The sequence below is a fragment of the Acanthochromis polyacanthus genome, chromosome 13 (assembly GCF_021347895.1).
Source record: "Acanthochromis polyacanthus isolate Apoly-LR-REF ecotype Palm Island chromosome 13, KAUST_Apoly_ChrSc, whole genome shotgun sequence".
Classification (NCBI taxonomy): Eukaryota; Metazoa; Chordata; class Actinopteri; family Pomacentridae; genus Acanthochromis; species Acanthochromis polyacanthus.
This window is the reverse complement of record NC_067125.1, coordinates 10,130,058-10,251,953: the sequence shown is the minus strand read 5'-3', so window position 1 is coordinate 10,251,953 and position 121,896 is coordinate 10,130,058. Positions and strand designations below refer to the sequence as shown.

Genomic DNA, 121,896 nt, shown 5'->3' with positions numbered 1-121,896 from the left:
AAACGCAGACCACGTGTAACCACACCAGCCCAGGACCTCCACATTCAGCATGTTCACCTCCAAGATGGTCTAAGACCAGCCACTCGGACAGCTGCTGAAACAATGGGTTTGCATAACCAAAGAATTTCTGCACAAACTGTCAGAAACCGTCTCAGGGAAGCTCATCTACATGCTCGTCATCCTCATCGGGGTCTCGACTTGACTCCAGTTCGTCGTTGTAATTGACTTGAGTGGGCAAATGCTCACATTCAATGGCGTCTGGCACGTTGGAGAGGTGTTCTCTTCATGGACGAATCCCAGTTTACACTGTTCAGGGCAGATGGCAGACAGCGTGTATGGCGTCATGTGGGTGAGCGGTTTTCTGATGTCAGTGTTGTGGATGGAGTGGCCCATGGTGGTGGTGGGGTTATGGTATGGCCAGGCATCTGTTATGAATGAAGAACACAGGTGTATTTTATTGATGCCATTTTGAATGCACAGAGATACCGTGACGAGATCCTGAGGCCCATTGTTGTGCCATACATCCAAGAACATCACCTCATGTTGCAACAGGATCTGTACACAATTCTTGGAAGCTGAAAACGTCCCAGTTCTTGCATGGCCAGCATACTCACCGGACATGTCACCCATTGAGCATGTTTGGGATGCTCTGGATCGGCGTATACGACAGCGTGTACCAGTTCCCGCCAACATCCAGCAACTTCACACAGCCATTGAAGAGGAGTGGACCAACATTCCACAATCGACAACCTGATCAACTCTATGCAAAGGAGATGTGTTGCACTGCATGAGGCAAATGGTGGTCACACCAGATACTGTCTGGTTTTCTGACCCCCCCAGAACTACAAAAAATAGCACTTGTTTTCTGCTTGTACTGAGTCAGTCAACACTGTCTTCTCCATGTTTCCCCAAACAGTGCCAAGTCTTGTATATCAGTTTTTTCTGAGCTGCTCAGAAGTGCCCACTACGGTTCAGGTACATTTTTCTGACATGAGCTTTACGGGGGCAGTTCCTGCAAACAAAAACACACACAGAAAGGTTTGAGCCACTGAAAAGGACCATCAGGTTCCTGCAGTTGAGACAGCTTTATCTCCACAACAGCTCATAAAATCCATTTGCTCAGTTTTCGTTTTGGCATTTTGGACATTTTGAATGTACTTTGCTTCTACTGCTTAGCTCTTTTCCAGCACTTGACTTGATGACCCCATTTGCAAAGTCGTAAATCACGATCAACAGTAGCATTACTAGAATCTCCTGTTGTTGTGGAGTCACCTATCCATCACTTTATATGACATCATTGTTGATGTATGGTCCTCCGCATTGGTCTGTAAAGGAACCTTTTCACTCCTTGAGTTCCTTTTACTTTGGGTATACGTAGCCATTTTGTAACTGATAAGTAAGTTGATAGTAGTTTTCATCAGCAAAATGCCACTCATACTTATGGCCTCAATGTACTTCAAGTGTAGCGTGAGTTATACTTGTCTGACTGTAACTTCCTTTCTGATGGTGGTGTTTGGAGTTCAGTGGTTTCTGTAAGTTGCCAAAACAATTATTTGGCATCACAGTTTGATCATGCAGTGATTGGTCATTACTCCAGGGTGCAGCAGTCTGTGCAATAACTGCGCTATAAGATCTGTATTTCACTGAATATGTATATGATGATTTCATGCTAATGTATGGAATGAAGTCCTCCAAGTGGACTCAAAGTGTTGTAAAATAACAACTATGCTTCTGTGGTGTGAACTCCAGTCTGCAGCTGTCATGTGCGTATTTGCATTGGAATATAATCAAGGTCAAAGGCAGCATTTTAAGTTTCCCCTCTGGTGGTCTTTTTCAATATGTTAACCCTCGTGTCATCCTGCGGGTCAAAACTGATCCATTTTAAAGTTTGAACATGTGGAGAGAAAAAAAATATTTTCACAGTGAAACTTCTGATGTCCACGTTATCAACATTTTTTGGAAATCTTTGAACATTTTTTTGGTGGAAAAAAAGAAATGTTAAAAATGTTTCTTTAAGAATATTCAGCAAAAAAACAACAACCACAATCCAGTGAATTTCGCTGGATTTTGGTTGATTTTTTTTCTGTGAATGTTCTTAAAGAAAATATTAAAAGTTTTACTGATATATATGCAATCACTTTAAATATTTTTAGGATTTATTTTTTGGGAAGATTTTTACTCATTTTTTGAAAATATCTACAAGAATTTTCTTGCCATATTCAGGTAATTTAAAAAAAAACTTTGAAGGGAAACTTTGAAGGAACTATTGGCATTTTCTTCCTGAAGGTTTTGCAAATTTTCAGAAATTTGGGTTTGTTTGTTTTTTTTGCAGAATTTTTGGGGGTTTTTCAGACAAGGAAAAATATTTTTGGGTGCCTGTAAATGACGATAACATGAGGGTTAAACAGCTTCTGACTTCAAACAGTTTTGAAGACTTTCCAGAACTTTAAGATTTGTAGAAATATGATGATCTTGTGCGTTTGAAGCATACTGCTGCCTTTGTCCCTCCCCAAATCCATCCACTCATCATCTACATCTGTCCCCCTCTCTTCTCCCCCTTCTGTCCCCCTCCACCCACCACCACCCTCCTCTTACACACACATGGACACACACACCACACACTGTACCAGTTGTGCACTAATCTGGGGTCGACCTCTCAACCTGCCCCCTACCCCCCACCTCATCTCTCTCTTCCTCAACATCCATCCATCCATCCACTTCCCTCCCCTGCCCACCCCCCGTCCCTCCTCACCCACGCTCCACCCGCTCCCTCCCCAATCCCAGCACTGTGTTAATCTGGTGCTGGTCCGACGGTCAGCACTTTGAGCGGCAGACAGACAGATTGGCTGTAATCCCCTGAGTGCCACAGATGGAGCGGCACTACGCAGACCTTGGGGAAGGTGAGCACACAGTTGTGCACAAACACACACACGCGCACGCCCTGTAACATGCACGGACAAAGGCATACAATTAGAATAAAATAACTATGTACATACCTCTCGCGTGCAGAGTCCATTGCATGCTCAGCAATGAGGGCAGCAGGCTGTTGTTGGCCGGTCACAGTCTCACGTGGTGATTCTTTACTTTAAATGAACTGAATGTTTCATGTTGCAATCAGTGGCAAAACAAAGAGTATTTCAATCTCCTCCTGGTGGTCCACAGAGTAACTTGAAGTCTTTTTCATTCAATTTGAGGCTTCATTGATACATTTTCAGTCTTTGTAAACTAAACTATGCATGAACAATCCGGTCATCATAATTCATCACAATTAAGGCTTATTTAAAACAATAAAGGACCGGCTCTACTGGTCCCACATGCCAATGTCCAGATCCAAATCCTGAAAGAAATGCTTCTTTTGATACACCGTTATGTAATCCTGCAGTTAGATTAGCTCGCAGTTAGCTTCATTCTAATCCAAAGAATGACATTATTTTGTGTATAATTAACTGGTTAATTTTGTGAATCCAGGCTTCAGTGTAATCTGGGAACAATCTGCAGCATTTTAGGGTATGAGGCTGGCCACACAGGACTCATACTGACATGGATATTTTAAATAACCCTAAAGCAACATCATGTAAATGGTCTTGAAGTAAATCCCTTGGAATTTTTTTGTTTGTTTGTTTAAGAAATGAGACTAAGATACTTAAAGGATATATATCTTAATGTTTTACTGTTGGAAAACCAATCTGTCAAAGCAAGGATCAGCTGACATATACATCAATACGACATATTTGCTTTAAGTTAATATCAAGCTATCAGTCTAACCCTAGATTGGAGGGAAATTTGTAAATACAGACAGGACAAGATAAGAACCAGACAGAAAAGACAGATTTATCTTATCAGTGAACATCATCTTACTCCAGTGATTCCATCCCAGGGTACTTCAACAGTCATCAGGAAGAACGTGGAAAGGCAGAAGAAGAAGAATATGGACTCCCTCAATTAAATTGTATTGTGCTGAAGAGCTCCTTTATAGATCAGTCTATTGTAGTGCTTCACCAGGATCCGTATGTAGCCCAATTAGATGTTTGTATTGTAAAAACATGTGCATTTATTAATAATGTTATTTGTTTAGTTGTAGTGTTTTAGCACACTTGGGTAAGTGGTCACTTGTGAATTATATTAGTAACTGTACATTTATCTCATCGATGAAGTTCGCTTTAAATATGAACAATGAAAAAAAACAGCGTAGACTAACAATGACCATCTTTTCGTACAAGTGTGAAGCAAATTTGAAGCTTTTTAAAAAATATACATATATGCTGAAAAATAAAATCAAGAAAAGGATAACTACGCTTTTTTTTTTTTTACATTGACTGCTTTGGAGCTAAGAAATTAGGCTGCACAGTGTAATCACAATGGTGTGGAATAAGCTATGTTATGCATCGCTGTAACCAGAAAAAAACAACAAAAATGTTTGTCTTATTGTATGGAAACAGAAGTTAGACTGTATTACATCTAGGGATGTCCCAATCACTTTTTATCCCCTTTGCCCCAGTCTAATATTTAGTATCTATCAACCTGACACCATTTTCCTAGATAATACACACTTCAAGTACTGTAAATTAGCTGCAGTACCTGGTTGTGCCACCAGGCGAAGCCTTGTGCTGTTTATCCAGTAAAGGGGCACAAAAACAAAGTCTTCTGTGATGCTTCTCCTCCAACCAGGAAGCAAGTCAAGCTGGGATCAACTAAAATAGTGTCCTGTGCCCTATCAGTGTATGTACTAAATGTCTTTGCAGTCCATCACGTGTCTGTAGCTTGAAAGAGCTTCATCAACATGGAACACATGTCCAGCATGTTCAGTCTGAGCCACAACTTAACCTAATATAGACTGACAATGCCGCACTGAAAAACACTATTTAAAATTATGACAGTGAATGTACATAAAGGATAGACATAAGTTTATATAATTTGTGTGGACATACACTACTGTTGAAAAGTTTGGGGTCACACAGACAACTTCATGTTTTCCATGAAAACTCACACTTTTATTCATGTGCTAACATAAGTGCACAAGGGTTTTCTAATCATCAGTGAGCCTTTCAACACCATTAGCTAACACAATGTAGCATTAGAACACAGGAGTGATGGTTGCTGGAAATGTTCCTCTGTACCTCTATGGAGATATTCCATTAAAAATCAGCTGTTTCCAGCTAGAACAGTCATTTACCACATTAACTATGTCTAGACTGGATTTATGATTCATTTAAAGTTATCTTCATTGAAAAAAAACTGCTTTTCTTTCAAAAGTAAGGACATTTCTAAGTGACCCCAAACTTTAGAACAGAAGTGTATTTGTATAGTATTTTATTAAATCGTATTGCATCATATCGTACTGTATCTTATGGTATTAATTGCATTGTATAGTATTGTATGTTGTGGGGCTGATCTGAAACTCATAAACCTCGTCTTACTGCACTAGATGTGGCTCCAGCATCCATAACCAGCTGAAATGATGCGCTGGCATTTAGGATGCTTAAAAACTGTTTCACACGCAAGCAGCCAAGATTAAAGTAAAGTTTGAAGTCAGCCTGTTGCAGCAGTAGCTGAACAAATGCAGAAGAAATGAAAAATAAGAACACATTAAAATCTATAGAGACAAAGCACACAAAAAAAACTTATGTCTTGTATGAGAAAGTTACTGAAATGATATTCAGTCATGGATTAATTGATCAAACTGGCTCATTAAAATAATCTGAATTGTCAGTCAGAAATTACCTCCATGTGACTTCACCCTAGTGCAGTGGTCTGTGGGTTTATGGGTACACACGTGTGTTTATAAGTCACTGTAGTTTCTGTTCTCATTCAAAACAACAGGATTAAAGGCTGGTGTTTGATTAGATGTTTGTTTGTCGATGTGTGTTTCATTGTAATGAGTATAGCTGAGGCCACAGTGACATGGGGTGAACGTGTGTGCATGCGTGTGTGTGTGTATTTCATTGTAATGAATATGGCCGAGGGCACGGCTTTATCCCTTTTAATCAAGGAAGTAGAAGGATGAAATGAAACACTGATGAGGGGAATGATGTCAAACCAGAAAGGGATATTAATTGAAATGCTAGAGTGTCACGTTTGTGTGTGTTTGTGTTGCTGCATTTGTGGGTGTGTGAGAGAACGAAGGGGCATTCAGAAATATCCAAAAGGCACAGAAAACTGGGTAAAAATTACATGTAGAAATCCTATTTGTACTGGAGTTAAGTTTAGTTTAAATGAAGACGTCAGAACTTATTTGTATTCCATTAGTATAAAGATACATTTACACACACATACAGTCATAAATACTGTTTATGTATAAAAATAGAGGGGCAAAGAAAAATACTTAAACTTATTTACATTTAATGTGACACATATTGTGTTGACTTTACTCTAAATGAAAACACTTTATAATATCAGTCTGAGGTCTATTCCTCAGTTTAAAATGAGCTGTATGAGTTACTAGCGCTGTGCTTTACTGACATCTAGTGGTGTAACTGGCATCAGCGTGAGAGGAGGAATCACTGTAGGTTGGCCACCTTTAAGAGTCTACCGCCACTTACAGAATACAAAGGAGAAAACTGCTCATATAATGGTGTGTAATGACTTGGAGGTGATTGTTCATGTTGTGTGATCATATTCAGACTTTCTGTATAAGTCTGAATATATTTAAGGCTTGCCTAATAGTGCAGTCAAAATTTAAAACATAAAACACTCTTTATCTCTAATCATTCCCACAGATTTCTAACTTCATGTCAGGACTGTGTCTGCTTTATTTTACGAAGTTTCATTTAAAATGTTCTCATTTATTCTACAAGACTACGGCTTTTCTCCAGCGCCAAACAAGCTGGATACAGACAGAAAAAAATTAATCAGCGCTCCTTGTTCTATCCAAACTCCTATCTGGTTTTTATTTATATTCTTCATATAAATGTTTTAATATCCTACTATAGTAAAACATAATCAGTTCAAGGTGTGCATTTAAATACCACTGACACAGGAGAGTGTGTGTAACATCCATTTATTACCACCTTATATGACAAATCTGGAAATTACAAACATTGTTTAATTGAAACATTATCCTCAACATTTCCAAAAAAAACAAAGAAAAAGAAAATCAAATTGAGCAAAAAAATAAAAATTAAGTTAAAAGGGTGACAAGTCAACCTGAGAAACGGTACACAGATGATCAACTGTTTGAGAGAAAAAATAGAAGCACAGGGGGGACGTATACAGAAAACACGACTAGTATTATTAGTCATGTAACACTGATTTAGAATACATTTTCACATTTTAGTTACTGTGGTTTTTTTTTAAAAAAAAACAACATTTTGACATTTTGAGAACTTTTGGTTTTAGAGAACATTACAAACCTCGTTGAACCTTTGCTATAAAAAGGTCCTTTATTAAAAAACGAGCCACTGCTAAAAAAGTATCTCTGACACCATTCTTGAGCTCTCAAGCTTTGGCTTTAATTTGATGAAACCAATTTAAACACCACAAAAACAGGTGAGGTTAAAGTCATCAGTCTGTTAGGAAACGAGCATCTACAAGAGGATCAAACTTTGGTGTCAGAATGAGTCAGTAGCATCACATTTCAGTAGAAAAAAATACTTCAAATCTGCTTTTTTTTGTTTTTGTTCTCTGCGTTTTAGTCTGATTCATCCCCCGTCTCTGTGTCATCCACAAATAGTTTGAAGTTTTAAAAAAAATCCTGTGCGTGAGACTTATTTGGAAGGAAAAAAAAGCTAACAAGATGAAGAACAGCAATGATCTATATAGTAATCAGAAATGAACTTCTCCAAAGACGCTGATGGATTGTATACAATTTGCTGTGGTGATCAGAGCAACACTCATGCAGACACATACAGGGACACAGAGTCCAGCCGCGGCTTTCACGAGCAGATACAAACGATGTTTCTGCTGGTTTCTGAGCCGAGGCTGGCAGAGGACAGGACGCAGGAGAAGAGGACCAGGCAAGTTCTTCTAGCACCCTGCTGCAGTAAGGAGACCACTGTCCCCCCCAGCAGAAAAATACCCATCCTCGCCTCCTGGTTGTCCCTCCCAAATTTGCATTGCTCTAGTCCATGTTGTTCCTTACTTTCTCCAATAATTATCCCTCACACAGCCAGTTAGAAACAGTGCAAACAAGGAAATGTGTGCTTGAGGAGATCTCATCACCAAAGAGTTGGTACATGCACAAAAAGAGAGTACCCTAGAAGTCTGCTGCTGAGAGCACTAAGAAAAACACGACTATACACTTTAATTATAATATAATCAGTTTTCCTCTACACACTACTAACACAGGGAGAGGGGGAGGGCCGGTGAGGGGCGGAGGGACGGAGAGACAGGATGGTGAAGGAAGGACAGGAAGAAGTGAAAAGGAGAAAGACCAAGAGGAGGAGAGTGCGTTTAGGCGCGCTCCCCGCGGATACGACGTGCCAGCTGGATGTCTTTGGGCATGATGGTGACACGCTTGGCGTGGATGGCGCACAGGTTGGTGTCCTCAAACAGACCCACCAGGTAGGCCTCACTGGCCTCCTGCAGATGGCAGAAAAAAAGACATTTACGCATATTTTTGGAATGATTGAACACAGTGGCTGATGTAGAATATTCTAGAGAGTGCTACTGACCTGCAGAGCTCCGATGGCGGCGCTCTGGAAACGCAGGTCGGTCTTGAAGTCCTGAGCGATTTCTCTCACCAGACGCTGGAAGGGCAGCTTGCGGATCAGAAGCTCAGTGGACTTCTGATAACGACGGATCTCACGCAGAGCCACAGTACCAGGCCTTCACAGTCACAGAACAAAAGTCAATACATTGGGGAAAACATGAAAGGCAGATCAAGGCTGTTACAAATCTTTTTATATCAACAACATTAGAGTAAAACTACACGGTGGTTTCCATCTATGATTTGAGAATTATTTTGGAATTTCTTGTTATCTTGACAACTGCAAATAGTTTTTCATATATAAATGCGTTTACAGTTATAAAAACATCAGTAATGTATAGTTCAGTCTGGCCTAAAACAGAAAGTGAAAGTCTGCTTAGGGAGCTGTTGTTGTGTGTCTCACCTGTAACGATGGGGCTTCTTGACACCTCCAGTAGAAGGGGCACTCTTACGAGCAGCCTTTGTGGCCAGCTGCTTACGTGGAGCTTTACCTCCAGTGGACTTACGGGCAGTCTGCTTGGTACGGGCCATGGCTACGACAGATCACCTGAAGAAGATGGACGAAAACAGGCAGATAATTATAGTTTTAGTTTCATGTGTACCAGATATTTTATAAAAGAAGTCTCCTTCTGGTTCTTTATGCCATCTCTATTTTGTTGACAGAAAAAGAATAAGCTAACTTGCACCAATAACACAAATATGGCGCCAGACAGCAAATTCAAATTTCCTTGATGACTATATATTGCTACATTTCTGATACTTCTAAACTGCGAGAGATTCTACTGCTGTGGAAGACCATTCCTAATAAGTGATTACTAAACTCTTCACATGTATTTATGTGCAATCTGTTACGTATTACAGCTTTTAAATGGGACCTGACAACTTATTAAGTTAACTTTTTTCAGAAAGTAAACATACAAGGCATTCCCGTTCTCAATCAGCCGACAAACATCAATCAAACTAGAACGACCAGGCTATTGGGTGGTAGACACTAACGTAACGTAAAATACAAATCCACAGCCAATCAGCATGCAGGGTCTACAAAGTGGGCGGGTTCTACAGATGCCTTCGCTGTTGCTAGGTCCGCCCACCTCGCTCTGATGATGGCGGCGGTTTGATGCGCCAACGGGATAAAGACCCAGGGCAGAAGAGCAACGGAGTAGCACATAAACAACTTCAATTTTATGAACGATCTCTCTTCTAGCGTGGCGGAAAATGAGACAACAACACAGAAGACATTTCAAGGAACTCATAGATGGGCATAGGAAAGCCGAACGGTCCCTACCGACGGCGTAGAACCGAGCTGAACCGGCGCATAATTTGAAACCGAATTTCCCCTCAGTTGAACGGCTGCAGAAAAAGACTGCATTTCACCGTCGCTTCGACAGCCGTGTGTGTTATTCTCCCGCACGACGAAATTAACAGCTTTTTTATCTTTCAAACGTCTCAATAAATTTAAGAGAATGCAACTAAAAAACACAAAGTTTATTTACGAGCGCGGTGACCCGTTTTGAGAGGCTTACCTAGAGAGAAAGTGAGTAGAAGTGGTGAGAAATGTTTCGCTTGTCTCTATTTTCTTCTTCGTATCCACAATGGGAAGCAGCGTCCAGCGGGAAAATGGCCGCCGCGTCAATCATGTGTCCCACAATGCAACAGCGTTCACAACATTTCAACGGTTAGTCCTTGGCTGGAGACAACCTGGACAACACACTTCCACTGCTTTAACTGCGCTTTATTACCTTTTATACAACAAGTCGCCGCTTTATATTTTAATAAAGTAGTAATGAAATACAGACGCGACACTCTGTGCTTGTTTTGCTTTTTTTCTATACTGAAAACGAAAGTGTTCATTCGAGTTACACTGAAAGAGACATTTAAAAGTTAAAGTTTCACTTTTGATACTTAATAGTCTAACAGCTGTCATAAATTAGCCAAGAAGTAAATTGAAAAGCTTGTTTAAAAATGTTTTCCAAGATAATTATTTTAAAATTACCAGATATGACTTTTGTGGCTATTGTCTGACACTTTATTTTTGGTTTATTTTAAGAAAAACAAGGAAGTAAAAATATGATGACTCAGAAAGTCATTTAGCAGTCCAACATGCACACCTGGTGATCTTGACAACCATGTAAACAAAACAATTCACCAAGCACACCTTATCTATCATGGCCACTTGGAACAGATCTTCCTATCATACCTGCTGCACATTTCATCAACACTCACGTTTAGACACAACCTTCCTCAAAGCTGTTTAATCCATTTTGCCGTTGCTGACGTGTGAGATGAACAGCTGCCAGACCTGATAGAATTTATCAGCAGATCCCAGCAGACTGGATCTCACTTTCTGTAGCTGCAAAAACTGCATTAGATCTCTAATCCATTGGATGTATCTGGGTGGGTGGTGTTTCATCTTTCCACTTAAGAAGAATTATTTGTCAGAATGCAAAAACAATGGCATTTCATTTATGTTTCAGAAGCCGCCAGTCTACAATATTGCTGTCAGAGGGGATGGAGTGACAGAAATATCAACTACTTTTGATTTTTGCTGGCAGAAAAAAAGATTTGTGTCAGATAAATGAAATGAAATGAAAGGAAAAAAATACAATCCACCCAAGCAGGCTATTCATGAGCTGCATAATGCATCTGAACCTTTTTACTGTCAAGTATGCACCGCTTATTCTTGGAAGAACACACAAGTATCGAAACTTACTAAATATATGCTTGTGAAAAATGTTAACCCTATAAAGCCCAAATATAGAAAAAAATATCACTAAGACCATTTTTCAACCATCTATTTTAGTTGTAGTAGACCTCTGGTGCAGAATCTAAAGTTTATGTTTGTTTGCTGTTCTTTTTCTGTTACGTTTTGATATATTTTTAAGGAAATCATGTAATATTACAATGTTTTGCCTTGTTTGGAACTGAATTTCTGTGTTTGTACTGACATTCTATGAACCAGTGTACAGAACAAAAAAGGATTTATTTACATGATTGATTTCTGTAGTCCAATTGAAATGTATATCTTAAAAAATTATACCAAAATGGTAGTGTCTACAGATACGGACCCATATGCGAGTCTCGTGAGTCAAGAAGCTGCTAACCACTGCAAACTGTTGAAAGGTTAGGGTTAGGGTTAGTGTTAGGGTCAGGTTTAGGGTCCGTACCTGTAGTACTGATGCTACGGGTCTGTACCGCTAGCGTCTACCGGGAGTCACGTGACCAGATCTCGCCTATCTGATTGGCAAATGGAAAGTGCCGTATCCGTAGTCCACAGGCTACGGATACGGGTCCGTACCTCTAGCAACAACCTTGCAAAATCGTCATATTTTTATGATTCTGCCAAGGAGGCAGAGCTTATGTGACGATCGGTGTACGTTTGTCTGTCTGTTAGCAACATTATTCAAAAACAGACAAATAGATTTGGATGAAATTTTCAGGGAAGGTCAGAAATGACACCAGGACCAAGTGATTAGATTTTGGCAGTGATGTGGCTTATAGTGTGGATTCACAGATTTGTTAAAGATTTCTGTATCATTGTGATATAGCAGCATGGCGTCACAACAAGTGAACACTACATCAGCTGCCTGCTGATGATCACATGATTGATCCTTTTACAAATCCACCACGGAGGACTTGTCGGTTCTTATTTGTCAGAAATGATACAAGGAACAACTGATTAAATTGTGGGGGTGCTTCTGAGTCCCATCAATTTCTGCCGTCTGCTACATATTTAGGTGACACGTGATTTAGTATCCGTGCATCACGTACACATGCAGAACACACGCCTGTGCTCAGAGCAAGGTCATTTTGTCTGTGGGTGCATCTGTATTAAATGACCACATCTTATGTTGCTGTGATTTCTGATCATCAATAACTAAAAAACAAACGCTGCATTTATTTATAAAAAACTCTGCATTTCTGACCATGCTATATGGGGGAATGAACAGCCTTTGGGGATTAATGTGCTCTCTGAGTGCTTTTCTTGTCATTAGCATCGTATTAATTAAACATCCGTATAAAATGTATTTAAAAATGTTCCGACTTGAATCTTAGTTCTAGTGTTCTGACAAGGCAGTTCTTTTCCTCCGAAAACTGTGAGTGTCGTTGGATTTAATCCTAAAATCACTTCTTCCACATTCTGCACACTGTACAGAGGACTTTCCTTTACTGGAGGTATTATGGAATAGAAAAAAAGCAATGTTTGTTAGGTTAAATATTCTTCACTGCAGAATAATCCTAACCCTGTACGTAAACATTCCACTGAATTCACACAATACTGTCTGCCTGCTGACTGCTTATCATGGAGAACGGAACACACACAACCATCCAGACCACTTATCTCTCCACAGTCAGCACCGTTAACACCTGCCTCTCAGCTACACCACAGACGTCCCCACAAAACCCTGCAGAACTCTCGCAGCCTGTTTCAGCCTAATGAAACAAGCAAAAAGCCCAGGACGAGTGAAATGTATAAAATACAGCTCCAGTTTCAAGGACTGCAATGAGGAATCATTTTAATTCTGGTTTAAGCTCAAAATTTCTGCAGAGAATTCACATTTAGAACGTAATTAATGGAAAATATCAAAGATGTTATTTCAATTAGTATTTTTTCCACAGTGCAGAGTACTAATAATTTTAATTTTCAGCTATTTTGACAACAAGTAAATCAGTTTCCAGCTTCCTGAATGTGAATATTCTCCAGTATCTTTCCTCCTATGTGACAGTAAACTGAGTATCTTTTCTTCGTGGACAAAACAAGACATTCAAGAACGTCATGCCGGGCTTCAGGAAGATCATTTGCTAACAATGATCTAGCATTTTATGTTGAACAACTAGCTGTTTAATTTAAAGAGTAATTGTTGTTTTACAGGTTTTGTGAACACACCGTTTTGACTACCAGCTGTATCGGTGTAGAATCACAACAGACATAAGATTAAAATCTGTTTGAATTTGCTGAATGTATTCCACAATAACTAAAATGTTCTAGACATCCTTGTAGTTGTCAAAATAGTTTTAAGCCATTCTGTTTACCTGAATCTTGACATATTCAGTCTAATAAAACATAGAGATGAGCTAAAATTTTGTGAGTTTATGGTCTCAAGATCAGACCTGTATCTACTATCCAGCAGCCTTATGAGGCTAAACAATACTATGAAAATGTTCTTATATTATTTTAATCTTACATTTAGTAATTGTTAGATTCTGTAAATGTCAGAAATCTGTGTGAAGTGCCATCACTATCTAATCTTTTCAGCTCAAATATGAATAGTTTCCTGAGGCAGATATTCACTGACACAGCCCATTTAACCACAAGAATCTGTTTATTATGTTTGTATGTGAATTCAGGAGTACAAATATTTTGCTCTTAAAAATGACTGAAAACATAAATCAAAAACACGGTAGAAAAAAAAAAAGGTTATCATATCAACCTGAGAGAGGAACAAAAAGTCAAAACAATTACCTGGACATGATAACGTGTTTGAAAATCAAAATATGATCAACATAGGTCTGCTACATATATGCCGCTTGTAGTCTGTCAAACCATGCAGTGTCATCATCGCATAATGACGTTTGTAATTGACAACCAGAATGGATCTTTTTGTATTTTGATACATTAAACAGTGACAGTAGAAATACACCATTATTGTAAAAAAAAGAAAAAAGAAAGAATAGCACTACTTTTACAACAAATTTCTATTTAAAAAAAGGAAAAAAAACAGAAGACCCATTATATCAATGTATGTGTCCGCCTGAAGATGACAATGTCTCAACCCTGAAGCTAATTCCTATGCCTGTTTTAGATCATACACTATTCTTGGCTTTCAAAAACACCTCATTCTCATAACAAGGCATTCCTGTGCACTGACTAATTAGAACTGATGAGTGTGACTGTGATTCAAAGTTTGAAACATACATGAAGATACCTCTAAGGAAAATCTGCTACTGGTAGCACCAAAGAAGACATGATCACACATTTACGGTTATCACAATCATATGATATATATAGAACCTCAAACCAAACTACTAACTAAGTATAGAGGAAGGAAAGGGAGAAACAAGTGGTGAAGGACCAAGAGGACAGCGTGTAGTAAATCAGAAAACATTTTAGGCACGCTCCCCGCGGATACGACGTGCCAGCTGGATGTCTTTGGGCATGATGGTGACACGCTTGGCATGGATGGCGCACAGGTTGGTGTCCTCAAACAGACCCACCAGGTAGGCCTCGCTGGCCTCCTGCAGATGGCAGAAAAAAAGACATTTACGCATATTTGTGGAATGATTGAACACAGTGGCTGATGTAGAATATTTTAGAGAGTGCTACTGACCTGCAGAGCTCCGATGGCGGCGCTCTGGAAACGCAGGTCGGTCTTGAAGTCCTGAGCGATTTCTCTCACCAGACGCTGGAAGGGCAGCTTGCGGATCAGCAGCTCAGTGGACTTCTGATAACGACGGATCTCACGCAGAGCCACAGTACCAGGCCTTTAGGAGAGAGGAGAGGTACATATTAACATGTAAAACCTGAGGCGGGAGCAGATGGAGATCTGCTTTTGCATAACTATCCTCTTCTTGGATTATGTAATTATACCTCTATTTACTAGTGTACTCCTGAAGACACTGCACTACTTCCTGAGCCTCACTGAACAAGTAACAGTTTGAGATCATCAGTTATACTCAGAGATGAGGTTTAATTCAAGTCCGAAAAACAACATGCGTTTTTTTTGTTTGTTTTTTTTAGAAAGTTGGGTTTACCAAACAAAATAAAACGTGTGACTAATAGTTTCTTGGGGGCTGGATAGAAACAATAAATAAGTGAGCATGCAAAGGAAGTTAATACAGCTGCAGCTCCTGCAGTGTTGTTCTGCAGCTCTCAACTTTTCCTATTGTAGAGTGTCAATTAGATAGTTACTGGCATTGGAATATTTACTAGATTAGCACATGTGTGCTATTAATTTTATATCAATGTTTCACTTTTTAAATATCATCAATACCATTATATTGCAAAAAATAGTTTTCTTTCATACACCTTTGTCTCTTCAGCTACAAAATACACAAATAATATTCGGTTTAAGATTTCTATCTGGCCTAAAACAGAGTGAAAGTCTGCTTAGGGAGCTGTTGTTGTGTGTCTCACCTGTAACGATGGGGCTTCTTGACACCTCCAGTAGAAGGGGCGCTCTTACGAGCAGCCTTTGTGGCCAGCTGCTTACGTGGAGCTTTACCTCCAGTGGACTTACGGGCAGTCTGCTTGGTACGGGCCATGGCTACTACAGATCACCTGAAGAAGATGGATGAAAACAGGCAGAAAATTTAGAATATTAGTTTCGCGTGTGTGACACAATTTTAATAGACAAAGTATTATTATTTTGAGTCCTTGTTTAAATGATTATAAATAAATAAATAGCAAAAAATATATTTTACTCCAGTAAAGTAACATTTCTTTTTGGCCTTTTAGAGCCTCATCTTAACTGTAATTCCTTAAGAGTAGAGATTTAAAGTGTGAAATTAAAAGTGTAATATATTTACACTGATTTAAAACTTCACATCAACATGCCAAGACTTAACTCTTCACTTAGAGTGTGTTGTAAAAAAAATATCTGCATCAGGAACTTCGGTTTTTTTCAACTTATACCCCAGGCAGCTTATGCAATTGCTGAAAAAATAACGACAGCAGAGCCATCGAATCATAGCACAGCTCTTTATCAGGTAAACCAATCAAATCCTGAATACGGCCCTGCGGGGCGGGATGTTGTGAATCTCTGGACCACTCACAGCGCGAGGTTTGCTAGCTAAACCCCGCCCCTTGCGCATTGAACTTGGGTTTGTTCGTTTCTTCGTACCGGGCTTCGCGGTTAGGCACAAGTCTTGTTTTTTAATTCAGAATGAGCTATTTTAAAGGAAAACCAGGGCACCCCGCCCGCACTGGCTGCCCGGTATAAGCAAACCAGCGCACCTAAAGATGATGGCTGGCTGCTGGCTTGAAGAATGTAAACGGGAAGGAAAAATCGTTGTAGCAAACGAAGAGGGTGATGAGAAAAACGACGGAAGAATATAAAAACCGCGGCACGAAAATGGAATACAGTTTTTGTAGATGATAGCAGACATGTCAGGGGATCAATTGATGAACAATATTTTGTCAGATGACCCCTCACTTTAGGCGCATTTCCGAGTCAAATTCGAGCAGAGCACAAGTGCTTTTTAGGTCCCTGACTCCCCGAGCAAGCACATAATAGCTCGACTGCTTTTCTTTTTCACCGAAAATAAACGAAAAAACACATCAATTCGAAACTAACACAACATTAAATGATAGATTTGAGTTTTACCCAAATAGTGATACTCACCTTTGAAAACTTACTGAAAGATTGCAGCTTAAAAATGGGAATTTGTTCTTGAGTCTCTAAAGCGTTGTTCTCGCTATAAAATGAAGGGAGGAAAAAAAGGAAAAAGAACATAGGAAACCAAGAGGAGACACATTTCCCATGATGCACCTGGAACAAACATATTACATACATGCTGCAACATGATAAACGATCTCATGACCACCACTCACTGCCGAGGTCGAGCAACAAGTTTTAAACATCCTGATTATTGATCGTTTTGGTTAGTTTAGTTTAATTAGTAAAAAGTTATTTCAAGTAGCTCACATGGGAAGAGTCAAAAGAAACTACACCACTGACAATAATCAAGAGTGAATTTAGAGAGACTAGCAATCAATTTATCAGCCTTTTAATACTTAATTTTCACTTTTAATTGCATTTATTGTGTAATTAATATAAAAAAACAAATTTAAAACCAATATGTTAAAACTTTATTTTTTAACTTTAAACCCACATATATAGTATATTAACTCTCTTTTAAATACAGATAATGATCATAATCTTGTTTATGGCAGTTAAAAAAAACAATAATTTTACATAAGTTGTTTACAAAGCATTTTAGCAGTATTTACACCGTCCGTCCTGCAGGTGGCGCCACCAGCAGCGTCACTCAGACAGCAAAGAAGAAGAAACCTGCCGTTGTGTTTTTCCTCTAACATGGCGGCGGCCAGGAGGTTGAAACGCGTGGCGGTCTCACAGCCAGGTTTTTTAACTCTAAAACCCTCCCGAGACCCCTCAGACTTGGTCAGCGGTCGGAGGAAACGAGTGAACAAGAACAAGAAGAAGAACTGGAACAAACACAGCGACATAAACGATGTAGAGGAGTTTTTAGAGGACGTCAGGCACCAGGAGAGGACCACAGGGTGAGTGAGAGAGGACTGAAACAAAGCTTTAAACTTTAATAGACACTCTCGTTGTCATTATTTGTCTCCACATCTGATACAGGACAGTTTGTGAATATTTGCTCTCAGTAATTATCGACTCTCTTGTACTCCTCCTGCCTCGAGGATGTTCAAAACATTACCCGTTTATTGTTGGTTCGTGTTCATGTCTGTCTTTAAAATAGTTTAACGTTTAAAATTGAGACATTCAAGTCGTCTTTCTTCAGCAGAGACACTTTAGGGTTAGTGTTGCTAATTTTCTCTAACAGGTATCACATTTAAACTTCCCCAGCTGACTACTTAGTGTAAAAGTAAAGAACTGCTGTGTTGCACGTTGTCTACACATGTGTTTAACCCTCTGAGCTCCCAGCAGTTTCTAAGTGTTTCCTGCACCTCTGTGGAACACAATTACAAGGCCACAAATAACAAACCCACAGATAGGTTTTGGGATTCAGACTTAAATATATGCAGCTCTTCCTGTTATACCAGACACTATATATACGATTTGCTTTATTATCCTGAATAGAAATCTGACCATTGGATAAACTTTCCAAATTATTGTTTCATTTTGTTGTCAGATTAGAGTACAGAATCTAAATTACACTACCATTCAAAAGTTTGGGTTCAATCAGGCAATTCCATATTTTCAAGACAACTCACACTTTTATTCATGTGCTAACATAACTGCAGAAGGGTTTTCTAATCATCAATGAGCCTTTCATCACCATTAGCTAACACAATGTAGCATTAGAACACAGGAGTGATGATTGCTGGAAATGTTCCTCTGGACCTCTATGGAGATATTCCATTAGAAATCAGCTGTTTCCAGCTAGAATAGTCATTTACCACTTTAACAATGTCTAGACGGGATTCATGATTCATTTAATGTTATCTTCAATGAAAAAAAGCTTTTCTTTCAAAAAATAAGAACATTTGCAAGTGACCCCAAACTTTTGCACGGTAGTGTAAAGTTTGCAATAGATAAAAATTGGTAAACGCTGCTCAAAGTAGGTTTCTAGTTCAGATTTCAGATGTTTTTGCCTGTAGTGTCTCACCTTAACAACCAGTCCAGTCAACTAGGGCTACAGTTGAAGCCCAGATTTTGTCCAAAATTTCTATCAACATAAGGTTGCATCATTGCTGAAAAGAATACTCAATTATTTGATATAAATAATGTACAACTAAACCTTTACGCTTGAAAAAACTGTTGTTTTCCCAAAGATGAGGATTTGCTGCTGCTTTCCTTCCCTTTTGTATCATTGTAAATATAAATCTGGTGAGTTTATTTTCCAGAAGTAAAACAGAAGCATGCAGTTTGAAAAATTCACGTTTTTCTTTCTGAACTTGCAGTGTTTTTTAAAAACTATTGTCAAGTATTCTACTAAGTGTTCTGCTATTTTTCCAACAGACTAGCCCATGAATTGAAATAATTATTTGTTGTAAATAAAATGGTAAATGTTGCTGTTTTTTTTAATTCCAATTGTAAATATGACATTTATATTTTCAGGGGTCTGCTGTCTGAGAAGTCAGATGACAGTTTGTTCTTTTTGGATGTTGGACAACCAAAGAAAGCTGAACAGAAGGGTAAATATGGGATTATTTTAACACCTACAGCAGGAACAAAGTAGTTTCATTGCACTTTTACATATTTTGTTTAAACATGTTTTTTCTGCTCTTGAGCTTGTTAGTTAGTGTGAACTTTTTTGTTTATTTTTAAAGCAGAAGAATCCGTTGAAGGGAAGAAGAGGAAAGGGAAAGCATCACGTCCTCTGAGGATAGACCTGATCCTCCAGCATGACTCCCTCGTCCCACCGGCTAAAGAGTCAGTATCAGTCACGGCTTTTTGTCCTTTGCTTTCTCTTTGGAAGACGAAGCAGCCCAATTTTGTTTGTTTGTTTGGTCTTGCTTTTTATGTAGGCTGCAGTATGTGTCAGTTTGACTCTTTATTACTTCAGAATGATGTAAGGATGTTACAGTGGTTTGTTTGCCAAGCATTCAGCCTTTTCATTTATGACCTCCTGTTAAACTGCTCCACTGCAACATGTTAACTTTATGCAGATGATGCAGTTATATGTGCAGACCTCCTGTCTTCATATATAGTTAATGTCCAAGAGTGGCTCGTTCAAAATCACCTCGTATTAAACCTGGAACAAACAGTGGACATGTGCTTCTCAGGGAGGAAATCAAACCAACAATATCTGAAGCTGAAAATCAAGAAATCAGTTCAGTGACATCATTTAAGTATCTTGGGGTTGTATTAGACTTTCAACTTAAATTTAATTTCCACGTAAAGAAGATTTCAAAAACAGTTAAAAAAAAATCTGAACTGCTTTAAGTTATTCAGAGATTATCTTCCTAACCAGGCAGCCCGACTCCACATGCACGCTATGATCTTCTCCCATATCTCACACTGACAGTTTGGGCTCAAACAGCCCCTCTACAATAAAACACAAACAATGAAGCTCCAGAAAATTATGTGTTGTCGTGATTTCAGGAACTTCTCATTATCTGATGTTGAGATGGTCATATGTGCTGCTCCGCTGCAATGTGTTCGATCAGAAACACGAGGAGATGCCGCTGTAGTTTGACGTCTTTATTAAGCTCTGCCTCACAAGTAACACCTTCAGTTGGAGTTGTAATGTGTGGTTCTACAAGGAGAAACACACCAACTTATTAACAATGAAGTAATCTCCCTTTATATGCATGCAACAACATCAGTGAAATAACAACTGCACTCAGGTTATGGTAACTTCAACATGAACCATGAAACCTTTTCACTGCCTTAACCCTCCTTTTTTCTTTATTTACGGGCACCAAAAAATTGTTTCTTTGTCTAAAAAAAATCCAAAAATTCAGCAAAAAAATTCCCCAAATTTCTGAAAATTTGCAAAGCCTTCATGAATAAAATTACAATAATTCCTTTAAAGTTTCCCTTAAAAGTTTTGTTAAAAAATCTCCCAAATGGGGCAAGAAATTTCTTCTAAATATTTTCAAAAAATGAGTACAAATCTTCCAAAAAAATCCTAAAAATGTCTAAAGTGATTACATATATATCAGTAAAACTTCTAATATTTTCTTTTAGAACATTCACAAAAAAAGAAATCTGCCAAAATCCAGCAAAATTTGCTGGATTTTGGCAGATTTTTATGTCAGTGTTGTTAAGAGACATTTTTAACATGTCATTTTTTCCACCAAAGAATGTTCGCAGATTTCCCAAAAATGTTGACAATGTGGAAGTTTTCACTGTGAAACTTGTCTGGCCTAAAACAGAGTGAAAGTCTGCTTAGGGAGCTGTTTTTGTGTGTCTCACCTGTAACGATGGGGCTTCTTGACACCACCAGTAGAAGGAGGTGTCAAGATGCCCCCCCACACACACACACACATTTTCAAACTTTAAAATGGGTCAATTTTGTCCTGCAGGACACCAGGGTTAAATGTGGACACTTCACCATAATGCAGTCAATACTGCCCTCTGCTGGTCTAACCAGGCCATGGCATGTTGTGGTAAACTGCTGTGTAGCCTAACCTAACAATCCAAATAAATCTACAAGCTAACAGTTACAACTTTACAATTAGTTATAAAGTGTACGTGACACAATATGATCCTTAGCAATTAACTTAGCAGCTTTGGTTCATGAGCTCCAACATGGCAACGAGATGTAAAGACAAGAACTGCAGTGTATCCATTACTTAAACATTTTAACTCTAACACTAGAATATAGCTCCACATAGACGTTTAGTGTTGAAAACTCATGGGTTTAGAGGACACACAGAACTCCAGCTATGTATATTCTGTGCAGCTGGTATTCTGTATTGTGCTTCATCAGTTACACTGCTGATAGCCGTGTGATGCTATTGGCTGCTGGTGTAGGTGTAATGATGGGGGAGTGTTCCAGTTACATGTGAGAGAGAGAATAACCTGGTGGGCAGTAATATCCTTTTTACATTATGGATTTAAAAAAAACTATTCGCTGGCATCACTGTCTTATTTTTAAAATAAAATATGATTCATTGATCTTTGCTTCATCAAATTAATCTTTAAATGCCTCAATAAATCAGCGCCTGTTGGTCTTCTCACTATTTTCACTGAAAAGACCAACCAGGGAACATCAGATGAAAATGATCTCTTAATGCTATACACTCTATATGCAATACGTCAGATGTTTTCTATGTTAATTGCATGATCCCTGATCAAATAAATATATAAAATCAAACTTGGGGTAATTCTAAAATCTCTAGTTATACTGACCAAGATGTTTTACAACATTTAGTATTTCATCAACTTAATGTTTTATGTTCAGCTGCCTAAAAATCTGCTGATTTGTGCACTTATTTTATATCCGTTACAGGAGTATAAATTTAGCCTTTCTTTGTCATATTGTTCTCTGCATATTTCACCGTCTCATTGGTATAGTTAAGTCTAATACTGATCAGGTGTGCATTATCATTTGATACAGTATTTTTGATTTTAATCAGAAGAGAAGGTTATGAAAAAACCAGAACCAGTAAAAGCTAAAGCTGGATTTGATAATAATTAATTCAATGTCTGTGGGTAAGTTGTCTTGCAAACTGGTGTTATAATCTGTCTGAAATGTGGCTTGACAGAAGAAAGACGTGTCTGGAGTTAACTTGTGACAGACTTCTGGAGCAAATTCAAACACGATCAATCTGTTAGAGGCGCAAATGCTTTAAAAATATGTTTTAAAAGACATCTATGTTACATTTATTGCTTTAATGTCTGTGGACTGTGTGTGTCCTGTGATGATCTCATCCTTGCGCTCCCAGTATTTCCTTCATGGGAATGTGAAGACGACACACAGGAGCTCAGGAGGCTGTTGTGTGAACGGTGTCCTGGGATCTGAGGAAATGCAAACGCACACCACAGCGTAGCGCTCAATCTCCGTCTTATGTGGTTTTATTTATTTCTTTTCTGTCCTCCTTCATCACCCAATCGACTGATCACTGCCTCCTCCACCAGTGTGCTCTCCTACCAGCAGCCAAATGCCAAGAAGCTCCGTCGCATCGCCCAGAAGGCCGAGCAGCTGGCAGCCAAAGGCGTGGTACCTCGGAGGCAGAGACAGCTGCTGAACAGACGGCCTGTCGACAGGACGGCCAAGAAGTCAGCGACAGAGGCCAACAACAACCCAGACAGAGAATATTACGACATGTGGGGACAAGAGTGTGAGTAGAGAGTGTGTGTTTGTGTCCAGTGATGATCCCATCCTTGTGTTCCCAGTATTTCTGTAATGGGAATGTGGAGATCAACATGGAGCTCTGGTGTCTGTTGTGTGAACGGTCATCTGGGATCTGAGGAAACCTCTTTAACTGTGTATAGAGTTTGCGTTGAGCTCCATTAGAAATGTAACTGTTGCTGTTTGTCCTGTCAGTGTGTGACGTCCTGAGACTTGGTCCATTTGGCTCCTCTGCGATCTAGCACCAAAACATCAAATGTATTTTTGTAGACGGTGTGTGGGAGTCTGTTTGAAACTTCTGGTCTGTCTCCTACACACCTGTCTCATGCAGCCACTGTGTGAATTATTTTTTGTGTTAAATCACACCCTCCCAATCCTATCAGCTGGTGTCAGAAGTTAATTTACACTCTCAGAATGAATAATGTAGAGTGTGAGTTTCATGTGGCACAGTTTAGCAGTGCGCTGGTGGCTGTCTGTCAGCTGTAACATGCTAGCATAGTTAGCCTTTCTCTTCCTTTCCGCACACACTTTTCTTTGGCCTTTGTGCATCCAAACGATATACAGAATGTGCCCCCTGGTGTCAAATGTAAGGAAAAGTAGCCATGGGAAAAAGGAGTCATTTTCACTATTCCATGTTTGTAGAATATACTGAGCCTGAGCCTGAGTCTATCCCAGCTGACTCGGGCGAAGGCAGGGGACACCCTGGATAGGTCACCAGTCTGTCACAGGGCTACATACACAGACAAACAATCACTCATCTTCTTGCTGCAAGGTGAAAGTGCTAACCACTACTCCACTGTGCAGCCCTGGCTCTGATTAATTGGAATTAATTATAAATATGCTCCACTTGTCTTTAATTAATTAATTAATTTTCTTACTCTCAGTATTCAGCATTTAAGTGCCTTAACTGTTACAGTAAGAGTTTTAGCTATTTACAAAATGTTTAAATTTTTTTGAATAAATGACAAATGTTGGTACCAAAACCGTATCGAGCTCGAACTCAAAAACCAAAGTACACAGCTAATCACAGTGTTGTGTACCATTACACTCCTGGTGTTTAATATTTGGTAGATCATCTACAAGAAATTGACATTTAAACGCATTAAACTAAAATCAGCATTTTTTGGACTGTGGGTGTCATTAGTGACTAAATGGAAGCTGCATCTTAGTTCAGCATGTTTTCTGTGGCAGACAGCCGATCTGAGATGTTGGGATAGTGCAGGTAAACGCTTTTCAAGATTTCTGTGCCACAGAGTGTTTTCTTACTGCCAGCTGATCTGATCAGAGGAATCCCAAAGAAGGAGCCACCAGAGTTTTCTTTTATTGAACAATCTGGTGAATGGTGGCCTGTTTAGAACACTGGTTGAAACGTACAAGTCTTCATGTGACTGTATGTTGTCCCAGACCAACCAGATGGAGAAGTTGAGGAGGAGGAATCCTAAAGTTGGTTCACTTTCTCAGAGCCTGGGTTTCCCGCTGCATTGACTAGAAGCTCAAAAACTCCTGAGGGACCTGAATTTATTTGATATTTAGATTAATTTATGAAAACATTTGAATATTGCAGATCTCTGCAAAAAAAAACTTGCATAAAACTGATTTTCTTTTTTCTTTGAAATGTAGCCAAAGAATCAGCTGATCCCTGGTATCTTCAGCAGACGGGCAAGAGGCAGGTTAAGGTGAGGATAAGAATTTATTACATTTAAATAAAAGTCAAGTTATTATTAGACACTTTGTTGAACTAATTTGTCTGTATCGTTTAATGGTCAGCGTCCAGAGAAGCTGAATGAGAAGCCATCTGTGCTGCCTGCTGTGGAGGTGATCGCTCCTGGAGGATCCTACAACCCAGACTTCTTGTCTCACCAGGTAACTCAGAAATCTACGCCTTCAGACCTAGTTACTGCTGCAACACATTTGAGTGATGACTGCAGTTAAAGCTTGTTCAACTAAAATGATCTGAGCTCTTTATTCTGTAGGAAAGCAGTCTGTTAATGCATGCTGTTTTCTAGTTAATGTAGATCATTGCAAAGCTATGTGTAATATTTTTGTCTACATTTTAAACACAAGACTGTAACCAAGATGATCAGTTTAACAACCACAGTCGTGGACAATTCTTTGGTTAAAGATGCTAATATCAGCTGTTAATCTCTCTCCTTTGCCCACTCTTTGAACTCAGGCTTTGCTTCAGGAGGCTCATGACGTGGAGGTTAAGAAACAAAAGCAGGAAGAGAAACTAGAGAGACAGCTGGCCTTCAACAAAGAGGACAAAGCCACAGAGGTGCAGCTGATTATTGCACCTCTCATCTGTTGTTTTATTTCTAGTGCAGATGACAAATGAAGCTTTTATTTCTTTCATCTGAACTGCATTTGTTTGGTTTTCAGGAGACGGTTCTGCGTGAGCAGGTGGAAGGTTTGGTAGAGGAGGAGAATGAAGATGAAGAAGCAGCAGCTGATGATGAGGAGGAGGACGTGGCTGTGGGAGCAATCGCTCTTTCTGAGAAGAAAACTGAGAGGCAGAGAAAGAGAGAGAGGGCAGAAAAAATTAAGGTGCGTACACAATGACAAACTCATGTAAAACCTTCAGAATTCAGCTTGTTCAGTGACTTCTAGAAGCTACGTAGTTTGATTCACTCACAGAGAGATTTGCATCGTGACTTGTCACAGTAGGAAAGGACTGATCTATTAAATATGGCTGCTTAGAGGAGGTCCTCCACTTCTGTATACTGGTTCACCATCAGAGTTTACAGGGATACTTTCTAGAACTGAGACATCACTAATTTCATTTCTTTTCTCTGCTTTGATGAGTCAAAATGTCTGCTGCTGAAATGGATCTACTGTGTGACAGAACGCAGCTAAAAGTCAACTCGATGTGGATCTACATAACTCCACTGTCAGTGAAAACGTCACAGTTTAACAGGGATTTTTAAAAAAGTGACTCATCGGACAGATTGATGCAGGATTTATTCATATCGGCGCCAAAAAGTTGTTTAACTTTCCTAATCTTTTGAATTGAAATTGTCAGTTCAGCATTGGACTGTAGATCTGCAGAAGATCAATCAGTCAGATGATCAGTTGAATGGTGACATATTGACAGCAGTGAGTTATTCATCATTATTCATTCCTTATGAGTTGTTCACACTCACACCACATGGACTCCTGTCTACAACAGCAGATCCTGAATTTAAAAAAAGAAGCAAAGAAAAATATGATTGCTTAAGGGAAATAAAATCTGTTGACAAATATGCACAAAATATATAGTGTTAAATTTTTTCAATTGTTTTTGAAGTTCACTCTCACTCAGAAATGTGTTGAGTGAGCTGCATATGCATGAGTTTTTCAGTGAAAAAGGTTTAGATGTCTTCTGTCAATCAACTTTTTTAAATGGAAAAACTACATCAGACACAAATTATTATGCAGTTTATATGTTTTTATCTTCAGTCATGTCTGGAGGGAATCAGGACGCAAAAATGTTAAGTTTGATTTGAATGTGTAGTAAAGCAACTTAAGATTTCAGAGCTTTTCTCTCTGGGTGTCAGAGCTGAAAGTGTCGACTTTTAACTCCTCACACTGTCAGCAAAACATTTATTTTTCAGATGGATCCTAAACTAGCTGACCATCCAGATTGAAATTATTTTGCGGTTTGTCAAAGTATCCGTTGTAATGGTTTCCTCCTTGTTGCTCCGCTCCCCATCTGAACATCCACCTCAACGTTTGTCCTGTTCGTAACTTTCCAGGAGCAGCAGCGATTAGCCGACAGAAAGCAGACTGACCAGCAGCAGCAGCTCTTCCAGCTTCGCTCCATAAAGGCCTCCATCAGACAGCGGGAACAGAAGACCAAATCCAACCAGATAAAACGCAAAGCCAAGCAGGAGGCCCAGAAATCGCAGCCCAGACGTCTCGGCAAACTCAAGTACACACCTTACACTCTTTTTTTTTTTTAATTCACACACGGTTCTGCTTTTAAATGGGAATTCTACTGATTTATTGTTGTCCTTTCATAAAACTACAGAGCTCAAAATTAGTCAAAGCTGAGAATAGACAAAGATATCCTGATTTTAGTTTGTAGTACTGGTGAGGTTAAGGATCAATTCATTTCTATAATTCAGCCGAATACTCTTTTTTTTTTTTTTTTTTTTAGATCCTTTCTTACAGATAGTTACTCATGTTTCTAAAAATCCTTCACCTTCACTTTGTAGAGTAGGATTTTATTATAAATGTGAAGTCTCAAGCCAGAATGAGATTATCAGGGTTATTGTGTCAGACTTCAAAGCTCCAGATGAAGTTGAACAGGACAGTTCAGTGGCTGATTTTAAGCTGATGCTGGTGCCTTTTGACAGAGAACCGACTCTCATCCAGGAATGCTGGTTCCACAGTTTCACAAACATTGTTCAGCTAGAACTAAGAACCACTTATATTAACATTGAAGGGCAAAATGAGATGAATATTGACCTCAGCAGCTTACTAGATGTGGTCTGTGTGAGGGAAAAAAAGCTGCTTCCTTACACTGTGGTCCTCTAAAGAAGTTCATCTTAGACTAGAACAAGCTTCAGCAACAAAACTGGTGTTGAGACTTAAACAGTGACAGTAATGAGGCACCGTAGTAACTTTCCAGCCTGAGAAACTAGTTCTTCAATGATTCATAAGTTTGACCAACTCTGGACCTGCACCAGTCCAGAACTAACACCCAGTATGTATGGGTGGAGAATGGTGAAGTATCACTACTGCTCAGGACAAGCCAGCATCCTCTGGTTTACCTGCTGGTGCCATCTCAGCAGCATGAAGGATAGCTTTTTTAAAATGTAAAACCAAGCCACCTGTGACTGTTATGGAGATGACATTAGCCCTCGTGTCATCCTGCAGGTCAAAATTGACCCTTTTTAAAGTTTGAAAATGTGGGAAAAAATGTATATTTTCACAGTGAAACTTGTGATGTCCACATTTTAACATTTTTTGGTGGAAAAAAAACATTAAAAATGTTTCTTAAGAACATTCACATAAAAATCAACCAAAATCCGGCAAGTTTCGCTGGATTTTAGTTGATTTTTATGTGAATGTTCTTAAAGAAAATATTAGAAGTTTTGCTGATATACATGTAATCACTTTAGATATTTTTAGATTTTTTTGGGAAGATTTTTCCTAATTTTTTGAAAATATTTTCAAGAATTTTCTTGCCAAATTTGAGGGATTTTTAAAAAATAAAACTTTTAAAGGAAACTTTTAAAGAATTATTGGAAAATTGACCAAATTTTCAGAAATTTGGGGTTTTCGTTTTGCAGATTTTCTTTTTTTTTCAGACAAGGAAACAATATATTTCAGTCCTCGTAAATGAAGACAACAGGAGGGCTAATGACACAAACGTAAAGCTTTACCTGTGCTTATTTCAGCAGGAGACAGTTTGGCAGTGAAGGGACATTTTTCATCCACATTGTAAAGTTTGCTTTTCATTCTTGTTGGCAGGTTCCAGCCTCAGGACCTGGAGGTTCAGCTGAGTAACGAGCTGGCCGGCTCCCTGCGACGGCTCAAGGTACTTCACCATCACTTGTTATTTGTGCTAACTCATCCACTTCGACCTCTGCCAGTGAGGACACCCTTTATCTGTAATGAGTTTCGCTTCGTTTGGTTCGTGTATTATCTTCAGCACTTTGTATTGTCTTATTCTAAGCCTTATCCCATTCTCTAATGCTGTGACGACCCACTTTCCCCACAGGGATCATTACACTTTCATTTGATCTAATTGCCGGTGGAAAATTCCCACTTCTTCTCCTGCCTTTATGTCTTTTTATAATACTTAAACCAGCCTTTGTAGTGTGAATAGGATTTTATAATTTGGGTGGGAATTGTGTATTGAGTCAGAGCAGAGTGACGCCTGTCTCATGGATTTGTCTCGACTCGTCTCTCCCTCTCACCTCCTGTAATGCTGTGACTCTGCAGCCAGAGGGCAGCATCCTCAAGGACCGCTTCAAGAGCCTGCAGAAGAGGAACCTCATCGAACCGAGAGATAGAGCCAAGTAAGGACCTCTTACGTAACGTGTCATCAGAAGTTCACAGTGGCGGACACTCACAAGGTGTATGTTGACTAAAATGTACGTTTCCAACCTCACTCTGTCTCTTAGGTTCAAGAGGAGACTGAAGGTGAAATATGTGGAGAAGAGGGCTTTCAAAGAGATCACTTAGTGGCAACCCACAGACCAGAAGAAGCTGGACAACATTTAAAACCACAAGTACAGCATAATGGAACTTTGTGTATATACAACATACCGACTGATGATTACAACTGCTACCACAATATGTCACCCACAACAATGATACATAAACTGTGACTGGGAGTGAAGCTTATTTTTTTGTCACGGTATCGGTCTTGCGGCTCACGTTATTTTTGTTTGTTACATAACATGACCCTGATCAAGATCAAGTTATCAAAGGTTTTATAGTGTACAGCTGAACCTGCCGAGGCCAAATGTCAGTGTGCCACTGCTCTGCTCATACATGAGTAAAGACTCTGAGCGGAGGTTATTAACAGGCTCAGCAGCCACACTGCAGCGTTATTAGTCTGCTTTATGTCAGCTATCAGAATGACTGCTCCTCAAGATTACTGCGCCTCAAAACACCTAAACCTTGTAATACAGCCTGTATTAAATGAAAAAAAGGGAAAGGTTTGCATGATGGTGTCACACAGGCTGGTCGTATTGCAGCAGGATTTATCTCCAAAATGAAAGCTACAGCAGCAGAAACCTTCATTACGATTTTTCTCGTACCTACTAACTTTGTCTTCTTTATATGAGCATATGTTAGTCTCAGACTCCCAGACTAACATGTACTGGTGAGTCATTAAAAAGTTAAGGGAAGAGGCAACAACAAAATAATATATGCCCATAATTAAATTAGCTGATTAACTGGAGTTTCATTTACATAGATTAATTTTTCCATCTTAGGTGGGAAAACATTCAGACAGATGGGATGGAGGAAGTTGGCATGTGATAATTGATTCCAACCCGCTGGCTTAAAACTATAATTGCCTTCAGTGTCCTGCTGGTGTGAACAAGGACGCACACACACACACACACACACACCATGTCCCATGGTGCCTGGAGTGACGCCAAAGCTTCTTATCCGTTAATCAGTGTGAAAATGTAATCTTTTACCTTATGAGTGTGCAGAAGCCCCCCCCCAAGTAGCTGTCTAAATCACTTGATCTCTCTCCTTTACCCCCCTCACCAACCAAAGAGTGCGCAAGACTCTAGAGCACCTCCTACTTCAGTGGCTAATTAATGTTTTTTTATGCTAATTACCTTCTGATGAATTAACCTGCTGACTTGGAAAAAGCACAGTTTGTCCCCAAGGAACCTCATCTATTACTTTTTACTGATTGGATTTAATGGCGAACACAATAAATTACCAGATAATACTTTCACATTAGCCATGCTGTTTTATTGCAACCTTTAACAGTAATCGTGTTTAGCCTGTTGTAACGTTGATACAATACAATGGACACCCAATCCCCCCTAACTCCACACATCTATTGACAAAACTGTACGACACTCAACGCTTTTACTGATGGCACAGACATTTTTGAATATCTCTTTTCATTTAATTGGTGCACAGTGGGCCTTGCACAAAAAACAGTTGTGGGGTGGATTGACAATCCACATCTATGGGGCTCCACAGAGGACAAAATGCGGAGACTTATGACAACAAAGAAAGAGCCACAAACAGACTGAATATGAAAGATCTATCCAGTCCCCGTGATGTCCTCCATTCAACTGTGGACAGCCATTTTGAATCCTCAAGTTTGGCGTTTGCCTGCTGGCGTCATACTCTTTCAAAACAGCACAAAATGAGTGAGTTGTCTGTTTGTTAAGGTGTTTTTTTGGACTCAGCAGTGACTATATTTGGAAGAGAGGATGGAGCTGTAAAGGGGCAGATATGACTGATGATGATGCTCGCCTACACCAGCCTGGCAATGTGGAAGTGGCAACTTCCAGAGCTGAGAAATGAAGCCCCTGGAACAGCAGTGCCAAAAACTGCAGTTTCTTGAACAGCTACTAAATGATGGCTTCCAAACGTAGCTAAAAGGTGGACACAGTAGCCGTCATGGCACCCATTGCTGTTCTGAATACCCAAACTGAGCCTAATGAGTGAGCGATGGATCTGACTGAGATCTCAAGGACCCTGTGCAGGGCGATATCCTGGCTACTTGTAAATGGAAAAAGTAGCCTCGACTTAAAACATCAATGCTTTATCAATTATTTCACTCAAAACAGAACATTCATTTACAAAATGAACTACATGCTGTATCTACAGAGCCTTGAAACTTGCAATTGAGACCAAAAACTTACAAAGAGAAAGTTTACTAAGGTAAGAAATCAAGTGAGAAGTTGGGTCATTTTCTCACACACTTCTGTACAATTTTCTTTACAACCAGTCGCCCCCTGCTGGGTGTAAAGCACTTCTGCACTGGCTTCACTTTTCAGACCCAGAGGCTACATCCATCTTTTATATAGGGTTTATTGACTAAACTGACCCTGTCAAATTAATGAGATAAATAAATCTTTAATTTTAGTGATCACCAGTGTAGAGTGTATAGAATCCCTACTCTGACAAAAAATATGATTTGAAAAGTTTTTTTTTTTTTTACACATCTGCTCTTCATGTTAACAGTTTCACAATACCATACTTGTATCAGTGCAACATGATGAAATTAATCAGTCAGTCAGTTTCCTGAATGACTGATTCAGTCAGGAAACACTCCAGACTGAATCAAGAGTGTTTCCTGATTCAGTCTGCTGATCTGTCTTCTTTTCCTTCTTTGGCATTACTTCAAGTTTGAAATTCACTCCACCTTGTTTGTTTTTTAAATGTAAACACAAATAATCATATATGAAAGACAGTGGATCTTACTGAAAACCTGTATACTCCACTTACACCTGCCTATACTAGCCTGAAAACACTGCAAAGTTACCTTCAGTATATTCAGGTAAACATCACAGCTAAGTATTAAACTAATCTTAGTAGCAAACTTATACATGTCCGTATTTGACCACTCTATACTGCTTCAGAGAACTACCTCGTAACGTCATAACTGAGGTTCTAGCATGAGCGATGACTGAGCACAGTGTAGGAGGTGCAACAAAATGCGTCACAGAAACCCAAAGATGAGTGTCTGATTTCAAGAGTACCTTCGAAAATGGCCAAGAATTCCATCCTTTACCCGACCCAAGCTTCTCAAAGATTTATTGCATGCTAGTGAGGATTTCCAGGCCAAGATTGTAATCTGAAACAAGTACTCCTTTTCCCAGCGTGTATGATAAAACATCAAAGAAGTCAAATTTTAAGCTTTCCTAACCGGCAGCTTTTGCTGCCAAGGCTGCAAGGTGGCGCTCTGACAAGAGTGTTAACAGCTGGTGAAGGAAATGTTAAGCCCTCTGAGAATCAGATTGTTTAACATTCAACAGTGCTCAGCTCAGCCTTAAAGGATCCAACCCCTGAACTGGGACACAGCTAGTCAATGGTTCTGCAGACATGCTATCTCTAATGCTGCAATGTTACATTGCTCAATGCTAGCATGCTGATGTTTAGCAGATACAGATGTTTTACCAGCAAAGCTTTTTTTTGGTCTACAACTACAGTTTATGCTGGTGGGTTGTGAATCTCAGCCCCTAATGTCCTGACAGTCTGTCCAGCAGTCGTCACAATATTTAAGTCAGAGCCACAGATATGAACCTGCTGGTGGAGCTGGAGGAGAAGCAGCAGTAGAATTCAGCCTCTGAGTCATGAATGTTTGTACAGATATCAAGAGAATACTGTAAAAATAGCTGAGATATTTCAGTCTGGACCAAAATGGTGAAACCAAAAATAGACCAGGTTTCATGTGTTTTCAAAGGAGAATCCAAAAGTCTCTATAGTCAAACAACAGAGCTTCTCGCCTTAAAAGGATATCAGGGGGTTAGACAAATATCTCTGTGTCTTCTTGCACACTCCTGCCAGAGACAGAGTGCGGCCAAGTTGTTTGTGTTTTTCTTTTCTTCCCCCTCCCTCGGCCTTCCTCTCTTCACGTGTGAGACACGGTGCTGCCAGATTGTCTTGGCATGGGGTAGGACGGATTACGTGTGTGCAGTCACTCATTACCTCCTGCAGAATAGATTACTATTCCTCCGGTCTGCGGAGCCGGATAGTGACGGAGGAAGCCACTGAAAAACACTCAGCTGCACTGCATTGAGATGTCCCTGTGTGTTTATGTGTGTTAGTGAACATTGCCATGTAATCCTGGGCTTGTTTGCTGAAAAGTGACATGAATTTGGAAGGCGGCCCATTGTCCCCCTGCCTGTCTCACCTCCTAACTCACAGATGCTGTATTTGGACACAGGCAGAGGCACGTGGACACAATAGGCTTTGTGATGCAGGATAAGTGAGGTCACAAACATCTCAGAATGCTGCAACATAAGGTAGAATTTACACATGAATAGATTAATCCACCTGCAGAAAATTGCCATCAGGCTTGATGTTGATGAATGGTTTAAATCTGCAATAATGCAACGCATAGAAAATTGCAAAGCTCTTTACATTGAACCTCTTAGCAAGCAGTTGCTTATTTACACATCCATCATCATTAAAATTATTTTGGAGCTAAATATTCTGGAACGTCAGTCTGCATGTGTGAACTTGCATCGATCAGCCACAAGAACACCACCACCTGCCTGAAGTCATGTCCTTACACTTGTGTCACCACGACAGCCCTGACCTGTCGACGCATTAACTCTGCAGGACCTCTAAAGGTATCCTGAGGTATCGAGCACCAACACATCGCAGCAGATCCTTTAAGTCCTAGAAGCTGCAAGGTAGAGCCGCCATAGATTTGACTGGTTTTTTTAAGGACATCCTACAGATGCTTGATCGGATTGAGAATTTGGTTAAGGCCAAGTCAGTTCCTTGAACTCAAATCTTTCCTGAGCATTGTTTTGCAGCGTGGCAAAGTATTATCCTGCTGAAAGAGGCCACTGACATCAGGGAGTACTGCTACCATGAGGGAGTGTACATGATGTGCTACAATTTGTAAGTAGGTGGTATGTGTTAAAGTAACATCCACATCCATGCAGGATGCAAGACTTCCCAGCAGAACGTTGCTCAGACCATCATGCTGCCTTTATTGGCTGGTCTTCTACCCATACTGCATCCTGGTGCCGTCTCCTCCCAGGTAACAGACGCACAAGCACCTGCTCGTCCTCATTATGTAAATAAGAGATGATTCATCAGACCAGAGCCCCTTCTTCCACGGTCCAGTTCTGACATTCACATCCCCACAGTGGACACTGCCTCAGGACGGCCACGGACGGTAGTTTAAACCCTCCATGTGCCCAACTGTCCTTGGGCAACCTCCAAGTTGCTCCCAATGGTAGGTACGCACCTTAGCAGCACTGCCCCTGTTGGTGTGTGTGTAAATGAGAAACACATTGCTCTGTAGCACATAGCTAAAGTTAAAATGTGCTACATGCACTACCATTTAAGAGTTTGTGGGGGCACTTAGAAATATCCTTATTTTTGAAAGAAAAGTTTTTTTTCAATGAAGATCACATTAAATGAATCACAAATCCAGTCTAGACATCGTTAATGTGGTAAATGATTATTCTAGCTGGAAACGGCTGATTTTTAATGTAATATCTGCATAGAGGTACAGAGGAACATTTCCAGCTACCATCACTGCTGTGTTCTAATGCTACATTGTGTTAGCTATTTCATGGAAAACATGAAATTGGTAATGTAAGTGTGAACCATTTAACAACAATCAGTCTGCAGCTGTGTCCTGACTAGTATGTATTGTAGCAGAATTAGGATTTTCAGCAGTTACAATGCTACAGTAACGTTTCTGAGGGATCGGACCACACGAACCAACCTCTACTCCCCACACACATCAGTGCCACGGCTGTCCATTTGCTGCCTAATCTATCCCAGATTGTAACAGGATGATCATTACCAGTCACTTTACCTGTCTAAAGTTGTAATGTTAGGGTGAACAGTGTTAGCTCTGTTTTGGTCTCCACCACAGACTGATTGTTTAGCAGCTAAATGCTCTACTCTTGTCATTAGTTAGGTTCTGACTGTGTGACAATCTGGTGTTGGATATCCAGTGTACAATGCAGGTTTCTTTTAGGGTTTAGTCAATAAACAGATGCCTGCTGTGGCTGAAACTGAAATTAAAAGTGTACTGAAACATTAAGTCATGGCCCAACAATATTGTTACTGCCTGGAGTGGAATTTTTTATTTTAAATACTCATGTTACCAATAACTGTTATGGTTCCCTGTAAAAAAAAAATAAAAATAAAAAAAAAGGCTGATGTTTTCCTTTTTCATGTTTTTATAACAGCTGTCACTTCAAAAATGTATGTTCTGTTTTTTTCCTCCAAAATCATCCAAATGGTTTTTCAAAACCTCTCCAACAAAGGCAGGAATTTAATCAGGTGTCGAAAATAACATTTTTGATAATGTAATTTTAGGGGTTGATGTTTTTTTTTCCCCCAGGCCAGATATGAATACTTCATTAGTGATCAAGTAGCCCAATATCCGATACTTGGAAACAAAATATATTTGCAGTTGTTATGGTGTCGAAATTTTGAAAGTCACAAACTTCAACACAAAACTTCATTGAAAGGATTGGGGTGTTCATGTTTTACATATGTGTAATTAAAAGTTTAGTTTTGGACATTCATCCTTCATTGTTGACTGTGAGTTGCTTGTGATGTGTAACCAATCAGATCCAACAGTGCTGTTGGCGGGACGCTGATCGACACTCCAGACCAATGAATAGACAGAGGCATGTTTTTAAATTAAGTTATTAAATTGGGATTTGATTCAAAAAGTAGAAATAGCAATAATTGCCTTATCTCAGATCTGATAATTGGTTGACTGAGAGTATAATTGCTGTTTTTGGATCTTTGAACTAGCCCTAAAAACTCATCAAGTGTCTTTTGTCTGTAATTGTAGATTTTCAAATCTTCTGGACGTTCCAAAATACTGAGGTGTGTATGATCCGTCACAATCCCTTCACAATTTTTACCATTTTATATCAGTTTACAGCCTAAATAATTACAGAATTAATCAAAATTGTGTTGTTTTTTTTTCTCTGATTGTGTGTTGGGCTGACGGAGACAGTCGTCTGACTGTTACATCTTGATGACTGTCTCTAATTCTGTTTGCTTCACGCACTGATTCCATCACATTCTGGCTCTGTCACACATTTCCCCTGTGTTGGTTCAGTATCCTTGTATAGCCTCGGCATGGCACTGCATCTCGTGTCTGCCTGAATGTGTGTGTTTGAGTGTGTGAGCAGCTCAGATCACACTTTGCAGTTACAGTAGGCATCAAAGCACAAAAGCAAGAACACAGCACCTGACAAAAACACGCAACAGAAGAGAAAATCGACGTTTTGCGCGAGATGAGAGTGGGAAAATGGACAGAGTGGTGCTGTTGGTGGTGGAGCAGCGAGAGATGAAGGGGAGAGGGAGGAGGAGGGTAAGCTCGGTGATGGAGAGTGAGTGAGAGGGAGGCGAGAGGGGGGAGGAGCAGAGAGATGATTCCTCTCTAATCCTCTAGACACACGCTCGGTCTGGCTGCCTACTGGCTCAGAGAGAGAGGGAGAGACGGACGCAGGTGGAGGGCGAAAACAGAGAGAAACCAAGTGGGAAGAGGGGAAAAAAACAAGATGAAGGGAAGAGAAGAAAGGAGGGCTGCCTGTTGTATAGCACGCTGAGAGAAATATATAAGGAGAGAGGCGGCGAGCACGAAGGAGCTCTGGAGAAACCAGCAACTCCTCTCTCACGGTTTCCAGCAGAAGGAAGGAGACGGAGGAGTGCGATGCTTCAGTCCTGCTCTGCCTGAGACAAACCAGGCGAGAAAGGAGCAACGGAGAGGAAGAGGAAGAGGAGGAATCCCTTTGGAAGAACAGCTGGAAGAGAAGACGACTAGAGAGAAATGAAGGGGATGGAGGAGAAGAGGACAAGCAGAGACTCCTGGTTCCTGAGGCTCACATGAGTGTGTGGACCAGAGTTACTACGAGATGCTGTCAGAGAAGGAGCGTGTGAGGGCGGAGTGTTAGTGTGCAGATGATGGATGTCTGTTTGCACAAATTGCTCCTTGAAACTCGGCAGAAGTAGACGAGAGTGAGAGTGTGTGTGTGTGTGTCAGGCCAGGTGTGAGAACATATGACAGACCAGCTGTTTTAAGAGGTAGAAGGGGTCAGGAGCACCCAGAGGAGCAGAAAGCGAGAAGAGGCGCTCACGTGTGGAAGTGCATGGACTGAATTACTCACACGGACGTTTAGCCAGAGCAGAGGCGAGTCCAGCTGTCTCAGAGGTGTGAAGAACAGCTTTAAAACAGAAGAACTGAGGCGACACTGAGCTCCTTTCAGCGCCTCTTTTACACTAAACCGGCCACCTGAAGCCACTCCCTACCTCATCTCAACAAGTGGACTTGAAGACTCGCAGGTTTGACAGCAGCTGAGCGGGGTCAGTCCTGATTTCTGGTGCCCAGTGGATGCCCTCTAACTCCAGCCATGGGAGAATGGACCATCCTAGAGCGCCTCCTGGAGGCCGCAGTCCAGCAGCACTCCACTATGATCGGCAGGTGAGCTGTGGTGGTGGGTTTACAGGGTGGGAATTCAAGACAAAAGATTAAACTGTTCTCGCTTTTCTTACGTGTCTTCATCGGTGCGTGTTCCTGCTGTGTGTCTGTGGACATACAGAGGATTTAAAATGTACTGAATATGAATCCTTCTCTGCTTCCAGTCAGTGATTCCTGGTCCAAAGTGGCTGATTGCAGGGTGAGGGGGGGCTTTAGCTTCTTTAATCCCTCTGACTTGACGTGATGGGAGGGGGAGTCAGATGCACACTGTTAGTCCACACAGAGGCTTTGATCATCCGAGCGTCCACACAGACTCCTCACCTGAAAAGTGCTTTCATTCATAGTTTCCTGCTGTTTCTCTCCGTGCCCTCTTTCCCTGCCGCTGCTTCAGAAACCACCACATCGTGTAAACATGCCTCATTTAAGCTTCACCACCGTCTCCATCACCCTCTCCTCCTCCTTATCTTTCTCCGTCAAGTACGAAGTCATTTTCACAACCCAAAAAAAAAGCAAGTCACCAGCGCAGGGTCACGAGAGTCATGATTTATGCATTCCCCTACATGCTGCAATGTCTTGTATTTTAGTTTGAATAACTCGTACTCGGCCACAGAATGAGCAATTATTCATGAGAGTTTTAGCCACAGAGGCACATCAGCGCCTTAACAGTATTAAACATGATTTTACATCTAGTAAAGGGCATTTTCCTCAGATGGGGGTTTTCTTAGGACAGGTTTGGGACCACAGGTTCAGCATGAGTTCACGGAAGCTGTCTGAATTTGCAGTTTAAACCGATTCCCTCAAGCTACCAACTCCCTGGTACGCCTGAATTATTGAGTGAATGAATGTCGGGCAGTTTGTGAAGTAAATCATGTGTGGAAATGTTCTTTATTTTTGGCAGACAAAGCTGACAAAACCCTGAGTGGGAATTTAGTTGTGTTGAGTTCTGAAATTGAAGTGATTCTGAGAGCAGCTGAACGGCTAGTTAGAGTTGTTTCCTGGGTGTTTATGGTAAATAAGTGGTCAGTATTTGCTTCTACTCATTCGTTAGACGCTACAAGCGCACTTTGGTTCATCAGATGTGCTAGTCATACTGGCTGCAGGGGCTCAGCGAGAGCGAGAAAGAGAAGAGACAGAAGAGAGGGTTGCTGAGGAGAAAATCACCAAAGAAGTACAACACGAACGGAGGCAGTCGAGGAAAAGAAAGATGCAAAGAGTTTGGATGCAAAGTAGAGAGAAGAGGAGCGGATTCAACAATCAGAACGTGAGATGTGGGAGACACGAAAGAGTAAAAAGTGTGAGTGAAGCTGAAGGTAGCGAGGAGTGGTTGTTCACAGACAGGCGAGCAGACACATGGCCTCAGTCTGCAGGGCGTTGGGGAGAAGCCAAGAGGAATGTCTCGTCACGAGGTGGTGCTACATGTCATGACCTAAGCAGAGCAACCACGATTGTATTAGCAGCTGGATGACACTGAATGCAACACAAACTCATCATGAACTAGGATCTTAGTTCTTCCTGCGCAAGATGAGTGTTCATCTGCTGGTCTGCTGCTTTGGTCCAGGCTGAAGTATCTCCACAGCTATTGCATGGACTGGCATAAATGTTTGTACAGACATTTTGCAGATTTTTTTTAGAGTTCTTCTTGAGCGCCACCTTAAGGTTGACAACTGTGGTTTTGAGTAAATTGTATCAGTGACTACTAACTAAATTTGGTGTAAACATTCATGTTCTCCACAGGATGAGTTGAAAAAGCTCTGCATTGTCTTTGTGAGCAGGTTAGCACGATGATATCAGCTTCGATCTTCGAAACTCCACTGGGCTCAAGGCTAGTGTTATACTTATGGGGTACACAAGGATACAAGTGATTTAAGGTTTTGTAGATTTTGTCATCAGAGGAGACATGCGAGGCTCAGGGCAGATGTCCACATGTCCATCAAGTTTTTGTTCACGCATGTGCTGGAATAGTACTTGCCGATCTACTGCATGTGCGGAAGGCGTCTTTCAAGTGGACTCCAGATTAAAAAATAGCATCAAACTTAACTGCTAGTCTAACTCATCAGACAATAGCGTGCAGGCTTTTCTTTCCTTGTGAGAGTCTTACTTACTGTACCAAACTGATTATTCCGCCAAGGAACGCAGCAAAGTTATGTGACGATCTGTGTACGTCTGTATGTCTGTCAGCAACATTCCTCAAAAACGGACTATTGAATTTGGATGAAATTTTCAGTGAAAGTCAGAAATGACACAAGGACCACCTGATTAGATTTTGGCAGTGATGCAGCTTATAGTCTGGATCCACGGATTTCTTAAAGATTTCTGTATCATTGCGAGATAGCGACACGACATCACGGTAACCATGACAACAAGTGAAAACTGCGTCAGCTGGCTACTGATGATCACATGATTGCGATCCTACTACAAATCCACTGCTGTAGACTTTTTGGGGACTTATCCATCAGAAATCATCCAACAACTGAGCAGTGACAGTTCTGTTCTTGTTATTTTTGTGGTTTAAATGGTGAACAAGTTGTTTTTAGATGTTTAACTCATCCCCCACATATGCATTGGTCTGTTTATTTGAAGTTTCAAGACATTTGAAATTGTTTATTTCATTCAGAACATTTTACAAACTGATCCAATTTTTAAAAAAATTATTATAAACACATTATTACATTCTCGTACTGATTTATTTCCCAAATAATCAGTATTTTAAGGCCCTCCTTATGAATTTTAGTGTTTAGTGTTACTAGTCTGTACATTCCCACATTGATGTGCCTTCCTGGCATCTGGCTTTTCCACAGCTCAAAACCATCTAATCTCGGCAATCAAAGCTGAGATGAATTTTTATACCCGCATGCTAATACTTGCTCAGTCCTGACACCCATTGGTCCGTCCACTGCGGTTTTCACTCGTCTCATTGGTCAGCGAAGGTGCCGTCTTGCTGGAGGAAGCGGTGGACAGGTTGCCGTCCCTGAGGCGATGCCAGCGTGTGCTCTCATGAGCCCACCAAGTCAACAGCCTGCGTGCATGAGTCGATTCGTCATACATGAGTCACACACACATTAACGCCAGTGTAACACTCGTTTGTGTAAGATTACAGGCGGCTCGAGAGATCCCCTTCTACAGTCGGAGTGAGTGTGTATGCATGTGCAGAGACGCTCAGACTGTGTGTAAAACGTGAGCTCTGGTGTACTTTGTGGGCATATCACATGGGCTTGGATGGGCTTCGGTCCTGTCTGCCTCTCTGTGTGTGTGTTCACCTGCTACCAGTGATTTATTCGTGCCATTACGAGCAGTAGGCCAGGTGTGAATCGACTTCCCCGGGTCCGTCTCGTGGACTGTGCCTTTGCTCAGCCTGTTGGTACACAGCCTCTGAGGATGAACCGTGATGAAGCACCCTCCACCGAGCTACTGTCAACACATCAGTCATGCTGTCTCCGTGCTCCTGCCGTCCTGAGGCGACAGTCCCACACAGTGATCACCTATTGGTCAGAGCTGGACTGCTAAACATACAGGTCCCTCCTCCTGTCGCTCTGATATTGATCTCCAATACTGGAATATGAACTAGAGCCTGATAGGACACAGGACACTTAATGGATCAGTGTTTAGGCCTGTCCATTTGCAATACAAATGGACTCATGGATCACACTGACCGGGATGTTAAGTGAGTGATTAAAGCTCTAAGTACCTCATTGACTTTTTGCCTGTGAAAATAAACCTACCTAGTAATTAGAAGACCAAATATTTACTCTCACAGCGGCTTTCTCAATGAGACAAACTGATTAAACACCCCAAAGCACAATGAGATTAGAGCAACAGTGACTCCTCACAGTCTGTCGCTATTTACCATTGGCAAACATAAAATGGATTCTTTTCACTCCCGCTATATCAGCAGCCTTTTCCAAAACCTGCTTTTGGAGGAAAGACTTTGTAAAGATACAAAACACTTGTAAACAAGTCCAGTTGGTGAAGTTACGACATGATACTGTCACTTCAAGGAGGCGATAGTCAGTGTCTTTCAATCTCAGCTGAAGAATGAGAAAGAATAGCAACTCTCTTCAGCTGTCCCTATGATAGTCAAACAAACATAAAAAAAAAAACTCCCATGTCACATTTTTGTTGCCTGTCTATCAATCATACACTCTCACACTCTCCTGTCAGACTCTGGAGAGCCATCAGAATAAGTTTCTCCGGCTGTTTTTCAGGCTGTCTGCATGTCTTGTGACACCACTTATTTTTGGCTGCTTCATTTTTTCTCTGGTGTATTTCTGCAGTACAGACAGAAAGAGACGCTTTGGATTTGTTTTCAATCAGCAGAAATTTACTTTGTGCCACAAAAACAGACGTGAAGAAATTCTATAACTTAGCAATAACAAGGCTGCGAATTAGGTAGAAAGGAACACAATGTGCCGTACGAATAGTCAGAGCAGGAACTTGAATTTTATTGACATAGATAATGTGGTTTAAAGTAGCTCTGATATAGAGCATGTAAATGATGTGCTGCACAGTAGCTACTGCTACTTGTCCAGTCTTGTTCCTAGTTGGACGCACAAGGGGAAAAAAAATACAGTCAGAAGAAGATGACTATAATTTTGGTTTGCTTTTGTTTGTTAGAAGTGCACGTCATTTGATCTCAGTTGTGTCGCAGAGTTGACAGCACTTTAGGAAGACGATTCTCCAAACTCAGATGTACCATGTTGTTCCACTTGTTGCAAGTTAATCTGTTACCATCTTGTTTTTGGATATAAAGATATCCCTCACCAGTTCACTTTTCACGGTCTCACTGCATCGCAGATTTTAAATTGTACATATCTAATTTTGTATCACGGATTTTTCACTATCGCATGATTTTGTGGTATATAGGTATTTTCATATATTTATTATTTCAATTATTTTTGTGGTAAAATAAGCATTTTCTAGTCTAGAAAATTCATAACTAGATAAAAAAAATATATTTAAAACATTGAAAGAATATTTAATCAAAATAAAATGCACAGTACGGCGCTGGGTGCTGATTGGCTCAGCGACTGTAGCATCAGTCTCCTCCGTCTTCTGTGTGTCGCATGCGTTTAGCATCTCACCTTTTTGTGAAATTTTCATAAAAAATGTGATTTATTTTAAGCCCTTCGATGTCAATGCCAGAGGAAGATGCTTACCATTGCAGAAAATGGTAAGCATCTTGTAGGTTTAAGAGGGTAGAAAGTGTTTAAGAGCATAGGAAGTGTTTATAATAGTGTGGGGAGGGTTTATAAAGCCTTAACGTATGTACATAAATTATTTTTAAACAAGTATAAGGTCACTACTTTGCAGATTTTCACCTATCACAAGGGTTTCTGGAATCAAACCCCTGCGATATATGAGCGACTACTGTATGTGAAAAGGTGCAAAGAGGCTCTGAGGCTGAACTCCTGGTAGATTATAAGACTAATTTGAGTGTCTCGTCTTCAAACATGATTTCAAACAATGATCGTCTGAGATTTGGCCCGATACAATTCTATCTACTATATAAAATGGCCTCAGTGTAGTTAACACAGTGTTTTATGCAGCCCTATCGAAAGACACTGCTATATATTCGTAATAGAAACAGTTCTCTGCACATCTTCCAGCAAAATGCAGCTGAAACAGATGCTTCTCAGCTCGATGACAGCGAATTTTCAGTGTAGAGAAAGATAAGATAGATAGCTCCGGCTCTCCTCTTTACACTCCCATTTATTCCTGCTCAGAATAACCACATTTGAAGACTGGTAAAATGTCTCTTGAACGTCCCGGGGTGTTTATAAGTGACAGCTCACTTTCCAATTCATACTTTCGAAGATTTAAAGCATTTGTGGAAATTCAAACTCTCAAAATGACTGAAGCAAGTCTGTCCGATTGCACCTTCAGAAAGAGGTTTGGGACGCTGGTACATGATCTGACAAAGCACTTTGTTTGAAGCATATTGAGGCCGTGAAAGTGCTTTGCAGCACTTGATGTGCATGTTAAGTAGTCCTTGCAGCTCATTTAGAGCAGTTCGTAGAATCCCTAAAATAGAAAAGACGGTGGGAGCTTTGCTTGCATCTCAGCGGGCCTCTGCAGATTTCGGCTTTTCAGGCGGTGATCAAGAGTTCCCGCTGAAGCTCTTCAACTGGTTCTTGACATAGGTTTGCTTTCTCAGCGTGACTCCTCAGCGTGGTTCTCCTGAATGAAGCGAGCGTTGTCACTCAGGAGCCGACAGCTCATCTGTCTAGTAAGTGCCTGTATCTGCGTTCGCCATATGCACTCTTTCAGCGCAGTGCGACTCAAACAATGAGCCAAACCCAATATTTATTTGCGAGCTGTGTTTGCACGCGCCTCAGCGTGCCTGTCTGATGACAGGTTACAGCTCTGTCGTCACGTGACCTTTAGATCATCACGCTTTTATTTAGCAAACCCCTGTGGAGCACTCACGCCCCCCACGGAGGTGACGGATGATGTTGTCTGCACAGAATTAGGCTTATCTGGAAAATGTGTGCTATACTGCAGAAAAAAGGAACGAGGCTATGATATCGCCTCGCATGCAGCAGATTCCCCTGTGAGACCGTTATAAAGACGCTCTTACCGAGGGCCATGTGAGACCTCCAGCATCTATTCCCTTCATCCCTCGCTGTCGCTGCTTTCACACTTCCTCGTCCATACGTAATGACCTCTGAGATGCTGCCAGCTGTAATGTCAGTGTCTTCTCAGTGCAGCCATAAGAAGCCGGTTGTTAAAATGACCTCACATTTTCCACAGGGAGATTATGAATCAGTGACTGGACGCACACGCATTCCTCCCGCCTTTTACATCCTACATACAACAGCCACCTGAAGATAATGCTTGAATTACGTACAGCATGTGTAACCTCGAAGATAAGTTTATCATTAAAGATGCCTCACAAGAGTGCGTTAGCGTTTGTGTCACTGCTGAGCGGGATTGATCTACTGTGGCTGTGCTACAGGAGATACACAGATCCTGGAAATGAGCCCCGGGTGCAGCAAAGAGCTGCTCTGTAGCTGCTCGCAGCCTTTCATGACTGGAGTACTACAACCAGCCTCCACTGGGACTGCTGGGGAAGCAGAGTAGTAGCTGGAGGAGAAAGAGAGAGCCACTGCACATAATTATGCAGCTTGTGTGCTCATTTCTTTCTGCTTACATCTCATTTCTACTTTTTCCTTGTGCGTCTCAGCCTCTTATTCTTGCTCTCTTTATCCTTGCCACCCACATATGCTCAGGTCAGCGTTGATTTCGGGTTTAAACGCTGGCGGATTAATTGATAAAGCTCCTATAGTAAGCGTGTGTGTTCATCAGACATTATGGTAGAAGATAAACATGCGTCTTCAATCTGAGCCTTGCATCACTTTAACCCTCGTGTCGTCCTGTGGGTCAAAATTGACCCAGTTAAAAGTTTGAAAATGTGGAAAAAATATATATTTTCACAGCGAAACTTCTGACGTCCACATTTTCAACATTTTTGGGAAATCTTTGAACATTTTTAAGTGGGAAAAAAAGAAATGTTAAAATGTTTCTTTAAAAACATTCACATAAAAATCAACCAAAATCCAGCGAATTTCGCTGGATTTTGGTTGATTTTTATGCGAATGTTTTTAAAGAAAATATTAGAAGTTTTACTGATACATATGGAATCACTTCAGATATTTTTAGGATTTTTCTTGGAAGATATTTACTCATTTTTTAAAAAGATATTTACAAGAATTTTCTTACCATATTTGGGGGATTTTTAAAAAATAAAACTTTTAAGGGAAACTTTTTAGAAATTATTGGAATTTCCTTCTTGAAGGTTTTGCATTTTTTTCAGAAATTTGGGGAATTTTTTTGCTGGATTTTTTCAGACAAGGAAACAATAGTTTTTGGTGTCCATAAATGAGGACAACAAGGAGGGTTAAGCATTTGTGTCGTGCAGAACAGGGAGTATCACTGACGAAAGCAAAACCCTGCATGAGTCCCAAAGATAATTCATGGGTGGTCATAGAGAAGCTTGAGGGCGAGGGGATGGATAAAGATAGAGAGATTAGAGCAGGCGAAAGGGTCAGAGTTCAGACACATTTCACCTTGCAGGGCCTCAGTTAGAAGCTGTCTGTGGCAGGGTGACTCAGCAAGGCTTATAGGTTTAGTGTTAGCACCTCGCTGGAGGACGGAGCAGGTCAGAGAATGATACTGGGGGGTAAGTTTAACCCGGACACAAAAAACACAGGAGAGGCACCCTGCAAAAATAGCCCCAGAAACAGTCACGTAGTCTTAATCTCATTTAGAAAGTACCTTTTCTGGTCACAGCATCGCTCCATTAACTGAGATACGCTACAATGATCGCGGTAAAAAAGTTTAAATTACGGCTGACATAACTAGAAGGCTTTAATTGCACTCCAGTCATACCATGAGTGCTCGTTAGTTCATAGCTTTCTCCACTGATACATTTTCCAGCCTCCCAGGCAGCCATTAGTTTCATTTCACTTGAGAAGAGCGCAATGAAAGTCATCATGCTAAATCTGGCTTGCTCATACTGTTTGCTCTACTTCTTTTTTTCTTTTTTACAAAATGCAGCTGAAAGCAAAAGGCGGTTTGAAAAGGTGTCCCCTGCTGCTGCTTTCACACTCTCCTGATCACATTTTGCATCCAGGATCCAGTGTACGTTGTCAGAAAATCGATACCTGAACACCCCGACATGAAAAGCAGTCCCTGCGCTCATCTGCATTACCACATGATACCAACAGTGATGTGATGAATTATTTATCTCAGACACCTTTTGCTTCCCTGCATGTTAATTTTCATGCTTTTATCGGCATGAGGTGTGTTCACAGTAGGCGGACGTGTCGCTTTTTAATCTGATTTTGAATAATGAAGAAAGGATGACTTTTTCCGCGGTGGTAAAAGTACGAAAACCAACTCTAGTCAGTGGAAATGCGGGGTAACACACGGTAACACATCTAGAAACAGTGAAACACATCCAAATTTACACTTTGCACTTGATACACTCACAGTTCTCCCCCACAACACAACAGAAGCAGGAACCAAAATTAGTCGCAAGCAATGGGGCATGAATAAATAATACAAACTGTAAAAAGGCACATAAACAACGTGGCATCCAAATGGCCACATCTTTCAAACCATGCGCCATTAGTTTGTAACACATGCTGATGGAAATTTAAAGCCTGGAACTCAAGCTGAGAAAAGCCTTGTTGACAATACTGAGCCCTGTCGACCAAAAAATTCACTCCAACACAACTAAACAGAATTTTCAGTTACATTATAAGTTAAACATATTTTTTCTTGGATTGTGCTTGTTTGTGATGTATTGTGACAACATTTCTATCAATGTACACTACCATTTAAAAGTTTGAGGTCACTTAGAAATGTCTTTATTTTTGAAAGAAAAGTGTTTTTTTTTCAATAAAGATAATGATAAATTAATCATAAATCCAGTCTAGACATTGTTAATGTGATAAATGACTATTCTAGATGGAAATGGCTGATTTTTAATGGAATATCTCCATAGGGGTACAGAGGAACATTTCCAGAAACCGTCACTCCTGTGTTCTAATGCTACATTGTGTTAGCTAATGGTGTTGAAAGACTCATTGATGATTAGAAAATTTGTGCAATTATGTTAGAACATGAATAAAAGTGTGAGTTTTCATGTTAAACATGCAATTGTCTGTGTGACCCCAAACTTTTGAATGCTAATGTATCTTTGCCATTTATTGTACTGCTTTCCAACCATTACTTATTTTCAGCCAATTCATTGTATGTTAGACAAGACAGGACCCTGGTAACCCAGAACATGGAGAATATGCTTCAAACATGTTGTGAAATGTTTGTATTTGAGCTCAAATCATTATAATTTGGGATGTAGACCCCAACTTCCCGGCTGAAAGTCTTGCGACAGTCACTCCCTTTGTTGCACTTTGAAAATGGAAACGTTTCAAACTACATCATAGTGTTTCATTAAATATAACTGAGAATACAAAGCAGGTAAACAGCAATGTAATTTTTGCACTGCATTATCATACAGTCACTTCAGAAAGCAAAGCATTTAAGAAGAGCCAGGTTCTGCTCAAGGTTTCTTCCTGTTAAAAGGATGTTTTTCTTGCTACTGTCGCCTTAGGGCTGCTCTGGGGGTTCAGGTATATGGGTTCTGTAAAGCGTCTTGAGACAGTTTGATCTGTAATTGGCACTATATATACAAAATTGAATTGAATTCCGACTGTTTTACTTTTTCCACACTTTGTAGTGATTTTAATTGAATAAAATCTGTCGTTTTCCCCATCAGTCTGCACTCAAGAAGCCAATAAGACAAAGTAAAAACATGTTTTTATATATTTTTGCAAAATTATTTAAAAGCAGAAACTAAAACGTTCTCACCATAAATGCTTCAGTAGAAGACCACTTACCTTCTCTTTTTAGTTCTTGGGAAGCACCCAAGATACTTCCCAAGGTGCGTTCTATCGAAGCTCTTAGGATTACCCTGTCACATTACCACAATGTTTGAGGATCTCACAGACATACTCTGACCCTTGATTAAATGCTCTGTAGAAGCCCCCTTGGCAGCCATTGCTGCCTTGTGTCTCTATAGACTTTGCAAACCCAGATTTGGTCAGTTTATCCTATTCTTCCACTCTGATCCTTTCAAACTTTGTTTGATTGGATGGGAATGTCTGTCCACAGATGTTCTGTGGGGTTTAAGTCTGAGACTTGTCCTGAAAACACTCCAGCATTGGCTTGACTGTTTGCTTCAGCTCATTGCTAAAAGTTGAACTGTTGGCCCAGCATCTCGTGTGCACTCTAGAGAAAGGCTTCTTCTACAATATCTCTGTATTTGATGCTGCTGCCACCATGAGTCACTGTGGTTCTCTCAGTACACAGGCTCAGTCCTCGGCATCATGTTGATAGACGAGAGACCTGAAGTTGAACTGTCATTATAATTTGACTAAAAAAACACTCAGTCTACAAATAATACTGTGAGAGCATAGACCATATTTGACTCCAGTGATGGCAGAGTCCATCCGTCCGTCCGTCCGTCCATCCGTCCGTCCATCCATCCATCCATCCATCCATCCATCCATCCATCCATCCATCCATCTATCCATTCATTATCTATACACCGCTGAATCCTCAACCCCCCAAAAAACCTGAAACAGAAGGCCTTGATTGAGCTTTTGCCAAACTATGTTCCTTCCAGCCTCCTTTAGACCAGAGCAGAGATATATCACTCAAACGAAACTGAAGTCTATCTCAGCTGACTTAGGGTGAAGGCAGGGTGCTAAATGAAAGTTTGGAGATAGGTCTGGTCAATCCGGTTCCATTCCCGGGGCTTTAAATGCATCAGCTTTTTCAAAGCTGCTTGCATCTCATAGATACGTATAGATCCTGTGGTGTTGGTGCCACTTCTGTCAATATTAGATTCTGACAGAAGTCGCCCCAGACACAGTACGATGGTGCCACCACCATGCGTCACCGTGGTGATGGCACTTGCCAAATGATGAACAGTTAGCATTCAGTCTAAATAGTTCCATTTTTGTATCATCAGTTCACAGAATCTTTTTGAGTCTTTTAAATGCTGTTTTACAAACTCCAAGTGGGCTGTCATGTACTCTTTACTCAGAGTGGCCTCCTCTTGCTGCTCTCCCATATAAATGCAATGCACTCCTGAAGTATTACAGTTGTGTTTATCATCATCTTTGAAATATTTAAACATCATTTAGCAGTGGAACAAAGACCCCAGTAGGGCCGTGGCAGAATGTCCACAAGGTTACACAACACTGACACTGTGCTGAAGAAATGTAAGACTCCTGCTGAACCGATTGTGTTCACTGGTATGAAAAATGTATGAAATCTAAATGAACCGAGTTGCATAAAATATGAGGGATAAAATTAAAACAAATAGCCAACTTTGATCTTTGTTTGGTACAAAGCAATGCTGCGGCTTTTGAAGTTTTCTCAGCTGGGCCTCTTTCTGTGAGCCTGTGGCTGTGAGATCATTGTCTTATTACACATGCAGCCACCGTAAAGCTGATGTTTTGGTTGATTGATCACCGTGTTCATCTGCTCTCTCCCCTACGCATGCCCGTGCATCCTCTTCTTGTTCTTTATTATGCTGCCTCCACTCTTTATCGCGCTGCATCTCCTCTTTGAAGATGAAAAGGAAGCTCCTCTGCCATTGATTTACCCCGCCCCAACTCCCATCACTGCCTCCATCTGAACACTTTACTGAGGTTTCTAATGAACAAGGTGAGAGTGTAAGAGCCATTTAGACTGCGGTGCATTCGTCTCTTTCGGTGGGTTTAAGTGAGCGCGAGCGTTTGTGACGACTTCTCCTCAGAGACGGTGTTACTTTCTGCACCGTGTGATTGACTCGACATGAATAAAAAATGACACACCAGACACACACCTAGCTGACACACACTCCGCCAGGACGAACACACCGTACGACGCTTCACTGCTTCCTCACACAAATGTACCCACACACACACACACACACACACACACACACACACACACACACACTCATAACCAGATGGTCCTCCAAATATACAAACATGTGCGCAAGCGAACTTGGAGCGTGGTTTCTATATTTACTCGTTTCTCGCGGCAGAGATATACACATAGACACACTTTCTCACATACGCACGCATGTTACCAAAAGTGTCACAGTCGTCCATGTTTGCAGCTGATCATGTGAGCAGCCGGAGTGGGTGCGACAATGTATTCACACCTCAGCACACACACTTCACACACATGATCCCGTTTGCAAAATCTTCAATTAAGCAGTGACGCCGAGCTCCAGGGAGTGCACTTGACTCTCGGCAATATGCTGCATTCATGCCGCTCTCGTGGCCAATTACAAAAAAAATCCCTACTTGGTAGAAAGCGCTGTGATGTGAAGACGGATACATTTAGACTTCACAGCTTGTATAATGACTGGCTGCTATTTACTGGAGGAAGCCGCATCTCCCAAAAGGCATCTGTGTGACATTTTGGGAGGCTGCATTCACGTAATATCAGATGGTGGCGATAGAAGAGCTGCAGATTCACAAAAAAAACACTTTCACTTCAAGCTTTCAGACAGTAAATACAATGTGGAGAGACAGGGTTGATAGAGAGATGGGAAAACTACCAACATGTATTTCTACTGTGGTCAGTTTGTGCTCACAGCTTGGAATATTAAAAGAAGTTAGATAGCACAATGTTTGGTTTAACCCTCCTGTTGTCCTCCATTTATGGGCACCAAAAACTATTGTTTCCTTGTCTGAAAAAAATCCAAAAATTCAGCAAAAAAATTCCCCAAATTTCTGAAAATTTGCAAAACCTTCAGGAAGAAAAATCCAATAATTCCTTAAAAGTTTACCTTAAAAGTTTTATTTTAAAAACAAACAAACAAATGTGGCAAGAAAATTCTTGTAAATATTTTTAAAAAATTAGTAAAAATCTTCCCCAAATAAATCCTAAAAATATCTAAAATATATATCAGTAAAACTTCTAATATTTTCTTTAAGAATATTCACAAAAAAATAAAAAAAAATCCACTGAATTTTGCTGGAGTTTGATTTTTTTTGTGAATGTTCTTAAGACACATTTTTAACATTTCTTTTTTTCCACTCAAAAATGTTCAAAGATTTCCCAAAAATGTAGAAAATGTGGACATCAGAAGTTTCACTGTGAAAATATTTTTTTTTTTCCACACTTTCAAACTTTAAAACGGGTCAATTTTGACAGGACAACATGAAGGTTAATTAGAATATGAACTGAATGGCAGGACAGCGTCATTTACTGTTCCAAAACCTCAAATGATTTCTGCCCATGTGTTGTAGAGTTGTAGATGTTCAGTTTTTCTAGCTCTTTGAAGACATCTTGTCCATTTGGTCTAAAAGGTTCAATAGGTGCCTGTCCAGGACATTTATCACCTCTTACCCAGTATCAGCTGGAACAGAATCCGTCCCTCCACGGTTCTTGTACACCATAACCTGAGCTCATCTACTGGAGTGGTTACATGGGGGCTTTTCATTATGCTAACTTGTGCTTCCTTGCATCCTCTCTCCTCCCGTGACCCAGAAATCCTTCCCCTTCCGCCATCATAGAGGGTCTCGCAGTTACCTTAACGCACCTCAAGGAGATGAGGAGAGAGGACGCTTCAGGAGACGGACAGATCAAAGAGGCAAACATGTCTCCTACATTTAAGTCTTTCATTAAGTGGTTTGACATATAAATGCTACAGCTACATATAGGTTATACAGCTGTGCAGCACATCATTAGTAGCTAACATCGCTTAGCACTCACACTATTGAAAGACGGATTTCTCATTTGGCAGCTTTGGCTCCTCCACTCTTGGCATATTTTCCTGGCATCTCTCTCTCAAATTCTCACTGGAAGGAGCTAAGATGGAAGGAAAAAGCACATGGGGACATATTAGCATGATGAAAGGCAGCCTTTTTGTAATATTTAGAAACCCTTGTTTATCAATGACATTAGTGGCCGTGAAATGAACTGCATTCAGCTTCCCTTTGCCTGCACTCTGTAGGTAGGTTTAACCCTTGTGTTGTCCTTACCAAAAAATGTTGTTGCCTTGTCTGAAAAAAGTCCAAAAATTCAGAAAAAAATTTCCCCAAATTTATAAAAATTTGCAAAATCTTCAGAAGGAAAATTCCTGAAAAGTTTCCCTCAAAAGTTTTTAAAATAAAAAAAAAATTCCCAAATTTGACAGTGAAATTCACTGGATTTTGGTAGATTTTTTTCTGAATGTTCTTTAACATTTTTTTAAATTAGGTTTTTATTCACCAAACAATTTTCAAAAATTTCCTGAAACTATTTTGAAAATGTGGAAGGTTTCACTGTGAATATGTGTATATATATATATATATATATATATATATATATATATATATATATATATATATATGTGTGTGTGTGTATTTTTTCCCCCACATTTTTTGAAAAGCCTGTTTATAGATGAGGCATCTAAAGTTACACGGCCGTTACAGTTTGACTATAAACTATACTACCGTTCAAAAGTTTGCGGTCACTGAGAAATGTCCTTATTTGAAAGAAAAGTGTTTTTTCATTGAAGATAACATGAAATTAATTAGGAATCCAGTCCAGACATTGTTAATGTGGTAAATTCTAGGTACTATTTTAGTTGGAAAGAGCTGATTTTTAATGAAATATCTCCATAGGGGTACAGAGGAACATTTCCAGCAACCATCACTCCTGTGTTCTAATGCTACATTGTGTTAGCTAATGGTGTTGAAAGGCTAATTGATGATTAGAAAACCATTGTGCAATTATGTTAGTACATGAATAAAAGTGTGAGTTTTCATGGAAAGCATGAAATTGCCTGGGTGACCTCAAACTTTTGAACGGGGGTGTAGAGAGCATAGACTGTATTTGCCTTTCAGCAGTGGCACAGAGCTAAAAGAGAATGTGAAGATTCCCAGAGTATCAAATGCTGTTGTTTGTTCAAATGTGTTATCAAAGGTGAGTCAATGCACAGAAGATGTCCTGTCAATATTCGCAACTGACAGATGTATAAGAGTTTTTCCAGTTTTCTAGACCCTTCCTGTAAGGGTCTGTTACACTCTAACTTAGTTTCATTTTGCTGTAGTCCAGTTTCACTCGCTGTTTGATTTAGTTTGGACAACAAAACTACTTTGTTAAAGGGAAAAATAGATTATGATTCAAATTAAAACACATTTTTAATGACATTGACTACATGGTACATGTGTCTTGGTAACTAAAAGTAGGAGACTGAGTGTGAACTCATGATGACTATTTCTTACTTTAACTGATTTTTAGTAACACTGAGCTCAAGCTATGTAAGACGGTAGTTTGACGACTTACGTCCCCCCCCCCGTTTTGTTTCCTCATGAATCGATTTCCTCAGTTTTGACTATCTTTCTAACAACGAGAAATCAATCTACAGACTGAGGTAACTGTGGAACCACTGGAAGGTCTCTTTTTTCAAGTTAAACTGCTGTCTAGAGATAATTAGCCCAACATTGGCATAAAATGTAATATTGGTCAATATAGTGAGCGGTTTTTACGCCTATCATGGAAACCGATAAAATAGTGCCTGGATTTGCCGGCACCCAAATGATGACATCATCAAACTGTGTCGTGAAATGCGTAAACAAGTGTGGCTGCAGTTACAAGCTTGCTGTGCCTGACTAACAATATGTCTGTGGTTTGAAATTATAATTAAGTTAAATAGCTCACATATATCGGCACTGATATCGGCATTGATATCGGTTGATATCGGCATATTGGTTATTGGCAAAAAAGACAATATCGGACATCCCTATTTAGATAGTGGCCACAATAAAGCAATGAATAAATGACAGTTGCAAGTTAATTTACCATCGATAGCCCCATTTAAGTAAAACTTAACATGGTTTGCATAAAAGACAATGTGTAAAAACAGGCACAAACATGACCAAATAGGTAACACAGACAAGATAAATAAAATAATGGAAGCATGAGTTAAAAGCAGAATCTGATTCATAAAGTATGCACATAACAATAAACATCAAACATGCCTCACAACAATACAACTCAAGACAACACCCACACAGTCATTAGCTCATGAATAAATGTAATTTGCTTCACATTCCTACACAATAGCACCTCTACAAATGGAAATTAAAAGTTGCAGATGGAGGCTGATGATCTGAAGAACAGCAAAACTGTGCAGAAATAATCAGTCGTGTAAAACATCCCTGAACACGATCATTCCAATTGTCAGATTGTTCAGACAGCTCTTCCTATATGAACTAAATGATGCATGAAATACATTTAAACAGGATTCAGGAGTAGGTGCTCTCTTACATTCATGGATTGGGACACTGCATGCAGCTCCAGGTTGATGTGAAACCTCCCCGTTATACCTGTCATATGTAAGAACTCATTACTTCTCTGTGCAAATCTGCCACAGAAGCACTGAAGAACCAGTCATCCACCAAAAACACTAATGAAATTCTCCTCAATACACTTTACATTGTCATGCTTATGCTAGAAGAGTGAAGAAAGCTGATATGAATGAAAATGAACAGTGGTGTTTACTGTTTTAACCCTCGTGTCGTCCTGCAAGTCAAAATTGATCCGTTTTAGTTTGAAAATGTGGGGGGAAAAAAATATATTTTCATAGTGAAACTTCTAATGTCCATATTTTCTACATTTTTGGGAAATCTTTGAACATATTTTGATGGAAAAAAGGAAATGATAAAAATGTTTCTTTAAGAACGTTCACATAAAAATCAATCAAAATCCAGCGAAATTTGCTGGATTTTGATTGATGTTTATGTGAAAATATTAGAAGCTTTACGGATATATATGTAATCACTTTACATATTTTTTTTTAGCATTTTTTGGAAGATTTTTACAAATTTTTTGAAAATATTTACAAGAATTTTCTTGCCAAATTTGGGGGGTTTAAAAAAAAATTTTTTTAAGGAATTATTGGAATTTACTTCTTGAAGGTTTTTGCACATTTTCAGAAATTTGGGGACTTTTTTTGCTGAATTTTTGGATTTTTCTCAGACAAGGAAAATATTTTTTGGTGTCCGTAAATGAAGACAACAGGAGGGTTAAATGAAGCAAATACGGTAGCCAGACATTAAGATTTAGGTGAATCAGCTGAATCCATACCGGACATGAGACTTGTTAATGCGAAACGTAATCCATGTCTTCTTCAATCATTCATATTTCTTGGTGATTTTTCAGATTTTTTCCATGAGGACAGGTTAGAAAGGCTTCATAAAAATAGCAGTAAGAGTATTACTTGTAGATTGAGGGTGTTTGGGATGTTCCCTGCGTGGCCATGTGCTGTCTGCTTGTGTGTCATGGAGGCTCCCTGCATGTGCCAGAGCGGCTGATTTGGGTTGGAGCTTGGCACGGGAAAGCCGTGGTGGGTGGGGAGTTGGCACGGACGTGACGGCCCTAGCTCGGGATTGTCCAAAACCCACTGATTTAATCCGGATTACGGCCATCATTTCTCTCTCTTTCTTTCTGTATTTCCCTCCATTGACCCTCCTCCCATCCCGCCCACGCATTCGCTCTCTTCCTCTCTCCCGCTGCTCTCTCTCCTGCTCATGCCTCACCCCTCCATCACGACCTTACAGCCTACCCCCTAAAAAAACAGCACTCCCACCGGTTGGTCTGTTGCCATGGTGACCACTCCTGTCACTTGTTTTTTTTTTTTTTTTTTGCCATGCTTTCCATTGATGCATAGACGACGATAAGTCATAGCAGATTTTAGAAAGCCTATTTTTAAACGTCACGTTCTTCTGTTTAACTCTTGCCTGAACGCTTAATCTGTTGCCAAGGTAACTGGCGTTGTCATATTTGTCATGGAGACCCTCACATAGAGAGTGTTTATGTGCACTGGTAGGGAATTGGAATGAACTTTATTCCTTATTAGTGATGAAACAAATCTAAAAAAGTATTCATCAGTCAACGGTAAGTCATTAGTCCGACTGATGGAAATATATTCTCTAATGGATATGTACCATTTCATTAGTCGAACCACACACACAAATGCGCTTTACGATTTTAATTTGAATTATTGTCAGCCTCAGCAGGCCGGTGAGCTTCATCCATTTATCTCCGGTTTATCAAAACATCACTTAAATACCGCTGTCTGTGTGTGTGTCTGCATTTGTGAGATAGAGATGGATGGATAAATGAACAGTATTAGAATATACTATTATTAGATTTTTATTTTAGGAGCTTACAGTCCCAGGATTATACAAAGTAGTCTGCAGTGTATCTCAATAAATAGAGCGCCGTCACCAACCGCCTTATTATTGTAACCAAAATATGCAGTGTGTCGCATAAAAGAGATGAACGTCCAGCTGTATGTGTGTACGTATGTGCGCCGACAATCAAGTTCTACTAAATAAATCAAACAGAAGTATAACGCAACATATACAGCGCCCTCCATAATTTTTGGCACCCCTGGTTAAGATGTGGTCTTCAGCTTCTAATAAATTCATTTTTTTTCTAAATAATGTCGGACCACAATGAAAAAAGAGGAAAATCCAACCTTTAATTCAAGTGCATTTATTCAGTGGGGGGGGGGGAAATCACACATTAAGAAATAATTCTTTACATCAAATCATGGGTGCCACCCGTGATGTTAATGCTTTCTACAATCCCCTTTTGCAAACAAAACAGCACCTAATCTTCTCCTATAATACATTTTTCAACAATTTTCAGTGTGAGAGTATGCTTCTCCAACAAAAATTAAATTTATTTTAAGGTTTTCAACACATCTTTACCAGGGGTGCCAATAATTATGGAAGGCGCTGTAAATGCATCAAAACTACAGATAGAGTAAATGGATTTAGTGTCCCTCTAAACCCAGAATCATAATGTCAGTGATTTAGTAGAACTCGGTGAACCTCAGATCTCAGATTGGAGACCAGAGGGTCCCAGACGAGACAATGGTAAAACTATTATTACCGGTCGGAATGATAGGAATTCATCTTCATCTTCTCCCTGGATGATGGACTCGGTAATGTCAGACACAATCGGCTTTGTGGTGCCCTGCAACAGCTGGAAGAGTGTGTGCGTCTGATTAAAATGTGTGTGCACATGTGCGTGGAGAGGTGTCCTGGTCCCGTGTGAGCCGAGAGACTCCGTGCTCTGTTTGGTCTCCATGCACATGCTATGCATGCATTTGTTATGCTGGTATTAGCGTTTGCTTGCATATGTGTGTGTTTGGAGGTAGGTGGCTGTGCAGGATAAAGGTCTGCCAGCAGGAAAGACTGCAGCCCCCTCAGTCCTTCTGTCACTGGCCTGAGGCACCGGAACGTCCCTTCTGGGTGCATGTGTGTGTGTGTGTGTGTGTGTGTGTGTGTGAGGCTGCCTCCAGCTTGGAGCCAGGTCACCCGCCGTGAACTACGAGCTATTGATAAACCTTGGCAAAGCAACCCACTGAGTGAGAGAGAGCGGGAGAGCATGACGAGTGTCCGTCCATATTTGATGTGACAGGATTAGAGACGTCGTCGCTGCCAGTTCGTTGTATTTGGGTTACCAACTGGCAACCTTAAGACACACGGGAGAGACAGAGGAAGAAGATTAAGAGTGAAAAAAAAGGAATAAGGAGAGATGGGATAAAGGTCAGGGTAAAAATAACAAAAAGAAAGGGATTTTCCCAAACTGCTGCTAAGGCTGGTGAAACAACATCTGCAGATTGTGTTTCGCTGCACACTGTAAAGCTTTCATACGAAAACAAACCAGAAGAGAAAAAACAACTGTCACTGCCTCATGAAGTGACCTACATGGTTTTTGGTTGATATTGACGCCCATATAGACACAGGTGTAATTAATAACATTAAAAACAGCTGCATTCTGTGTAGATTAGTTGGTTGGAGGATGCTTTTATTGTGAAGTTTAGCTCATAGACATGACTCACTGGGATTAAAATATAAATAATAAATCAAAGCAACAAATCAGTACCAAAATTTTCCTTCCCTAAGCTTTTCCTGCTACAAGTTAAACTGTCAACTGTGAAAAAGGCTCACTAGAAATACATAAAAACATCATTTTTTAGGTCCATTAAAAATGTTGAAATCTGTCTGTTGTTTTGCTATAGCATGCTAATTAGCTATGTGTTAGCAGTTATAAGGATATGATTATGCTAGCTAGCACTTAGCTGAACCAAACTTATTTGTGTGTTTCCCTTCTTTAAGTCATTTTTCTTTGTAGTACAAGGTGAAATAATTTTAAATTCTAAACAAAAAATGTGAAATGTGCCATGTAAAAGACAATTTTTGAAACAGCTAGTAAGAAGTAAATCCAGACAGCTAGCTCATTTGCACAACATCAATTTTATGTTTCCTCTCCAGTTGTTGATTAAACCCTTAAAACTTATCTGTATCCACGCTATATGTTTAGAAAATTATTTCCTTAATTCCTTTCTGCTGTACATGGTCTTTTTTCAAGCCTACACTAATCAAAGTGCCATGAAATGCATCTTTTACTGGCTACGTCTGAAGCGCATGTACAGCATACAGGACTGTAGTGAAACAAGGCGGTGAGCTTTCATTTTGCAACCATTGTGTCATCAGTTTCTGAATACAGCACAGGGCTGTGAAAGTAAACTTTTTTCAGTTTTTTTTTGTAATATGGATAACTTCTACAGTGCGAGGAATAAAGTTACCAAGCAGCCCTTAGATGGCAAATAAAAGCTGACCAAGGCGTCAGTAGTCCAGTGTAAAAGACCACTGAGAGCAGTAATTTGTGACAGTTTAATACTAAAAAAAACATAGACACTGCATAATCAATTTTTATTTAACAGACCCATGCACATCACGTATGAACAATATAACTAGAAGGTCTATTTTTAAGTTTTGGGCACCACAAACATGCTACTTCTAACACACTGTTCACATGTTGCATCTTTGATTCATTCCAGTAGAAGTGTAGTACTACAGAAGTCGTCCTGCCAACCGTCTGCATACGCTGGGCTTTTAGTGTTGCCACAGGATTAGATGTAACTCTACAAAGTGTCTTCTCTTTTCCGTTTTGTCTACTAACCCCTACTAACTCGCTACAGCTCAAGCTCAAACACTGTGAAACCACTCTGTGCTGCACAATGACAAGTTGTAATATTGGAGTCTTTCAGTTATGCATGTTTTAAATGGAAACCGATTCTGACGCTTTTATCCAAAGCGACATACATCTGAGAGTAGATACAACAAAAGCAAAGGATTTAGTCAGGTGAAAACAACCTGGATAGGTGCCATAAGACTCTGATTCTGAATAGTAATGATTGTACAGAAAGCAGGAATGGTGATTTAGTTTGAATCTATGCTATTGAGTGTTGTCGTGACACTCAAATTTGAAGGTGGAAATGTTCAGACACGCTGTTTACTGCTTGTTTCACTCACTAATACGTCTTCCAGCATATAAAAGCACGCCATGTGGCCCCGCTAACAAGGTAAAAAACCTTTATTTTTCACCTGAGAGGGTCTATATTATGCTTTCATTGGCATCCCAATCCCATTGTGCTGCACTCGCATGGTCTGTTGACCTCTGAAAAGAGGTGAGCTGCTCACTTGATGAAATTCAATTCGGAGCAAAACCACAGCGAGAAACCCGCCTTCCTTCCAGACCTCTTCACTCAAAGTGAAAAGGTATTTTAGTGTGATTATCCAGCTAAGTGAGAGGCGCACACATCTCAGGTGGTGAAACAGGAGCTGCAACACGGGAGCCTGATTGGTGAATATTTCAGACACAACAAGGGAGTAAATTAAAGAGGCACACGGGTTAGAGATGTAATTAATGTAGAAACAGAGCAGCAGCAGTCGAGGAGGAGGGTTGGAGAAAAGCCGAGCTGTGCAGCGATGGAACAGGTATTGATGGAGAGCAAAGGTGAATCTCTGAAAACGATTAACAGTTCAGCCGAGCTTGTTTACACCTCAACCCAGAACAGCTAACTGACAGCCGAGAGACCAACTCCGAGCAGCCTTTTTTAGTTATTGATTGTCAGTGACAATTCCATCCCCAAAAATATGTCAAAATACACGCATTTTAGCTTTTTTTTAAAAAAAATCTCTTTTTATTTGAATTGAAAAGGCAAACAATTCCAATTCCAAGCATGTCCTATTTACAGCACCAAAGACTATGTTGTCTTTCCAGTATTTTCATTCTTTACATCACTCTTTTTGATGCAGAAGAACAACAGAACGGGGGAGCCAGCCGTTTGTAGTCATCTTCACAACATTTGAGAGAAAAAAAACAATAAAAATAACTTAATTTTAAAAAATTAGACAAAGAAAACTACATCTAGCTGTGAGGAGATTCAAATAAAATTATACAAATTTACATACTCAGTCCATTTAGTCCAGATCTTGTAGAACTTCTCTTTTTGCACACATTTCAGCTTTTTTAGTGAGAAACATCAAGTAAAATTGGACGCTGGATCCATATTTTAAACTGCCTTGGGGGCCTCATTCGAAAGCAAAAAGATTTTTTTTTACTTTCTTTTGAACAAAAGTAGAACGAGTGGAGCTTTTCTCCTAAAAGCGGGCCAATATGCTCTGGTGTCCTCAAAGAAACAACTTCATCTTTACATAATTTGTTTTGCCTCACTGGCATAATTTGCTGTTTCAGTGAACTCTATCTTCAGGCCTTTTTTTTTTCTTCATAGCATCCAGCTCTGTGAGGCACCTAAGTCTCGCTGTGACTGGTGCAACCAATCTGCTCCCCTTTCTGGGCGAAAACATGCTGTTCTTTGGTTGAGTTAGCTTCTAGTCGGCACACTTCTCTCTCTTCGCCTCCCTTCGTTTTCTGCCCCTCGCCTGTTGCCGTGGTAACTAGCAGAGGGAAGTTGAGTGGAGGGGAGATTGAAGGCAGGGCGCAGAGAGGGAGGGTTGCTGGGTTTCTGGGTAAAGGAACCATGGCTGCTCTTCCTCCATGCTCTTATTTTTTTTATCTGCACGGCCACATCTTCCAATCTTCAACCTTGTAGCTCCTTATCGATCCCACGAGCCAATTATTTCCTTCTATCTGCCGCCTCTTCCTCATTATCACCCCACATTTTTGGCTTATCCTGGTTTAATTTCTCCTTCTTACTATTCGTCCACGATTCATCCACTAAATTTAGGTTTTTTCCAATCTGACTGTCATAACCTTTGTTCTTCTCTCCTCCAACTCACACGATACACCAAAATGTCTCTCAACAAAACACAATGTACCACAAAAAATACGTATGTACGTCATCGCACAAAACTACTGCCGCACATCTATTGTTATCCAGCTCATCTTCATGTAAACAGCATTCAAGGTTTTATATTAAAAAAAAGACTGGCATTGCCGATAAAAGGAGATCTTTGAAAACATCAGGGGATTTGCGCTGTGAATTGCATTTAGATTTCTCTGGAAGTTGAATAATGCAGGGCAGCAGCAACAGCGTTCAGCGCGTGCCTGCACTTCCCTGTATGTGTGCATGCATATGGAGGGGGCAGATGGGGCAGGATTTCTCATCAGATACCGAAACTATGATTATTTTTTACAGCACATGTTTCATCTTTCCCAATTAACTGCACGCCCATAATGAGAGCTTTGAAAATGACAAACGCCCCCTCAGCACGAGATCACCGTTGTCAGATAATGAGCAAGAGGCAGAGAGAAAGATGGCGGGTCAGGGAATCACAAATGCCGGAGGAGAGGAGGCGTTTTGGAATTGGCATAATGTTTTCACATAATCACCAATGCTGTGTGGTAACACAGGAAACGTATTAGTCAAAGGGAACAACAAACAGTGTCTGCTGGGAACAGAGGGTGTGAGCATGCTGAGCTATGTGCTAAATATGTCTGAAATATGTTTTATTAGTTAAGCATTCAGTTACCAGTGACACAGAACACACATTTTAGAAGCTGCATCCAGCCATTTTTTTAGCTTCTTTGTTTGATTTTAATGAAATCCAGTGTTATTTTTAGCTATTTTAGTAATCAATTCAGCAGAAACACCAGTAGAATGTGTAAAAGGCTTTGTACAATTTGGTGAAACAGCTTCCATGTGAGTATTCAGAGACAATTAGGGAGTGAATTGGATGGACTTTGAAGGGGCAGTGGGATCACAGAGACTGAGGAGGGGTCAGAGCAGGAGCTCTGGGAAATAATAAAAAGAAAGAATGATGCTGTAGAGCAGAGAGAAAAAACAGGTGGGGGCTGCTGTGTGGGGTACAATAATCTAAAGCTATTCGATGGCATTAACCAAAAAAAAAAAAACAACCTAATGCAAGAATCCTCCCTTGGCCGAGCCACAGATTACAGAACTGGGTTTGCGTGTGGAAGCTATTATATAATTCATTCTCTATGATGAGATTTTCCTCCATTGCTGGTTTTCCTTACTAACCCTCCTCTATCTCTCGCTCTCCGTCCCAGCTCTGGCAGGTTTCTCTTTTAATTTACGGAGAAGTTGTCCGAGCCACACTGCGTTTTTTGGTGACTTTATAATCTTTTTATCCCTGTCTGGAACTAACTCATCTTCAACAGCAATTTGACATCTTCTCTTAGCGCTCAGTTTAAGTTGAAGTAGTTTCCCTCAGTGTGTGGATTGTTGCATAGATGCGACTGTGGCAGCACAATGTATGTGTTTACGTGCACGTGTGCATGTTAAGCGCAATACACTCTCACTCTGGCATTGTGGATTCTCTGCTCGCTAAGCTCCTTAATGGAGTCACTACAGGGGGCAAATGCATTTTCATTTTTTTCGCTTTTATTCCTCCCTCCCTCCCTCCTCCACTGCCTCCCCCTCAACATGTTAGCTGATCACAGGTGGGCGGATTGGAAATAAGTCTTTTACTTTTCATTTTGGAGGCCGTCACTGGTGACCTGCCGTTTTGATGAGCGGTACATGTGAACTGCACGCCGTCAAACTCTGGAAAGGATTAACTGTGCCCTTCGACTCCACATCTGCGCCGCACAAGACTGGCAAAGCCACTGTGCGATTGGTGGATTACCCTTCACACGGCCAAATGCCATCTAATGATTATCCGGTCGTGTCTAAGGTGCAGCGCTGTGGGTGTCCCCGCCGGATTCCCTGCCTCATCCTAATAACGTCCACAAAGACAGATTATCTAATTGTTTTTAAAAGCTGAAGTAGCCCTTGTTGTTGTCTTCTCCGATATTCATCCATGCTTTAACCCACTGAAATCATAAAAATACATCATCTAACTACACAATGAGCCAGTGCTGCAGTGGAAAATGTCAACAAGAATTCGATTTCACATGGACTGAAGGATCATATCCTAATTTCAGAAACTGGGATAAGTTCTTATCCTCCAAAGAAACGGGGAGACTGTTGCATGTACTGATCTCATCAACCAACTGTGGTACCAGAAGTTGTGTTCGTACGCTTGTTTCTTCTGATCTTATGAATGATTTAATTTTGTCTGCTAGTAAAAGGTTGCCCTATTTACATAGAAATGTTCTCTTCACTTGTAGTCACTGAACACCATCAGAATAGATCATATCCCACCTATCATAAACTGCGGCTATGTACGAGTTGGTGGTGACAGTGACAACCTCACAGCGGTCAGAGTGCAGGACATGTTCAGTGTTTCCAGTCACTCTCGTCTCCCTTCGCTGACATTAAGGGGGATAAGTCAAACCTGCAACGTGATGTTGACATTTAATAGTGCTAAGCCCCACGATAAGCCAGTGTAGTTCAACATCCACAGTCAAATTAATTTAATGTCAGGCTCACAGTTACAGGAAAGTCAGATTAAATTGTCGTTTTGTGTCGTAAACATCACATGTTATAAGCAGCACACCGTTATCAGTGGCCGGGATGCTAGTATTTATAATGTACACATGAATAACTAGATTTCTGTGCTCTGCCATATCTCAGCGTGATCAAAACTGAGATAAGTCTCATAAACAGGATGGTGGTTCGCTTCTAAACGCAATCACCATTAAAGGGAATTTAACACCATATGTCTGCATATAAATATGTATGACTGCACCCCCAAGACTCAGTGATGTACGGTATCTACCCATAAGAGGAAATGTGGCCGGCAACAGTGTCCCCTTTAACGATCTTAGATTTATCTGTTGAACAAATTCAGTCTTTTACACACACACTATCTGTTATGAAGATCCTCACTTCAAACATGACTGGACTGTTATGTCTACAGCTGTAATGCTCTTGTGATATTTGGTATCTGGGCACAGCTGATGAGGCACATGCTGCAACGTTCCTCCATGGGTGGTTCAATCACCATTTATGGGGTAAACTTGTAACAGTGTGGATGAGGATCTCAAAATGAGCACATCTGTAAAACAACTGAGGAGTTTATTTGCAAAAACAGATAGCTCCATTTTATAAATTTTCAGAAAACTTGTTTTTTATTGTTTGCTTGAGATCATAACAATAAAAACATTTTGTCATGTATTTTTCTACTGAGTCAAATCCGCTCAACTTCAGTTTGTTTGATATTATCTCAAGTAAACAATAAAATAAAAAAGTTTTCTGAAAATTTATCAAAACGGAGTTGTCTGTTTTTGCAAATGAACTCTTCAATTTTAAAACAAATACAAAAAAAAAGATGACTTTAAATATATAATAATGTGGAACAGTAAATGTGTTCTTGGTGTTTCTAAAGAGGCATAACAGGAAACAGGAGCTAATATAAGTTAAACTTAATCCTACTCGTTTTCAGACAAAATTTTAAGGTATGGATTTGGTTTGGTTGTATTTTTGTATTCTATTGTATTATTGTTTTGTGTAGTTTTTTTCACACAAATATAATTGATTCTTGATATTTAGGAGGACAGCAAATGCCTAATATTGCAAATTGATATCAGATCAGATTTTCTTGCAAATGACTGGCTTGTGAGGCTCACAGAAAACTCACTTTTTCCTGCTACCACCTTGCATACTGTTATTCTTTTCTTCCATATGCGCTCACATCAGGATATTCCCGTCATCTACTGTATGTGTTTTTGCTGCTTGTGACCTCTTTAACTCTCACTTGAGCTTTATAGGAAATGTTGTTGAAATGTGTAAGTAGGCAGATTGCCTGAGAGACTTACATAGGGAACATTTTCACACATGAAAGCAACATCTAAAATTAATGGGGTTAACTCTACCCTATTAAAGTCTAAAGCGCATTTACGATACAACTGTTTACGGTGAGGCTCTGAAACATTTGCGGAGCCTTTTTCCTCACGCATGAGTTAGTCTTCCTGCATCATAGTGACCATCCATGAGCGCTGCCTCCAAAGCTATTTTTATATTTCACAATCTATTGACTTGTATGCACACAAAACCCATAAATCCATGATAAATGTAATGAGGTCAGATTTTGATGGGCTTCAGTAATGGCATGTCCTCTGGGTTCATGAGAAGTAATGACAGCAATTCATCACATCGTTATTTATGAGATTATCATTAATATAAATAATGGTGATTAGCGTGAGATGATCTTCTGCAGAACTCAGTCTGACTACCTCATATTCGTGTGATTGAGCTGCAAAGCAACAATCAATCAACAGATTAATAGTAATATTCAGCCTGTCTGCAGTCTGCAGCCTTGTTCCAGTCTTGGTTTTGTCACAGATTACAGCGTGAGATAGCCGCCGGGCTCCGCAGACTGCAAAAAGCCTGCTATCTAAAGTGCATGCTTGGTCTGCGATCTGAAAAATAAATGAGAGATGAATAAAGTAAGAACAGAACAAAGAGGAAGATGTCTGCAGGAAAGTAAAACAGAACCAGGGGAGGAATATGAACCTGCAGTCCATCCAGTGTGTGTGTGTAACATCATGGAAACACGTACACTCACTAAGTGTACAGATATGCCCAGTCAGCTCGTGTAAACATATGCTCGGATAGACACGCATTATACGCACGCACACAGACTGAAATGAAGTGAGCCCGTTTCAGGAACAATAATCTCTGTGCATCACCACACCCCACACAGAAATAGCACCTAATCTGCAAACAGGCCTCACCTCAGCCTCACCTGTTGCTCGGGGGAACTGAAAGCTTAGAGAAAAAATATGTGTGTTGTTTATAACAAAACCACAAACTGGGACATTACACCGTGTTTGTGTGTGTTTGGATATTGTAGAAATCAATCACAGCTCCAACTTTAGTCAGTTTGAAGTGCGGTTGCCATGCTAACTGGGCCTAACGATGCAGAGGAAACTAAAATTAGATAAAGAGATATGCCATTACCTCTTTTTGTCTCTCAAAACAAACACACACACTTGTAGTTGAATCACAGGTGACATCCTGAGACACTTTCATGCTCCATTCATAGCTGCTCTTCTTCCAGAGTGTTTATTCTGGCTGATAAATGACACACGGAGCACTCTTTTTCTCTGGTTCTTATCGGGAGGAGAAGTGACTTCACAGTGACACAATGTCCCTTTCTCTCATTAGTACAGTTCTTGGACTCCTCCCTCACTGTTCTTTCTGATTAAGGAGTTCACAGCTCTTTCTTAAGCCCCCTGCTATGATGTCAGTTTTAAATCCCTCCTCTCAGACTTCTTTTCATCCATGCTTTGTATCCTTTATCAGATTTTTCTTATGTTTTCTTGCTAATTCCTTCTTCCTCCATGCTCCATGTGGAGTTCAAGCCCAAAGCCATGAAATCAACGTGTAGACCATATCTGATACTGTATTTTTTTTTAGTTGACTCTAGTTTGTCCTTTTCTACCTTTTGTTGTTTCACCATAGGCCAATGGCAGATATTAGGGATTAATAAAGAACAATCTGAAATCTATGAACTGTCATATGAAATTCTATAAAACATCAAAAAACATACGCACACAAACTAGTATATAAGATATACGTACAGTCAAGTTCCATAGAGTCCTTGTACTTCAAAGCATACTTTATACCTAACCCCAACCAGTGGAGCCAGACAGCCACCATCCCTGAGCCTGGTTCTGCCAGACACTTCTTTACTTTACAATGTCTGTTTCTTTTTGCTAAAGGGCTTTTTAAGCGTTGGTTTTCTTGGGTTCCTAAGTGGCGTCACTCATGTTTCACAACATAAGTAAAACTGAGTATAATTGGTACCATAATCAGTCTGTTGTTATGTTGCTCATTGTCACTCCTACCAGTGATAAGTATTACAGCAAAATTCAGCGATGTAGCTAACATGCTAGCAAGCCAGAAACATGCTGGCACCAGTAGTTTCATTCTACTGTTACGTTTTACTCGGATTCTCGGCTACAATTCTCAGATCTTTACATAATTTCAATGCAAGGAATGAGTTTTCTGAGCCAGTTAGCTGGATAATTTTCAGTTCCCCAGCATTAACTATCTGGAAGCTAGCTGTTAGCTTGTATTTGGACCCTCGTTCCTGTGTTATACCTGCCTTAAACAGCCATGCTTGGTTCAGTTTACACTCCAGCAGAGGAGGTTAAAATCACTCAAGAGGGACAAAACTAACATAACTTCCATTACTTTGGATTTCATAGCTCTTCCCTTCACAGTCAAGACAGCCTGCTGTTGTACACAGTTTGTACAAAATACACACAAAAATGTCCAAATTTACACCATTACTTTAACCAAACCCACTGATTGGGAGTTTTTCTAAATTGTTTTGAATTTGTCACATTTGTCTCTGACTTAAATAACAGTGAGACTCTGACCAAGACCACAGTCCACTGATACCAAGACAACACTTTGAGCGATTGAGACTAAATCTAGACCAGGACCAGACCAGTTCAAGTACCACAAAGCATGAATAAATGTGGAAAATGCAAAGTATTGTATTTCACTACTGACGCTAGTACTCTGAAACATGCAATGCACCAGTGGTTTTCCTGCTTTTAAATAAATGTCCTCTTTGCCTGAGACCAAGACAAGACTGAAGAAACATAAATCCAAACTGAGACTTTCAAAAAGTGGTCCAGAGACTGCGATCAGGGCCACAACTGACGACAACACTGCTTAAGACTTTTGCATATCATTTCTTTGTGCACTTTCCCTCTTTTTAGCTGAAAATACAATATTCCAGATGATGAAAATTTCTGTTCTGTACATTTACATTCATCCTGTCCCGGTTCATTTATCTATTTAATCCTCTTTCCTGCTCTCTCTTAGTCTCCTCTCATACTCAGTACATCTGTAGAGTCTCTGCTGTGAAGGACATCTCAGGACATCTTGGAACATCTCACCATTTCTAACACAGTGGATCATTCAAAGTCTGTGATTATTAACTCCATTCATCTTTCTGCTTCTCCTCCAGGATCCTGCTGACAGTAGTGGTGATCTTCCGCATCCTGATCGTAGCCATCGTGGGGGAGACAGTGTACGAGGATGAGCAGACCATGTTCATCTGTAACACTCTGCAGCCAGGCTGCAACCAGGCCTGCTATGACAAAGCCTTCCCCATTTCACACATCCGCTACTGGGTCTTCCAGATCATACTGGTGTGCACACCCAGCCTCTGCTTCATCACCTACTCCGTCCACCAGTCGGCCAAGCAGAGAGACCGGCGCTACTCTTTCCTCTATCCCATCATGGAAAGGGACTACGGCGGAAGGGACGGAGCACGAAAGCTTCGCAACATAAATGGAATTCTAGTTCAGCACGGCGGCGATGGCGGAGGAGGGAAGGAAGAACCTGACTGCCTGGAAGTGAAGGAGATCCCCAACGCCCCACGAGGCCTCACCCACGGAAAGAGCTCCAAAGTTCGCCGGCAAGAAGGGATCTCCCGCTTCTACATCATTCAGGTGGTGTTCAGAAACGCACTGGAGATCGGCTTCTTGGCAGGCCAGTACTTCCTCTACGGCTTCAGCGTGCCTGGGATTTTCGAGTGCGACCGCTACCCGTGTCTCAAGGAGGTGGAGTGCTATGTGTCCCGGCCCACGGAAAAAACGGTGTTCCTGGTGTTCATGTTTGCGGTGAGCGGCATCTGCGTGGTGCTCAACCTGGCCGAGCTCAACCACCTGGGCTGGCGCAAGATCAAGGCGGCCATCAGGGGCGTCCAGGCCCGCAGGAAGTCTATCTGCGAGATCAGGAAGAAGGACATGGCGCATCTGTCCCAGCCTCCCAACCTGGGACGCACTCAGTCCAGCGAATCAGCCTACGTCTGAAGATGAAGAGAAGAAAAAAAAGGAGGAGTGGGATGAATGTGAAAGAGAGAGAATGAATTAATTATGATTTTAATTTAATGAAGATGGTGCGGACGTCAAACCAGATGACCTCTCCTCTGTAATGAAGGAGTGAAACAGAATGTAAAAAGACCAAACCTCCGGCTCTGCGACTTTGAGTCAAGAGAGGTGGGAGGATAAAGAAAATTACAAAGCAGAAAAGAGGACAAAAAGTTTCGCTCGAACATAATTAAGACATTATGATCTCATGAGGAGATATTCCAACTGCCATTTTGTACTTTTGTCTTTTTTAACTAATTACCTTCTTCACTGCCCTTCACTTCTTAAAGAATTAAATCCCCACGGGGTTGGAGATGGAAAAACTAGAGATGAGAAGAAGAAGAGGGGTAGCGAGAGGAGAACGGATAAGAGGCTGTTTTGTGTTCTTTGACGATATTGGAAGACGACAGCGGTGTTTGATACTTCCCATGGTGCTTTTCTTCTGGACTGTGTCAGCCTCAGTGAAAAAGGGAGGACAGGATAGGGGATGGGATGGGGAGAATGAGCAGCAGCATCATTAAAAAGAGGAACGGAAGAGCTGTCAAAGCCGTGACAGACTCTAGAGAAGGGACGACAAGTTTGGCAGCGAGGGGGAGGAGGAGGGAGACAACACGCTCTGGGAAAACATATGAAACAAGCGAGGAGGGGGAACTGAGAGGGAACGTTTTTTTCTTTCGCTTCCTCTCTTCGCCTGAGAATCCAAGAGAGAGAATCCAGGAGAGAAGGAGCTGCCTCCCGACTGTGTGTCTTGCCTCTGCTGGAACATCGTCACAAGCCAAAACCGAGAGAAAAAGACTGACGATGTTTATGTTTTGTCTCTTGGCAAAAGATGATTTTAACACAAACATGGCGAGTACCATAAACACTTTCCTCTTTCCTCTCCCCCATCTCTCGCTCTCTGCTCGGCGGCTGGCAGCTATTTAGACCCCGGGGGCTTCGAATGACAGGAATGACCGCCGCTGCTCTCCTGCTGCGTAAATTTCGGAGAGGAACTAATGAACAAATGGACACGCAGTTGGTTAACGTCAGTCTCTCCTGAAGCACAAACCAAACTTCCCTCGTTGCAGCGTTGTCACGTGCAAACACAAAGGAGGGAACAGAGAGACCAGAGCTAAAGAGAACGAGAGATTGTAGAAGAGGAAGATCACTTTATAACAACTTTAAACAAATTTTATATAATACATCACTATGAGTTATGATTTTTTTTCAGAAAGCGATGGTGCCATCCTTAAGATATTTAATTATTGTTAAAGAGTTACATAGAGTATATCATGGTAATATTATTTATCCATTTAGAGTATATCCAGATAGATTTATTTATCTTTGCGGGCGGGTTGGTTGGGAGATCATGTTGCTGTTTTTTTCAAATGTATAAACTGTCTGTCTTTTTTTCATTTTTGCTTAGTTTAAAGCATTTCTCACTGATGGAACTGATTAATGTCATGTACGGGGTGGGAAGGGACATGTTTGCGAGCTTTGTTCAGAAATGCTTTTGAGGTTTTGCAGCTGATTTTTTTTCCTTATTTGCAACTCTGTAGGGAAAACGTAGATGCATTTGTTACTTAACTGCATTTAAAATGCAGAGCAAAGCAGCTGTTAAACACACCGTGTGTGTGTGTTTTCTACAGAGAGCCTTGGCTTTCTTCAAAATCAGCTGCACAGCTTCAGGCAATTCAGGCCTGTGAGCCATTTGATAAAGGCATGTTTACACGATGCCATGTTTCTTGAATGATCAAGCTGTGTAGCCGAGGAGTAGTTACTCTCTAGGGACATTTGTGTTTTTGATTCTCAGTGGCTTTCATTTTGCATTTCTTTCCTGACTGGATTTCAGCATGCATGCAATGTAAGAGAAAAGTAAGAGAATGACTTGAAAGAAACAGAAAAAGATGACAGAGCGTGTTGCACCTTGATTAATGTAGACTTGGTGGAAGAGTGGCAGACTGAAGAAACATTCTGGGACAAAGGTGTTTCTGGACACAGACGTGTATAAATGCATGACGTAAAACATGGAGCTAACACACCGAGTCTATGAAACCAGATATAAAGACAATTCATGGACCTGGTAGCTCTGCCTTCTAAGAAAAACATTCCAACACAACTGACCTGTCTTCTCAGTTATGTCTTGAAGGAAATGTGTTTTCACCCAGATGCATTTTGTGGTTTATTACAAATACATTTCTAATCTACATATCTTTGTTATTTATTCTTATATAGCTTTCCAACTTCTTTTTCAACCAGTGAATCATATATTAGATAAGGTGGGACTCATCACCCCTCTAGTAACCCAGAAAATCAAAGATAAAAGCTTTAAAGTTGTTTTGAAAGATGATATTTTCCAAAGGCTAGTGCTGTACTTTAAGCATCCACAAGCACAGGAGCACCCACGTGAAGTAAAACTGGTTTACACTGAGTTCAGTAAAATGCAGTCCTACTGAATCCTGGAGGATGGTAAAATGTTAAACACTGATGTGTTTCAAGTTTAGTACATTTCTCAAAGAAATTGGTTGTAAGCAGCTGATGGAGACAGGGCTCAGTATAAAAGAGAATAATCAAGTCTTGAACCTGACAAAGTAGTTTTACTGCCTAAACCCACCCAAGAAAATACATTTCTTCTGACATGTAACTGAGAATACAGTTTAGTTCAGGTGACAATCAGACACAAGCACAAAGCAGTTCTAGCCACATTTTGTCTGTCTAAAACAGTCCATGCTCTTTGATCTTGTTACAGAGCTGTTAGCTACAGCTGTCACTTATCCCCTCACTTTACAATCATAGAAAATACACAAATAATCATGCAGCAGATCAGTGGTCTGTCCTTTAGTCTTGGCATTTAAATGTAACAACAAAGAACCTGCAATCTGGACGGCCTTACACAGATCAGCACTGCAGCAGCTTCTCACTGCCTCGTCTGACTGGTTGGCTTCAAGAGGGGCACTGTTCTACTTTCTCATTTACTTTTATGATACTGTTAATAAACACATTAACCCAACGGCAGAGATATGACACCACATCATAGCTGCATTAATTAATTTTCCGGTCCTAGTATGTGGCAGCGTTAATAGCAGCACAGTGGAAAGGATGAAAAGTCAGCTGCATTGTTTAACCCTCCTGTTGTCCTCATTTACGGGCACCAAAAAAATTGTTTCTTTGTCTGAAAAAAATCCAAAAATTTAGCAAAAAAATTCCCCAAATTTCTGAGAATTTGCAAAACCTTCAGGAAGAAAATTCCAATAATTCCTTAAAAGCATCCCTTGAAAGTTTTATTTTGAAAAAATCCCCCAAACGTGGCAAGAAAATTCAAGTAAATATTTTCTAAAATGGGTAAAAATCTTCCAAAAAAATCCTAAAAACATCTAAAATGATTACATACATATCAGAAAAACTTCAAATACTTTCTTTAAGAACATTCACAAAAAATCAATAATTTTTTTGAATGTTCTTAAAGAAACATTTTTAACATTTCTTTTTTTTCCCACCAAAAAATGTTCATAAATTTCCCCAAAGATGTCGAAAATGTGGACTATTTTCTCCCCAAATTTTCAAACTTTAAAACGGGTCAATTTTGACCCGCAGGACAACAGGCGGGTTAAATAAACTGCAGCATACATTACTTAGAACAGTGGTTCTCAACCCTGTTCCTCAGGACCCCATGTCCTGCATGTTTTAGATGCTTCCCTGCTCCAACACACCTGACTCAAATGATCAGTTCGTTATCAGGCTTCTGCAGAGGCTTGATAACGAGCTGATCATTTGAATCAGGTGTGTTGGAGCAGGGAAGCATCTAAAACATGCAGGACATGGGGTCCTGAGGAACAGGGTTGAGAACCACTGACTTAGAACATTGATCTCTTTAGAAAAAATGAAGCAACATTTAAACAACCCCACTGTAAAAATACTGTCAAGATTTATTCATTGCATTTCATATTAACTAAATCTGTAGCAGCTGTAATCTGTTTTTTTTCCTAAAGAAAAATGCTTGTCGTACCATCACCACTGAGGCTGCTGTCTAAATACCCTTACATGGCACTAAGTACTGTAAACACCATAAAGCAGCAGCCAGAGCTACAGTTGGTCTTTTAGGAACAGCTGATGTAGTGGAAGTTACTCTGCTTCTCCATTCACTCCCACTGTCATAATCTCTGTGATTCTTACAGGTGATTATCCCCAGATTTAGTCTCCCCCGAGGGTGTGAATGGGTCCAGGGGGATCGGTGCAGTCTACTTACTGTATGCACCCAGAAGGACAAATACGCTGACAGGGCATGCCACAATGCCTAATAATAGAGGTTGAGCTACCCCTTGTCCATCCCCTATACTGCTGTGAGCGTGCTTCTAGCGAAAGCTTAAACGCTGACCTTAAGCTTAAGAGCCAAGCCGATGTCCTGTGCTATACGGAGCTCCTGCTGGGAGTCAGAGAGCAGGACAGAACTGATCTAATCTCTACTATTTTTACTGAATGGTGTGCACACATGTTCAACGTACACTCGGACTTGAACGTGGGAACACTTTTGAGTTCAGCTCTTGGATTCTGTCGTTGTGTCTGGTTTCATTCAGGTCAGAAACACAAACACGCACACACAGCGTAGAAGGCCATAAATGTGTCCTGGTTTTCTTCGGTTTACATTTATCCAAGGTTCATTAGTGACTCGCTCCAGTTGTGGCGTCAGTGGAACCAGTTCTTCCAGCAGTCCACCACTCTCCACGGTCTGCTTTTCTATTTGTCAATGTGAAATGAATTATGCAACTTTTTTTTTCTTATTTGCTTATCTTTTTTGACTTGTGGGCTCATTTTGTTGTCTGTTGCTCTTTTTGTGCAGTGACATATCAAAAAAGGAAGATGTTTTTTCTATGTAAAGAACAAACTTTTTTTTTATGTGTAAAACCAAGGGTAGAGTGTTGAAATATAAGACTAGCAGAAAAAATATATTTCCTCCCTTGCCAAAGTGATATGCAAAGTTGAATTCATTTTCAAAGATTTTTTAACTGCATGTGTAACGGCTAGAATAAGCATGTTTCTATGTTTTCTTCAACGGAATCTTTAAAAAAGACTTTTTATTTAGTCCAAACTACGGAGTGAAGCTATTACGTCTCGATGCCATGTGTGTATATTAACTACCCAGTTTTTCAGCAGACGGTTACAGAGCCAGGCAGACAACACCAACTCAGTGAAGTTAAAACTACCTACTACATTATCGTTTCAAGTCCCGAAAGAGTTTAAAAAATGCTGTATACAGTAAATCCTTTACTTTAAGAAATTTGCACATTTATAATTAGTTGTAGATGTTTTGATCGATAAGCCAGTCTCTCAAATGTGTAAAACACAGGGTACACAGGAGTATCAGCTGACAGGTAAAACACTGGCACCACTAGATGTCAGACGCCAGAACATTCCAGGGTTTAGCCCCCAGCACAATGAACCTACAATGAACAGAGTTTTAATGTAACATGACTAAATCCTCAGTGGACAACATATCGGGCTGCAGTGCACTGACAGCAGACTCAGGAGAGAAAACAATGCTGATGTTTTACAGCTTTTCTACACACAAGAACACTTTTATCGTGTCAGCATCCTTTCCATTTGTACTGTAGAACCAACCCGAGAAAATCAGCTGTTGGTGCTGCTGAGGCTCAAATCATTCGTTCGGAGACATTCCCTTCTGTCCAGCACACTACTGCCCACAAACCACAGGTCATGTAGCAACGCAGGTCTCCTTAAAAATCAAGCTCTTGACTGTTACGTACTAAAGGAGCCCGTTTTGTGAAGGTCCTATAGCTAGTCATGATATAATCTCCACGGTTCATTCATAGCGCAGAACAGTAGCAAACAATTTGACTCTCAGGAACGCAGCATGTAAGTGAGCTGCTTCATTCATTAACACGGAGCTCAATGAACATTACTCTTTATTCTGCTGCCAGAAGGACCCAAGATTAACTTAGTAATCACACTGTGTAGCCGATCCAAAGGGCTGGTAGGTGGCCCCTGAGCCAGTTTTGAAAATGCCCTCCTTATATATTAAAGGGCTTTTTATTATTGCAAACTAAAAAGCCATAGTTTAAAAAAAAGAATTCAAACTTGACGTGGCACAGTATTTTGAAAGAGTACAATGTGCACTCACAGGCCAAGATTAGTCCCATTCATACGTCAGTCAGTCAGCGAGGCATTGGAGTCGTTTTTGCATTTAAATTGAAAATTAGACATCTTGTTTCAAAAGCTTTTCACTGTGTTGAATGAAATGAGAGAAATGTAAGTTATAAAGCTCCTTTATCCTGGTGTTCAGCTTCAATCTTCATTTTATTGTGAAATAACATGCTCCCTCCCTCCCTCCGGTCCCGTCTCGTACTGGTGCTGCTGTCCTGACAGCTAGATTATAACGTTTGTGGGTTCAGGAGTGGACCTCTCACTAATCTGTCATGATATCAGTTGTGATTACTTCATCTAATTACACTGAGTGGCAGATCCAGGCAGAGTGAAATTTAAAACTGCCATCCGGATTTGACCAAACAGCCACCGTGAATCCTCCCCCTCTCTACCTCTCTCTCTCTCTCTCTCCACCTAATGGTCGCTGGATCATGCATGTGAGATTACAACACACAGATTTATCTCTCTGAAATTTCAGCAAATTGCAAACTGCTGAGTTTTTAGTGGAAGAGAGGGGAGATTAAAAACCAGTGGGACAGAAGAAGAGCATACCTCAGGCCCACTCTCTCCTTCTCACTTCTCCTCCAACATCAGCACCTTATGAGCTCAGACCAGATCACCTTTACGTCATGACGTGTGTCTGTAAACGCCGATGTTTCAGTGAGAGGGATGAAACCTGAGCGGTGTCGGTGGAGTGGAGGGAGTGATGTCAAGTGTGGCCAATATTTGGCATCCTATTTATGGAATCTGAAAGAGAAAATAGTCAAAGATTTTAGCCCAAGGAACTTGCCATTCCTCAGCATAGCTTCTACAGTGATCTGTGACATCTGTACGGATGTAAAATCATGGACTGAAAACGGGAACGATGGACTACACACTCAAACACGCTCACGCTTTGCAACTTTCATCGGAAAATCTGTGGTTTCTGACTGCAGATTTTATGATGTATGTGACAGACCTTCGTTGAAGGTCCACTGTATATTTCTGACTGTTGTACTGTATGTAAAGACTGAATAAAACCTTGAATGTTACATCAAGCTTGAACTGGCCTTGTGCTTGTTGATTTGTGACCTATAAGTGAATGTGTTTGTGCATTTCAGATAGCATTTTTTCCTCTGTGTGTGTGTGTATAGAAAACGTGAGTGGGAGGATACGTGATCACGTGGGAATGACAGGATTTGGGAAATAAATAAAAAAAAGCATTCAGTGGTGTGAAGGAAACTGAATAAAGGTGCTCACAATTTATATCGATACGGGTCTATATATAGCAGAGCTGCGTGCCGCGCAGCTGTTTGGTGTAATGACATTTCTGAACTCAATAGGTGACACTGAAACCTTTCAGCAGGATTAAACCTTCAGACCATGGTGCTGATGAGAGGAGAGGAAGCAAGTACTCTATGTGCCTGTGTGTGTGTGGGGGGGGTGTTTTCTCCAAACCCCACTCCCATGTACAGTTCACACGCATAAAGCACAATGTGTTATTCACAAAATTCATGTATGCACTGTATTTTGGAGCCTGTGTGTGTGTGTGTGTGTGTGTGTGTGTGTGTGTGTGTGTGTGTGTGTGTGTGTGTGTGTGTGTGTGTGTGTGTGTGTGTGTCCAACCCCCATCCACCTTCCTTAGCAAGGTCACATGGTGGCTGTGCTGGACTGGGATTGAAGGCTTGTTGCCACGGCGATAAGCCAGCCGGTAATATCTCTAAGCACAGCCAGGATTAATCTGCCGACAGATGGCTGGCTGCTCAGCATCACTTCCTCAAACACACACATACACAGGATTCATATTCACCATCATCATCCACATCGTTATTGTCCCCTTATCCTGTCACACCACCTTCACTTCCGCTGGCATGAAGTGACACACACGCACACGCACACACACACACACACGCACACACACACACACACACACACACACACACACACACACACACACACACACACACACCAACCATCATCATCATCATCCTCTTCATTCTGCCAAAACCAAGATCAAAGCCGTCCACCTCAGCTGCATCATCATTACTGCAGCAGCCTTCATCGTCATCATCACTGCCCCTCTTCTTCATGGTGACCCTCCACAGCCACCACTCTTCTCTCCCTGATCATCACATCCATTACCAGCACGATCATGTGAAACATCACAGCCATTCTCTAAAACTGCCTTCCTCCCACAGGGATCAATACACCCGGCATCTGGTAGATCAGCTCACGTCTCTCTCCATCCGTCACCACAGCCTCCGATAAAAGAAGCAGGACCTCCGTTCATGGTTGAGGAGGTCTGCACCTCATCCACAGATACAGGTTTTGACTTACCGTCGAGACAATTTACAGAAATGTGGAGGTGAGAACAGTACAGTGTGAATGCTGGAAGTGCACCATGTTTAACCTGTGTGCAGACTGAGATGTGGATACTTTCTGGTCAACAAATATTTAATTATTATTTATATATTTGATTAATATCGATGCACTTTGATGATACAAGTTACTACAAAGGGTTAACAAGTTTATTTGTTACTTTTCCTACAAACCCTCCTTCTCCCAAAGAATCTATGTAAATACAAATTATTTTTTAAAGAGATGGACCTGTTATAATGTATACAACAGAGATGAGCACACACGTGTAATTTCACAAAAAAGTGTCATATTACAAGATTTGAATTGTTTTAAATTGTTTAGGTCTATTCGAGCTATGCATAATTGAAACACATTACTCAAATAGGCCACTTTGATAAATAATGCCTTAAATTACAGAAACAATGAGACAAAAGTGATTCATCCTTCATCAGAGAGATTCTAGTGTTTTACTGATTATTATTATGTACTGTATGTCTGCCTCTATTTTCTCTGATGGACTGGATCCCCCTGAAAATGAAAGGTACCTCTCTGCAGGGAGCTATTGATTGCTATTCTGCACAAGTGACAAGTTTTCAGCACTTCTTTGCTGGACTATCAACTATATAATACTCCAAGTGTTTTCTATTGGATTAAAGTCTTAGTTTTTAATTTTTCCATTTTTGTATTTATCTTTGCTGGGATCATTGTAACATTAGAAAATTCCTGAAACTAGGAGACGATTTCTTTAAATATTTGGATAAACAACCTTACATTTGTTGTGCCATGTATGCCATGCCATCTTCTGTACACCTTTTGTACTCCTGCAGCTCTTTATCTGATCACGTCCAGTAGTGGTCTTGGTCAGGCTCAAACCAAATATCCATCCATCCATCCTCTATACACCGCTTTATCCTCATTAGGGTCGCGGGGGGTGCTGGAGCCTATCCCAGCTGACTCGGGCGAAGGCAGGGGACACCCAGGACAGGTCGCCAGTCCGTCACAGGGCTACATACACAGACGAACAATCACACCTACGGACAATTTAGAGTACTCAATTAACCTCAGCATGTTTTTGGACTGTGGGAGGAAGCCGGAGTGCCCGGAGAAAACCCACGCATGCACAGGGAGAACATGCAAACTCCATGCAGAAAGATCCCAGGCCCAGACCGGGATTCGAACCAGGGATCTTCTTGCTGCAAGGCGAAAGTGCTAATCACTACGCCACTGAGCAGCCCTCAAACCAAATATGCTGGACCTAATTTAATTAAAGCTTATTTTGGTTTCAACTGACCCAAATCATGTGCTCAAATATTCACCAGTCTACTTTCAGTGCTCATTGCAAAAAATTGCTTCACAGTTTAGACTTCATAATATCGTCTCCATTGTCTGAGCAGTCGTGAAAGGGACACCATGTAATTACTGTTGCTAGGAGTCTGTCAATGAAAACAGCAACAGATGTGGCTTGATGGTGCTGTGAAGAAGCGTGAGGTCATGGGAGTTGTTGTTTTTTCACCACCATCTATAGTCAAATACATTCAATAAAATAATCACACTACATTACGGCTGGTTGGTAACACACCACTAGATGGGTAACCTGCTCATAGAACTACTGTAGCGAACACTATGAGGTGAATTACACCAACAGGTAGCCCTGCAATGCCAACTGTGGTCGAACCAACCATACTAAAAAGCTGTGGTCCATCACAAGCGTGCAACACAAACAATGAATGAAAACAACTGAGTGGCTTAATAGATAGTCTGTTTCTTCTTCCGAAGCTAGTTTTCCTTTGTCAGCAGCCACAAGTCTGTCACAATGTTTTTAACGTTGTAAAGTACTTTGTGGTGCAATTTCATTGTATGAATGGTGCTGTACAAATAAAATTTGATTGATTGATTGACAATGTCGTTATAATCCCCATTCGTTTGATTTCTGAAAAGTACACACATTAACAAAATGCTCTAGATACCTTTGTATTTTTCAGTGCAAGGTTGTATAATAGCAAAGTGTGCATTTCCCAAGTAAAAGTCGCTACTGAGCCTTCAGTTATTACTCCACCACGGAGTGCAACAGAGTTATGTGACGATCGGTGTACGTTTGTGTGTCTGTCTGTCTGTCTGTTAGCAACATTACTCAGAAACGGACTGATGGATTTGGAGTAAATTTTCAGGGAAAGTCAGAAATGACACAAGGACCAACTAATTAGATTTTAGCAGTGATGCAGCTTATAGTCTGGATCCACGGATTAGTTAAAGATTTCTCTATCATTGCGAGATAGCGGCACACCGTCACTGTAACCTTGACAACAAGTGTACACTACGTCAGTTACCTGCTGATGATCACACAATTGCGATCCTACTACAAATCAACCACTGTCGACTTATCGAGATTTATCCGTCGGAAACGATAGAAGGAACAACTGATTACATTGTGGAGGTGTTTACGTGTCCTGTCAATTCCCACCACCCGCTACATACTTAGGTCACTTGATTCGGTATCTGTAGCTACATAACAGACACATGCATAACACACACCTGTGCTCAGTGCAAGGTCATTTCATTTGTGGGTTCATCTATATTAAATAGCCACATTATATACACATTATAATGCCGTTTCTGCCACAATTTTTTTCAAGATTTCAAAAAGTATATATATAACTGAGAAGCCTTAGGAGAGTACTGCAGTTGAAGTTTAGTTGACACTGAATGTGCTCTTCTGCCCTCCCATTTTTATGAAGTCTCACAATCTAATTTCTTACTTGCTACTTCTTACTCCATGCAGCATAGGTGCAGAATATCCAATCCAGCTGTATTTTCGGACACGTGAAAGAGCATTTCAACCAACAATGTTTTGTTTTCGTACCAGCACCAGTCACTTGTAGCAGTTAACTCAGGCGTCAAGCTGATTGTTTCAACACCCAGCACTGAGATAAGCTGATTTCCTCCCACCGGTCCATGTTTCTGAGAACTGCAGAGAGCACTGGGTGAGAGGTGAAGTACACCCTGAGCAAGGTGACCGTACATCACAGAGGTGACATACAGAGGCAGACAACTTATCAACTGCTGCTCGCCTACAGCAATGTGGACGTTGCTGTCGGTATCCAGAAGCCACTGAGGCTCACCATTTATCTAGCTGATGAGTGGGTAATACGAACAGGAAATGCAAGAGCATAATGACAAGATGAGGGCATTGGGGACATTTTCTTTAGACATCAATTAGAACTAAAAATGAACTCTCTGTGACTTAAGTTATACTATTTATCATCCCCTGAAAAATGAGCTTCCAGGGTTCTGAAAACATCAACAAACACATCACAACTCAAGAATTGGGAGTGTTCCTAAAATGTCCCTTTATAAAAGCGTGAATACCACAAGAGGGGGGCTTTTATATGGAGTTTTCTGTTGAACACAATAAACATGACCCCATTTAAAGGCACACCAATCTGCATGTCTCTGAAGTGGAGGGACACCGAAAGAAGAAAAGGGGAATTTTAAACAGAAACACCCCAGGGGACGGACGCTTTCCAAGCTGCTGCCGCCCTGCTGTGAGGTAAGTTGAAGTAAATGTGTGTACAGTTTAATTTTGGCAAGTTTTGACAAATATACTTATGCAACTGACCAACTGGAGAAAATGTGCATAGCATGTCCAAATTGAAGTTATTATATAAACTCTGTTGCGCCGTCCTGTTTGGCCATATATACAGCAACAGTGAGATTTCCATTTTGCATGCATTTTGCCACAAACTTAACCAGACTTGATGTCAAATCAATTCTATTTATGAAGCCCAGTATCGCAAATTTGCCTCAAGGGTCTTTACAATCAGCACCGCATATCACACCCTCCATCCTCAGACCTCAAATAAGGAAAAACTTTCCCCCATAAAAGCTTTCAGCACTGATTATTTCTCAAGTACATGTGAATAAATTTAGCTGCAGCGCTTCTTAATTTAACTGCCCTTGTGTATTAGAATATTTTTCACGTCTAAGCTATAAAAAACAATATGAGCGATCTCATCAAATGGGATTAGATACGTGGGACCTAATGTGCTAATTCTTGACTGTAGTTAGCTGACATGAATGAAAAGTTTTTGCACAGAGAGACAAAGTGCTTCCAGGCAAATGAAAGGAGCTGGTATCAAATAAGCAGCGAGCCAACAGCTGAATCATTATGACTGAAATATCAAGCAGCCAGTTCCTACAACTCCCATAAGTGCTTTTATCACTGTGTCTTTTATTTAAATGAGAGTCTCTTATTTCATTTTTTTTTTTAACTGAGTCACTGCCCCTCTTAATTCTGCTGTACATGATGTGACAGGGCTGTGGGCAAAATGGGAAAAGGCAGGAAAGTCATTACCATAAACATGAAGCCATATGTGACTCTGACAAAAACTGTACAAGAAAGGAAGGAGGGGATGATGAGAATCGAGGAGTAAACAAGAAAACAGAGCACAAAGAGAAGGAGTGGTGGAGAGCCGGTTTGATGCTGGAAAGAAAAGCAACAGAGAAAGAAGGGACAGAGGAAGGCTGGAAACCATACTGGTAATGATAGAAACAGAAGAGGAAAGGAGAGTGGAGGAGAGGGTTTGAGGAAGGAAGAGACAAGAATGGCCTCCAGGAATATTTATCAGGGTGGGAGAAGATAGAAGAGAAATGCAAGAAGCATGGATGAAGCCTGGAGGGGAAATGAAAGGAGGAAGAGAAGCACAGAGAAAGAAAATATGGAAGGAGGAAGAGAGAGGGGATGAAGGGAAAATGAGAAAAGTTAGAGGACGGAGAAAAATGCACAAAGTGAGAAAGAGAATGGCAAAACACACAATGCGTGCCAAGGAGAGGATGCATGGGGGAGAAAAAGGGGGTGATGGAGAGAGAAGCGGAGAGGTTTAAGAGGGCTGCTGCAGCCGCAGAGCTGTAGTAAGAGAACATGGGAACATGCTGGCTGTTCTGCCTGGCTGCCCCTGCTCTGTCTTCAGGGAGAGCAGCTGAGGAGGAAGATAGGAAGGGGATGAGGAAGAGAGGATGGAGGAGGATGATGATGGGGGGTTGCTTTAGGAGTGAATACAGAGCAGATATGCAAAGAGAAAAGGATTAGGGATGGAGATGGAGAAAGTGGAGGTGATCGAGAAACTCTTGGGTGTGAGAGGCAAAGAGATGCTTCATTAAGGATGATGAACTGGCTGTCATGGTGTTAAAACAAAAGTGGCCTTTTGAGAGTTAGGAGTTGAGAGAGACAAATGGAGAAAGACTTGAGGGGAAAGAAGCACTACGAATAAAATGGAAAGAAATGCAGAAAATGAAGGAGACAGTGACGAGTGAAGCGGGAGCAGAGTGGCTGAATGGTGAGACAACGAGTGGGGACAGTAAGTCACGAGAGGAGGGCGAAAGAGAGAGGAGGAGAAGACGAAGAAAAAATAAGGAGAAGGGAAGGAATCGTGTCAGAGTGATTGTGAGACGGCGCGGCAGTAGCTCTGGGCAGGGTGAGAGGAAGTGATGCGTACGCTAACAGGGAGGAGCAGATCTCGGCGGCATGCGCCAATCAAACACCAGTCCTCCCAGGCGCCCTCCTTGACCGCCAGCACAAACACACCAGCACGTGCACACACACATATTACGAGGCGTTGACGGGGATCCAGGGAGCACTTAGCTTAGTTGAACAGACATCTAATAAGCATATGCAAAACACAGAACTGGCAGGAGCTTCATGGACCCAAACTTAACTGGTCTCACACACATGCGGGAACACACAGGTCAGCTGGCAGGATCTTAGTGGCGGGATACCATGTTCAGACAATGTCTGACCATTTCCTCCAGCCGCAGTCACAGTCGCTGTCCACACCACATACTCAAACACGCCATCTATGCAACATATAGCCTTTACGTGAGATGATATGACCCAGTAAGCAGCTTTGTGTAAAGTGTATATGACCCACAGAGGCTAAAACTTCCATGTATCTCACACGCCAAGCAGTGTAGCCACGAAACTACTTTATTTAATACGCTGCCTGCTCGAAAACAAAGCTGCCACCTATCCTTCCATTGGATAATTACTGCAGTGATGAATATGTTTCAGCTGCAACAACTTATTAGCTGATGCAGTTTCTCATTTCTTAAACAATCATGTAGGAAGGCATATCCTGTGGTCATGGAAACGATGTTAATCTGTGTCAGAAGATTCAAACTATTGGCCTGCATCAAGCAAAGAAAACAACTAGGGAGATTTCTGAAACTACTAAAGTCTGGTTAAGAACCGTCCAATACATTATTAAACCCTGAAGAATAGTGGTGAACCATCGTCTTAGAGGAACAAATGTGGTCGGAACAAACTCGATGATCATAGGAAATTAACAGTCGAACTCACGACTATGTTTAATAGCAAAAATAACAGCAAGCTTAAAGGATTGGGACTAAACAGCTGTGTAGCCCCATGAAAACCACTCATTAGCGAGGCTAATCGGCAAAAAAAGGCTTCAGTTTTCTAGGGAGCACAAAGATTGAACTCTGGAGTAATGACAGAAGATCATGTGGTCTGATGAGTCCAGATTTACCCTGTACCAAATCATCAGGGTATGAAGAGAAGTGGATGAAGTGATGAACTCATCATGTCTAGTGCCTACCAGCCTGTGGGGGTTAGGGTTATGATCTGGGGTTGGTCAGGTTCAGCAACGTTATGTTCCCAAAGAATGAGGTCAGCGACTACCTGAATCTACTGAATGACCAGATCTTTACATCATTGGAGTTTTTCTTCCCTGATGGCATGGACGTGTTCCAAGATGATGATGAGGATTCATGGGGCTCACATTGAGAATGAGTGGATCATTTTCACACATGGATTGACCTCCACAGAGTCCAGAGCTCAGCCCCACTGAGAATCTTTAGGATGTCCTGGAGAAGACTTTGCATATAGGTCCAACTTTCCCATCATCAGAATCTTGGAGAAAAATTAATGCAACACTGATCGGAAATAAATGCTGTGACATTGCAGAAGCTTATCAAAATGATGTCACAGTGAATGTGCTTCGTTCTCAGAGCTAAATGCGGTCCAATGAAATACTAGAGTGTGCAACCATTTTTTTGGCTGGGCAGTGTATTTTTTCAGTGTGCATAAATTAATTTCGACTGCAGTTGAGAGATAAGATAAGATGAGATAAACTTCACTGATCTCACAGTTCACTGTTACAGCACCTCTAAAGACTGGGGTATAAAGGCAGTAAAATAATATATTAAGAACACAGTGCAAGCATTGCAGAGACCATTATATTCACAAGATGAACATTCTGATTTTCAGGAAGATACCTGGGAGTAGAAGAATAAGTCAGGTCCTTTACTGGTAGAGAAAAGTAAAATTCCACTCTAAAATTCTGCTTAATTAAAAGTACTACTAGCAAAATGAACTCAAGCTACCCAAGAATTCATTATGCAGGATGGCCTCTTTCAGAGCGTTAAATTATGGATCCCTGAAGGTCCTGAAAGATGACTTTTTAATTCTGCATGCACAAGATAATATTTTATGCCCACAACTTATTAGGGCTTCCTAAATTCTTGCAGGACAAGTTCCACCTTCATGTAAGTCCCTAAATAAACCCTAATTAAACATTTGACTGAGAACACTTGTGTAGATGTGCAATTTATTAGTACATCTTATTTTATGAGCTGATCATGGATTCAAATAAAAATAATTCTCTGAGTTTAGCTATAAGATAATTAGATAAATGTAGCAGAGTAAATGAAAATTCATACTCAAATGAGTACCTCAGGGTTGTTCTTAGTGCTACATGTTTGCTTAGCGGTGCTGCACTTGTTTTGAAAGTTGCTTCATGGTTATTAAGAAGAAAATGTTATTACTACCAAAAGATTTATGATGTTAGCAGAAGCTGCAAAAGACAACAGCAGCTGAACTGAGTTATTTTTTTGTGAACATCAACATAAATGACATTGTAATGTGTGTGAGTGATACTTAAGAAGCATAGCTCTCATTATTTTCACACTTAGAAAAAAAATACAAAACCTTGAATAGCTGCTCTCAAGCCAAAAGGAGCTTAAATAAGCTAAACAAGCTACTAGGTTGTTCTGATAGTAAACAAAGGCAAATTAAACTGCAGTAGTACACATTATTGTGCATGCATTCAACAAGTGGCCACAAAGCAGATACCCCAGATGCTAGCAAGTTAGCAAAAACGATTTTATTACAGACAAAACATGCACTGAAGCTCATAAACCAGCCCAGTCTCTACAGATGTTTTGACATATCAAAGCAAGATAATGGACTTTGTAACATTAAGGAAAGCTGCGCTCCATTTACAGTAGGTAAGGCAGGTCTGCAGTTCATTTCATTTCATTTTTTTTCTACATGCTATACTGCTTAAAGGCTTTTGGGATCCTTGAGGCCAATTTATGCGCTCTGTGTCTGACATTAATTTCACCATCCACTCAAATCGATCAGGGTGCCTGTGCAGCCCAAAATTTTCAATCAAGAAAATCAATATTGCTCAAGATAAAAGCTTGTTTGGAGAAGAGTTCATATGAAAATATTCGATCCACACCTTTATATGCATCACTAACAGAGTTGTAATTGACATAACAGCTGTCAGACTTTGGATGAGCTCTGATTTGTACATGTTTTTGATTGAAGGTGCCCAAACAAGTAGCTATTATTCAGTTATCCAGAAATCCAGGGCTTGACACACCCCTGAAATATTGACTGACATGGTGTTACAGTATTTAAGTAGCTGCTATGTCCTGTTAAAATTGCCCCATATGTTTTTCTGTGTTTGTATGAGGACCAATGCGACCGTTGTGCAGAACACTGTGGACTTACTGTAGTAAGAACAGAACTGTACACGTGTCCAGGGCTCATTTACAAAGTCTCCACTGGTCTGCTCACACAGATATGGAAAGCATGAATTGGCCCTTAATGGAACAAAGCTATCTTTGATCTTAGAAGTTCAACTCGTGCTTTTTCTGCTATGACAAGTCAAATATTTGTTGTGAAAAAAGGTCTAAAAATAGTTACGGAGATGTCAATCAAAACAGTAAAAATGCATGCAGTTCTTAAAAAGTAACAGAATAAGTAGAAGAAATGGTGGAATAGGAAGTTCCCCTCAAGCAGTGTAATTAATCTGTTCAAATGTTCTGTGTAGAGTACAGCTTTGATGAGCTGCTGCCTGTGATTTTACCATGGACCTCAAACCTACGCAGAGCAAAGTTCAGATTCAGCTTTGAACTGAACCACCCTTCTTCCTGAGGATTGGTACAAGTGATGTATCTGAGGCCCCGTTTACACAACAACTTTCACCCGAAAACACAAAAATGCTTCCTCTTCCTTGTTGGATTTACACGACAATGGAGTGAAATAACCTGCATTTACATTGGAACACTGGAAGGACTGAAAACGCTCAAATATGCACGCCAGGATGGTAGTTGGCGATGTAACTTTGTAGAGGCAAACCCCACATGACTACTACCGATTCCTCCACAGATCAGAAGAAGTACAGCCGCTGATGCTGAGGTGGGCTGATGATCTGGCCTATATATTGAATGCGTCTTCGCTGATTGCAGTAATGGCGCAACAAATACACAGTTTACTGGAGGAGATTCAATAATTTAGTAGACTCAGCAGCACAAGCCACAACATGGTAGTCCACCATTGTTACTGTTGTCGTCCAGTTGCCATGTGCCAACTGCTGTAAGAGTAATGCATATTCTCACTGAAAAATCTTTGCGTTTCATCCTAAAACTGTTGTCGTGTGAATGAGGCCTGAGGCTATCGTCCTCATAGGAAGGACCAGCAGCATCCAAGACTGAAGAAGGTGCAGCAGTTCAGCAGCGCAACTACCAGCATGTTAAATGTTTAGTTTGACATTCACAGGGTTGGGACTGTGAATTTGTCCACTGGACTGTCAATACGGAGTTCTACTGTAATGTCCTGAGGCGTCTGAGGGAGAACATTCAGAGCAAAACTCCAACAAAAATGTAAACAAAGCCTTTACGTGCATCACAGTATCGACCACTTCTTCGGAAAAGTCATGAATACCAAAGACTTTCATACATATATGAGAGTCAGCAGTAGTGTGTGTAAAATGAGAAAGAGCTGGGAATGACGGCTAATTCTGGAACCAAGTTTTGGGTTTTTGTAGTTATTCTGGCGTTGGCTATGGCCCACAATATCTTGTGTGAAGGTCCAGTAAACCAACAAAGAACCAGATAAAGTCTCACTCATTCATCAAGGTGGGTTGTCACAATATGTTGCACTGTCTATACAACTTGACTGATGTTCGTCGGTGTTTCACCCTGTTCCGAGTGTTTTATTCTATCCAATTTCACTTCCATGGAGATGGCTTTCCTTTTCTTCAAAGCACTGCCATCAGAAAAGTCTGACTTGCGCTTGGGAGCCAAAATGAAGGTCAAAAAGTTAGCGAATCCAGCACAGTCTAAGGTGGCGTACAATCAGCAAATGAATACAGTTGCACATAACCATTTCCGACGAAACGCCGTAGGTCGACGACGTCGTAAACCGAAGACCTCCTGTATGCATTTTGCGTTATATGGGTGCAGTCTCCAAACTTTCTGATTACACCTCATATGAAATAATAAACCTCAGTGACCTCAGTCTACAGCTGCAGACCATTGTAAGTAGAGATTGAACAAGATTCACAGAACTAGGCTGATATGTTTGACAGAGTGGGTATTAGCCATGATCAATTTAGTTCCACTCTTTTCCCTATTACAGCTGTCATTTTCTCCTCTAAAACACTTCTAATCACATCCTTTGAGCCAGTCAGATTAATGGGGGGAAAAAAAGCAAGAAAGCAGCACTTAACCATCAAAACAGCATCACAAAGGTTAACTACAGCATACCCACTGTCAAGATCATGTCATGTGCAGGAAAACATGTGAAGCAGTCACTCACAGTTTATTATGGATGAGCATAGCAGAGCATTTGTTGGAGACCATAAAATAAACCAAAGGAAGTTGCTGCTGGAAGTGACAAAATGTGTTCATTTTCACAGAATAGCAAGAAATTCCACTTCTACAAATGGTCGTGAAGATCCGTCAGCGATAAACAGCCTGTTCGTCACGGACCAGGAACCTCAATGTAAACAGAACAACGTGCCAGGACCAACAACACTCTTTAAACAGCGTGTCTACAACCAGAGACACGGCAGCTGCACACGGAAGCCTCGTGAGTCTTTCATTCATTCCCTTCAACTGTCAAAAGAACACAGTATCAAAACATTTACACTGTATATAAAAGTAAGAGTTTTGCTTATTCTATCCTCTTTTGTGACCTTTATGATGTTTTATGGGTTTCAAATGGCAGGTTGTGATGTGTTTTATAAATATGGCATATTCAACCTGACATGCCCTTTAAAGCAGCCTGCTTTTAAATGTCTCTGGCCAGCACTTGGACTACATACTGCTCAAGTCATGAATATGAAGTAATTTCAGTGATTTATTAGAGAACAAATTGCTATATACTTCTTTTTAACATCAGGTATTTAACATGGGCTATATTGTATATCCTCCCGACTACCAGTAGCTCAAATTTGTCCTCCGTGGAGAATCTTTGTAAACCTAAATATCTCCCACCCACTGCATACTACTAAATATTTCCATCTACAGAGGACATTTAGGGCTTTTCAATGATGCCAAATGTGACGGGGTGGGGCTTTGGTAACGCTGTCTGCAGTGTTTTAGAATAGTATTCAAAAAAATGTTTAAAAATTGTCGTCTGTAGTGGACATTTTTAGTCATTTCCTCCATTTTTGTTCTGCGTTTTTCAAATGACAAGAAAGAGAGTGGTTGTCAGAAGCAAAGTGAATTGTTGATGGAAACTCAGATATTGAGCTGTCTGATGAAGAAGATCAAGATGCAGTGTTTAATGATTCAGAGAGCTCTGAGGAAGGCACCAGAGAACAGGCTGTTCTTCATTTGGCCAAGTCTGTTCCCTGAGGAACCCACCTGTTCTTTAAAATGGTCAACCTCCTCGACACCCTGATGACAAAAGAGCTAACTGGGACTGGAACTATAGTATTGAAAACTACGCAGAAGGTGGTCCAAGAAAGACAGATTTGTCAAGGCCACTGGCATTTGCTAAGTATAACGCCAACATGGGTGGTGAGGACTTGATTGACCCAATGTTGCGTTTCAAAAGGTATGGCCCCTTTAAAGCAGCCTGCTTTTAAATGTCTCCGGCCGGCACTTGGACTACATACTGCTCAAGTCATGAATATGAAGTAGTTTCAGTGATTTAGTAGAAAACACATTGCTATATACTTCTTTTTAACATCAGGTATTTAACATTGGTAGATTGTGTGAATTTGCTGAGGTCTTTTGTCTTCCTGCCTCTGAACTCCTCCACCCTTAAAACTACCTGAATTATTAACCACCTCTGGAAGAGTCTTCCTATTGTTTTGGCTGTGATGTCACTGTAACTTAGGTTTTACACTAATTCTCCTCTTCAGCTCACTGTCTTCAAGCCTCATTGATACAATGTTTTAATACTCTTACAATTTAATCAGTCCCAGGGTTATGATTTAATTATATCATTAAATTAATTATTAAACCCCTCTAATGTGATGAAGATTTAAAGCACAGAGCTAACTTAAATTATAGCTGTAAGTGCCAAATTAAGTCTTTTTTTAAACACTTTTGCAGCGCCTTTGATCTCTTTTCTTTGTACCACAGGAACACTTCCAAAGAGCTCACATGCTGTGATCTATTTTTGCTATGTTTAGGATCCATCTAACTTTTTCATCCTTTAAAAGCTAAAAATAGATCCTCGACTTGTCCATGTCTGCAATGAAATTTAGATTTTTTTTTGTTGTTGTTGTCAGTACAAATGTTGCAATGACTGCACCATGAAATCCAGGATAAAGTCAGAGCATGCCTTATAAATGAGGACCCGGTGTTTTCTTACATAATGCTCAGGAACAGAGGGACAGTGGACATTAGACAGGAGCTCTTTACAGGGCCGCTGGACTGTGTCTGTTGAGTGCTTTCACAGAGACGGCAGCAGGGTGACTTGCACCGACAAGCACACACATACAAGCGTCCACACACTTGCGTATATATGTCGGTACACAAGTCCACGTGCATGTGCGCATCCCTATCCCCGCCTGCACATGTACACAAACCACAGAGATCACATCCATCTACACGACACACTCCTTATATAATCCACACCACTAGAGATCATTACAGAGGCTTTAAAGCTCCAATCCGTCACTTTAACCGCATCTCGAGTCCCTGCCACTTTGTTTAGGGTAAGCTGAGGAATGTGGCACCGGCAAAAAAAATCTTGGAAGCTGGAGCTGTGAACCATGCCAGGAAAGTTGCTCTAATGACATTACTAATATGGTGCAGTTCAAAACATGGCCAACCAGAGAGAGAACAAAGAGACAAAACCTGAAGGCTAATCCCTCATTGCCAGACTCTTTAATTACAACATCCCAGCAGACCAATCAGAGGTAGTATTTTTTGTGTGGCATATTTTCCCTTCATTAGTCAAGATCCAGGAGGGAGCTGACAGGAAACAAAGGAAGTGAGAAAGGGCAGAAGTGGAAGAAATACCCAGAACCTTTACTGGAATAAAAGTACCGGTGCAAAGGCACTCTTCCACTACTGGAGGTAAAGGAATTATTAATGTACATAAAGAGAATACCACAAGTATTAACCCTCCTGTTGTCCTCATTTACGGGCACCAAAAAATATAGTTTCCTTTTCTAATAAAAATACACCAAATTTCTGAAAATTTGCAAAACCTTCAGGAAGAAAATTCCAATAATTCCTTAAGTTTCCCTTGAGATTTTTTTTAAATCCTCAAAATTTAGCAAGAAAATTCTTGTAAATATTTTCAAAAGATGAGTAAAAATCTTCCAAAAAATCCTAAAAATATCTAAAGTGATCACATATGTATTAGTAAAACTTCTATTTTCATGAACATTCAGAAAAAAAATCAACCAAATCCAGCAAAATTTGCTGGATTTTTTTCCTGAATGTTCTCAGATATTTTTAGCTTTTTTTTCCCCACACAAATGTTCAAAAATTTCCCCAAAATGTTGAAAATATGGACATCAGAAGTTTCACGGAGAAAATATATTTTTTTCTCCACATTTTTAAACTTTAAAATGGGTCAATTTTGACCTGCAGGACAATACGAGGGTTAAGTGTATAAAAAGAAGGTGTGATACAAACATAGGTTATTTTGTTGCAATCACATGGTCAGCGTCTGAAGGCTACTAGAACTTTCATAGCTGGACGTATCTCAGCACTGTGTCAACGCTGGAGAATGTTCTGGTTCCACCTCATCATCATTCTGTTACAGGGAGGAAAAAATGCTCTGCCTTCTATTTCTTTAAACCAGTCACAATAGTCTTGGATGGTGCTAAAATCAGAATGCAGTGATGGTGCTCCAGCAAAAAATCTAATATCAAAAAATAATTGTTGAGGTGAATACGGGGAGGTGAACATTGTCATTAAACCTTGCATACGTGGCTATTTTCTTGCAATATCTTTTTAATGAAAGACTTTCATCATTTCATATTCGAGCCATTCCTCAAAAAACATGTTTTTGATATTCCATTTACATTTTTGTTCCCTTTTATATTTCTGAAGAAGTGTGATATTTGTGTTACTACCACAAGCTCTTTATCACTGATATACAAGAGGTGATGAAGTGCACAGACTTGGAGGGACAAAGAGCAGCAACAGCTGGAGGAAAAGAGTGGAAAAATGTCAACAAAATGGATGCTGACATTCTTTTATTGCTGTTCTGTGTAATATTCTTCTTTTTCAATTATGAAAATGTTCAAAATCCATCATAAAGTGAAAAACAAGCATATTTTGAATGTGAAATTATTCTTGTATGGACAAAAATATTATACAAATGATTATTCTTCTCTATAATGGCATAAAAATACATTGGTTTTTTTTGTGACCCACTTCTTGAAGACTGTAGACTCCAATGACTGGAGTATCTAAGGGTTAAAATGCATAATTCTCTACAGGAACCATGCCGGCTTGTCTTATTCTACGATCTAAAGCTTTGTCAAGACTTGCTGTTTTTAGCTTGGGCACGCTGAAGGGGAGGAGGACGTGTGAAATGCACGCAGAGATGGCAGATTTATACTCAAAGCACATGTGGTGAGTCAGCCTGGGTTACGCCTCAAAAGAGCAGTGACGTCTTTATCATGTTTGATGGCTGAACAGTTTGAACGCTTTTTTAAGGTGTAGTTTGACATTTTGTGAATTATTTAAATATTTCAGACTTGGATATGAGACTGTGGTACACCAGTCTTTTTATATGTCTGTTAAAAATAAAATCTTCAGCCGGCGTCTGGTTAGCTTAGCTTGCTACGTACATTGGAAACGGGGGTAAACAACTAACCTCTGTTGGAAGGTTCAACATTTGGCATAATCGCCATAGTGTAAGTTTTGTTCTTGCATCACAAACCTAAGAAATATTTAACATTCACGCAAATATTAACAAATCACATAATTCATCTTGTAGAAGCAACACTTTCTACAGCTCAGGTGTATTCACTCAGAAGAAATCTAGAAATGGGTAGTTTAGGCAGCAGCATCCTTATATGTGGAGTTACGGGTAAAATCAAAACCGTCAATGTGGTAGTTTGGTTGTCGTCATGCTCATGCCTTAAGCTCACAAATGCTGTCGAATATATATTTCTAAATCCCTATAAATAGCAGATATATTTGAGATATGATAAAACACTTTCTGGTGGAGCAAGATAACACAGGCAAGTCATCAAATTAAAACTTGGACATGAGACAAAGGTGTTTTGTTTTTTGTTGTTTTTTTTAATGGCAGTGTCATTAGTTTGTTAGTAACTCCAAAGCCACATTTAAAGTGTCCATACAGAGAGGTTAAACAAAAAAGCTCATTTTAATTGTTAGAATAATAATCTGCAGCTTGGTTAATTTTTGTCACCAAGTTCAGAAAAAGATAATGGTTCTGGTTAAATACATCTTTTCACATTCAGCACCTGTTACAGGGCAACGGTTTTGATCCCTGAAAAAGAGCGACAGCGAGGACACCAGCTTTTAGCAACGACTCATGCATTTTGTTTCTAATGTCCAGGGAATTTCATAGCCTGCCCTATGTGTTAAAAACTGACACTTACGGACACCCACTTCAAGAGTCCAAGAGTAATACTGGGCTCCTCATTAACATATATCTCTCTTGAATCTGTACAAAAACAAACAATCTAAAGAGGTCAAAACTCTAGCTCCTTCTCAGAACTCTCACATTTCAGCTTGAAGCCTTCATCAGGGTCATCATCACAAACAAATACAGGGCGTCCTCGGTTTACGACGTCATCGACCTACGGCGTCGGAACCGGTTACATGGAACTAGTTGATGAGCGGAGTGGATGAATACGTCGTCACTGCACTGTAAGACGGCTTTGTTTACTTTGTCTGGTAGTACACCGCCTTGGATTGTGCTGCATTCGCTTTTTTTGCCTTTCATTATGGCTCTCAAGCACAAGTCAAACTATTCCGATGGCAGAGCTTTGAAGAAAAGGAAATTCATCTTCATGGAAGGGAAATTAGGGATAACAAAAAGCTCGGAACAGGATGAAACACCAATGAACATTGGTCAAGTTTTAAAAACAGTGCAACATATTGTAGTGACCGTCTGTGATGAATGAGTGAGACTTTATCTCATTCTCTAGTCATTTATTGAACCTTCACACAGGCTACTATGGGCCGTAGCCAACGGCAACATAACTACAAAAAAACTATTACTCCAGAAGTAGCTCCAGCTCTTTCTCTGGTTTGACACACACACTACTGCTGACTCTCAGCTGATCAGAGGTGAACTAACTAAACATGGCACATTCACTGACATCAGGTAAATCTGGAACTGATCGACAAACATTGAAACATCAACAACAATATCAGTCCATTACAATATTCTGTCATCTTCTTGTAATATGTTCTGACTTACAGCAAAAATCGACTTGCATCAATCTGTAAGAATAGATCACTGCTGTAAGTCGAGGACCCCCTGTAGTTGAATGACAATTTGTGGTTTTATGGGGATTATGCATTGGACTATTTCTTGTCCAGGTGCAGTGGCTTCCACAAGTCTCCGATGGTTGCCTGGCAACCTCACACAGACCCCAAACCACACATTTAACTTGGTATATGTAAAATAAATGGCACTTAACACTAGGAAAATCTCATAACTGTACAAAATCTGCCTGGATGAAGAGTCTCAGTGCCTCTGCTGGGCAGTTAAAGGTCAGAGGTCAGACAGTCACAACAGCTGCCAGCATGAAGGCTCTGTCATCCGGAGGTTTCTGGTGCAGTCTGCATGTTTTCCCGATGCTTGCGTAGGGTTTCTCCTGGTGCTTGAACTTTCTTCAGTCCAAAGACAAGCAGGTTAGTTAACTGACAACTTTGCTGGAAGGCGTGAATGTCTGCTCCCTGTGACTCACTGGTGACATCTTGGCCAGAGTCAGCTGGAACTGACTCCAGACGCCCTCACAACCCTTTAAACAGAGAGCAAACGGAATATGCAGGTTGTGTCTGTCCTCTCTTTAAACCCTGGTTAAGAATGTTAGTATTTCTCCAAACACAGAACTATTTCCTGTGGCTGCTATGTGTGCTCATATAAACAGGTGCCACATTGTTGCTAACGGCAAAGCAGAGACTGCACTTAATTATAGCCAGTCTAAATTGTTATGAAGTCCAACTTCTCTAATGAACAGTTGCAGACTTGTTGGTGGCTGTTGGTGATGGTGTCTCTCTCAAAGAACAAATGTTATGTGCTAAAAATCTGAAATAGTAACGAGGTAAGTGTGAGCTGTCACTTTCCCTTTCTGTCATTTCACTGCGAGTCTGTCGACATCATCAGTTAGTCATCTGACGCTGGGTGTAGCTTTACGCCAAAGGGCCATCAATAATTCTTCCCCTTTAGGGCGATGGAGGTTGGATAGGCACACAGATGAACTGATGAGTCTGCTGTCTCTTCAACAGGAAAAAGCTGAATGTCACGAAGAACTCAGAACTATTAATGCAATTTTCATGGGACTGACCTGAACTCTGAGGTGAAGGTGAGATGAGTACACGTAGATCTCGCTAGTCTTCAATCTGTATACACTCCACATAAATGATACATTCTGACTCGGTCATTTCCAAATGTTTGTCAATCCTCTGGGCAAAAATGGAGTTAACTGCATCGCATTAAATCTGTATTTTACATAAATGTAAACAGTACAATGTGTAGCAGGATTAAACGACTGACTTTCACGCTGCAGTCTGATCCAGCATATGCAAGCCTCCTAGCCTTCTCTGAATCACCGTGGACACTCAGCAAGGACAGAGCAGTGCGGTCTGACTATGTGCTGGTGTACACCTTTAGCCAGGGTCTGCTCACCCAGCAGATGGTGCATGTATGGGTGTGGAAGGCGCAGGAGATGTGGGTTTGTATGCATGAATGCGTGCACGAACATGTGCTGTCTGTCTGGCTGTGTGTGTGAGAGCTGGCGTTGCTCCTCCTCATTATATGATTGTTTTATCATGAATATTTTATGCATTTACATTGGATTTCAACATCAAATGTCCCCTCCCCATGCATTATTAATAGAGGTGATTTTGTCAGGATTCCATCGGGTTCATTTTGAAGTCGCTGCATCTTGTGTGCGTGGTTTTGTTTGACACCAAAGGATATACAAAACAGATGAGGGTGAATAAGTAATTTGTAGGGTGAGTGGGCAGCTCAGACCATCTGGACTGAAGCTATTGCGATTGTTTAGACTGTATGAAATGTGTGAGGATAAGAATAAGGAGGAAATGAAGGCCTGTGGTAATATTCAGCTCTGTATTTATGCTACTGTGATAACAAACACGGTGTAGTGTCAGCAGGTGTGTGATTGGCAAAGGACAAATAAGCGCAAAACCCATAAAATTACACGTTCTCTGGAGATGGCGGACAGAAATACAATTCGCTCACAACAAATGCACAACTGTGTCATTAGCTGGCCGTGGCTGCTTCTACTGTGGAGTTAAAGCACAGGAAATAAACACAAATTCGCATGCTAGTCAGTAAAATAATTTTACACTAAACGACACGTAATCCACTGCAAGCCCCACTTACCAGCATCTACCAGACTAGAGAAGGTGTAATTTCACTTTAAGTATTCATTACACTGCTGGCATTCTTCTATGCCATTTAAACATTTAATTAGGTTTTGACAGAGATGTTTATTTCACTGCCAATAGGTGTACTGTTTTATAAAAATCAAGGACAAATAGCAGGTATTTGGACATGATATACTTTGTCCCAATAATAAAAATCCTGATAATGAGCTGCGTGTTGAAATTACTCCTAACCACTGAGTGTTGACTACAGATTAAGGCATATGGCTGCATCAGAGATAAGTAGCACATTTTTGAAGTTATTTGTTTAATCAGGAGCCTGGTTTAAAAAAAAACAAAAAAAACAGAAAATGCTGAATATCAAATTTGACAATGAGCCAAGCGGATATGTGGTCTATCCCTGCATTTAACAAGTTCACACTTCACAAATGGAAACTCTACTTAGCAGCAGTGTTTGGTTTGGGTTTTTGAGTGAAATCCAAATTATGTAATTTCTGCTGGCCTTGTTGTGTTCATATCAGCCAAAACAGCGTCAGCCACCTTCCTCCCACTCACTGTCCATTTAATAAAGACAGGCTGAGCTAAAGATGAGCAAACATGCTTTGGATAAATGCAAAGGGAAAAAAAACTTCAAGCAGTTCAGCCTGCGGACGTTCTTTAACCTCCTCCATTTTTACTTGGCCAACACATCTGGAAAAATGACATTCCTGGAAATACTGCAATGGATTAACTTTGTTTGTCAGTGAATTTTGAAATGTTAAGATGCATACTCATACTTTCTGTCACCAAGGCCACCAAGATGAGTGTGGCAGCAAGAGTTATGGAAAGCAACAGGATGTCAGAGAACAACAAAAGTAAAAAATGAACCAGTAAAAACCTGGTTTTTAAAGCACTGGAGGGAAACAGGAAAGAGAACAGGACTCATGCTTTGCTATGTGGTCCGTCATGCAGTGTAATTTTAAATTCAGTCAATAACAGAAGCTAGAACTGACATTTATTATGTAAATTTACATCAAACCATAATGCATTTAAAAGCACAAATTGGAATCAGTGGGGGAGTCTCTTTTCCTTTTCTATTCTCTGCCCACTCACTATTTCTGAGTACAATGACGTAGTTTTATGAATGACAACCATAAAAAATTACAATTTAGCCCTCAGAATCAGTCAGCTTGAACTGCTTTACAGTATAGTTACACTCAGAATCCCAGTGACATAATTTACCATTGAGAATGAAGACCTAATAGATGGAAATAAAAGGTCAAAATGGAACTGTGTGGGTAGCTGCTGTAGAGTAGATATGAACTTTTGAGATAAGGAATCAGGACAGAGAAGGAAAAGGTGAGCAAGATGAACGATGGGCCAGCCCCATAAAATGTGAATTGTGTGATTTGCTCGTAGAAGTCTTTGCTCCATGTCCAAGAAGACTGCACACAGAATAAATAATAAATCAGCTCATTCTTATCTCCCAAACAACCCAATAAACTGTGAGGCTGACCCTGCAGGGGGAGGCCAAAATGGAAGATTAAAAGGGCGTGTTGGGGAAATGTGATTAATAAATAAACCTTTGACCTGTAGGTGGCTGAACCACAAAAGAGAAAAAAATAAGGCAGTTCACCAGGAGGACACAGAAGGACACGTTCATACCACATTTGTTGAGATAAGGTAGATTCATCATAAGATCTTTCTGACATTCCACGAGAGAGGAAATATCCTTTACAGTGTTTTATAGGACTTATGTAGCCATTTTATTCACAGACACTAGACGAAATGCATACTATAAATCTAAGAGACTCACAAGAAACTGTCTTTTATTAATTACTGTTCATATATTTCAAGGTTAGGTTTATTGATATGACAGTAATTCAGTTTTGCTTAGTAAGTCTGAAAAAAATGTATACATCAAACAATAGCAAACAGCACAATTTATTTATCTGACTCTCTCTGATCTTTGTGAAGTAAATGAAGAGCTACATTGTCAGAGATGCATTTTCAGTTTTCACCTAGATGATGCCTATTCATTCACAGCGTAAATATGGGTCTGGTTTCAAATGGCCATTCACCCATTTTTTGCTGCTCGTCCATATCCAGTGGCAGCAGATTAAGTATGTTACTCCTGATGTCTTCCTACCAAGAAACATTTTCCTCTTCTTCATGAGGACATTACCAGTCCAGATGAGATACACTAGTGCAATCTCTTCAACTTGTTCTGGGTCTACCCCCAGGGCCTGCAACAATGGAAAACCTCCAATGGACGCTGCCCGTGGACCATCCTTATCAGATGGCTGAATCAACTCAAATTGCTCCTTTTAAAGCGAAAGAGCAGCTGGATGTCTCCTTACAGAGACCCTGACCACCACTGCCCCTGTTTTTAAAGTGACTGTTATACATTCCATGTCCATGAACAGGCAAGGGTCGGCTAGGGTCTTCATGACATAGACTGTCATCTGTCCGAGATTTTCCACAAACCCTTTCACAGATGTCTATGTGCAGTTCAAAATTTCCCTCTGACTGCACAACAACAGCAGTAGTTTACATGTAGATGTTGACCAGCTGCACAAGCAGGGGATGTAGTTTCCACTTCGTACACTTGAAAGTAGTCTCATAACAACTATGCATCTATAGTGTCCACATGTATGTCTTCAAGGGAGTATTATCAAGGCTTAAGCCGCAGAGGACGCTCATTTCAGCTGCTTGTATTGGTGAACTACATTCCGTTACGTTCAGGACCAGTGGTCTGGAACACAGAAAGAATAGTAAAGAGAAAGCCTTGCCTTCACTCCCAGCTCTATTTTGACCATTACAAAGCCTGTGTTTTTGCTGATACCACATCAGTCCACTGCTGCTTCCTTTTACATTGTCTCGTGAATAAGACTTACAGCAAGTCGCCATATTCAGAAAGAGAACCATGATGGCACGGATTCAGAGGTGCTGACTTTTCACAGCTGATTGGACTATCACAGTGCATGCTGAAGATCTTGGTCTGATGAAGCCAACAGAACCACATCATCAGCAAAGAACAGAGGAAGTCCATAAAAATCATATACTCAAAGGTATGAAGTAGCGTCACCCCAGACTTTTGTCCACTCTCAAATTCACCAAAAAGCAAGTGGCTAAGTTCAGCTGTTTCTTGAGGTTTATGGAAAGCAGGATGAGTAGAAGAAAAGACACTCACAGTACAGAACTAATACAACTTCAAGAGACAGAAAACTCAGGAAGGACAGTTGGAGGTGACAGATCACGAGGCACAGAAGAGGAAGATGAGAAAGATGAGCAGGAAAGCTGATTGCTGCAATATGTGCTTCTTCTATTCCGCTGACCAATTCCCGGATGGTGCTCGCGTGACATGAAAATCGTGGCTGAGCACATATTGAATAAGAGCCTCATTAATTAGCTTTCAACCTCTGTGCTTCAGCATGATAAAGGAGCCACTGATGGCATACTTGGGTAGAGCTGGGATGATGATGATGATGATGATGATGAGAGAGAGAAAGAGCGTGCTGTGGAGAGAGAAGGAAGAGAAGCCGATGAGTGATGCTGAATTTGAAAGCATGGGCCAATTTTTGTGTTATTACTAAAAATTGTCCCGCTATATAAAACTGCTGAATGTCAAATGAATCCAACTTCAGTGATATAAAAGCATGCGAGAGGAAGAGTGATGAAGACGAGGGTGAGGGAGATGAGTAAGTTTGAGCTGCGTGGATGGATGAGTGCACGGATGGGTGAAGGGTGAAAAAGGAAATTGAAGAGACACTGTGGGTATGTCAGAGGAAATAAATGAGCAGAGGAAGAGGAGGAAAGGCCGATGATAAAACTGAGAGGGGCTGAAGGACAAAGACAGATGGACAGACAGCGATAGTGGAAGCTGGAGGAGACAGTGTGTGAGAGTGTGTGCTGTAGATGAGCACTGACTTTGTTTACATCGCTATCTGTTTGCATGAGGCCAATCATATCCCACAACCGTCATGAGTAATGCTGTGGTGCAGAGCTGTTTTTGGTGTCACAATGCATGAAGTAGGCTACATGATCTTAAAAGATTAATGTGATATATTATGTTTTATGGGGAGTTCAAGCAAGAATCAGTGAATCATAAAAATAACATGAAGCCCTTCTTGAGGAATAAAAATAACAGATTGCTCAGCTCTTGGCTAATGTTTCCCCCTCTGCATTAAGAAACGCTTAACTTTGATTCATAACATGCTCAATAATCCCACTAATAATCTTTATTTAGAAGTTTCTTTGCAAAGTGCTTCACAACGGAGAGTCTTAGTGCAATTCAGCTTGATGAAATTGAAAAGAATCAGTGCATTAAAATATGCCACATTATGAGAGATGGAACAGTCAAATTGAAAAGTGCATGCTAATTAGGAACCTGTTCACCGGCGGGAGGGATTCTATGGCTTAGATTTGCAGAAGCACGTGGAACATCTGGGTATCTCATGGTGGAAGCTTGGCTAACATTTTCAGCATATGCTCCACTGAACACCTGTCACTCAAATGTATGACGCATCGTCTTGTAATGTGGTTTCTAGTTCTTTTGAATATATACTTCCTGGCTGAAAAAAGTCACCACTTGGATTTAACTCAGCAAATAAGTAAGATCCTTCCATTGGATAATTACTGCAGTGATGAATATGTTTCAGCTGCAATAATTTATTTAACCCTAGCTGATGCAGTGAGGAGCTTCTCATTTCTAAAACAACCATGTTGGAAAACATAATCTGTGGTCATGGAAAGGATGTTCATCTGTTTCAGAAAAGTCAGATCATTGGCCTGCATCAAGCAAAGAAAACAGCTAAGGAGATTTATGAAACTACTAAAATCAGGTTAAGAACCGCCCAACGCATTATTAAAATCTAGAGGATAGTGGTGAACTATCATCTTCCAGGAAAAAAATGTGGTTGCAACAATTATGTTTAATAGTGTAAGTAAGAACATTTCCACTCACACAATGTGAAATAAACTCCAAGGATTGGGCCGAGACGGCTGAAGCTCTGAGAAAACCATTCATCAGCGAGGCTAATCAGGAAAAAAGGCTTCAGTTTTCTAGGGAGCACAAAGATTGGACTCTGGAGCAATGGAAGAAGGTCATGTGATCTGACGAGTTTAGATTTACCCTGTTCCTAATCAACAGGGAAATAAGAGAGGTGGATGAAGTGATGAACTCATCATGTCTATTCTACCAGCCTGTGGGGGTTAGGGTTATGATCTGGGGTTGTTCAGGTTCAGCAACATTATTTTCCAAAAGAATGAGGTCAGCTGACTACCTGAATATACTGAATGACCAGATCTTTCATCAATGGAGTTTTTCTTCCCTGATGACATGGGCATGTTCCAAGATGACGATGCCAGGATTCATGGGGCTCACACTGAGAATGAGTGGATCAGGGAGCATGAGACATCATTTCCACACATGGATTGGCTTCCACAGAGTCTAGACCTCAGCCCCACTGAGAATCTTTGGGATGTGCTGGAGAAGACTTTGTGCAGCAGTCTGACTCTCCCATCATCAATATAAGAATTTGGCAGAAAATTAATCCATCTCTGATGCACACATACCACTGTCAGTGTAGTATGGTTTTTAATTATTCCTAAGATTCATAGCATGTTTGAGAAACTGTGGGACAAATATCTTTACTTTAATTAAAACCTGAAAAATGAAATAAATCTGGTAAAGCTGGTATTTTTTTGATGGTTCTAAACATATTGAAAATACACAGCTATGTACTGCCTCCTACAAGTATCTTGCTAAAATGTGACAAAGCTGTCACCTACTCCACTTTTATATTTTACTGTCAGACATCTAAGTGACCAAGTACTGTGCCAAAATTTTGCTTGCTGTACATGCTAACGGTGGGACTTTTCGTACACGCCAAACAGCAGCCTGTATGCTGAAGTACAAACACCGTCATTTCAGCCTGGTAGCTTGCAGATAGTCCTCCTGATTCTTGCTGCCTACATAAGCTTCAGAGAGACCCATTGATGCAGTTAAAGCTGCTGTCCGGAGTTTCCGTTTGTTTTCAATTTATGTATCATTTTTTAACAAAGCTTAAATGTGTTAGTCTAGTTCGATACTATAATATAAAGTTAGTATAACGCGATATGAAAATTTATTCCTGAGCTCCGCCTTCCTCTCATAGACCCCCATGTTATTCCAAAAAGCGCCGGTTGCTGCCGACCAATCAAGTTCGAGCTTCAGCTTTGTCATGCTGTCAATCAACGGTTACGCGCACAGCAAGCAAGCCCATGCAGAGGTGGGCGAGCTACGCACTACGCAACCGCGCGCACATTTGTTTTGCCTGTGGAGGAGAGAGCATCAGGGCTCAGCAACTTCCAGAAAAGTTACCAATCCCACGGCTTGTCAGGCCAAGAGACTGCAGGACGTTTTTTGGCTCGGGGTGCTCGCGTCGCTCCCCGACCACGGCCTCCATAGCCCGCCTGACGGCTTCGTTTAGATGCCCGACCTCTGGAGGAAGATGTTGGGGCGTCTGGGACATACTCTTCGTCAGAGGAGTCATGCAATTCTGAACTCTAGATAGAAATAAATAAACAATCTAACACATATACACGCGTAAATGCACTAAGTTTGATAAACAACGTCATCGAGAGGGATACACGAGTGTAATCACATATTGAAACTTTACTCGTTAGTCCTAGCAGATTCATGTTATTTTGGTATTAGGACAAGTTAGACTCAATACAGCATTCTAATGTAATTCCTTTATTATTTACTAAATGTACTAAATGCAGAAGAGGGGAAAACAGCAAAACAGGCCATATGCTGCAGCACTCCGGGCACTTCTCTCATGTACTGCACGCGTGCACAAATAAAGGGGCGAAATCAGAGGGAGGGACGGTGGGACCAACAGCGTTTTGGGAGACGCTGCGATTCAAACTCCGGACAGCAGCTTTAAGTTTCCTTGCGACAATAACACAAATTTTATTGCCTGCTAAAAGTTAATTTTAGTATTTTGATTTGAGCTCCTGTCCTGGTACCATTAGCATACTTATGTGAAGTCTGAATTGTGTTGGTTTTCTCTGGGTGCTACAGCTTTCTCCCACTGTCCAAAAACATGCTCTGATTAAATGGTAACTCTAAAACTTGTCCGTAGGTGTGAATATGAGTGTGATTGTTTGTCTGTATATGTATCCCTGCGATGGACCTGCGACCTGGCCACAATCTCCCCTGCCTTCGCCCCAAGTCAGCTAGGATAGACTCCAGCTCCCCCCCATGAGGACTGAGCGTTGTATAGATGATGGATGGATGGATGAACTGTGCTGACTTACCGTAAAAGTACATTTATTTTCTCATGTAAATACATTTATTGATTTCCTTTCGACAGCCTGCACTTTGGAGGCTGAAAAGTGACCAACACCCAAATTACATTTCGATATCCTGACCCAGAATACGGATGGAAACAACACTTCAGCCTCCTGGCACTACAGAAGTATTCTGACAATCCAAGTCAGTGTTATTTATAAAACCCTAAATCACAGGTCTGTCTCAGAGGGTTTTTACTGATGTCACTTCCACTCAGTGAGCAATCTCACTGCTTTTTAATGTTTATTTTGGGAATTTTCAAGGAGCCAATGTGACAGTCACGTATCAGTGATGGACCAAGGTGATGAGAAACATGAAAGCTATTATTGCCAAAGTGTTCTGACATCAAACAACAATGATGTGCTTCATCACATGTGCATCAATTTTCGGTTTATACGAGGTAGATCGATACAGGATGGACTGGGTGACGTCATGCCATTTAATGTATTTGCTATATCTTTATAAAAGCAGCAGCTGGAGAGAAGAGAGGACTTTATGTTATTACATGCAACAAGTGCTTAGTGAAAATCATTACGGAGATTTGGGGTTAGAGCATGTGCTTTCCAAAAAGGTCTACTTTTATCTCCAAGAGTATCTAATCATTTAAGTGATTTTTGGGAAAGCTGATAGCAGGATAATCTTCACCTGAATTGTCAGACTTGTGTACGGTAGACAACGGCATAAATCCGTATTTTAGACAGGTTTGGCTCAGCTTCATCAGACTTCCCGCTGAGTGTCTGTCTGTGACAGGAGCTTGTCGTCTAAGTAATCAGCTTATCACCTGGAAGAGGGTCCTGATTTAGATGAGGGGTGGAGGTACAGAAGGAGACAGATAGATTGGTAGGTTATATAATAGCTCACAGTCAACCAATGACAAATTTGATGTGTTTGTCCATGGCAGTTTTAATATTTTATATGCATGACACTGACAGCAAAGATATATTTGACGCAGAGATGTAGTGGTAAAATAAAAAGTGGGTATTCAGTCAATCCAGTGTTATTTATGCAGCACCAAATAGAATGCCTCACAAGTTGCCTTACAAAATACAAAGAGGAAAAACACAATAAAATATTACTACTGCCCCCAGTTACACCACTCTGTTATGAATAACTGCACTGAGGAAACACAAAAGCAGGATTAGTCAAAAATTCAAAACAGTAAGACAATAGTATAAATAAATGAATAAAATAAAACAAACAAAAAAAGCCAGGCAAAAAGGTAGGTTTTGAATTTGCTTTTAAAAACATATCATCACTCTTTGCTGCCCTCAGGTCTTCAGTGAGGTTGTCCCAAGACCTGGATCACAAAAGTCTTTTGTTCTGACTTTGACAGTACCTTAAAAGCCTATAAGGTTCTACAAGATTAATAGGTAAAAGTCAATCCGATTAATAGGCAGGATAAACACTATTAAGAGTTGTATAAACCAATAAAAGGATCAATTGTAAGGTAGACAGGTAGCGAATGCAGCGTCTTTGAAATCAGAGTAATGTGTGCTGTCTATCTGGTCTTAATCAACACACATGCTGCTGAATTAGCTGAGATATATTCTTCTTGGGAGACCAGACATTGATTGGTTCTAGGTCATCAGGAGAACCACCAATATATATCTGTATTGCATCAGCATAGTTCTGGAAGTCAATGCCTTTTGATAGCACGTCCAACTGGAAGCATATAAAAGTTAAAAAGTGAAGGATCTAAAATTGAACCTTGAGGAACACCATAATTTATTTTATAGCTTTTAGATGAACATTCATTCATGCTTAATATGATTAGATTTAATGAAAAGCAGCAACAGAAAGCCTAATCGGACTGGAAATTCTGTCTAAAAGAATTAAGTGGTCGCTCATATCAAACCCTGCACTTAGGTTAAGTAATATGAATAATAATTAAGTAATATGAATGACATTTTGAGTACTGTGATTAGTCTAAAAACCAGATGGATTTTTTATTTCTATTTTAAATACAAATGAGATTCAAAATATGGGCTTTAAACCCTCAGCAGGCCCAGAAGGATCAATAAAATACTGAACATGTTTCACCAGACTCCTGGGCTGGTTCTCTTTCTTTTTCTTCATCCTCCATCTAAAATATTAGATTGTTTCAACCCTCTTTACTTTCACCACATATCTTTCTCCTTCTCTCCAGTCTCCTCTTTTTTTTCCATCCATTCACTTTTAGGAAATACAAAAGGCCTCAGCTTTTTGATTTAACTCATCACTATGAAATCAATGTTAATTGCACAGTGTGATAGCTATAGAATAATGTCACCATCCATGTGTAGTTTGGTTTACTATACGCTCATTTTCAAGATGCACTTCTGTCTGCCATTGGGTAAAAAGTCTTAGGGGGAAAATGAAGGCTCGTTTTATGGCACAAAGAACAGCAGGAATGAAACTTGGATGGACATTGACTCAATGGAGAGAGCTGTGAGACTTCTAAAGGTTCAAATCAATATTCACTTGGTACTATTTTTACTTGATCAATAAGATAACAAAACCTGCCTACTTGTTAATACCACTGGAGGTTCTGTCTTTATCATAGCACTGAGATCAGGCTTTCTACTCAGGATCAGGGTTGTTTCTTCCTGTGGACAGTCAGGCTGTTAGCAGTAGCGATGCTGCTAAGGCACACAAGCCACTAGAAAACTTTTTTTTTTTCAAACAACTATGGTGAACTTTCTGCAAATCTATCAAATTTTCATACACAACTTAAGTTTGTGGAAAACCTGCGTTGGTCTCTTGGTTAATGCTAGTGACAGTGAAAACCACAATGCCACTGTGACAAAAGTGATAGTATCAATAATGCACAAAATCTGAAATTGTTGCAAACCTGCTGCAACAGTAAACAATAAAATAAACCAATAAAAACCTCAAGTTCACTACAAATCTAAACAATATATGAAAACATGACCTTGCTGTGAATTTGTGGCAGCATCATAGAAGATTAACTACAACGGACTGCAGTTTTTGTCAGAATAACTATAGAAAACAAACTGACATGTGTGTCACTAATAAAGTAGTAGTGACAAACTTTACTAATGCCAGAATGCTGCTATAAGTTTGACACTAGTAGCCAACACTGGAAAACTTAAGGCAACATTATCTGAAACATCAACTTCTTCGCTGCAGATAAACTCGAAACTTGCCAAACATTAGCTGCAAGTTTTTACTCCACCAAGGAACGTGTCAGAGTTATGTGACGAACATTTGTCCAACTGTTTTTCTGTCTGTCTGTTAGGAACATTAATCAAAAACGGGCTAAAGGACTTGGATGAAATGTTCAGGGAAGATCAGAAATGACACAAGGACCAAGTGATTAGATTTTGGCAGTGATGCAGCTTATGGTCTGGATCCACAGATTTGTTAAAGATTTCTGTATCATTGTGAGCTGGCGACATGGCGTCACTGTAACTATGACAAGTGAACACTACATCAGCTGCCTGCTGAAGATCACATGATTGTGATCCTAGTACAAGTCGACCAGTGTGAACTTACTGGGAATTATCCGTCAGAAATAATACAAGGAACAATTGATTAAATTGTGGGGATGTTTCCGAATCTCATCAATTCCTGTCGCCTGTCACAAATTTAGGTCACATGATTCGGTATACATACATAATGTATACATGCATAACACACACCTGCGCTCACCGCAAGGTAATTTTTTATTAAAGATTTCTTATATTGGAAATGATACATAGACAGAGCAGCCATGGCAGAGTACTGCACTCTCTGGCTACTTTTCTTGTTTTGCTTTTGTAAGAGTAACCGGATGCTTTCCCTCAGGAATGTTGACCGGTTTACGCCTTGCTGTTGGTATTTGGTTGGACCTGAGCAAAACAAAGAGTGATTTAGCTGCAACAGTAATACCACTTGGAAACACAAGAAGGGAAGAGTTGTCTGTTGCCTCTTGGAAAAACTCTACCTGTGCATCAAGCAGGACTCAGACTTGCATTGTGGATTAACAGCTTCATGTTGTGTGAATCCAGGTAATGAAATGTGATGTTACCTGCAAGCTAATTTCTGCTATAAAGAAGCAGCAAAAGTGATAATTTATATGATTTTCTCTTATTACAGAAGTCTGATCTGAGCCTGAAGAAACTAGCCGCCTGTCTGAAGAATAAAGAAAGGTGCTTTTGGATGAAGTTCTGCATTGCATGCGTGGGTGATGGATATGTGGTTGCTTTGTGTTAAATGGGATAGAGTGATGATGACATGGGGATGCAATGTTTGTACTGCACATATAACAGAGGATCCTCGAATTGTTAGAAGAAAGTCGAAGACAGGTTTAGAGGCTAATAAACCTTAGATTCCAAATCTGTAGAGCCAGGTTATAGATAAAGGTTTGTTCAAGCTTCACTTTCCTTTAAAATGATTGCAAATCTTCTAAGTATTTTCAATTCTGAGATGTGGATAAGTGCACTTTATATATATATATATATATATATATATATATATATAATTTTATATCCCTTATTAATCCCACAAAGGGGGGGGATTCTGATTTTTGCATAGGGCAGGGTCAGCCCCGGTACAGCACTCCTGGAGCACACACATTCACCCATTCACACACTGATGGTGAATGGGTGTGAATGGGTGATACACTGATGGTTGGATGTCTTGCTCAGGGACACCTCAACATTGGCGCGACAGGCCGGGGGATCGAACTGCAACCCTCCGGTTGCAAGACGGCCACTCTACCCACTGAGCTATGTGCCCCCCCACCCTCTATGCAGCATCTATTACAGCTCTGGTTTGAATGTTTAACAGTAAAATCAGCAGGCAGGACTGACATGACGCTGTCTTTACAAAATTGTTTTTGTAGCTGTAGGTCATTTATTAAAATATTTTATCAAATAATAGAAAAAGACTCATTAATTGTGAAAATTGTAATTGTGAAATATGACATAGCAGTTATCGATATCTGGGATACTTCTGACATGAAGTCTAAGAATTTTGAACCTGTAGTAGTGCACAGTAAACCCACTGGTAATAATGAGAGGCATTTATCAGCTGGATTATATGGAGACAGACACTTTTTGAAGTGAGTTTGGCTGCTGAGGCAGGTTATTTAATCATAGTTTGAATAGAAACAGATATTGCTTCGCTGACATGCAGTCCAGAGTCTATTATCAGCTTAATGAAGCTATAGTGGAGTAAAAAGACAGGACTGGGATTGATGCCACAAAAAAGGAACAGGCAGAATATGAACATGCCATTAATTATTCATGATTTGCAACTCGATCTTGGAGTAATTTCAAATCTTCGTCTCTCCTTTCTCTCTGTTTCTACTCTGACATGTATTTATATGTATGTATGTGTGTGTGCCTGCTGCTGATCTGTGGTAGGTGGTCTCAATATTCTGCTGACAAAGACGAAGAGAATAAAAGATAAGGGAAGAACGTGAATGGGAAGGATAACATGGGTTTATACATTAAAAAAACCTGACTTTGCATGAGCTGTTTCACAAAGAGTAGAGGGCGTTAAAAAATGGCTTTGTGCGAGATGAACAAATGGAGCGTAAGAAAAAATAAGATATGGAAAGAAAATGGGAGAAAAAGTAGAATCTGTAAGTGTGATGCCAAATCACTGAAACGTATTATACAATCTCCCTCTCCCAAATTTAGTCGTAGTCTAGAGCCTTCATGTAAAAGACATTAACCCTTCTACCTTTGAAGTCCCTGTACAGAGAGCAGGCTTTATCCGTCATTAAAATGCAAACCATTATGAAGTGTGGTACATTCATCAAAAAACTTGTCTAGTAATATTGCGACTAATATGAACAATGCATTTGATGAGCTGTTGAAGGAAGTTTTATAGAATATGTACTTCAGTTTTTATCAAACCATTGTCAGTGACTCCCTGTCATAAAGCTGTTATCCACTCTCTAATTTACAGTACAGATTAGGCAAAAGTAACAACTTTTGCTCATGTTTTTCAAACACTTTGGAACATTGATGAGGACATTCAAACAAGAGCCAAGGCTGTTCATTCCCTCATATGGCATTGTCAGAAATATAGCATTTACTTATTGGTTATTGATGATCAGAAATCACGGCAACATGGAATGTGGCTATTTACTACAGATGTACCCACAAAGAAAATGGCCTTGTGTTGAGCACAGATGTGTTATGCATGTGTACATTTTGTATGGATACAGAATTGTGTGACCTAAATATGTACCAGGTGGCAGGAATTGATGGGACTCGGAAACACCCCCACAATTTAATCAATTGTTCCTTGTGTCATTTCCCATGGATAATTCCTTATAAGTCTGCGATTTGTAGTAGGATCACAATCATATGATCTTCAGCAGGCAGCTGATGTAGCGTTCACTTGTTGTCATGGTTACAGTGACACCATGCCGCTATCTCACAATAATACAGGAATCTTTAACAAATCTGTGGATCCAGACTATAAGCCACATCACTACCAAAATCTAATCACTTGGTCCTTGTGTCATTTCAGATCTTCCCTGAACATTTCATCCAAATCCGTTTTTGAGTAATGTTGCGAACTGACAAACAGACGGACAAACATACGCCGATCATCACATAACTCCGCCGTTCCTTGTATTAAGTAATGAAATGGAGACATATTTTGAGGCAGAAATTTAAAAAAAATAGCATCATTAAGGGGTTCAGTCACTTGAACGAAAGTACGGAACAGCACATTGAAATGTATACATTTTCAAAGGCCTGTCTCTCATAAACACTGAGTTTTATTTGCTTCTGTAAAGCAAAATGACTCACAGAGACAACAAGCAACACACACAGCAGATAACCAAGGCACAGTAAATTCAAAATGACACTGTTGTGGAAGCAAGAAGCCATTCAAAAGTCAAACAGAGTGACGGCAAGTCAAGCAGAAGTTTGAAGGTTAGCACCAGTTTACTCATTACATCTGACATATCATAGCTCATGTAGCAACCCTGCAGAAAAAAAGCCCTTTTTTCTCTTTGCATTATTCACATTCTGCTATGTAGCCGACTCTACGAAAACTCTCTACAACCTAATGGGAATACTCATACAGTATGTACAGTCGCTGTTTAACACAGAGACAAGAGATGCTGGGAAATGTATAGAAGGCTCTTTTTACATGACGCCAGTGCAGGATTAACGTGTAGTAATGAACCTGCGTTAATTCGACAAATTGAACACACAGCACAATTCACAGGATGTTCCATTCGCCTGTGAGTCAGCATGTTCAAAGGATTAGGAGAAGAAAGTAGTTACTTTTAGTTCTGGAGTGAATTCTCAGAGGCAAATCTAAGCCTAACCTCGCTCCAGTTTTTTAATAGTTCACATCCACGCTGGAGCTGCTCACTCAGGGCCGTGCACTCTGCTGAGACCTGATCCCCAAACTGCAGAATTTGACGGGGTTTGCATCTATGCCTACACGTGCATGGGCCCGATTTTGTATCTCTAAAGTACGCATGTGTGTGTGTGCTCAACACCTCCTAAAGATCTGAGTGAATAGCCGTGATTTAAGATGTATCAGCATTTTCCAGTCACCACCGCCTCAATCCAATGGCATGCTCCACTCAGCTTATGCTATTTTTGGCTGTTGTGCTATTCCGAGTGACATCTCCTGACAAGATAATGGTGCTGTGTATAATTGTGCGCCGTGTACGATTGTGGGTTCCGCCTGTACATCACCATGGTAATTAATTCTGTCAATGGAAATTTGTATTAAAGTGTGAAAATGGGAGATAAGGGGATGATTATGGGCTCTTGTGCAGACACAAATACAACCGCACGCGCACACACACACACACACACACACACACACACACACACACACACACACACACACACACACACACACACACACACACACACACACTACACAAAGGTGTTTGAATGATGAGAGAATGTACAAAAGATAAGAGGATATACATCACATTAATAGCACAGCGATGGTAGGCACACTTAATTACAGAAGATGTGTGTATGTGGATTAGCCAATTAGGGTATATTGTGAGTAACCTAAGCTTCAGGAAAGGAAAATTGGTTCATCCATGACAACACTGTACCTATTAATCCAATTTGCAAATTTGATATCACACGATCTGTTAAATTAGATTTGAAGCCAGCATACAGAACATCTGCACAAATATGAAGTCAAAATCGGGTTGTTTATCTGATTTTTGAGCACTGATTCAGTCATTTGTGCCCTCTCTGCCCTCTAGTCGCCCTGCCAGTGACTGTCCCTCAGTGTGAGCATTAAGCGAGTGGCCCAGTATGACCGTCCACTAATGGTTTTCCTGCCAAGACTGTAGAGATTTACAGGCTCTGCTGGCCTTATGGGAGCTGGTCAAAACAAAACAGCCCTGACAGCCGCTAACAGTCTCGAAAATGCTGTAGCGGTTTGTGTGTGTGTGTGTATGTAAGCGTGATGTGTGTGTGTGTGTGTCTTTAGTAGATGAAGGCAGAAACAGAGAAAAGAGGTGGGGGCAGAGACAGAACAAGAAAGACAACCAGTGGCTAATGGCTTTCCCACAGGGCCATCACTTTCTGCAACTCACAGTAAAAAGTGTGGAGCCACGGGGGGCAGCCATTAGGAAACCTCAGATTTCATCTGCAAACAAAACTGTGGAAGCAGCTCTGCCTCCTGCTGAACAGAAATAAAATTGCCACAATGACGAGCAGTGAACAGTTTTTGCCCACTCTTGCCAGATGAGCATCTGACAAGAGTCTGCTAAAATTATCTGCTCGTAATTGTGAGAGTTTTCCACTAGTGTGGTCGATTGCTGCATGAATGCTCTGAATCGCTATGAACATAACAGTCTGACAAGCAACAGGAGGGAACAGTTGAATCAGAGTAGTAAAGGTGAGCGGAGTGGAATAATGAAGATGAATATTCTATTAGTATGCTAATTGTTTCTCCATTAATCTTTTGGTATCCTGAGAAGTGGTGTCAAGCGCATCTGTCTCAGAACACAAGTGATGTCAAGTCAGGCATGTTGTACAAGTGTGCATGCATGAATTTCTTTGTCCAATCAAAGAGCCACGCTTTCTCAGATTTACCTTTCTCATAGCCAAATTCCATTTATTTGATCTCCCAATTCGTACCTACTTGCATGATATCAATCCATCCAAAGAACTGGATGTTCCAGTGTCAGATCTTCCGTGAAAGAAAGATATGACCTGTACCAACACGGTCTCACGGGGATTCGTGAAACTGTTACGTAAATTTTTTGTTTCTTTTTCGTGCGCACCAACACGATTTCGTCATGTTTTTCGTGCCGCTCACCACGAAATGTTTTTCGTGTTGCTCACAACGAAACCCGCTGTGGTAATCACAGCTGAAAGTGGTTTATACCAGCGGATTCATGACGATCTAAGCTGTCCATCGGCGTATACTGCTTGTGTGATCGCGTTTGCGGCCGCCGGCCGCCGGACATTCTTGAAATTCCTATGCAAATTGGGGAAAAAAAAAAAAAAAAAAAAAAAAAAAAAAAAAGGTAAGTGTACCACCGGGTTATGGTTATGGTTAGGGTTATGGTTAGGGACGATGTCATGCAAAATATAGCGTTGGATTCGCCATGGTTTTACATTAAAAATATAATACACACATTCGTTTGAAATACGTTCTGGGTGGCACGAAAAGTCCGCCGTTTAAAATACATTGGTGCGCATTTCGTGGTGAGCGGCACGAAAAACATGACGAAATCGTGTTGGTGCGCACGAAACCGAAACTAAAACTTACGTGACAGTTTCACGAATCCTCGTGAGATCGGGCTGCCTGTACATACAGGGAGTCCTTGGTTTACCACATCCTCGATCTACGGTGTTTCGTCGTTATGTCGAAACTGGGTACGTGGAACTAGTTGGCGAGCAGAGCATCGATACGTTGACACATGACACTAAAAGAAGGCTTTGTTTACATTCTCCGGTTGTACGCCACCTTGGATTGTGTTACATTATCTAACTTTGTGCCCTTCATTATGGCTCCAAAGCGCAAGTCAGACTCTTTTGATGGAATTTCGACTTGTGGCAAAAAAAATGTACAAAATAACCTCCTGTACATAGCTGTTCTACCTGTTCTAGATATAAACTGATTAATTTTACAGACTGAATTTCTTAATACGAAAACTTAAGATAGTTAAATCAGTTTATCTCCTGACAGATATGGTTCTGCTAAAATCCAAATAATTTTTGGTGTGGCATATTTAAGGATTTTTTCCACACAAAATATGGAACCTCAGTATTTTATATGATGATATTTAGTCTTCTTACACTGACGTTCAAAGGTTTGGGGTCACCCAGGCAATGTCTTGTTTTCCATTAAAACTCACACTTTCATTCATGTGCTAACATAACTGCACAAGGGATTTCTAATCATCTATTAGTCTTTCAACACCATTAGCTGAGACAATGTAGCATTAGAACACAGCAGTGATGGTTGCTGGAAATGTTCCTCTGTACCTCTATGTAGATATTCCATTAAAAATCAGCCGTTTCCATCTAGAATAGTCATTTACCACATTAATAATGTCTAGACCGTATTTCTGATTCATTTAATGTTATCTTCATTGAAAAAAAAAAGATTTTCTTTCAAAAATAAAGACATTTCTAAGTGACCCCAAACTTTTGAACGGTAGTGTATGTCTAGTTATTTCCTATTTATTGTCAGTGTATTTCTGTTCAGGAAAAGTTATGTGTGGACCCTATCCCAGCACTAACCGATTAATCGATTATCAAACGAGTCGGCAGTTAATTTAACAGTTGACAACTAATGGATTGATTGTTGCAGCTGTAGAATACAGTATTTTGGATCCATCCTGCAAGTCCTGGGTGCCACCACTGATCCCAAATATTTAGAGCAGAGCTCTGCATATTTCTGCTCCTCAAAACTAATGGAACTTAATGTCGAACGTTGCAAGGAGGAGGAGAATATATTGTTGCAAGACATACAGCAGGTGGATGTATTACAGACAGCAAAGTTACTTTTACGGTAAAGACAGCAGTTTCAGTATTTCAGCTTCTTTACATTTCTACACAGAGACTGGTCCAGAATGAAAGCTGCAGGATTTAAAAGCCTCAGTTTGCGAGTCTTCGGTCAGCAGGGCTGTGCACACACTGCTCAACATCACAAATCCACTTTCATGTAAACCCTTGTTTTTTTTTAAACATCTCTCTTATGTCATCGGCTATCTATTACATTTCCTTGAACATACAGTTCATGTCTGTCAAAATACAGCTGTTGTGACTGAGATAGAGCTGCGGTGTGTAAGATTAATATCTGAAACAGTAACTTTTCAGGTTCCACTGAATTCAAGGTTTGGAAGAAACAGATCTACAGATGTCCTGTTTGTTCCCACAGCTGCTTTGTGTTACATTCTTTCCCCTGACTTTAATATATATCTGCGGCCCCGCACATCAGCGGAAGCAATAAGTACTTTTATAAGATCAGTGGTGAAACAGCAGCACCAAATACATGAACACAGTCTGATGGTATAAAACGTTCAGTATTCTTCATGTCTGACAGGTCAGCTGTTCCACAGATCCCAGCTTTAAATGGTGCTACTGGTTGTAATAAAGCTTCTCTGGGTGAATCATGAGCTGTCAGGACATTTTTACCTCTTCTCCATGTCTAGATCAGTCTAAATTTGATGACACCTCAGCAGAAGCTCAAACCTTAACGAATGTTGGTAAGGCAAAACATCTTTTATTCACAAAAACATGGAAATTATGTGAAATCTATTACTATAAATATCTGGAAATTTGGTTGGACTGCAGTCAAGACTTGTATTCAGTATCTCTGTCCTCAGAAGCAGCTGTCAATCAGTCAACAGCTGAAAAGTTGAACAGAGAGCAGCAAACCGTTTTCATCACACTGACTGACAGCAGAACATTTGAACATAAAAATAGTTCTTGTTGAGGCCCTGTGGGAAGAAATCAGAAATGTTTTGACGTATGGATTCATCAATTTTATTGAAAACCTGCAATGTCATAAAAACGAGTCTGATCAAACATTAAGATTAAAAGTTCACATATAAATATAATACTAGAAGACTTGTGTCATTTTAGCAGCAAGATTACAGTGTAAACAGAAGTGTTGAAGGCCCAAGCATGATGTTAGTCGGCAGCTTTCTATTTAAATCTTACTCAATTTTTAAATCTCATGAGGAAACTAAGCAGATTCTAAAAAATTTTAAAAGATGTTTCCTATTGAAGATAAGAAAATTGCTGAGTAAATGAAAATGAACCTTTACCTTCTTACCATCTTTCACTAAGAGTGGCTTACTTTTTCAGTACTTTGGGAAGAGGTCCTGGGTTTACAAGCACTGCATTTATCTTGGTGAACTTATCAAGCAACAGAAAAACCAAAGTGATGCCACTATTCTTGGCTTTTGAATGATACTGTAAGTGACATTAGAAATGCTAAACCTACAGCATTAGAGCTCTCTGCTGACATCAGCATTGAAGAGACTTCAATTATCGCACAGGATAACAATATGTACATGAAGCCTCACCTCAAACTTTAAAAACACTATGTAATTTCTGCTGCTGGAGGTCTCTTGAGCAAAATTGTAACAAAAGACGGTTTGATAAAGTAGCATGGAATCTTGGGAATTGCTGTCTACACCATCAATGGAAATCTATCTGATGTGACCACAGACTGCAAATAAAAGATGGACATAATCTCTGGGTCTGGAAAGTGAAGTCAATGCAGAAGTGCGTGAAACCTGTATTCTTCCTAACAGCCAGCAGGGGGCGACTCCTCTGGTTAAAAACAGAAATAAGATTGCAGAGAAGTCTATGAGAAAATTACTTCTTGCTTTATCTGCTACTTTAGTAAACATTTTCCTAATGAGTTTTTGGTCTCAATCACTAGTTACAAGTCTCATTCAATAAAGCACAATGTTCGTTTTGTAAGTTATGGTACCATTTAGATTAAAAATGGACAATAAATGGGTTTACCCTGTCTACTACACAGCCCTACACAGTCTCCTTGAATTCTTTGTCAGATCCCTCTTTCGATCGATACATGCGGTGACAATAATAAATCAGGTAGAAATCATGTTCATTGTTAATGTAATAAAAAATTAACCAAATGAACTTTAGTCATTTATATTCATGTGATGTAAGCCATCCAGTGGTAAGTCAACTTACCACTGGATGAGTTGACTACTCATAGAACTACTATAATTCTTAAAGAATTGAATTATAAGGTAGCCCAGTGCTGATATCACAGATTTGAACAATCACAGTAGCGTAATCGTGAACTATCACGAGTGAAAAAAATAAAAAATAGAATTAAAAAAACAATACAGTGGCTAGCTAGCTAGTTTGCAGACTTCTTTTTCCACCTGTGCTCTCTTACATATCCTTTGGCTACAGTGGGATAAAAGGAGATGCTTTGGTAGGGGATCAAAGCTAAACTCATCGTTGTGTTAATAAAATTATTGTTCTCTGGATTTCCAGTGTTTGTTATAATATTTGTTATAATGTTGGTACACAAGCCACCAAAATGTATAAAACTGGTCTAGTTGTTTAATTTCAATATGAAAATATGACATGCTATACTATTAAACAACATCAGGGCTCATTTTTCAAGCATCTAATTTGATTTCATGAGTGTAAACAAATGAAATAATACAGTATGCATTATATACACATATTTGTATATACAAAAACTTGTCTCAGCCTGACAAAGAGAGTGGTTTTGACATGTTAAAACCAGAGGTGCATGCAGAATATTTATTTTTCATGGCTCAAACAGATCAGAATCCATCATCATCAATCTCAATGATGGTAGGAGTCAAGTCACGCATATACACACAAACACTCAGCTGAGCGCATCCAACCCTCCATGAGGGCAGTACAGTCACCATCTATCCACCTCTACTGGTAAAGATTTTGAATTCTAGTCCAGGGACTGCAGATGGAAAATAGCAATAGCTAAATCTGGTACAAAGCATCTCTTCTTTTCAAGAATAATGCATTTGTACATGGTCCCTGACAAATAAACTAATAAACAAACAAACAATAAGCAGTCCATCTATTCCATCCATCCACTAATCAATTCATTCATTCCCTCTGCCAGTCACTCTTTTACTTCACTGGTCCATATGTTCACTCAACCGACCCTTAATATGATTTGCCTCCACACAGACTCTGACTCCGTTACTACCTTCTCCTCCATCTCTCCACTCTATCTACCATCTAGTTATCCACCTTTTAGAAGTGACACATGCAAAATATTCTGATGGCATGTTTTATTTATGTTGATCGTTGATGTGTTTTATGGACATGTCACTGGAAACGTATTTGAAGTTTAAAGCACTGAATACAACCGGATGACTGTGATGTAAAGCAAATAAAAAATATTCCGACAAATGGCACTACAGCATGTAGGTTGTAAGAATATGTCCTGGCAGACTTGCACAAAGGGTTAAATTGTAAAGCATTAGAATTCAACTGTGGGTGGAGCATGGCAGCCCCAATACTTAACTGTAATGTGCAATGTGTTTTACAAGTCTATACAGTAACTTTAGTGTCTCTAGTAGGGAGGCGCTAGGTGACTACTGAATGAGTTGTCATTGATTTTTCTCGCTGATGTGCCCTTGAGCAATAAGCTACATTCCCACAAGCTCCACAGGTGCCCTATGACTTTTGACCACCCTATAAGTGAGGTTAAATGAATGTAGTCTATAATAATGATGAGCTGAGTCACAGTGTTTTAGCTGAGTGATGTCCTTAAACCACAGAGCAGAAAGTTATATTTAAAAACTGAAAAAGAATAGAACATGAATGTGGTTCATATTAAGAATTTTAATCAATAAAAAGTCACGGCTTTCCAGCTAAAGTCTGATTTACTCACAGTGTAGCGAACACTAACATAAACTAGCTAGCTTGTCATTAGCATTAGCCAAACTTCAGCAGCACTGTGAGTGATGTTGCTAACGGTTACCTGTTAGCTAGTAAGCTAACATTAACTGCTGTATTATGCCAGAGAAATGGACTAACAATGATTATCTCTGAGCAGCGTATTTAAGATTTATCTTCTTTTTGACTTTTTATTTGAGCACATAATATTCAACAGAGGTTCTGTCCTCTTCAACAGACATTTCCTCTGAAATATGAGCTAGCTAAATATTGCACAGACACCACTTTTACTCCACTACAGTCCACCCCTAACTAATTGGGCTTTTTAGCTGTCAACAGCTCACTGGAAACTGTTCTAATAAAAACAAAACGTATGTCTACAACAGCGTCAAACATTTATTTAAGACTTTTACACAGTAAAAATGCTAAGGTTCAGATATGTAGATGGCTGTGTTCTTAGTTTAAGTGGAGTATGATAGTGCTGTGTATGTTTTTCCCTAGATATGAGGGCCATATCTATGGCTTCTTTTGTGTTCATTTGCATATTGAGAACTAAATTGCTTAAAACTTTATTTTTTGAGACTTTTAAAATGACAGACAGGCTTAAGGCATCTTATCAAGTAAAATGTGGTAACTGCTCTGTCAACCTTTGTTTACTATGCTCTGTTTCCAACAAGACACATTTCAAAGATAGGAAAAAAATAACCCAAAAAAATTTTAATCAATTTTTTAAACTTTTTTTCATAACTTTTTACACATTTGCAGTCTTTTCCCAGAAAGCAAGCCAGTTGAAGAGGATGTATGCCGTTTTTGACGCTGTGCACAAACTAATGATCCCGTCATCTCAGTGACATGGATGTCATTGTAGTGCAGCCAGCGGTCAGCCGGATTGTCCAGGCCCTTACCAGGATACACCCCATCACTGATGTAGCGTCCCAACAGGAGAAGAATCACTGTTACATCAGGTGTCAACTGAAGGTTATAAAATTTAACTGTGGAGAAGAACAGTAGCCCAAATTTAGAGAAACTTCAACAAATAAACTTCCAAAAAATGAGAAAAATATGTAAAGGAAAGAGCAAGAATAACTGGAGAAATAAGGATAGAAATGTGGCACTTATATTTGCTTCATGTCATAATTTGTGAATGGTTACAGTCTCCTCTGATGTTATCTTACCTGAGTTTCCTCCTAAGTGGCTGATGACACTGACCAGGCTGTAGCAACCCTCAGCCTGAGAAGAACCACAAATAACAACAGTTAGCTTCACACACATACATATTTCTAGCATCCACACACAGTCCACGTGGTTTGTGTCTGTCTGTTGTTGATGGTGAGTCAGTTTTACCTGGCTAGAGGTCACCATCAGCTTCTTTGAGAGGGTGATGGGGTCTCTCCGCTTCACCATCTGCAGGTACTGCTTGAACCTGTACCTCTTCAGGTGTAACACCAGGAAGCTTTAGACAGGAAAAAATGGAAGGAAATTAATGGAGAAGTGATGGACTGGTTAATAAATGATGAACAACTATCCGCTGCCTGGATCTGTTGCAAAAACACATCTGAGAATGTCAGAATGTAGAGCAAACATTTGAAAATGGTTGGTAGAAAAACGTAAAGCCAACACAGTCAGTGATGGATGTGTTGTCACTGACTTTGTCAGCGTCAGGAACGGGGACAGCAGGCCTGAAGTGTTTCCACCACACTCACAGTTGTACTCTAACTGTCTCCTGCAGGAACAATAATCTCCCTGGATGTTCACTGGTGTAGGAGAAGTATGTCTGTTCCTGCTAAAATCCACCACCAGTTCCCAGGTGAGTTCTCTGTACTCCTCCTCATCTCTGTCCGTGGTGAGGCCGACAATGGCAGAGTCGTCAGAGAACTTCTGAAGATGGCAGTTTGTGGTGTGATGGGAGAAGTTTGCTGAGTAGAGGGTGAAAAGAAAAGGGGGCAAGGACAGTCCCCTGTGGGGCCCCTGTACTGCAGACCACAGTGTTGGACACACAGTCCCCTGCCCTCACAGCACAGGTAATCCAGCAGCCACATTGTGAGGTGAGAGTCCAGCTCCAGCTTGTCCCCCAGAAGCACAGACTTGATGAGTGTTGAAGGCACTGGAGAAATCATAAAACATGATTCTCACAGTGCTCTTCGTCATCTCCAGGTGAGAGAGACACCTATGCAGGAGGTAGATCACTGCATCATTAACCCCAATGCCGGGCTTTGGAGGTACTCCTAAACTACATGACTATTTCTTTTATTTATTTTTTAAATTTTCTGCCTGATAAGTTGGTTTGGATATAATGGGCATGTCTTAAGTTTAGCATCTGTTCTTAAATCACTGCAAATTCAAATTTTCTTAGTGGCATGACCTCTTAACTTGTGAGTGTTTACAATGAACTACAAATGCTGATTCTTCTAAGGTTTGTTTTAATTAAAGGTCTGAAAAAGCAAATATTGACTTGAACAAGTCAAGAAAGTAATTTGCAGTCATTTTAATGCAGCTACAGATTGTGACAACTGTACAAACGATTCTTTGTAAGTATACAGTGCATGATTAAGTTGTGTCACAACCATGATCAGGAATAACACACAAACTATCACCTGCTGCAGAGATACTATTCGTCAGGATGGTCAAGAATCAACAAAGAATCACCAAAAAGCACATCTGCAATGACTTGATGAGAAGTTGCTGGGACACAGGTGTCAGTGTCCGCAGTCAAGTCTGTTTTACTGTGCCATGATCTGAGAGGCTGCTGTTCAAGAAAAAAAGCCCTTCTTTTACAAACAGCACTTTAAGGCTGAACTGAAATTTTCTGCTGATCACATGACAAAGAAAA

The 121,896-nt window shown here is 40.4% G+C and overlaps 4 protein-coding genes across 7 annotated transcripts; 2 read left to right on the top strand and 2 right to left on the bottom strand.

The window, feature by feature from the left end:
* Positions 1–6,981: 6,981 nt before the first annotated feature.
* LOC110952876 (histone H3.3A) lies at positions 6,982–17,100 on the bottom strand. 2 transcript variants are annotated; one of them, XM_051957517.1, is made up of 4 exons: positions 16,984–17,100; positions 9,048–9,191; positions 8,610–8,763; positions 6,982–8,517 (listed from the first exon to the last, which is right to left on the bottom strand). In XM_051957517.1, the coding sequence occupies exons 2-4, from the start codon at positions 9,173–9,175 to the stop codon at positions 8,389–8,391; spliced, it is 411 nt and encodes a 136-aa protein (XP_051813477.1). In that variant the 5' UTR covers positions 9,176–9,191; positions 16,984–17,100; the 3' UTR covers positions 6,982–8,388. The 2 variants fall into 2 exon arrangements, with proteins under 2 accessions (XP_051813477.1, XP_051813476.1); XM_051957516.1 differs by lacking the exon at positions 16,984–17,100 and adding an exon at positions 10,168–10,321.
* Positions 13,947–17,115, bottom strand: LOC127536656 (histone H3.3A). 2 transcript variants are annotated; one of them, XM_051957514.1, is made up of 4 exons: positions 16,984–17,115; positions 15,777–15,920; positions 14,971–15,124; positions 13,947–14,878 (listed from the first exon to the last, which is right to left on the bottom strand). In XM_051957514.1, the coding sequence occupies exons 2-4, from the start codon at positions 15,902–15,904 to the stop codon at positions 14,750–14,752; spliced, it is 411 nt and encodes a 136-aa protein (XP_051813474.1). In that variant the 5' UTR covers positions 15,905–15,920; positions 16,984–17,115; the 3' UTR covers positions 13,947–14,749. The 2 variants fall into 2 exon arrangements, with proteins under 2 accessions (XP_051813474.1, XP_051813475.1); XM_051957515.1 differs by lacking the exon at positions 16,984–17,115 and adding an exon at positions 16,169–16,190.
* A 538-nt stretch (positions 17,116–17,653) lies between these two features.
* nop53 (NOP53 ribosome biogenesis factor) lies at positions 17,654–30,500 on the top strand. 2 transcript variants are annotated; one of them, XM_022196645.2, is made up of 12 exons: positions 17,654–17,882; positions 19,408–19,484; positions 19,623–19,722; positions 22,879–23,081; positions 24,713–24,768; positions 24,860–24,955; positions 25,266–25,367; positions 25,472–25,636; positions 26,824–26,999; positions 28,547–28,613; positions 29,021–29,097; positions 29,203–30,500. In XM_022196645.2, exons 1-12 carry the CDS (start codon positions 17,677–17,679, stop codon positions 29,261–29,263), a joined length of 1,386 nt encoding a protein of 461 aa, XP_022052337.2. In that variant the 5' UTR covers positions 17,654–17,676; the 3' UTR covers positions 29,264–30,500. The 2 variants fall into 2 exon arrangements, with proteins under 2 accessions (XP_022052337.2, XP_022052336.2); XM_022196644.2 differs by having other exon boundaries at positions 19,620–19,722.
* A 6,125-nt stretch (positions 30,501–36,625) lies between these two features.
* LOC110952896 (gap junction delta-2 protein) lies at positions 36,626–76,502 on the top strand. Its single transcript, XM_022196646.2, has 2 exons — positions 36,626–37,703; positions 68,414–76,502. The coding sequence occupies exons 1-2, from the start codon at positions 37,633–37,635 to the stop codon at positions 69,261–69,263; spliced, it is 921 nt and encodes a 306-aa protein (XP_022052338.1). The 5' UTR covers positions 36,626–37,632; the 3' UTR covers positions 69,264–76,502.
* Positions 76,503–121,896: the final 45,394 nt, after the last annotated feature.

Excerpts from the sequence above, each read along its gene's own strand:
- LOC110952876 (XM_051957517.1), bottom strand. The coding sequence starts at position 9,175 with ATGGCCCGTACCAAGCAGACTGCCCGTAAGTCCACTGGAGGTAAAGCT. Across the intron at positions 8,764-9,047 it reads AAGAAGCCCCATCGTTACAG|GCCTGGTACTGTGGCTCTGC; the intron begins GTGAGACACACA and ends GTGACTGTGAAG. Across the intron at positions 8,518-8,609 it reads CCGCCATCGGAGCTCTGCAG|GAGGCCAGTGAGGCCTACCT; the intron begins GTCAGTAGCACT and ends TGCCATCTGCAG.
- LOC127536656 (XM_051957514.1), bottom strand. The coding sequence starts at position 15,904 with ATGGCCCGTACCAAGCAGACTGCCCGTAAGTCCACTGGAGGTAAAGCT. Across the intron at positions 15,125-15,776 it reads AAGAAGCCCCATCGTTACAG|GCCTGGTACTGTGGCTCTGC; the intron begins GTGAGACACACA and ends TCTCTCCTAAAG. Across the intron at positions 14,879-14,970 it reads CCGCCATCGGAGCTCTGCAG|GAGGCCAGCGAGGCCTACCT; the intron begins GTCAGTAGCACT and ends TGCCATCTGCAG.
- nop53 (XM_022196644.2), top strand. The coding sequence starts at position 17,677 with ATGGCGGCGGCCAGGAGGTTGAAACGCGTGGCGGTCTCACAGCCAGGT. Across the intron at positions 19,485-19,619 it reads AAAGAAAGCTGAACAGAAGG|CAGAAGAATCCGTTGAAGGG; the intron begins GTAAATATGGGA and ends TTATTTTTAAAG. Across the intron at positions 24,769-24,859 it reads CGGGCAAGAGGCAGGTTAAG|CGTCCAGAGAAGCTGAATGA; the intron begins GTGAGGATAAGA and ends TTTAATGGTCAG.
- LOC110952896 (XM_022196646.2), top strand. The coding sequence starts at position 37,633 with ATGGGAGAATGGACCATCCTAGAGCGCCTCCTGGAGGCCGCAGTCCAG. Across the intron at positions 37,704-68,413 it reads CACTCCACTATGATCGGCAG|GATCCTGCTGACAGTAGTGG; the intron begins GTGAGCTGTGGT and ends CTTCTCCTCCAG.